At 48.1% G+C, this 142801-nt stretch overlaps 2 protein-coding genes, 1 long non-coding RNA gene and 1 other non-coding gene across 10 annotated transcripts in view; 2 read left to right on the top strand and 2 right to left on the bottom strand.

Moving 5' to 3' along the window:
* Nucleotides 1-9252, top strand: part of LOC129136177 (regulator of nonsense transcripts 2-like) — a 15514-nt gene extending 6262 nt beyond the window's left edge. The window contains exons 3-4 of the mRNA XM_054660089.2: nucleotides 450-570; nucleotides 9109-9252. Coding sequence (XP_054516064.1) covers nucleotides 450-570; nucleotides 9109-9118 — 131 coding nt within the window. The 3' untranslated portion in view covers nucleotides 9119-9252. The remainder of the gene's footprint in view (nucleotides 1-449; nucleotides 571-9108) is intronic.
* LOC112204650 (U6 spliceosomal RNA) lies at nucleotides 7132-7239 on the bottom strand. The gene has a single exon (XR_002938323.1). It is a non-coding gene; the product is annotated as a U6 spliceosomal RNA (small nuclear RNA).
* A 53021-nt stretch (nucleotides 9253-62273) lies between the features above and the next one.
* PROSER2 (proline and serine rich 2) lies at nucleotides 62274-110260 on the bottom strand. 3 transcript variants are annotated; one of them, XM_063781384.1, is made up of 5 exons: nucleotides 110134-110260; nucleotides 81295-81513; nucleotides 66355-66607; nucleotides 63104-63664; nucleotides 62274-63053 (listed from the first exon to the last, which is right to left on the bottom strand). In XM_063781384.1, exons 2-5 carry the CDS (start codon nucleotides 81430-81432, stop codon nucleotides 62581-62583), a joined length of 1425 nt encoding a protein of 474 aa, XP_063637454.1. In that variant the 5' UTR covers nucleotides 81433-81513; nucleotides 110134-110260; the 3' UTR covers nucleotides 62274-62580. The 3 variants fall into 3 exon arrangements, with proteins under 3 accessions (XP_063637454.1, XP_063637455.1, XP_001135699.2); XM_063781385.1 differs by lacking the exon at nucleotides 110134-110260 and adding an exon at nucleotides 101811-101868; XM_001135699.8 differs by having other exon boundaries at nucleotides 62274-63664.
* LOC104008102 (uncharacterized) lies at nucleotides 63133-82182 on the top strand. Of its 5 annotated transcripts, XR_010146808.1 has the most exons (8): nucleotides 63133-63220; nucleotides 63653-63788; nucleotides 70221-70334; nucleotides 73313-73346; nucleotides 75701-75822; nucleotides 76219-76320; nucleotides 77028-77153; nucleotides 81755-82182. It is a non-coding gene; the product is annotated as an uncharacterized LOC104008102 (long non-coding RNA). The 5 variants fall into 5 exon arrangements; XR_010146806.1 differs by lacking the exon at nucleotides 73313-73346; XR_010146807.1 differs by lacking the exon at nucleotides 73313-73346 and having other exon boundaries at nucleotides 63163-63220; nucleotides 63656-63788.
* Nucleotides 110261-142801: the final 32541 nt, after the last annotated feature.

Raw genomic sequence — 142801 nt, 5'->3', positions numbered from 1 at the left:
TATGTACTTTTTCAAAGCATATAATCCTCATAACAATTCTTTGAGATAAGTGTTGTTGTTATCTGCATTTTACATTGAGGGAAATTGAACCTAAAGTCCCACAGCTAGAAAGTGACAGAGCTGGGATATTAACCAGTAGTCTCGCTCTACACACGATGCTCTTAGCTATTGCAATGCACTGCCTCTTAGGCTTTTCTACTGCCTCATAAGATAGCTATGTGGTGGCCAGATTCATAGTAAAGGGAACATTGGGTATTAAAAGAGTCTCCTCTCTTGATAATGCTCTTTTAAAACTTTTTAATCATTTTAGTCTGTATAATGGCTGTTTTTCTTTAGTCAGCTCCCTGACAGGACTAATAAACTTAATCTCCCCAACATTTCATTCACTCTGTAGGAGGAGTACATTTCTAAGAGTTAACAGCATTCTCTTTTTTTGCTCCTAATTACAGAAATGTTGCAGTCTCTTGCACAGCGCCCAGCTCCAGCAAACACCAATCGTGAGAGGCGGCCTCGCTACCAACATCCGAAGGGAGCACCTAATGCAGATCTAATCTTTAAGACTGGTGGGAGGTAAAGCAGTCATTACTCTTTCCTTAGCTGTTTGTTTCCATGATGTCCATAAGAATAAATTAGGGAATTCTGGATTATAGTTTTTGGCAAAGGCCCGATTTTTAGCAAAATAGAAAAGTCTTTGATATTTTAGCAAAATAGAAAAGTAGATATTTGAGGGGAAAAAAACTGCTTTATACCATAGTATGGCTGTTCTGTTTTTTTTATTTTTATTTTTATTTTTTGAGACAAGGTCTTGCTCTGTCGCCCAGGCTGAAGTGCAGTGGCACAATCGCAACTCACTCACTACAGCCTCACCCTCCTGGGCTCAAGTGATCCTCCCACATCAGCCTCCCAAGTAGCTGGGACTATAGGCATGCACCACCATACCTGGCTAATTTGTATGTCTTTTGTAGAGACAGAGTCTCGCCACATTGTGTAGGCTGGTCTCGAACTCCTGAGCTCAAGCCATCTGCCCACGTGGCTGTTCTTACAAAGACATTGGTTTCAGCTAGATCTTGGCTTTTGCCCTCTCTGAGTGGACTTCTTTTTTCTTCTTTTGCTTTAATAGGAAGGAGTTGTTATAGATGAACAAGAGAGAGACATCATAGGCTTTGTGTTAGAATTTCTCAGGTCAGGGTTAATTAATATCGATGTTTACAAAAACTAAAAATCTATTTTCTAGACTTTTAACCATGCAAGTAGAGTTTGTTCCTAAGCTCTTACTTATTTATTTTTTGAGACACAGTCTTGCTCTGTTGCCCAGGCTGGAGTGCAGTGGCGTGATCTCGGCTCACTGCAACCTCTGTCTCCTGGTTCAAGCGATTCTCCAGCCTCAACCTCCCGAGTAGCTGGGACAATAGGGCACGCCACCGCATCTGGCTAATTTTTGTATTTTTAGTAGAGACAGGGTTTCACCATGTTGGCCAGGCTGGTCTCGAACTCCTCACCTCAGGTGATTGCCCGCCTTGGCCTCCCAAAGTGCTGGGATTACAGGCGTGAGCCACCACGTCCAGCCTGTTTTTTTAAATTATAGAATTTCCTGATGGAATTCCTACCAGTTCCACTTAAAGTTAAATTGTTTAATGTGAGATAATTTAAAACTCTATAAAGAATTTGAAAATGAAGATGTTCCCTAATAAGACCTCTTTTATGGTCTTTGTTTTTTTTTTTTTTTTTTTTTGAGGCGGAGTCTCGCTCTGTCGCCCAGGCTGGAGTGCAGTGGCGCGATCTCTGCTCACTGCAAGCTCTGCCTCCCGGGTTCACACCATTCTCCTGCCTCAGCCTCCTGAGTAGCTGGGACCACAGGCGCCGCCACCACGCCCAGCTAATTTTTAGTATTTTTAGTAGAGACGGGGTTTCACCGTGTTAGCCAGGATGGTCTCGATCTCCTGACCTCGTGATCCGCCCGCCTCGGCCTCCCAAAGTGTTGGGATTACAGGCGTGAGCCACTGCCTCTTTTATGTTTTTTAAGGGTAAGTAATTTAAAGTGTTTCTGGGACATGATCTAAAGACCCATATCATCAACTAATTTTGTTCTTTTTTTTGCGACCGAATCTCACTCTGTCACCCAGGCTGGAGTGCAGCAGCATGATCTTGGCTCTCTGCAACCTCCACCTCTCGGGTTCAAGTGATTCTCCTGCCTCAGCCTCCCAAGTAGTTGGTATTACAGGTGCCCACCCACCACGCCTGGATAATTTTTGTGTTTTTAGTAGAGATGGGGTTTCACCATGTTGGCCAGGATGGTCTCGAACTCCTAACCTCAGGTGGTCCACCCACCTCAATTAATTTTGTCTTGCGGTTAAATTAAAGTGACAGTGGCTTCTGCTGCCCTTACTGATCTCACTTAGTGGATTAGTGTTTAAACCGAGGCTCTACAACAGCCCAAGATGTCACTTTGTTGTTGGGAGCAGGGGAGCAGGTGTAGATGGGGAGTGTGCTGGGGATGGCAGAATTAGATCATGATTCAGGAGGGTAGCATGGGGGAAAATGTAGTCATCAGAGCCTGTGTCTGTTACTCACTGGACATCACTGAACATATTCATGTGTTCTGGTGGCATCTTTCTTTGAACTATTTGCTCAGATAACTCTAATCAAATTGTAATGTAGAAAACTGGCTTGTCAAGACAGTTTAGAGATCTGTTCTTTAGCATCTGTTGAGTATAATTAAAAAAAAAAAAATCCAAGTTGGAAATGACCTGTAAACCCATCTAATTAGGCATAAGATATTAGGTTATTTTTAATTATCCAAACTTTATTAAAGTCCTTTAATTAAGCCTGTTTTATTGCTGCTAAAATGTAGACACTAGCTAGGTTAACAGGCAATGAAAAATGTTCATTTCCTGCTTTTGCATTTTCTTAGAGTAGCTTTAAATATATGCCACAGTGTTCTTGATAACATCTATTCCCTCCTGTCTCATCATCAGAGACCAAAACTATTAGAATATTTGTATTTCGGTTGGTAAAAAGTAATGCGGTTTTTGCCAATAAAAGTAATGGGAAAAACTGCAGTTACTTTTGCACCAGCATAATATCTTGATGTTTTCCATCATCTTCACCTGTTCATATTGCAGCCTAACGTCTCTGAATAGCACGTTTTTATTAATCCCTAGCCTCCTCACAATTCATGTATTGCAAGTATAGTGTCTTAGTAATTTGTGTAGACTCACTATGGAGTTGGATGACATAAGGGGCATCCAGTAGGATTTGCCTCCCTCCGTGTACACTCATCCAGGACTGCACTGTGGAAGATGGAGTACAAGACAGGGTCTTTACCTGCACGGTTGTGGTCCAGTAGGGAAGCCGAGTATGGGTACTTGAAAGATAATTCCACCCTCTTCATTTGTCTGTTTCAAAAACCTTGGGTGAGAGTCTGTTAAGGACCAGGCAGGAGATATGTAAGCATGTGTGTGCTGTCAGCGACGTGCGTGTGAACAGAGGTGAGCCTTTCTTAACCTGGTTACCGGTGTCAGTCACTTTGCAGAGTTCCTTCACTTTCTGTTTTCCCTTCCTTCCTCCAGTTCCTCCTTGGAAGAATCGGCTACACTTGCCCCTTCTTCCTTGCTCCCACTTGGGTGGCTTACCCCTGCCAAGTCACAGCTGGCAGTGGGAGGCATTGCCCACCCCAGTGGCTATGCTAGAAAAGAGAGGTTCATTATTGACTCCTGTCACCTTCTCAGTCCCTAGGTCTAGGCAGCTTCTGCCGTCACTGGCATCCCCACCTGCCATCTCTTGGCCTCATCTCAGCAGCACTTTGCATTGTAGGCCCTCCTTGTTCTCCCAACAGACCCTTCCTTGGCGTCTGTGATTCTGCTGGCTTCTGGGTTTTCCCTTCCCGCGATCACTGTGGCTCCTGCTGCTGACACTGCCTCCTTTCTGCGCTTCCCTGCCTAGGGATGTCTGTGTTCCTTGGGCTCAGCCTGGGCCCTCTTCTCCTTCTGCACTCTCAAAGGAGGTGTCATCCCTCCCAGTGGCCTGGCTTCCATCCAGGTCTTCAGCCCAGATCTTACATTTTCATTTCTGACTTTCCACCCCACTGTGACTCAGAGATGGAAGACTTGTGCCCCTGCCCCAGACCCCTCTTCCCCAGGGTCTCCAGTGCAGGGAGAGGAAGCGTTGTCTGCCCCCTTGTCCACAAAAGAAAAGGAAGTTGTGTTATTGACAGCTCCTCCTCCCTCAATCCCTAAATCTAGTTCATTAGCAAATCCTCTGCATTCTGCTCCCAAATGGCCCTCATTCTTGCCTTTTCTATTCTCTGCCCATAGCCAAGACCATGGGTCAAGCCACCATCACCTCTTGCCTGGATTGCTGTTGCTGCCTCAGCCTCCTCATCATCCTCTCCGTCTCAACCTTCAACCCTTTCCAATTCATTCTCTCCCTACAGACCCAGTGTTCTTTCTAAAACACAAATGTGATATCTGTGTGTGCCCTTCTGCTCAAAATCATCCAACGGCTCCTCGTGGCTTGTAGGATAAAAAGTCTAAACTCCTCAACTTGGTTCCCAAGGCCCCGTGGTGCAGGTGGACATACGTTACTGGCTTCATCTCCTGCTGTTCTTTCCCCTGCTGCAGCCTAGCTGACCTTTAGTTCTGTGTTCTTTTTGCCTCCTCTGTGTGGAACAGTCTCCAGCTGTTCCCCTGGAGAACTCCTGCTCCTTCGGGTCCTGCCTTGGTGTTCCTGAGTCTGACATAGGTCAGTGCGGATCTGCTGCCATGACTTACGGTATTTCTGCAGACCCTGTCCTCCTTAAGTGCCGCGTAGCTTGTCTCTATTCCCCATGAGATTACAGGCGATGAGGGCAGGGACTAAGTCTCATTTGTTTCCATTCTGTCTCCTTCACAGCTCTTGGTGCCTGGCACCTAGTAGGTGCTCAGTAAATATTTGGTGAGTGGACAAAAGAACTTTTCACAGTCTGTGTTCAGTCACTGAATAAACGTTCTCATTCCAGTTCTGCTCCCTAGCTCTTCCCTCTGTTTTTCTTTTTTGTAAGAGTCCTAGCTTTTGAGCTAGCCACTCAACCTGTTTTAAGATCTCTTCTTAAAATAGCACCTTAAAAAAAGAAAACCTAACTTGTCCATCAGTCTTAAGAATAGCACTCTGTAAAGTATCACAAATGGAATTTTTATAGTCAATGCTCCTAAAGTATAGGTGCGATAAACATGGTAGACGAACAAACATGGAAACATGAGATTTTACCCTTTAGAGGACCAGATGTTCTTTGCCTTTTTTAAAATTTACATTTTAAGGCTGGTTGTGATGGCTCATACCTGTATCCCAGCACTTTGGGAGGCCGAGGAAGGCGGATCACCTGAGGTCAGGAGTTCGAGACCAGCCTGACCAACATGGTGAAACCCCGTCTCTACTAAAATTAGAAAAATTAGCCGGTCATGGTGGCGGGCACCTATAATCCCAGCTACTCAGGAGTCTGAGGCAGGAGAATCACTCGAACCTGGGAGGTGAGGTTGCAGTGAGCCAAGATTGCGCCATTGCACTCCAGCCTGGGCAACAAGAGCGAAACTCTATTTTAAAAAATCAGTTATTAATATTAGTAATGTTATACGGCAGATAAAGGGAAATTTATTTGGAAACTGATTATAAAGTAGTTTAGGTCTAGGAGCAGTGGCTCACACCTGTAATCTCAGCACTTTGGGAGGTCGAGGTGGAAGGATCGCTTGAGCCCAGGAGGCAGAGACTGCCAGATCACACCACTGCACTCCAGGTTGGGCGACAGAGCCAGACCCTGTCTCAAAAAAAAAAGTAGTTTAAAAAAAAAAATTTTTTTTTTTTTGAGACGACATGTTGCTCTGTTACCCAGGCTGGAGTGCAGTGGCACAATCTCAGTTCAGTGCAGCCTCCACCTCCTGGGTTCAAGTGATTCTTCTGTTAGCCTCCCGAGTGGCTGGGATTACAGGTATGCAGTCCACCACTCTTGACTAATTTTTGTATTTTTAATAGAGACATAGTTTCGCCATGTTGGCCAGGCTGGTCTTGAACTCCTGACCTCAGGTGATCTGCCTGCCTGGACCTCCCAAAGTGCTGGGATTATAGGTGTCAGCCACCATGCCCAGCATAAACTATTTTTCTCCTGTAGCTTTTGATGGACTCCCAGATTTTAATTTGTATTTGTATATTTTCTAACCAGGAGATCCTTGAAATAAGGACATAAATTAAAATTTCAGCCCTTTAACAAATCAGAGGCATTTGCTTACAATGAGTTGAAACGGCAACAGTGCTGTAAGTAAAACTATTATGTAGGGTTTTCTGTATTGCAGAACAAGGTTGTTTTTCTAATACACTAGTATTGAAAACCTGTGAAGCGTAACATTTTTGGCAAGTGTTAATACTTATATGGCTTAGATGGTACTAATTCATATGGGTTATTTTAATGCTACTCAAACTTTAAAATACATATTAACTCTCTAGACTCTTACTAAAAAGCAAGTTCTGATTCATTTCTTTTATTATTATTACTTTTTTTTATTATTGTGGAAAGCTTCATGAATTTGCGTGTCATTCTTTTTTGTTGTTTTTTGAGATGGAGTCTTGTTCTGTTGCCCAGGCTGGAGTGCAGTGCTGGGATCTCGGCTCAATGCAACCTCTACCTCCCGAGTTCAAGCAGTTCTTGTGCCTCAGCCTCCCAAGTAGCTGTGATTACAGGCATGTGCCACCACCCCCAGCTAATTTTTTTTTTTTTTTTTTTTGTGATGGAGTCTCACTATATCGGAGTGCAGTGGCATGATCTCGGCTCACTGGAACCTCCGCCTCCCGGGTTCAAGCAATTCTCTGCCTCAGCCTCCTGGGTAGCTGGGATTACAGGCACCTGCCACCACGCCTGGCTAATTTTTGTATTTTTAGTAGAGACGGGGTTTCACCATCTTGGCCAGGCTGGTCTTGAACTCCTGACCTCATGATCCACCCTCCTCGGCTTCCCAAAGTGCTGGGATTACAGGCATGAGCCACCGCGCCCAGCCAAATTTTTGTATTTTTAGTAGAGATGAGGTCTCACCATGTTGGCCAGGCTGGTCTCCAAAACTCCTGACCTCAACTGATCTGCCTGCGTTAGCCTCCCAAAGTGCTGAGAGTACAGGCGTGAGCCACTGCACCCCACCTGCGTGTCATCCTTGCACAGGGCCGTGCTAGTCTTCTCTGTATCACTACAATTTTTAGTATATGTGCTGCTGAAGTGAGCACAACAAGCTCTGGTTACTTTTAAACAAGATCTCCAGTGATGTCGAAGCTGCTGGTGTGTGGCCTACACTTAGCGGCATAGGAGTATACTGTCTGACTTTTAAACCCATCTTTTTAAAGATGATTTTGTGGTTGTTTTATTTTGTTTTTGAGACAGGGTCTTCTCTGTCACCCAGGCTGGAGTGCAGTGGCGTGATCACAGGTCACCGCAGCCTTGACCTCCTGGGCTCAGCAGTCCTGCCTCAGCCTCTCCGTATCTGGGACTACAGGCACACACCACTACCAATGGCTAGTTTTTTTAATTTTTAGTGGAGTCGAGGTCTCACTATGTTGCCCAGGCTGATCTTGAACTCTTGTAAACCTATCTTAAGTAGAGTCTGCATTTTTTCGTCAGATTTTTTTTTTATATCTTTATGTAAGGTTAAATTAGTGATAGTTTTGTTATAAAATAGAGTCCATTGTAGAATTGCATTTAATCCAAAGTGTATATTGTATTAATAAACAGTTTTTGAGCTGATAGATTTTTGAGTCACTCAGAATGATTGTTTGCCTATAAACCAGTCAAATGACACCTTACACTATAAGTAGTGATATAACTATCCCTTACTTAGCAAAGATTTTGAACATTTTTTCCTGTCATTTACTGCATTTATTTAAAGTATTCTAGGTTAGATAGCTGCCTTTTCTTGACTTCAGGAGAGATGCTTGAATCTTCTCTTTCATTCTCTCAGGGAATACTTGTGTTCTTTCCATCAGTTCATTTCTGGAAGAGTTATGGATCTTATCCAGCTGAGGATATGCTTTTCCATATTTGCATCTTAACGCTTTGAAAGTTTCTTGCTAAGGTAGCTTGCTCTGTGAAAAACAAACTGTTCATCTGCTTGGACTGCCATGACAAAATATTACAGCCCTAGTAGCTTAAATGACAGATGTCTGTTGTCTCGCAGCACTGGAGGCCGCCGGCAGGAAACCTGAGGTCAGGGAGTCAGCGGGGCTGGTTCCTTCTGAGGCCTGGAGGAAGACTGCTCCAGGCCTGCCTTCTAGCTGCTGGGGGTGCCGGCAGTCTTTGGCTTCCATACCTTGTCATACCTCACCCTGGTCTCCGCCTTTGTCTTCACGTGGCCTTTTCCCCCTGTGTGTGTCTGTGTGCAAATTTCCCTTTTTATAGAGATGCAGTCATATGGGATTAGGGCTCCACCCTGCTCCAGTATGGCCTTATCTGAAGTAATTACATCTACAGCAACCTTGTTTCCAAATACGGTCACATTCTGAGGTCCTGCAGGTCAGTGTTAACATGTGAATTTTGGGGATACACAACTGAACCATAACACAAACTGTGAATTCTTAGCATCTTAAGAATAAGTTGTAGAAGAGAACAGAGCCACCCCTCCAGCCATTGCTCCAATGGCTCTGGTTAAGTTGTAGTTCAGTAGAGAGCACGAATGCTCTCAAAAAAGCACTACAGTTGTCCTCGGTATCCACAGGGGGTTGCTTCCCGGACCCCCTCAGACACCAAAATGCACAGACATTCAAGTCCCTGGTAAAAAATGGTGTAGCATTTATGTATAACATATGCACATCCTCCCGTGTACTTTAAATCATCTCTAGATTACTTGTAATACCTAATAAAGTGTAGATGCTATGGAGATAGTTGATATACTGTATTGTTTTTAATATTTATGTTATTTTTTATTGTTTGGGGTTTTTTTCCCCGAATATTTTTGGTCCATGAATGTGGAACCCGCAGATGCCAGGGCCAACTGTAACTTGGGGTAGTGACTTGGTGGTGGTGGGTAGCGTTGCAGACGCCGTCTTGCTGGACTTTGTCCTGTGGCAGCTAGCTCTCTGATGTGACCCTGTTTGTTCCTTTAGGAGACGTTGATCCAGCAGCACGTGTCATTTCATTAGGTCCTGTATCTGATGTTGTGGATAGTGGAGTCCTCCAGCAATTGAATGAGAGCAGTGGACACATCTCAGCAGGTCGGTCTAGAGAGTTGCGAATCTAAACCTGGGACAGGCTGGGGCCAGGAGGCAGAAACACCAGCCTCTGCCAACACCGGAACAAGCCGACGCTTCCAGACAAGGCGGAAAAGGCCTTTTGTAATGGAAATCTCGCGAGGGTTAATCTTCTCTTGAGAATGGCAGTCAAGAAATGAGATGGTTCACTTGACTACTGAGCAGTTACACCAAGGAGAGCGTGAAGGAGATGATTGAGCCAGAGAAGAAACGGGTTGTGATGGTAATGGTGTGGGGGAAATGAACTTGAGCTTTAAACTTGATTTGAGTTTCAGTGTCTCTGAATTGAACATCCCACGTTGGAAGAAGATACATTTGGGGGCTCCAGGACTACAGTAGAAAAGTATAGAGCAAGCAGGAAAATCTTCTAGTAAAACTTACATGCAGGACAACAAAATGATGAAAGATATCCAAATACCAGATAATCCACCAGGGAGGCTTTTGTTTAGGAATTTGTTTCAAGAGGAACAAGGGATGAGGGAGAAAAATCCGTTTTATCCATCAGAGTCAGTGATATAAAATTGCCTATTAAGGTAAAAGAAAAATGTGGAGACTATTTTACTATACAGAGAGCATTAATTCAGATGGCTTAGAAAAGTGATACCAGCCCAAGAACAGGGATCTAGTTGAGCCCATTGTAAGTATCATTGAAAACAAAACATGCCCGTCAGCATGTCACAGAAAACGAACGAAGGACAACAAGAAGTGGATGAGAATATTTTGTTGACCTTCATGGGTTTACAGCCTCTGTCTCTAAACAAAGTATGGAAACAAGTAGAGCTTTTATTTTGCTTTTGTTGTTGTTTTGTTTGTTTTGTTTTCCCCCACTAAATAGAAATGAGGGTCCTTAGTCTGTTTCTGACAATCTGTTAATTTCTTAGGACAGCTGTCTTTGGTTTGCTTTCCAGCAGGCGTAGTACATTTAGTCAGAGAGCACATCTGTATGCGACAACTTGATTACATCTTTTTTTCTAGCTATTTTGCATTTTTTCTTTTACCATGTTTCAGTTTCTGCATGTAGATTTAAATAAAAAACAAAACTTGTAAAGTTGTAACATTTCACATGGAAATGCTGCCCAATCTTCACCAGCTTCAGAAATCTGACCTTTGCCGATGCTGCAATAAAGTGTTGTAATTTAGATTTGGCGTGGTGTTGTTTTGTTTGGTTTGGGTTTTGGAAACCGATTGAACGGGTAAATTGGTATCTCCCAGCGTCATGTTTGTGCTTTAAAAATACATTCTCGGCCAGGTGCAGTGGCTCACGCCTGTAATCCCAGCACTTTGGGAGGCCGAGGTGGGCGGATCACGAGGTCAGGAGATCGAGACCATCCTGGCTAACACAATGAAACACCATCTGTACTAAAAATACAAAAAATTAGCCGGGCGCGGTGGCGGACACGTGTAGTCCCAGCTACTCGGGAGGCTGAGGCAGGAGAATGGCGTGAACCTGGGAGGCGGAGCTTGCAGTGAGCCGAGATCACGCCACTGCACTCCGGCCTGGGTGAAAGAGCCAGACTGCATCTCAAAAAAAAAAAAAATACATTCTCAGATGACTAGTGTTGTGTTCACCTTAAGGATTCCAACTCTGCATGACTTTTCTTAGGTGCCGGAGTTAATGTACCTTTGGGGCTAATGAAAAAAAAAGTAGCCTACACAGACCAATAGAATGCACATTTTTAGAAGAGGCCGAATACTGGTGAAGATGGGAAATGGTACAGCGTGGTTCAGCCTGGGGCAGCGTTTGTGATTTATGTGGGCAGAGCCTCTCTCTGCAAAGCAGGTAACTCACAAAGGAACAGCAAGAACCACTCTTGTTCATCTCTTGCCAGGTGTTAATTTTAAGGCTGATTTACACACTCCAAACGGAGTTACTGTAATCACCATTGCTAAAATTTCAAAAATCAAGCTGAGAGTTATTATCATTTGAAAAAAAACAAGGATTTATTAAAGAAAGAACCTTCCAGATTTCACTTACCGGAAGTTTATCATCCAGCCCTTATCACCATCTTCATCACTGACTTGTGTACTGTTACTCACTGTCCTTTTGTTGGGTTTACAAGTTTATCATTTTTATATTATTTCTAGGTGTCAGATTATTTATTACAGGGAGCCAGGATCATTCTAAATTCACCCTTTAAATTTCATGTCATACACAAGGCAGACAATGTGAAAATCAGGTGCATGGTGATGATTTACCTTTATTCACCTTTCATCTAGAAAGAATAAAGTCACTAGCAGGTGTAATATGTTGGGGAACCAGAAAGTGGGCCAAATTAGATTCTTCACAACATTGCATCTTCAGTTTGAAAGGACAAGCCCCCTGAATTTTGGAAATGTTTATGATTCTCATAACTGTCAGTCTTTTGGGCCTCCTTTTTCCCCCTTGTGATCAGGAGAGGTAAGCAGGTGTTAACACATCTGGCTGTCAGACTTCTTCCTTTGAGACTTTGATTCTTTTTGGGGGAGTGATAAGCTGGAAAGGCATCCCGGCAGCCTCACGATCTGTCTCAAGGTCAGTCCCCTTACTTCCCTATGGGAGCCTCACAGGCCCTTGGACACTCTGCGTTTACATACAGCTACTGCAGACCTGAGGTGTGCAAAACCAAGCAGCCTGACGGAGGGTGCAGAAAGTGCACAGTGGCTAGGAGAGCGCAAAGCAAGGATCATGATGAGAAAACAAAAACCCAAACAGAAGCCAGGCACAAACACACAAAAGAGCAAAAACCTGAGAAGCTCAGTATGGTCTTAACCCTAGAGCATACAGAAGATTCGGATTGGAAGACACACTCATTTTATAGTCAAGGAATCATGCTGAGAGGTGTGTTAATGCCATTCAGTACAGTAGAATCAGTAATTGATGCTTTCAGGATTTTTATAATGAGCAGAAATATTAGTAACTTCATTATAGGAAGGAATAGAGTTGACGCTTGAACACTGGTGGTTAGGGTTTATGACCCCCCGTGCAGTCAGAAATTCACAAAGAACTTTTTTTTTTGAGATGGAGTCTCACTCTGTCCCCAGGATGGAGTGCAGTGGTGCGATCTCGGCTCACTGCAACCTCCGCCTGGTGGGTTCAAGAGATTCTCCAGCCTCAGCCTCCCAAGTAGCTGGGATAACAGGTGCCTGCCACCTCGCCTGGCTAATTTTTGTATTTTTAGTAGAGATGGGGTTTCACCATGTTGGCCAGGCTGGTCTCAAACTCCTGGCCTCAGGTGATCCACCTGCCTCGGCCTCTCAAAGTGCTGGGCTCACAGGCATGAGCCACCGCGCCCGGCCTGCATGTAACTTTTGACTCCCCACAGACTTTACAAATATAGCCTGGTGTTGACTGGAAGCCTTAGCAATATCATAAGTAGTCAGTTAACATGTTTTGTATGTTATATGTACTATGTATGTTATTCTTACAATAAAGTAAGCTAAGGATAATGCTATTAAGAAAATCATGGGCCAGGTATGGTGGCTTATGCTTATGATCCCAGCATTTTGGAGGCTGCGGTGGGAAGATCACTTGAGCCATGGAGCTTGTGGCTGCAATGAACAGAGATTGTGCCACTGCACTCCAGCCTGGGCAACTGAGTGAGACCCTGTCTCTAAATAAATACATAAATAAATAAATGAGAAAACCATAAGGAAGGGAAAATATATTTACTATTAAGTGGAAGTGGATCGTCATAAAAGCCTTCATCCTCGTCGTCTTCACGTTGAGTAGGTGAGGAGGAGGAGTTGGTCTTGCTGTCTCAGGGGTGGTAGAGGTGGAAGAAAATCCATGTATAAGTGGGCCCATGCAGTTCAAACCTGTGCTATTCAAGAGTCAACTGTAGTCCTGGAGTAGTGAGACCTACAGTAGAGAGGTGAGACCGCAGATTTCCTGACTCCAACCGTGTCATGTAATATCTTCATGATACTCAGAGTGAAAAACTCAAGATATTCTTTGGAAAAGGCAGAGATGCAACATGTCTCAGGTTCCTTTCTAAAATTGTTTTCAAGTTTTTACATATTCAGAGGTAAACTTTCAGCTATTGGGAGCCCAGTGTGTCTTGTAGGTTTTTTTGTTTTTGTTTTTTTTGAGACAAGAGTCTCACTCTGTTGCCCAGGCTGCAGTGCAGTGGCATGATGCCACTCACTGCAACGTCCCCGTCCCAGGCTCAAGTGATTCTCCCACCTCAGCCTCCCAAGTAGCTAGGATTATAGGTGTGCACCACCACGCTCGGCTAATTTTTGTATTTTTAGTAGAGATGGGGTTTTTCCATGTTGGCCAGGCTGATCTCCTAACCTCAAGTGCTCTGCCTGCCTTGGCTTCCCAAAGTGCTGGGATTACAGGCGTGAGCCACTGCGCCTACCACCCAATGTGTTTCTTAGTTGCAAATGGAAGGTATCCAATTAGCAACTTCTTTTTTGTTTGTTTGTTTGTTTTGAGACCGAGTCTCACTCTGTCGCCCAGGCTGGAGTGCAGTGGCTGATCTCGGCTCACTGCAGCCTCCACCTCTTGGGTTCAAGCGATTCTCCTGCCTCACTCTCCCGAGTAGCTGGGATTACAGGTGCCCACTACCACACCTGGCTAGTTTTTGTATTTTTAGTAGAGCTGGGGTTTCACCATGTTGGCCAGGCTGGTCTTGAGCTCCTGACCTCAAGTGATCCACCCGCCTTGGTGTCTCAAAGTGCTGGGATTGCAGGCGTGAGCCACCGCACCCGGCCAGATTTAAACTTGTTTATGAATACTTGGAGACCCAGGGAAAACAGAGATTCATTGGACAGATACCTATTGATCTCACTCTATGTGCTAAGGCACTGTTGTAAGCCCTGGGGATAGAGGTGGAGGGACAGTCACTGCCCTGGAGGAACTAACATCCTTCCAGCAGGGGAAACAGACAGAAATGTGAACAATTCAGTAAATTTAAGCCATGGTATCTGTGAAGTGCTTAGAGCAAGGCTTGGCACGTAGGAAAGATTCCTTCAGTGGCCGCTGCTGTAATTACACCTTTGTGTGTGCTGTTTCCTAGGCTCATGCCCCTAGCCTTTTTTTTTTTTTTTTCTGAGACGGAGTCTTGCCCTGTCGTCCAGGCTGGAGTGCAGTAGTGCGATCTCGGCTCACTGCAGCCTCTGCCTCCTGGGTTCAAGTGATTCTCCTGCCTCAGCCTCCCGAGTAGCTGGGATTACAGGCATGCACCACCACTTCCAAGTAATTTTGTATTTTTAGTAGAGGCAGGGTTTCTCCATGTTGGTCAGGCTGGTCTCGAATTCCTGACCTCAGGTATTCCATCTGCCTCGGCCTCCCAAAGTGCTAAGATTACAGGCATGAACCACTGCGCCCGGCCGACACACACGACTTTCAACAACTATGCTTTATTACGCATAGAAGCGTACCTGAACAGTAGTGGGAACCATGGGAATGCCACTCTTCAGGGAATATGGCCTTGCCAAGTAGAGAGAGAATGTTCCCACCTCCCCAGAGACCACTGAACACTTAAATTCAGGCACAAACCTTTTATTCTCTCATTAATGTTTCTTCTGTATGCTCTTCCCTCCCAAAGTTGGGAGGCCATTTGAATATCAAGGAGAAATATGTAGTATTCCCCGTTTATATGATTCTTTCATCCAAAAAGTATCATGGCAGCTTCTGAGCCCTGCAATGTGCCTAGACAGGAACTGGCCTGGGACAAACCACCCCAGGTGTTAGTTTCTGAGACACATTGTGGATGGCGGTCAGGACAAACAAAATCCAAGGTGCCCTTTGGAAAAGATGGGAATTCTATTTTTTTTTTTTTTTTTTTTTTTGAGATGGAGTTCTGCTGCCAGGCTGGAGTGCAGTGGCGCAATCTCAGCTCACTGCAACCTCTGCCTCCCAGGTTCAAGCGATTTTCCAGCCTCAGCCTCCCAAGTAGCTGGGATAACAGGTGCCTGCCACCTCGTCTGGCTAATTTTTGTATTTTTAGTAGAGATGGGGTTTCACCATGTTGGCCAGGCTGGTCTCAAACTCCTGACCTTAGGTGATCTACCTGCCTCAGCCTCTCAAAGTGCTGGGTTCACAGGCATGAGCCACCGCGCCCGGCCTGCATGTAACTTTTGACTCCCCACAGACTTTACAAATATAGCCTGGTGTTGACTGGAAGCCTTAGCAATATCATAAGTAGTCAGTTAACATGTTTTGTATGTTATATGTATTATGTATTTTATTCTTACAATAAAGTAAGCTAAGGATACTGTTATTAAGAAAATCATGGGCCAGGTATGGTGGCTTATGCTTATGATCCCAGCATTTTGGAGGCTGCGGTGGGAAGATCACTTTGAGCCATGGAGCTTGTGGCTGCAATGAACAGAGATTGTGCCACTGCACTCCAGCCTGGGCAACTGAGTGAGACCCTGTCTCTAAATAAATACATAAATAAATAAATGAGAAAACCATAAGGAAGGGAAAATATATTTACTATTAAGTGGAAGTGGATCGTCATAAAAGCCTTCATCCTCGTCGTCTTCACATTGAGTAGGTGAGGAGGAGGAGTTGGTCTTGCTGTCTCAGGGGTGGTAGAGGTGGAAGAAAATCCATGTATAAGTGGGCCCATGCAGTTCAAACCTGTGCTATTCAAGAGTCAACTGTAGTCCTGGAGTAGTGAGACCTACAGTAGAGAGGTGAGACCGCAGATTTCCTGACTCCAACCATGTCATGTAATATCTTCATGATACTCAGAGTGAAAAACTCAAGATATTCTTTGGAAAAGGCAGAGATGAAACATGTCTCAGGTTCCCTTCTAAAATTGTTTTCATCTGGCCGGGCGCGGTGGCTCATGCCTATAATCCCAGCACTTTGGGAGGCCGAGGCGGGCGGATCACAAGGTCAGGAGATCGAGACCATCCTGGCCAACACAGTGAAACCCGGTCTCTACTAAAAATACAAAAAAAAATTAGCCGGGCATGGTGGCGGGCGCCTGTAGTCCCAGCTGGAGGCTGAGGCAGGAGAATGGCGTGAACCCGGGAGGCGGAGCTTGCAGTGAGCCGAGATCGCGCCACTGCACTCCAACCTCGGTGACAGAGCGAGACTCTGTCTCAAAAAAAAAAAATTGTTTTCAAGTTTTTATATATTCAGAGGTAAACTTTCAGCTATTGGGAGCCCAATGTGTCTTGTAGATTTTTTTGTTTTTGTTTTAGTTTTTAAGGCAGTCTCACTCTGATGCCCAGGCTGCAGTGCAGTGGCATGATCTGTGCTCACTGCAACTTCTGCCTCCGAGGCTCAAGCAATTCTTCCGCCTCAGCCTCCCAAGTAGCTGGGATTATAGGCGTGCATCACCACGCCTGGCTAATTTGTGTATTTTTAGTAGAGATGTGGTTTCTCCATGTTGGCCAGGCTGGTCTCCAACTCCTGACCTCAAGTGCTCCATCCGCCTCGGCCTCCCAAAGTGCTGGGATTACAGGCATAAGCCACTGTGCCTGGCCGGATTTAAACTTTTATGTGAATACTTGAGACCCAGGGAAAACAGAGATTCACTGGACAGATAGCTATTGATCTCACTCTATGTGCTAAGGCACTGTCGTAAGCCCTGGGGATAGAGGTGGAGGGACAGTCACTGCCCTGGAGGAACTAACATCCTTCCAGCAGGGGAAACAGACAGAAATGTGAACAATTCAGTGAATTTAAGCCATGGTATCTGTGAAGTGCTCAGAGAAAGGTTTGGCACGTAGGAAGGATTCCTTCAGTGGCCGCTGCTTTAATTACACCTTTGTGTGTGCTGTTTCCTAGGCTCATGCCCCTAGCCTTTTTTTTTTTTTTTTTTTGAGACGGAGTCTTGCCCTGTCGTCCAGGCTGGAGTGCAGTAGGGCGATCTCGGCTCGCTACAGCCTCTGCCTCCTGGGTTCAAGCGATTCTCCTGCCTCAGCCTCCCGAGTAGCTGGGATTACAGGCATGTACCACCATGCCCAGCTAATTTTGGATTTTTAGCAGAGGCATGGTTTCTCCATGTTGGTCAGGCTGGTCTCGAATTCCTGACCTCAGGTCATCCGTCCGCCTCGGCCTCCCAAAGTGCTAAGATTACAGGCATGAACCACTGCGCCCGGCCGACACACACGACTTTCAACAACTATGCTTTATTACGCATAGAAGCGTACCTGAACAGTAGTGGGAACCATGGGAATGCCACCCTTCAGGGAATATGGCCTTGCCAAGTAGAGAGAGAATGTTCCCACCTCCCCAGAGACCACTGAACACTTAAATTCAGGCACAAACCTTTTATTCTCTCATTAATGTTTCTTCTGTATGCTCTTCCCTCCCAAAGTTGGGAGGCCATTTGAATATCAAGGAGAAATATGTAGTATTCCCCGTTTATATAATTCCTTCATCCAAAAAGTATCATGGCAGCTTCTGAGCCCTGCAATGTGCCTAGACAGGAACTGGCCTGGGACAAACCACCCCAGGTGTTAGTTTCTGAGATACATCGTGGATGGCGGTCGGGACCAATAAAATCCAAGGCGCCGTTTGGAAAAGATGGGAATTCTTTCTTTCTTTCTTTCTTTCTTTTTTTTTGAGATGGAGTATAGTTCTGCCACCAGGCTGGAGTGCAGTGGCGCAATCTCAGCTCACTGCAACCTCTGCCTCCCAGGTTCAAGCGATTTTCCAGCCTCAGCCTCCCAAGTAGCTGGGATAACAGGTGCCTGCCACCTCGTCTGGCTAATTTTTGTATTTTTAGTAGAGATGGGGTTTCACCATGTTGGCCAGGCTGGTCTCAAACTCCTGACCTTAGGTGATCTACCTGCCTCAGCCTCTCAAAGTGCTGGGCTCACAGGCGTGAGCCACCGCGCCCGGCCTGCATGTAACCTTTGACTCCCCACAGACTTTACAAATATAGCCTGGTGTTGACTGGAAGCCTTAGCAATATCATAAGTAGTCAGTTAACATGTTTTGTATGTTATATGTATTATGTATTTTATTCTTACAATAAAGTAAGCTAAGGATACTGTTATTAAGAAAATCATGGGCCAGGTATGGTGGCTTATGCTTATGATCCCAGCATTTTGGAGGCTGCGGTGGGAAGATCACTTTGAGCCATGGAGCTTGTGGCTGCAATGAACAGAGATTGTGCCACTGCACTCCAGCCTGGGCAACTGAGTGAGACCCTGTCTCTAAATAAATACATAAATAAATAAATGAGAAAACCATAAGGAAGGGAAAATATATTTACTATTAAGTGGAAGTGGATCGTCATAAAAGCCTTCATCCTCGTCGTCTTCACGTTGAGTAGGTGAGGAGGAGGAGTTGGTCTTGCTGTCTCAGGGGTGGTAGAGGTGGAAGAAAATCCATGTATAAGTGGGCCCATGCAGTTCAAACCTGTGCTATTCAAGAGTCAACTGTAGTCCTGGAGTAGTGAGACCTACAGTAGAGAGGTGAGACCGCAGATTTCCTGACTCCAACCATGTCATGTAATATCTTCATGATACTCAGAGTGAAAAACTCAAGATATTCTTTGGAAAAGGCAGAGATGCAACATGTCTCAGGTTCCCTTCTAAAATTGTTTTCATCTGGCCGGGCGTGGTGGCTCATGCCTATAATCCCAGCACTTTGGGAGGCCGAGGCGGCGGATCACAAGGTCAGGAGATCGAGACCATCCTGGCTAACACAGTGAAACCCCGTCTCTACTAAAAATACAAAAAAAAATTAGCCGGGCATGGTGGCGGGCGCCTGTAGTCCCAGCTGGAGGCTGAGGCAGGAGAATGGCGTGAACCCGGGAGGCGGAGCTTGCAGTGAGCCAAGATCGCGCCACTGCACTCCAACCTGGGCGACAGAGCCAGACTCTGTCTCAAAAAAAAAAAAAAAATTGTTTTCAAGTTTTTATATATTCAGAGGTAACCTTTCAGCTATTGGGAGCCCAATGTGTCTTGTAGATTTTTTTGTTTTTGTTTTTGTTTTGAGACAGAGTCTCACTCTGATGCCCAGGCTGCAGTGCAGTGGCATGATCTGTGCTCACTGCAACTTCTGCCTCCGAGGCTCAAGCAGTTCTTCCGCCTCAGCCTCCCAAGTAGCTGGGATTATAGGCATGCATCACCACGCCTGGCTAATTTGTGTATTTTTAGTAGAGATGTGGTTTCTCCATGTTGGCCAGGCTGGTCTCGAACTCCTGACCTCAAGTGCTCCATCCGCCTCGGCCTCCCAAAGTGCTGGGAATACAGGCATAAGCCACTGTGCCTGGCCGGATTTAAACTTTTATATGAATACTTGGAGACCCAGGGAAAACAGAGATTCACCGGACAGATAGCTATTGATCTCACTCTATGTGCTAAGGCACTGTTGTAAGCCCTGGGGATAGAGGTGGAGGGACAGTCACTGCCCTGGAGGAACTAACATCCTTCCAGCAGGGGAAACAGACAAGAAATGTGAACAATTCAGTGAACTTAAGCCATGGTATCTGTGAAGTGCTTAGAGCAAGGCTTGGCACGTAGGAAGGATTCCTTTAGTGGCCGCTGCTGTAATTACACCTTTGCGTGTGCTGTTTCCTAGGCTCATGCCCCTAGCCTTTCAAGATTCAGTTCAAGCACCACCTCTTCATGGAAATGCGCGGCCGTCCTCTGGGCCCCCTGCGTGATTTAGGGGCTCCTTCCCTTGAGCTTTAGTAGGAGGTGTCTCTCTGCCTGCTTGCAGTCCTGGCGGAGGGATGAGTTTAAAGGGAGGGTGGTTAGTCGACTGCTTTCTTGCAAAAGAAACAAGCTTGACCTGTGTACAGCAGTCTAAGGTTAGGAATGGGGGCCCCCTGGGAAGTGCTCAACAAATGCTCCCTCCCACCACCCAGACTACGGAGATTTGGAGGGAATGGCCCTGCCCTGGTTTGGAACAGGGCTTCCGCGCTTCACCCAAACGCTGCCTGACCTCAGGCTTGCTGGTGAGCTGTCACTTGTCAGGTCTGGCTGCACCAGAGGAGCTCAGGAATTTGGGAAATAAAGGCAGGTCTTGCCAGTCACCATGTCCCCATTTCACACTGACTCTGGATGGCGGCACGGTCACTTAGAGCCTGCTGGTGTCAGTGCTGGCAGGAAATAGCTTGCTTGGACTGATGGGCAGAGAACACTGACCTACTGCCACAAACTGTTAGCTGCGTTTGTAATCTACCAGATGAACAGGCAAGCTTCATGTACACTTGCCACTAGGGAGCATTCAGCTGTGGAACATTGTTGCAGCAGAAGCCCAGAGGCAAGAAATACCTGCTACAGTCAGAGGAGAGTGAAGGTTCCAGGCTGGCCGTGGTGGCCCCTCATTAGATACACACTGAGCCCCAGCTTCGGCACTTCCTACCATTATGACCTTGGGTAGTTATTGACCTCTGACTCTCGGTTTTCTTATCTGTAAGATGGGGATAACTTAGTAGAGTTGTATGAGGAGTTAATGGGATAAAGGACATCAGAGGGTGGCTTTTTTTTTTTTTTGAGACGGAGTCTCGCTCTGTTGTCCAGGCTGGAATGCAATGGCACGATCTCGGCTCACTGCAAGCTCCGTCTCCCGGGTTCACACCATTCTCCTGCCTCAGCCTCCTGAGTATCTGGGACTACAGGCGCCCGCCACCATGCCCGGCTAATTTTTTTTGTATTTTTAGTAGAGATGGGGTTTCACTGTGTTAGCCAGGATGGTCTCGATTTCCTGACCTCGTGATCTGCCCGCCTCGGCCTCCCAAAGTGCTGGGATTACAGGCGTGAGCCACCGCGCCCAGCCAGGGACAGTGGCTGTTATAGAGTAAGTGCTCAAGGAAGGTTAACTATTAGTATTATCATGATCATAGTGTCTGTGTGTCGGATACGGTGTTGAACGCACAGTGGATCAAGCAGGCTCTGTCCTTGAAGACCTCAGAAACCCCTCAGGTGTACACGGTCAATATCAGGTTCAGAACTGGGCAGCTAAAATCACACACATGACTTTCAACAACTATGCTTTATTGCACGTAGAAACGTACCTGAACAGTAGTGGGAACCATGGGAATGCCACCCTTCAGGGAATACGGCCTTGCCAAGTAGAGAAACAATGTCCCCACCTCCCCAGAGACCACTGACCACTTAAATTCAGGCACAAACCTTTTATTCTCTTATTAATGTTTCTTCTGTATGCTCTTCCCTCCCAATAATGTTGGGAGGCTATTGACTATCAAGGAGAAATACATGGTATTCCCAGTTTATATGATTCCTTCATCCAAAAAGTATCATGGCAGCTTCTGAGCCCTGCAAAGTGCGTAGACAGGAACTGGCATCAGTCAAACCACGCCAGGTGTTAGCTTCTGAGATACATCGTGGATGGTGGTCGGGACCAACAAAATTCAAGGTGCCCTTTGGAAAAGATGGGAATTCTTTTTTTTTTTTTTTTTTTTTTTTGATGGAGTCTAGTTCTGTCACCAGGCTGGAGTGCAGTGGCGCGATCTCGTCTCACTGCAACCTCTGCCTCCCAGGTTCAAGCGATTCTCCTGCCTCAGCCTCTTGAGTAGCTGGGATTAGAGGCATGTGCCACCATGCCCAGCTAATTTTTGTACTTTTAGTAGAGATGGGGTTTCACCATGTTGGCCAGGATGGTCTCAATCTCCTGACCTCATGATCCGCCCACCTTGGCCTCCTAAAGTGCTGGGATTCAGGGGTGAGCCACTGTGCCTGGCTGAAAAGATGGGAATTTGGGAATTCTTTTTTTTTTTTTTTTTTGAGAGAAGTCTCGCTCTTGTCCCCCAGGCTTGAGTGCAATGGCTCCATCTCGGCTCACTGCAACTCTGCCTCCCAGGTTTAAATGATTCTCCTGCCTCTGCCTCCCAAGTATCTGGGATTAAGGTGCCTGCCACCACGCCTGGCTAATTTTTGTATTTTTTAGTGGAGACAGGATTTCACTATGTTGGCCAGGTTGGTCTCGAACTCCTGACCTCAGGTCGTCTGCCCACCTCGGCTTCCCAAAGTGCTGGAATTACAGGCGTGAGCCACCGCATCCAGCAAGATGGGAATTCTTAAACCCCACAGGCTGGTGACTTTTTCTTTCAGTAGAGTGGGGCCAGAATAATACTCCAGAATCATTTTGAGACTGAAGGTGGGATTTTTACAGGGCTTCGTTGAGACAGGATTGGCAAAGAATAAATGAAGGAAGCAAAGCAGGAAGAAGATTTGAAATAATTAGTTTTGACCCCTGGCTTGCGTGCCTAGAACAAAGGGATGCGGGGGTCAGTTCTCAAATCAATGAGCCCACATTTACTATGACTTCTATGATACCGGGAGCATTGCATTCAACACTGAGAGTATGAGGAATTGTAGGGATTTGCTTAAATCCTTACCCATCTGGAATGTGTATCCTCATCCTTCAACACAGGACTGACCACCGACTGCTCCTTTGCCATCCTTCCGGTACAGTGGCAGGGATGCGGGTGTACCCGCAGGACCAGCTCACACCAATTTACTTTTTCTTAAGTTGTTACAGGTGACAGAGCCAAAATTCCCAGGCACGCACAGCAGGAAGGGTTTGACATCCTCACTGTTAACACCACAAGCCTGGCAGACCGGCTGCATTGCCATCAGCTGAGACTAGTTAGAACAGCCAGGAGGGCTTGACTCACCTCATCTTGGGGAGACGGGTGGGAGTGTGGCTTCCTGTCTCCGTGCCGGGCACTCACAACCACCTGCGCCATAGTACTGGCTTTTCTGCGTGTGGGGCAGCAGGCGTGTCGCCCGGTAACACTGGCTGTGGGTGAAGCAAGGCTGGATGTCAGTTCTGCTCCTGCCACTTACCAGGTAAGTTCCGTAACTGAAGCCTCTTTAAAGTATTTGTATAATGAGAATAAATTTCTGAAAGTTCTAGGGTGATGGTGAAAATAGAATGGAAAACAGGTTCCAGACCTGGGCAGCTAAAATTCCTTCAGCCCTCCTGCGTGCTAGTTACGGGTAATAAACAAGGTTACAGTAATGTGCAGGGCAGAGAAAGTCCTGCTTCTGTGGCGCTTACGTTTTCTGAGGGTGAGACACATAAACAGTGATTAAGGACAGTGTCTCACAGAGGTCACTGCTGATGGAGACTGTGCCTGCTGCCTAGACTGCCTTCCCTGGAGTACTCATGTTGGGAGCTGCCAGGAGTGCTCTTGGCAGGCAGCCTCCAGCTGTCAGCTCCTGGGATGGTCTCGGCTGCAGACGTGGCTGGGGGTGGCCTGGGGACACCCCATGTAAACGCTGGTCAGTGTGGGAGTACGAGGGCCAATGCCTCTGCCCAAGTCAAGGCGACTTGAAAGGGCCGTCCTCACTGGAGGGTTCCTGGGAGCTGTTGCTGGGCCCGTGTCAAGGCTTAGTGACTTTTTTTTTTTTTCTTGGAGTAAGTCACTTGCTCTGTTGCCCAGGCTGGAGTGCAGTGGCATGATCACGGCTCACTGCAGCCTTGGACCTACCAAGCTCAAGTGATCCTCCCACCTCAGCCTCCCAAGTAGCTGGGACTACAGGCACATGCAATCCAGCCCAGCTAACTATTTAAAATTTTTTTTGCGTAACAGGGTCTCACTTTGTGGGCCAGGCTGATCTTGAACTCCTAGCCTCAAGCAACCCTCCCGCTTTGGCCTCCCACAGTGCTGGGGTCACAGGTTTGAGCCATTGTGCCCACGACAGCTCAGTGGCTTGTTGGCTACCCCGGGTTGCGTGTGTGGAGGAGGAGTCCTCCAGGCCAAGAGAGAATTAAGAGCTGACAGGGGGTCAGCCCCAGACTGGGGGACACAGTGCAGGAGAAGAGGATGGAGGGAAAGGACTAAGTGTGGCCCTTTGAGGAACGAGGAGGATGCAGCGGGAGGTGGAGAGAGCTGCAGTGGAAGCAGTGTGAGGGCAGGGCCCGTGCTGGAGCGGGCTTGGTCGCCAGTGGGACATGTACGTTTCCTTCTAAGTGTTACGGGGTTGGTTGGATCTGACTTGAAGGTTCACTCTGGCTGTGGGGTGGGGAGCAGATGGTAGGGGCTGAGGTGGAGTCAGGAGGGCGAGGCCCTGGACATGGGACGCTGGGGGGATGGTGGACGGGAGGAAAAGAGCAGACAGGCTCGAGCGTGTGTTCCCAGCAGAGCTGCCAGGCCTGGGCAATGGGCTCCATGGAGGAGCAGGTGGGGTGAGGGGACTCGGGGCTCCTGGCCTGGCGACTGGGAGAGTGGTAAAGTGTGGGAAGCCCCTGGTGGTGCCACTCGTGGGGAGGGCGAGGATGAGCTGCCTAAGTGCCGTGTGCCTCTCCTGGTCTGCGTGCCTGGCATGGCCTCATGGCTTTACTGCTGCCAGGGAGAATGGCCCCTGCCAGGTGGACCTGGCTTCTGGAGGCCCCCGGTCTGCACCTGGCAGGCAGAGGTCTGGCCAGGGAGCTGAGGAGGTCGCGTTGCTCTGGGAAAGGCAAAGGAGGCATTGGGGTGCGTGGGACGGAGGCTCCCCTCCAGAACCGCGGTGACTGAAGATGCTTCTAGAGCCACTTGGGATCCTCAGGCCTGGGGCTGGGGTCTGAGGAGTGCAGGGAGCGCCCCAGCAGGGACAGGAGCTGGGGAGAGGGGCTGGCTGTGAGCTGGCGTCTCCCTCCGTTCTGCCTGGCCGGGTTTTCCTTTCCTTCTGCTTTGACTTTGTTTGTTTGCTGGGCATCTGCTTTGCATTGTTCCTAAGCGAGCCTCAGGAGCTGTGACCGTGGTGGCCTGGGCTGCTGGCATTGGACAATGGAGAACGTCACACACCTGGGGAGGCCAGAGGGCTCCCGGCCACAGCCTGCTGCGCTGTGTCTTCTTTGAGACCCGAGGCTTGGGAAGCAAGCTTCCTTCCCACAGCAGCAGGCGAGAAGCGCCCACCTGGGCCCGGGCCCTGACCCTTGCCCTGCCGCCTGCCTCACCGCTTACAGCAGGAGGGGCAGAGAATGGCCTGTTGAGGCTCTGTGGCAGTGACCCTAACTCGGCCCCTCAGGAGAAAGCCATCTGGGTCCCTCTCTTGGGGCCCAGCGGGACAGAGGCTGAAGGTGGGGGAGTGTTTACATCACTGGTGCCAGGCCTGTGGGGCTTTGGCGTCCTTCCTTCTTCCACGATCAGCCAGTGTGCCCCACCTGGGCTCCAAGAGCACTCAGCCCTGCCATCTCCGATCGGATCCAAGCGTGGGGGTCAAATGCACAGAAGGCAGCAACACCCTCTGTTACTGGGTGAGGAGACTCAAAATAAGGATGAAAATTCCTGATCACATTTACAACTTAAAACTGTTGATTTATGGCCGGGCGTGGTGGCTCACGCCTGTAATCCCAGCACTTTGGGAGGCCGAGGCGGGCAGATCACGAGGTCAGGAGATTGAGACCATTCTGGCTAACATGGTAAAACCCCTTCTCTACTAAAAATACAAAAAAAAAAAAAAAAAAAAAAAAATTAGCCAGGCGTGGTGGTGGGCACCTGTAGTCCCAGCTACTCAGGAGGCTGATGCAGGAGAATGGTGTGAACCCGGGAGGCGGAGCTTGCGCCACTGCACTCCAGCCTGGGCGACAGAGCGAGACTCCCTCTCAAAATAAAAATAATAATAATAAAAAAAAACCTGTTGATTTAGGAAGACTTACAGATGCACCTGAAGTTGCAAACATAACACAGAGTCCCACAAACCCTTCAACCAGCTCCCTGCAATGGTGGCATCTTACAGGATGACTGTCCAACGTCACAACCAGGAAAGTGATATTGGTTCAGTGCTGTTGATCAGACATTGAACCTTACGCAGTTCCACCCACTTTCACATACACGTGTGTGCGTGTGTGGTTCTACCAGATGTGATCCCGTGTATGGGTTCCTGTAACTCCGTGCAGTCAAGATACAGAACTTCCGCCAACATAGAGGAACTCTCTGTAGTCACAGCACCACTGTCCTTGTCCCCCGGCAACTCCCAATCCGGTCTCCATCCTTACTCTTCTGTCATTCTGAGAATGTTCATGTCAATGGGGTCGTACAGTGTGGCTCTGCGATGGCCTTGGGAGCCCTGCCAGCTGCTGTGCGTGTTGTGTGTTTCTTTTTATGGCTGAGTAGAATTCTGTGGCTGGATGGACCAGCGTTGGTTTAACCATCCACCCACGGAAGCATGTTTGGGTTGCTTCCGGTTTTTGGCTCTTCTGAATAAAGCTGCTATGAATATTTATGTACAGATTTTGTGTGGTAAAATATATGTAATATAAAATTTACCAGTAACCCTTTTATTGTTTTGTTTTGGTTTTTGTTCTGGTTTTTCCTCAGTCACCCATGTAGCTGGGATTACAGGCAGGCACCACCACACATGGCTAATTTTTGTATTTTGGGTAGAGATGGGGTTTCACCGTGTTGGCCAGGTTAGTCTCAAACTCCTGACCTTGGGTAATCCACCTGCCTCGGCCTACCTAAGTGCTGGGATTACAGGCATGAGCCACTATGCCCGGGCACCAGTAACCTTTAAATATACAATTTAGTACATATATAGGTTTTTGTGAAAAGGTAAGTTTTTTTTTTTTCTTTTTGATGGAGTCTTGCTCTGTTGCCCAGGCTGGAGTGCAGTGGTGTGTTCTAGGTTCATTGCAACCTCCACCTTCCAGGTTCAAGCAATTCTCCTGCCTCAGCCTCCTGAGTAGCTGGGATTACAGGCACCCACCACCACGCCTGGCTAATTTTTATATTTTTAGTAGACATGGGGTTTCACCAAGTTGGCCAGGCTGGTCTCAAACTCCTGACCTCAAGCACTCTGCCCGCCTTGGCCTCCCAAAGTGCTGGGATTACAGGTGTGAGCCACCGCAACTGGCCTTTTTTGTTTGATTTTTGCAGTGGGGTCTCATTCTTGTCCAGGCTAGAGTGCAGTCGTGCAACCACAACCCACTGCAGCCTCGATCTCCTGGGCTCAAGTGACCACAGGCGTGTTCTACCACATCTGGCTAATTTATTATTTTGTAGAGCTGGGGTTCCGCTATGTTGCCCAGACTGGGCTCAACTCCTCAGCTCAAGTCATCCTCCTGCCTCAGCCTCCCAAAGTGCCGGGATTACAGGCGTGAGCCACGGTGCCTGGCCTGTAACCATTTTTAAGTGTTCAATTCTGGGTTGGTGCAGGTTTTTGTGTAAATGTAAAAGTGTTCATTTCTCTGGGACAAACACCCAAGAGGATGATTGCTGGGTCACATAGAAAGTGCCTGTTTGGTCTTCTAAGAAAGAGCTGCTGAGCTGGTTTCCAGAGTAAAGGTACCGTCTTACATTCCCACTAGCGGTGTTTGAGAGAGCCAGTTTCTCCCTCATGTTGCTGGCACCTGCTGTTAGGAGTATTTTTATTGTAGCTGCTCTAACTGGTGCTTGGGGGCCTATCCTTGGAGTTCTCTTTGGCATTTTCCTGCTGGCTACGATGTTGAATGTGCTTTTATGCACTTGGTTGCCGTTCACACCTACCTCCTCTTTGGTGAAACGTCTGTTTGTCTTTTGCCCGCTTTCTTTTTTTTTTTTTTTTGGAGATGGAGCTTTGCTTTGTTGCCCAGGCTGGAGTGCAGTGGTGCGATCTCGGCTCACTGCAACCTCCGTCTCCTGGATTCATGCCATTCTCCTGCCTCAGCCTCCCGAGTAGCTGGGACTACAGGCACGTGCCAACACGCCCAGATAATAATTTTTTGAATTTTTGGTAGAGATGGGGTTTTCACCGTGTTAGCCAGGATGGTCTCGATCTCCTGACCTCATGATCCACCAGCCTCGGCCTCCCAAAGTGCTGGGATTCCAGGCTTGAGCCACTGCGCCCGGCCACGCTTTCTAATTTAATTAGAAGCAGGACCTTCATCTGTGTTTTTACCATTGGGTTTTGAGAAGTCTTTATGTACTCTAGATACAAGTCCTTTGTGAGTTACGTGGTTTTTCAACATTTCTCCCCAGTAAGTAGTTTGTCTTTTCATCCTCTTAACAGTTCTTTCACTCAGCAAGTTTTAAATTTCGATGAAGTCCAACCTATTTTTTTTTTTTTTCATGGATTGTGCTTTTGGTATCATGCCTAAGAACTCTACTGTTGGCTGGGGGCAGTGGCTCGTGCCTGTAATCCCAGCACTTTGGGAGGCTGAGGCGGGCGGATCACGTGAGGTCAGGAGTTCAAGGCCAACCTGGCCAACATGGTGAAAACCTGTCTCTACTAAAAATACAAAAATTAGCCAGGCGGGGTGGTGCGCGCCTATAATTGCAGCTACTCCGGAGGCTGAGGCAGGAGAATCGTTTGAATCTGGGAGGTGGGGGCTGCAGTGAGCCGAGATTGCACCACTGCACTCCAGCCTGGGCAACACAGCGAGACTGTCTCAAAAACAAAAAACAAAAATCTCTAGTCTTCACCTAGCTCTAAGTCTCAAAGATTTTCTGTTTTCTTTCCTAAAAGTATTACAGTTTTATGTTTTACATTTAGGTCCATGATTGATTTTGAGCCAACTTTTTGTATCAGGTGTGAGGTTTGGGTTGAGGATCACTTTCACCTGTGGACGTCCAGTCTCATCCCATTTGTTAAAGAGCTCTCCTTGCTCTGTTGAATTGCTTTTGCACCTTTGGCAAAAATCAGGTGACACGAGTATGTTTTATAAGGCAGGTTTGCCAGCAGCAAATTCTCTCAGCTTTTTTTCATTTGGAAGTGTCTTTATTTTGTTTTCAATTTTGAAATAGAGTTTTGCTGGATGTATATTAAAAAAAAAAAAAAAAAACAGGCTGGGCACGGTGGCTCATGCCTGTAATCCCTGTACTTTGGGAGGCTGAGGCAGGCGGATCACCTGAGGTCAGGAGTTTGAGACCAGCCTGGCCAACATGACAAAATCCCGTGTCTACTAAGAACACAAAAATTAGCCGGGTGTGGTGGTGCTTGCCTGTAATCCCAGCTACTCTGGAGGCTGAGGCAGGACAATCGCTTGAACCCAGGAGGCAGAGGTTGCAGTGAGCTGAGATTGCACCACTGTGCTCCAGCCTAGGTGACAGAGCAAGACTCCGTCTCAAAAAATCAGTTGAACATGCTCGTGTGGGCCTAGGTGTGGGTTCTGTTCCTTTGGTCTGTCTAGTCCTCCGCTAACACCACACTGACTTGGTTGCTGTGGCTGTGGAGTAAGCCTTGAGACTGAGGACAGTGATTTCTCCCTCTTTTTTCTTCATCAGGGTTGTTTTCACCTAATCTAGTTCCTTTGCCTTTCCATATAGATTTTAGAATAAGCTTCTCTATTTCTGCAAAATATGTTGCTGGGATTTTGATAGGAATAGCGTTGTCTTTGATGCTTTTATGAATGGAATTACTGACTTCATTTTCTTCTTCTTCTTTTTTTTTTTTTTTGAGACAGTGTCTTACCCTGTCACCAGGCTGGAGTACAGTGGTGCAATCTGAGCTCACTGCAACTTCCACCTCCTGGGTTCAAGTGATTCTCCTGCCTCAGCCTCCCGAGTAGCTGGGATTACAGGTACCCACCACCATACCTGGCTAATTTTTGTATTTTTAGTGGAGACGGGGTTTCACCATGTTGGCCAGGCTGGTCTCGAACTCCTGACCTCAAAGAATTCACCCCCGCCTTGGCCTACCAAAGTGCTGGGATTGCAGGCGTGAGCCACCACACCCAGCCACTAATTTCATTTTCAGATTGTTCATTGCTAATACGTAGAAATGCAATTGATATTTCTACCCTGATCTTGTATCCTGTGACGTTGCTGAACTCTTTCATTAGTTCTAGTGGTTGTTTTGTACATTCCTTAGGATATTCTTCATTCGGGATCATGGCAGCGGTACCAGCTTTCCCATGTGGATGTCTTTTATGTCTTTTTCTTACCTGACTGCACTGGCTAGACTCTCCAGCACGATAATCAATGAAAGTGGTGGGGGTGATACGGCTGCCTCATTTCCAGTCTTAGAAGGAAAGTGTTCTACTTTTACCCTGTAGTATCAACAGAGAAAACCATATACCCACCAAGTGCCAGGATCCTGAGAAAGGGGAGATTGGGTAAGGCGGTCCAGGAAGGCTTTCCTAGAAGATGAGCAGATAGGAAGATGAGCGGATAGGAGGACAGCTCGCCAAGGTCAGGGAGTTTGTGAGTTTGCCCTCATATCCCAGTGCTGGAGCTGGCCACTGAAGAGGGCGTGCTCGGGCTCCTGCTGCAAACGCAGGCTTTGCTGTGCATCCTCTGGCAAGGCAGATGCCCCTGTCCTCTTTGGACCTACAGGGACAGCCTCATGGCCTCTGAGGCTCCTGGGCGCACCCCAGGGTGCGTCTCATTTCCTGTCACTCCAAGATGGGGGCAGGCAAACTAAGGTGCTCCCCACTGCTCAAGGGAAGAAAGCTTGTGAAACTCACCCCAGAGTGTCCAGTACAGTGCTGCCAGTGGAATCCTGCAGACCTTCCCGTGTTGAGAGCCTGACCTCTGTTTGTTCCTCCCTCCATTATTCCATTCATTTGCTTCATGCATCTGTGCTGTTCAGGCTCTGTCCACAGCATCTCTCAAGGCATGGCACGGGATGCTATAGATTAACAAGGCCCTCACTCAGCACACGGCTATAATTGACAGCAGAGGGAGAGTCTCAAATGCACTTCAGGAAAGAGGGTGAGCTCTGGGCTAAAAGAGACCCAGCGATGTGGTCACTGCAGGAAAGGCAGCAGTATGTGTGTGTGTGTGTGTGTGTGTGTGTGTGTGTGTGTGTGTGTGCGCGCGCGCGCGCGCGCGCACATATGGTGAGATTAGGGCAAGTGGGAGGTGACATGGAGCAGGGCACGGTCAAGCTGAGCCCTAAAAGACGTATAGGATTTTGATAGCAGATGCCTGACAGGCGCTTTTGGGCCCCCTTACAGCAGTGATCCCCGGGCTCTCATGAGGACGCAACTCACCTGGGATCTTGTTAAAATGTGGATTCTGACTCAGTGGGTCTGGGGTGGGCTTTGAGAACCTGGCCCAGCCAGAACTGGAAGGACAGTGTGGGTGGGGACACCTGCCCTACGTGTGCCCTTCAGAAACAGTTCTGTTCACTTGAGAGACGAGCCGACGGGAGCAGGGCCCCCCAGAAACCTGAAGACCTTAGCTGAGACCTCACGAAGTGGTGGAAGAAGTGAGTCACAGCGTGGCTGGCAGCTGTCGGGGGATGGGGGGGTTCTGCCTCTGAAAACGGCAGGGAGTGTGGCGATGTTTGGGAATAGACTTCGTAACTGCTTAGAGATCCTTCCAGACTTAGGTTTCTATGATGGCAGTGAGGAAACTCTTAAACGGAACTTCCTGAATCCAGGAGAATTCTTGACAGGAGGAAATAGCCGCCAGAAAAAGAATCTCCCTGGGCACGTGTGTGGGCCAGCAGCTCAGCCTGGGCAGGAACCTGGGCATGTGAAGGGCAACCTGCCTTCATTAGGCAACACAGATAAGTCATCCGTTCTGTTTGTATTTGCAGACGGGGCCAAAGTTTTGGTGGGCAAGGTCAGAGCAGACAGCAGGAACCACAGCCTTGGTCAAGATCCGCCCTTGGGAGACGGTTCTTGAAAGGGTGGGGAGGGCGGGCAAGAGCCCATCTCCACTGCAGGGGCCTCTGCCCTCTGCCTACTGGATGGAACTTGTCTTTCCCTCCCCACTGCATGCCCCCCTGCTGTTTCTGGGCTGCCTCAGGCCAAAAAGACATGTTTTTGAACCCCAAGAAAAATGTTCTTATTAAAACATGTTTTTATCAAAAAACAAATTTTGGGCAATCCCTTTCAGAGCCAGAAATGCCATTTTTAGGAAAATGGAACTTCTGAGACCTGTCTTGGCAGTGTAATAGTAGCTATTGTCTTTCTGGGTGCGGCCGCGCCCATATGGCAACAGAACATGGTCTTTGGAGAAGCCACATCAACACGTAACAATAAAGCTGGTTTGTTCTCGACATAGCCTTATTGTGACCTTTGCTGGGTATTTTCTGGCTCAGTATAATAAGGCCATTGCCCCCCTTCAGAACGCTAGGAAAGAAAGGGAAAGTCAAGAAGGCTGTCACTGGGCGGCTCCCTGCTACTGTGGTCACACCCCCAGCGCCACGCCTGCCACAGTGAACAGCATGGTCTCATTAGAGATTCCAGAAGGCATTTTACAAAACACAAATCGGTTCCTGGGCTTTGGCTTTTTCTTTCTTTTTTTCTTTTTCTTTTGAGACAGTCTCGCTCTGTCACCCAGGCTGGAGTGTATTGGCGCGATCTCGGCTCACTGCAGCCTCCGCCTTCCGGGTTCAAGCGATTCTCCTGCCTCAACCTCCCGAGTAGCTGGGACTACAGGTGCCCGCCACCACACCTGGCTAATTTTTATATTTTTAGTAGAGACGGGTTTCACCATGTTGGCCAGGCTGGTCTCGATCTCCTGACCTTGTGATCTGCCCTCCTCGGCGTCCCAGAGTGCTGGGATTACAGGCGTGAGCCACCGCACCCAGCCGGCTCTGACTTTTTGGGTTGTGAGAATCTCTGCGGCTCCACCTCAAATCACACCTGCAAAGAGGCACCACTCCTGCGCCCCTGCCAGCCAGTGGTGGTGTCGCACCAGGAAGAGCTGGGGCTGGCAGGAGTGTGGCTCCTGTGCGTTGTGGCCATGCCCACCTCTTGTGGGTGGGTGAAGCAAGTGGAAATAGGAAAGGAGCGTGTCATGTCCAGGGACCACAGGACCCAGGCTTTGTTCGGTCCTAACTTGAGACACTTACTCCTGCTGTCCCTGGAGGCAGCTCCTGGTTGGAGATGGCTGAGTTGGGAGATGTGGTCAGTAGGCCTCGTTCTGCAGGCACTGGGCTCACTCAGGAAATGAGTCTTTAAGAACTGAATGGCTGGCCGGGCCTGGTGGCTCACGCCTGTAATCCCAGCACTTTGGGAGGCCGAGATGGGTGGATCATGAGGTCAGGAGATCGAGACCATCCTGGCCAACATGGTGAAACCATCTCTACTATAAAAATTAGCTGGGCATGGTGGCGGCGTGCACCTGTGGTCCTAGCTACTCAGGAGGCTGAGGCAGGAGAATCGCTTGAACCCGGGAGGTGGAGGTTGCAGTGAGCCAAGATCGCGCCACTGTACTCCAGCCTGGCAACAGAGCAAGACTCTGTCTCAAAAAAAAAAAAAAAAAAAAAGAACTGAATGGCCTTGTAGAAGGCAGCCCATCTGCCTCCTGACGGGGCAGGATCTGCTCCTGTTCTTGGGATCGAGTTGATGTGGACGTGGGCTCGATGCAGATGCTTTAGGACTTGCAGGCTTCCGTGAGCCCCTGAGTCTTCACCTCCCTGTTGGGGTGCTGGCTGAGGGTCGTGGGCTGTGAGGGTGGAGAGCGGGATGGCTTCTCATCACCTCTTCAGTGCCTACCCAGATGAGCACAGGGCATATGGACGATGCCAGGGACCCCGCTGTCTGGCCTGGGCAGTGGCCGTGCGGCTCAACAATACAGTGGGCTTTAGCATACTGCGTGGTCCCGGGGCACGCTCGCTGTACCTGGCTGGATCTAGATGGTCTAGATGGGGTTGGGGCTGGTAGAGTGGGGCCACTGGTTTATGCCTTCTCTCTGTGGTGTCTGACCTTCAGCCTCTCCATCCTGCAGCGGAGATAACAATGGGAGCTACTTCATGAACTTGTCATGCGAATGAATTGGTAATTAGACACGGCCCTTGGCCAGGTAACTGTTGCATAGAGGCCCACACTTTGCCTCTATTGACTGTTAGTCTTGAGCCTCCCCCTTCGCCCATCCCATGGTGGAGTCGGCTGGAGTCCCAGAGGCCCGCTGTTTTCCTTGGTGATGAAAACAGTGAGTGTGCATTGATTGGGGCTGTTGGACGTGAGGGGGCCACAACGCCTTGTCAAGTTGAGTCATGGGGACGTGGCTTTGTCAGTCACCATCTTACCTTACAGAGAGCTTCATTTTCCCTAAGGGAAAAACACGGCTTCAATTTATGGACTCCATGGCCACACCTTAAGCAGACAGAGGCCATGTGGCATTAGAGAAAGCCCACCAGTTTCCCACAGGTTCAAAGACACCCTCAGCCGAATACTCCCTGGGGTCTTGGCTGCTCTCAACTCAGACAAGCCCTGGGCAGAGCCTGCTTGACCCACTTCCCTAAGACACCTCCAAACACAATGCAGACAGCCCCCGGAATGGCGCCAGGGGCAGGCAGAGGTGATGCTGCCGCAGAGATACGGGAGAGACACTCAGGCTTCCCCTCCTCCAGGCCTTAGTGGGCCTTGGTGTCTGGGCCTTGAGGATAAGGTGAGGGTGGGAGCGGGAGACCGCGAATTCACAAGGCCGGGGGCCATGATGCCATTTCCGGCCTGGTCTGTAAGTCACCTCCTGGCCACCCCATCCCAGGGCCTCTTCTTCCCCCAGGGTGGAGTCCAGGCAGCTGTGGGGGCGGACTGAGGAGCGCGAAAAGCCTGGAGATGAAAGATGAGAGATAAAGGCGGCCCTCAGCGGAAGCTGCCCAGCCCTGTGATTACAGAGGCACGAACTCCAGCCAGGTCCCAGTGGGGTCTCTGTCTCCCTGGGGCTTCATTCCCGGTCAGAGAATGCAGTCCTTTCCCGGCAAGGCAACGGGACTCAGAATGGAATGTTCTGGGACCAACAGGTGTGTAATGAGTGCTACAAATGCTTGCTCAGTGATGTCAGAAGAATCGGGGCTGGCCCTGGGCCAGACGCACAGAGGTGAAGGCTGAGTTTGCTAACCCCAGCTTTTTCCCTCCCTTTCATCTGCTGCTGCCCTCACTCATCCTGGTCTTTCTCCTCTCCCCTCATCTCAAACCTTTCCTTAGGAAAGGGGGTGACTTTAGACTGTAGTGTAAATGACTGACAGCACTTCGCTGCTCTGCCATCTCCTTTCTTCTGTTATTTTAACAAGCTTGACATGGCCTTCATCTTGGGCTTCTGAAACAAGGATCGCAAATCTCTAGGTTTACCTAGTGATGTGCTGGGGGCTAGACAAAGCCATAGGATAGCATGGTGCACCTTTCTGAACATCAGTTTTATTAGATAAGACAACAATTATCAAAACAAACACAGGTTATAGAGGAGAGAGAAGTTGCTATCACTGTAAAGACAAAACAGAAAGTCTTCTCTCTATATGCCGGTTAAATCTGCTTCCTCCAGGCTGGGAGGAACACAGCTCCCTGACGATCACTCCAGACCACGTCAGCCCCTGATGGGTAGAAGTATCCTGTGATCCTATGACAGCCCTCTAGGTCACTTATAATTTTTTTTTTTTTTAGACGGAGTTTTGCTCTTGTTGCCCAGGCTGGAGTGCAATGGCATGACCTCTGCTCACTATAACCTCTGCCTCACAGGTTCAGGTGATTCTCCTGCCTCAGCCTCCCGAGTGGCTGGGACTACAGGCAAGCACCACCATGCCCAGCTAATTTTTGTATTTTTAGTAGAGACAGGGTTTCGCCATCTTGGCCAGGCTGGTCTCGAACTCCTAACCTCAGGTGATCCGCCTGCCTCAGCCTCCCAGACTGGTGGGATTACAGGCCTGAGCCACCATGCCCGGCTGGTCACTTGTAATCTTGAATTACAGGTGACGGTTTGGTAGCGACTGCTGGTATACCAGATATAAGCTTTTCTAAACACTAACATCATATTTTTGAAATTAAGGTTAGAATTTCTTTTTAAAATTATTTTAATTAAACATTTTTTTGCTTACCTCACAGTAAACAAAGATCACATGTTAACATTTCTATCAGTGTTACCCCATGTTACTCATTATGAACCTAACCCGGAGCAAAGGGCATGCAGCAGAATGTTCTGCATCTCTTTACCTAAAAGATTCAAAGTTTTAAGAAGTAAAGACAGGACTGAACCAAGTATAAAACTCTGAGAAATCACAAGAAAAAGTCGGCAAAATATACCGGGGGAGAGCCCAGGCCACAAGGACAAAATTCTACAAGAACCATGAAGGGGGACTAAGAATATTTTATTTAAAAAAAAAAAAAGTGCCTGGAAGCCAGGAGAAATGCACATCAGATAGGTTATGCCCAGGAGCTGATGGGAGGGTACAGCAGCTGTCACAGATACTGCGGGACCCACTTCACCACCAGGGACCCTGTGCTGACCCTTGCTTGAGGCCTCATTCTGCACCCTTATCTGCTCCAAACTACTTCTCATATTTAGAAGGAGAAATAAACAGGCAGAGGTCACAAACAGACACTTCTCAAAAGAAGACACACATGTGGCCAACACACATAAGAAAAAATGCTCAACAGAGAAATGCAAATCATAACCACAATGAGATACCATCTTATACCAGTCGGAAGACCTGTTATTAAAAAGCCAAAAAATGACCTGCTGGGGAGGTTATGGAGAAAAGGGTACACGTATACACTGCTGGTGGGAATGCAAACTGTTCAGTTTGCTATGGAAAGCAGATTAGAAATTTCTCAAATAATTTAAAACAGAGCTACCATTCGACCCAGCAATCCCATTACTGGGTATATACCCAACGGAATATAAGTCCATCTACCAAAAAGACACATGCAGCCGCGGGCAGTGGCTCACACCTGCAATCCCAGCACTTTGGGAGGCCGAGGTGGATGGCTCACCTGAGGCCGGGAGTTTGAGACCAGCCTGACCAACATGGTGAAACCCCGTCTCTACTAAAAGTACAGAACATTAGCTGGGCGTGGTGGTGGGTACATGTTGTCCCAGCTACTCGGGAGGGTGAGGCAGGAGAATGGCTTCAACCCGGGAAGTGGAGGTTGCAGTGAGCCAAGGTTGCGCCATTGCACTCCAGCCTGGGCAACGAGTGAAATTCCGTCCCAAAAAGAAAAAAAAAAAAAAGCCAGGCGCGGTGGCTCACGCCTGTAATCCCATCACTTTGGGAGGCTGAGGCAGGCAGATCACGAGGTCAGGAGATCGAGACCACCCTGGCTAACACGGTGAAACCCCGTCTCCACTAAAAATACAAAAAAATTAGTCGGGCATGGTGGCGGGCACCTGTAGTCCCGGCTACTTGGGAGGCTGAGGCAGGAGAATGGCGTGAACCCAGGAGGTGGAGCTTGCAGTGAGCCGAGATCGCGCCACTGCACTCCAGCCTGGGTGACATAGCGAGACTGTCTCAAAAAAAAAAAAAAAAAAAAGACAGATGCACCCTTGCCTTAATCGCAGTGCCATTCACAATAGCAGGGACTTGGAATCCACTTAAATGCCCATGGATGGTGGACTGGATAAAGAACATACAGTACATATACACCATGGAATACTATGCAGCCATGAAAAGAGTGAAATCCTGTCTTTTGCAACAACGTGGATGGAGGTGGAGGCCATTATCCTAAGTGAATAACACAGGAAGGGAAAACCAAATACTGCACGTTCTCACTTATAAGTGGTAGCTAAATGATGAGTACAGATGGATGCAAAGAAGGGAACAACAGACACTGGGGAGTACTTGAGGGTGGAGGGTGGGAGGAGGGAGAAGATAGAGAAACTACGGGTACTGTGCTCTTACCTGGGTGACAAAATTATCTGTATACCTAATTCCCATGCAACAAGCCCACACATTTAACCCCTGAACCTAAAATAATATCTGAAAAGAAAATACATAAAAACCAAAAGGTCCTTAATGTCTGGTGGTGTCAAAGACACGTCAACAGACTTTTGACAGAATCTGCTTCTGTTTCCTGAGACTTCTATTTGCTCTTAGGCGGTTGTCTCTTGCTCTGAGACCTCAGAACCCGCAGTTCCTAACTGTCCCCTGGCCCGTGAGCTGAGCAGTGATGGGGAATGAGCGGGCGAGACGCATTGTGGCTTTGCTGGGGATCCCGCCTCTCGCTGGTCATGGGGGCCCTGTTTCTGGAAGGTGACCAGTGACTGGTCCATTGCTATATAGGGTGACTGTCGTGTTATCCTTGTGAATTCTTCTTCCCCTGTAAGTCCCGTGGCTTCCTGAAGTGCTCCTTCTTTCTGGACATGCTCCCCACTTCTGGTGGGTGTGCTCCTCCACACTGCCCTGTTTTGGTGGCGTCCTCTCGGCTCTCTGGCGGGCCTCCCCCCCCTTCTGGCTGGCGTGCTCCGCTTTCCGGTGGGTATGCCCCCCCTCGCCCCGCTTTCTGCTGGGCTTCCTCCCTCCTTTCCAGTGGGCGTGCTCCCCCATTTCTGCTGGGCCGCCTCCTTCCGTTCCGGTGGGCATGCTCCCCTCACTTCTGGCAGGCCTCCTCCCCCTCTTTCCAGCACGCGTGCTTCCCCCATTTCCAGCGGGCCTCCTCCCCCGCTTTCCGGAGGACAAGCTCCCCCCACTTCCGGTGGCCCCCTCCCCCTTCTTCCGGCGGGCCTCCTCCCGCCCCTTAAGCTGAAGTGCTCCCTGCTTCCGGTGGGCCTCAGTCGCATGCAGGACAGCACCGCGTGCGGCAGCTGGGCTGGTGGCCTCCTGCTTACCCGGCCCTCCACTTTGCCGTTAGCACGGAGTGCGGCACCCTGCTTGGGCCTTTCTGCTCTGCCTCCCCTGCCCGTCACGGCGGGTCACGACATCGGCCAGGACGCAGCAGAAGGGACAAGACACGCAAAGAAGATGGCGCACCCACCTCGGCACCGAAGGCCAGTGCGACCTCCCGGGAGCAGGCGGGCCAGCACGGGCCTTCCCGCAGGAGACAGCTAAGCCGAGACCTGGGACCGCAGAGGAGAAACAAGGAGGAGGCAGGCGGGGCCCGGTGCCCTCCTCGTCTGCCGTGCCGGGTGGACAGTCTGCTCGCCTGTCTGCGTGACGAAACTGAGGCACAGAGATGCGCTATGCCAGCGGCGGGTATAACAAGGGCTCCCTCCGCGCCACGTGTTGCCATCCACCACACAGGAATGACCGTCTCCGTGTTACAGATGGGAAACCAGGACGTGTAGGCATCAGGTAACTCGCCCGCCACAAGCTACCCAGTCTAGTAACTCCGACACTGAAGCTTTATGTTATCACCAGGCTCCGTGGCCCCTTCCAGCCTGCAGAGCTGTTAGACGCGTGGGCTGAGTTTCCCGTCCCTGCCGCCTGCTGAAGCTGCCTGAATGCCCAGGCCAGATGGCCCCTCCTGTGGGCCCTAGAGCTGCTTTAAGCCGGCTGGGTTGAAAGGAGCCCCAGGGATGCCACTGCCAGCGACACGTGCAGCCTGGCTACTGGAGGACCATATCCCAGTCTCTCGGGACTCCCGCATTGGGTCTGCTGGTGGGCATGGGGCATTTTTGCCTTTTGTCTGCCAGCAGCATTGGCTCAGGCTGGGCCCGCAGCCCGGGCTGCCCTCACCTCTACATCTGTAGGCAATGCTGGTACTGGTTGATGAGCTTGAAAATTCACCTCGGCCAAGAGAGCCTTGGTTCTCTTGGGGACCCACTGCCTGTTCCTGCCCCCCTGTCTCATCTTTGCTGCCCAGACTGAGGCTCACTGTGTAGAGGTGGATGCCCAGGAGGTTGACTCCCCAGTGACAGAGCAGGAGGCTGGGAGGCCTGATCCTTCTGAGCAGAAGGGACAGACCCAGCCAACAGGCAAGAGAGTGTGGAATAGTAGATTCTGGGCTGGGGCGGCAGCGGCTCAGGCCTGTAATTCCAGCACTTTGGGAGGCCGAGGCAGGCGAATCATCTGAGATCAGGAGTTCCAGACCAGCCTGTGCAACATGATGAAAACCCTTGTCTACCAAAACTACAAAAGCTAGCCAGGTGTGGTGATGGGCTCCTGTAATCCCAGCTGCTCAGGAGGTTGAGTCAGGAGAATTGCTTGAACCTGGGAGGTGAAGGGTGCAGTGAGCCGAGATCACATCACTGCACTCCAGCCCAGGAAACAGAGTGAGACTGTCTTTAAAAAAAAAAAAAAAAAAAAAAAATTCCTGAGAGGCTGAGGGGACACTCTGGTCTAGTCTGGCTCAGGTCCAGTGTGCACTTCTTAGCCAAGAAAATTGGCTCCAGTTTAGACCTGGCTGTGCTAGGGTGGCAGAAAAGGAAGTTCTTGATGCTAGCAGCTAAAATGCACAACTCAGCCGGGTGCGGTGGCTCACGCCTGTAATCCCAGCACTTTGGGAGGCCAAGGCGGGTGGATCACGAGGTCAGGAGATCAAAATCATCCTGGCTAACATGGTGAAACCCCGTCTCTACTAAAAATACAAAAAAATTAGCCAGGCCTGGTGGCTGGCGCCTGTAGTCCCAGCCACTGGGGAGGCGGAGGCAGGAGAATGGCGGGAACCCAGGAGGCGGAGCTTGCAGTGAGCCGAGGTCACGCCACTGCACTCCAGCCTGGGCGACAGAGCGAGACTCTGTCTCAAAATAAATAAATAAATAAATAAATAAATAATAAAATGCACAACTCTTGTGCTCGAATCTGCTAACTGATGCCCTACTGTGCATTCTCACCCTTTCACGAAGTACTAGAGTTGCTAGGTTCTCAGCCTCACCTTCCGCTGACCGTGACCATGTGACAGAAATCCTGGCTCATGGAGTGGGAATGAACAAGATGTGTATGAATTCTGGGTGGTGTGTTTGAAAGGAAGTGGTGTGTCCTCACTTTTTTCTAGGCTGCCTTCGTTTTGGCTTGACTCTGAATATGATGGCAGGAACTGGAACGGTTATTTTGGGTCCCAACATGGAAGTACGTGTTGAGGATGGCAGAGAAAATAAGGTCACACCTCACTTAATGACGAAGATGCGTTCTGAGAAATGAGTCACCAGGCGATCTTCTCGCTGTGAGGACGTCATAGAATGTATTTACACACTTAGACCGGGGAGCCTGCTACACACCCAGGCTATATGGCAGAGTACTGCTCCTGGGCTGCAAACCTGGGCGGTGTGTGACCGCACTGAATACTGGAGGTAGTTGTAACAGTGGTGTTTGTGTATCTAGACATAGAAAAGGTACAGTAAAAATACGGTATTCTAATGTTACAGGACTTCCTTTGTATATGCAGTCTGTCGCCAGTGTGCCATCGTTATGCAGCCCAAGACTGTAAGTTGAGGGGCTCTGAATCCCTGATGGTTGTGGAGCTGCCATACTGGCTCTGTCCACCACTGGAACTCCGGCATGGCAGTGGCACCGATTCTGTCTAAGCCAGTGTTGTTCGGGTCTGTTTATTACAGAGGTAAGCTGCGATGCTACTACCGCAGCTCAGAGCTCAGCGGGGCTCCCGATGCCCTCGCTCTGGGTGCAGTGGTTTTGTAATTCCTCGTGCATATGGAACACCACGCTACAGGGCTCAGCATATGCTGGGTCTCATCTGCCTGGGGTCACAGGGACTACATATTGGGGTCAGTTTGTAGGAAAACAGAAAAGACAGCTATTCCAGGCAGCCTCCTTCCTTGCAGGCCTGTGGCCACTTGGTGGGCGGACTGGCCAGTGCTTCTAGAAAGGGGAACTGACCCTGGTTATTTCCTTCAAACTGAGGGCAGGGGGAAAAGATTCCGTTCACCAGTCATGGAGTGGCTGTAGACCAGTTTCTCTGTTTGTAAAAACAAATGTCATTGTCCCTCCATAATGCTCTGTCACCCCAGGAACCTGGGGAAACTTTAAAATTCAAGTCTATGGTGGATTGCATTTCTCAGAGACGGCGACCATCTTTGATTTGATGTCTCGTAGTTTGACTTAAGTGGAAAACCACCCAGATGGCATCAGTTCTGTGTCCCAAGGGACGGCCTGACACAGTCCTGGAGCCAGCCTGCCTACGCTTAGGCCCTGGTGCTGCCACACACCCACCAGGGGAGCTTGGCACCCTTCCTGACTTCTCACCTCAGTGATGAGCTTGGCCTTCTGGTGTCCAGCTGGGTCTGGACTGTGCTGTGGGGAGGGTAGGTGGTCCCCTGGGGCCTACTTGTCCAGGCACAGACGAGAGCATCTCTCACGACCTTCACGGGCAAGAACAAGTGCCGCTTCTGCTTCCCACAGAACTCCTGCTCTTACCTTCCATTTCTGCATCTTCGCATCTTTGAGCAAGGGACTTGCTCCCTTAAAATAAATATCTTTGTCTCATTGTCCTTTCACGAGTGGCCCCTGCCTCTCTCCTGGGGAAAGTTTTACTTGATGAATTCCTTCTCCACCTGCCCTGCCCTCTCCCCTCAGGGTACCTGAAGGGGCTGCGAGGGACGATTTTGTTGTTGAGAGGACTTTATAAATAGACAGATGGGCCCAGCTATCCCAGTTTAGCTCTGATCATCAAGTCCATGCCTAATACTCTATGGCTTTTTCTTTTCTGCTTGGGATGGCATTGATTTTTTTTTTTTTTAAGATGGAGTCTCACCGTCGCCCAGGCTGGAGTGCAGTGGCGCAGTCTCAGCTCACTGCAACCTCCACCTCCTGGGTTCAAGCGATTCTCCTGCCTCAGCCTCCTGAGTAGCTGGGATTACAGGCACGCACCACCATACCTGGCTAATTTTTGTATTTTTAGTAGAGATGGGGTTTCGCCATGTTGGCCAGCCTGGTCTTGATCTCCTGACCTCAGGTGATCTACCCACCTCAGCTTCCCAGAATGCTGGGATTACAGGCGTGAGCCACCGCACCCGGCCAGCATTGATCTTTTAAGGTGGAAATGACCTAATTGGGAATGGCCTCCACTGCAGAAGCACCAGGTCCTGGTGGGAGGTGCACCTGCAGAAGGCTGGCTGGGAACTTGGGCCGCTCTATGCCAGGCTCCTGCCATCTCCACCTTCAGCCCACTTATTAAATAGGTGGCCAAAGGCCTACTGCATTACCCACTCTGTCTCAACAATCTCTCCTGTAAAATGGGAATAATAAAACCCTTCCATGCCTGAAGGTTCTCCTGAGTTCCCTGCCATCTCTGAGACCTGGAATTTGATGGAAGACTGATAGATGGATTTAGAAACAACCTCAAACTTTTACAGAGAAGTTACAAGTACAGTAAACATTCTGCACCCCATCCCCCCACCAGAATCATTTGGGAAATAATTGCTGAAATGGTGCCCCAGCATCTCCAACTATTTTGGTGTGTATTTCCTACAAAGAAGGACATTCTGTAGAACTACAATACCAGTATAAAATACCGACAGAAATGGTGGGCGCCTGGAGAGGACACCATGAGGACATAACAGCACTTCCTGCTGTTCCTCCAGAGACAAAACCTGGGGTCTCGTGCTTGGAGGCAGGTTTTATCTTTGGTAGGAAATTAGTGTTGCTCGATCACCACCAGCCACTCCTCATAGCCTATTCAAGGTTCCCCAGTCTTCTCCATGATGTCCTTTTTCACAACAGAATCCAGCGTAGAAACGCATCACCTGTAGTTTCACGTAGATGTATCTCCTTAGACTCCTTCAGTCTGGGAGAGGGCCCCAGTTTGTTATTAACTTGTGCAATCTTTATTTATTTTATTTTATTTTATTTTTTTAAATAGTCTCACTCTGTTGCCCAGGCTGGAGTGCAGTGGCGCAATCTCAGCTCACTGCAACTGCTGCCTCCTGGGTTCAAGCAATTCACCTGCCTCAGCCTCCCAAGTAGCTGGGATTATAGGTGCACACCACCATGCCCAGCTAATACTTTTTCTTTTTTAGTAGTGACGGGGTTTTACCATGTTGGTCAGGCTGGTCTTGAACTCCTGACCCCAGGTGATATGCCCGCCTTGGCCACCCAAAGTGCTGAGATTACAGGTGTGAGCCACCGCGCCCAGCCAACTTGCATGATCTTAGTCTGAAGCTTTGAGATTCAGGTGTTTATGGGATGCCCCTCAAGTGGGGTTTTCTGAGGTCTTCTCGTGCTTGGAGGCAGGTTTCATCTCTGGTAGGAACAGCAGGAAGTAGTGTTGTGTTGTCATGGGGTCCTCTCCACGGGCACACCATTTTTTTTGTATGTTTTTTGAGACAGAATCTCACTCTGTCGCCCAGGCTGGAGTGCAGTGGTGCGATCTCCGCTCACTGCAAGCTCTACCTCCCGGGATCACGCCATTCTCCTGCCTCAGCCTCCTGAGTAGCTGGGACTACAGGCACCTGCCACCACACCCAGCTAATTTTTTATATTTTTAGCAGAGATGGGTTTTCACCATGTTAGCCAGGATGGTCTCGATCTCCTGACCTTGTGATCCGCCTGCCTTGGCCTCCCAAAGTGCTGGGATTACAGGCGTGAGCCACCACGCCCAGCCAGGCACACCATTTTCATCTGCCCCTTCCCTGGTGTCACTTCCATCACTCGATGAAGGTAGAATTGGCCAGGCTTCTCCAGGTGATGTTATTTTTCCTTTGTAATTAAATGTTTCAAGAAGAGGTACTCTGGAACTATATAAATATCTCAATTATAGTTAATCATATAACTAATGGATGTAATTAATACAGGTGTGGCCTTATGTGGTTTCCCATTTTATTCAATGGGTTGTAATGGGTTACGATCTATTTGTTATTATATTATTTACTTTATGCTCAAATTAGGCCAGATTTGGTCAGCGGGAGTCCCTTCAAGCTGACTTCTGTGTTATTTTGACCTGTCTCCATCGTTCTTTGAGCACTTCCTTACCTTCTGGCCCAAATATATGTTCCAGGCTCATCTTGTCATTTCCCTGCCCAGGCTCTGGAGTCAGCCATCTCTCTGAAGAGCTGTGATTCTTTTTATTTTAATTTTTAATTTAATTATATATTTATTCAGATACAGGGTCTTGTTCTGTTGCTCAGGCCGGAGTGCAGTGGTACAATCCCGGGCTCAAGCAATCCTTCTACCTCAGCCTCCCAAGTAGCTGGGACCGTAGGTGTACACCACCCTGCCCAACTAATTTCTTCATCTTTTATAGAGATGGAGTCTCACTGTATTGCCCTGCTGGTCTCAAACTCCTAGGTTCAAGTGATCCTCCTGTCTCGGCCTCCCAAATGCTGGGAGGACGGGTGTGAGCCACCACGCCTGGCCTCCCTGATTCTTTTTTAGTGGGGGTTGGAAATTCAGAAGTCAGTGTCTGGGTGCCGTTTGTGCTCGTGGATATTGGGTATCCCAGCCCTCAGCCCTGAGTGGACTGAGCTGGGGATACATACGCATGTACGTGCTTTACATCCATGCTTGCTTCTGTATCTATCAGTGTCCCACCTGTAGCTGGGACTGCAGGTGTGTGCCACCATGCCCAGCTAATTTTTCATTTTTTTGTTGTTTGTTTGTTTGTTTTGTGAAGACAGGGTTTCTCCATTTTGGCCAGACTGGTCTGGAACTTCTGAGTTCAAGCAATCCTCCCGTCTCAGCCTTCCAAAGTGCTGGGATGACAGGCGTGAGCAGCTGCGCCCTGGTGAGCTCATTTGTTCTTCTGGACATGCTGGGTCCCTCCCTTCGTCTGTGACTGGCCTCATCCCATGCTGCCTCCTCCCTGGGGACGCTGCCTTCCCCCTATTGCCCCCGGCTCTGAGACTCAGCACCAGGCCCCCTGCTGCCCAGTAGCTCTCCTCACCCCACCTGGACTTTGCCATGCCACACCGGGCCTCTGGACCCAGGACCCAGGCTTCCCTCACTTGGGCCCTGATGCCTTCCTCTGCAGAGGCCATCCTGCCCCACAGACCCCAGCCTTGCCCAGCCGTTGTTCAGGAAGCAAGAGGGATGTGGCCAATGAGGGCCTTCGATGGCACAGAACATTCTAGTCAGTGGTGCTGGTGGTGTTTGAATCTTCGAAACCCAAGATAGGGCCTGTAGTGGACTGGTCCCTCCACACCAAGGCATCTGCCTGGGGTCATCTGTGACCCTGTCTGTGCCTCTTAAAAAGGAAAAGCCATTGGCGGTGCCCAGGAAAGAAATGGGCCCTTTTCTCCTCCAGGGCTTCTACTTTGGCTTCAGGCCACGTTCCCGACCCTGGGTGGGTTAAACTTGAACGCTCCCACTGGTTTCGGGTCTGGTCAGGGGGTTTTCCACATCTTGCCTTGGTTACTCGAGTGTCTGGGGGCAGGCAGGCTGCCAGGGCCTCCCCTGAATCACTCGGCATCTGGGCCCCAGCCGGGTGTCGGCCTCAGTGGTGCGTGACGAGAGGCTGGGCTGCTTCTGGATTTCCCCTCAGACCCCTCCTGCGGGGCTTTCGGGACATGGCTTCTCTTGCCTGGAGGAGAAGGGGCTCCGGGAAGCCCTGGCATAGATCATTGGGGAGGTCCCCTGGGGCAGGGCCCATCTCCCACGAGGCTAGAGAAGCCTCCAGCTCAGCCTCCCTGGCTGGCCTGGGCTGCTTTGAAGCCTGAGCTCTTCACAGTCACAGTTTTATAGTCTTGACCTTAAGAAGTGTCCCTCAAAGCATCTAAGCTGTAGGCCCTGTGACCCTGTGCCAGCTCTGGCTCTGATGTCACATACGATGTAACTCCCAGGCTCCCAGTTCCCACAGTGGCAGGAAAGGACCGAGAACAAGGCCCCTGTGCAGGGGTCGGCTCAGCGTCGCAGCTGAGAGCGAGGCAGCCTGGGTCCATGTCGCAGCTCTGGCATTCATCTGCTATGGGATCTGGACGTTATCTACCTGCTCCGTGCCTCAGTTTCCTGCAGTAGAACCTACTCCACAGGCTCCATGTGGAGATGAAATAACCTAATACTGATATTCAAAGAGAGGGTCTTGAGAGCAGCACTTAGCTGTGTTCTGTTTCTCTCTTTATAAAATGCTGCCATCAAAGGCATCTGCCCTGTGTCCTGGAGAGCCCTCGACCTTCTCATCTTTCAAGGCCAAAGACTGTTCCCTAGCTCCTCTGCCTTGTTTAGCCAAGGTTTGAAAGCCTGGAAAAGATTTCAGAACATTTGGGTTTGGGGATCTTCTGTCTTTCGCTGGTTTGCCAGAGAGTGGCTTGGCTTTGGACACCACACACGGGTGTGTTCGCACGTTGGCAGCAGAGGAAGTGAAGGGCCTGCTGGCCTGGTCCTGGCTCTGTCTTCCAGGAGACGGGCCAGCTATGCCCTGTCCCCACTGGAGGGAAAAGAAGGCCAGGAAAGATTCGGGATTTGGGCCTTCAGGAGGCTGCTGGCTGAGGGGGAGAGTGATGGGAACTGGCTGCTGGAACAACCCCACCCCGCCCCTGCCAGTCTCCGAGGGGGCTTTTATCTGGGGGGCTCCAGCTGAGACCTAGGAGTCCCAGGCCTCCCACAGGTCGGGGATTCTGACCCCTCCTGCCGTCTCCTCCTATGTGTTGGAAAGCTAGGTGTGAAGCACTTGAACTTCTTGTGCATTTTTTTTCTTGTTCCCTCACCAGCTTTGTAAGGCCGACAATGAATGACAGACACCCTAGTTGATCAGGGACGGGGGGCACCCTTGTTCCCCTGGAGAAGCCGCCCACCTAGCCCCTGGCTCTGGAGACAGCTGCGTTCAGTTGCTCCTTGTAATGGAACTCTCCCTGGCACCAGCGGATGGCTCCCAGTGCCTTCCCTTATTCCAGCTTCCCAGAAAGTGCCTGCCACTCTTGTCACCACCTTTTCCTTCCCTTGGCTTCCTCCATCTCCACCCACTCCTGCCCTCTCAGCCCAGCCTCTTCCATCTCCACCCACCCCTGCCCTCAGCTTGGCCTCGTCCATCTGCACCCACCCATCCCCTCTCAGCTCGGCCTCTTCCATCTCTACCCACCCATCCCCTCTCAGCTCGGCCTCTTCCATCTCTACCCACCCATCTCCTCCCAGCTCAGCCTCTTCTATCTCCACCCACCCATCCCCTCCCAGCTCGGCCTCTTCCATCTGCACTCACCCCTGCCCTCCCAGCCTGGCCTCCTCCATCTGCACTCACCCCTGCCCTCCCAACCTGGCCTCTGCTCACCAGCCCGGCCCACTCCCTCTTCAGCCAGTTCTAGGGACCCAGAGGGCCATAGCTCTGCAAGTGTCACAGGGAAAGTATGTAATGTCCATCCTAAACAGATGCTTTGAAACTAAAAGGGACTGGGGGACACCAAGCATAACCAGGACTGCCCTGGCCAGTCTGTGGGTAGGCTGTGTGGTCACCCTGTTCAAGCCGGGAACATTTTGCCCTTTGTCTTAGCCCTGGCTGCTGGCTCTGCACTGGCCTGCCTTTTCCTTCTGGAATCACTAACTCCAAGGCATCCAGTCACTCAGCATAGGCCGGGCCCTGTCTTCTCTGACTGCTAGAGCTGGCTTGTCCAGGCTGGCCAGACTGATGGGTACAATTTCAGGAATTTTACAAGCCAGGTGTTAAACACAGCCATCATTTTAACATTAGGCAAATGTACAATCAAATAATAAGACAAAGGTAATAAGTACTCTAAATTCATGACTTCCTAATCATACCACTTTTTTTTTTTTTTTTTTTTTTTTTTGAGATGGAGTCTCTGTTTCCCAGATGGAGTGCAATGGCATGATCTCGGCTCACTGCAACCTCCACCTCCTGGGTTCAAACGATTCTCCTACCTCAGCTTCCTGAATAGCTGGGATTACAGACGTGCACCACCATGCCCGGCTAATTTTTCTGTATTTTTAGCAGAGACGGGGTGTTTCACCATGTTGGTCAGGCTGGTCTTAAACTCCTGACCTCAAGTGATCTGCCTGCCCTGGCCTCCCGAAGTGTTGGGATTATAGGCATGAGCCACCGTGCCTGGCCCATATCACTATTTTCTATACTTTGGATGTTATGTGTGTCCACTGTGTCTGTGTGGAGGGAGACCACCACGTGATGGTTTGCTCGTGCGTGTCTCTTCCTGACTCTGAGCTCGACACCGTCAGGTTGATAGCTGGAAATGGGCCACGGTGTGAATATTTACACCATTGCAATTGGCAAATGCTGTAAATCAAGGCTTGACTTATGGTTCTGTTGATTATTCTTCACAGTGATGTTAGTAATACAGATTAAACTCAACAGTGCATGTACCTGTAGCCATTCCATTGTGAATAACACAAAAAGTGGAGGAAATATTTTTCTCGCATTTGGAAATTATTCTGTGATTCAGCAAAGAAGTTGTTCATGTCATTAACAAGTTCAGAAATACATGCTGCCAAAGCCAAAAAGAGGCTTCAGTTTAATAAAAATAATTAACACGAAGGTGAGAAATGGTTTACCAGCTGTTCACTTACTGGATTTAAGGATACTTGGGGAAAGAGCAGAGTAAGATGCAACTCTGTCAAATCATGGCTGAATATGTTTGGCAAAAAATCAATAAAAATTCTGTGAGCATCAATCTGTTATGTGAAATTGAATTTTTAACATTATTTGTAAATTGTGTGCTCTGTATCCTTTGTATCATTAGAATTTATAAATTTATAAGTAAACATGTTTCTTTGGAGAGCCAGCTGCTGAACAGTTACCAGCACACTGCTGCCCACCTCCTTTGCCTGGGCTGGGTTGGTGCCTCTCTTTGCTGCTCCCACAGAAACCTGTCCAGAACTCTAGTGTGACACTGCTTCGTGTGTCTCACTTACTGAACTTATTGAGGACACAGTGACCTTTGTGGCTCCAGCACTTAACATGATGCCTGGCACATACTAGGTGCCCTCCCCAAACTGAGCGAATGAAGGGGTTGAACAGCTGAGGGGGTGAGGACTGGATCATGCTCTCCCCATGGCATTGCTGCTTCCTGGAGAGGTTACTGCATTTCCTGGTCCCTCTGCGGTGGGTGTGGCTGTGTGGTGAGTGAGACGTGGAAGGGTGATGCCAGCCAGCTTCAGGCCTGCCCTCCGGTGAATCCATGAGACCCTCCAAATCCCTCTCCTTCCCTACAGCCTCTGGGAGCATCAGAGGCCACGTGTTCCTGCTAGTGTAGCTACAGGGTAGAAAAAGGATGCCTGGCCCACGAAGTGTGAGTAAAATAAGCTTATTTTGTTAAGCCGCTGAGATCACAGGCTCTGTTTGTTACCACTGCATAGCCTCATCCATCCTGACTAATCCAATGATGCTGAAGCCCAGCAATGGAGGTGACTTGGGCCAGGCTGTACCTTCCGTTAAGTGGCAGGCCCAACCCAGAGCCCATCTTCATTGTCATTCTACCTCCTACCTCTGCCCATTTCCTCCCTCCTAAACACTTTTTTGGAAATACAGAAGCAAGTGTGAATGTGAGGTGGGTTTTGTTCTAAGCCCTATTTCAGACAATACCTGGTTAGGACCCACGCATGGTGATGCCTCCAACGGCAGCCAACCCAGGAAGCACACTCGCCACACAGCCTGTCATTAGAGGATCAGCCGGGGCGGCTGACGTCTGGGATTCAGTCTCCCATTAAGTGTTATTAGCCTTAGCCTCGGTGAGGTTTCACCCACAAACAGCCTCCCTGGCCTTGTCATTCACCACTTCCTTTGCTTTATCTAGACCAGATCTGGTACTTGGGCGGATGGAAAACCAGCTTTGGACATGACACTCTCTCGGGTCCCAAATGCCAAGCAGGACAAACGGCTCCTTATTCTCAGCTGAAAAAAACCTCAGCTTAGTTGTATGAACGTTTAAATGTGGATTACGAGTTGGGCATTAGGCTGTTTACTGTAGTACAGTACATATAGTGTAGCCTAGTATAGGGCAATATGTGTAGCATAATTATAGTACAGTATAAGTCTAATACATGTCCAGTATCATGTCATAGATCAGTACAATATGCATAATATTCATGGTACAATATGGTGGTACAGTATAATAAGCTTAATTCGCATAGTCTTCTCTGCCTTGTTCCTTCCTCTCCTGAAAGCCTGGCTACCTTCCCTTTGATTGCAAACGGGGAGGCTGAAACCATCAGGTTGGAGTCACAGAGGCCAGATCAGAGCTGTGACTTGGGTGAGCTGGCACATTCCTAACTCCTGATTACCTGGTGATGACACTGGCCTTCAACTTCCTTGGCCCCACCCAGTCTCTCCTGGGCAGGGATTCCATCCATGACTTCTGCTTGACCCTGAAGCACCATTCTTGGCTTTGCTTTCTGTCTTTACCACGAGAGTAGGCAAGCTCCTCCAGAGAAGAGTCTTGCTTCGTGTTTTGCTTTTGTTATACTGTATCTCCGGCATCTAGGATGGTGCCCGAGTATTTGTTGAATGACTGCTAGACTGCGAGGCCTGTGTGGGCAGGGTGCCCCCACTCGTGGCACAGTGCTCTATACAGGGACTTTAGAGACTGACAGTGCCACGTGGGTAGCCCCCCGCTTCCTCACGCCTCTGACTCCTGACTGGCTCTAGGTCTCTGCACAGGCTGTGCTCTCTGCCTAGAATATTCCCCTTGGCGTCCTTCCAGCCTTCCCTGACCACTGCCCCGTACTTGGTCTCCCAGCCCCATGTCTCCCCTGTCACGGTGCTGCCACGCCTTCTTGCAAGTAGCTTGATCACTTGTCTGTCCTCTCCCCTCCCCTGGACTGCGAGCCTGGGGAGTGTGGGGCTGTGTCTGTCCTGCTCACCACTGTATCCTCAGGATGGCCTTGGACACACATAACAGGCACCACATGCTAGAAGGACAAACAAAGGAATAGCTGGCCACATCCAGATGTGGCCTTGTGAGCTACTCGAGGGACACCCGGAGGTCACGTACGGGGGTGCAGGAAGTGTGGCCTGGCTCCGTGTGAGGTGGAAGCTGCTCCGGTCATCGGTGGTCATGCTCACGACTAAGAAAGTGGCTTGGGCCTACTATTCTCTCATCTGAGCTGGACTCTCTGCTTCCTAATTGTGACATATGCTCACGGTGACGCTTCTGAGCCACTCTTGTTTATCAGTGTTCACACAGTGATTCACTTTAAGAGCTACTTATTAAACACCTACTATGTGCCAGATGCCATGCTAGGTACTGGGGGTGCAGAGATTAGCACAGTGGGGCCCCACCTCCAGGAGGTCACAGCCCCATGCCTGTGCTGCGCCTGAGCGTGCATCTCCTCCTGTGCACCTCGGGGGAGCGCGCTGGGTTCTGTTTGCCAGCCCAGTGCATTGAGATCCCACCTTCCTGGAGCCCACCCCAGAGTTTCTGATCCATCAGGCGTGAGGCGAGTCTGATCATGTGTGTGTCTCTCAGATTCCCCATTGCATGCTCTGCCGTCAGGGGCCTGCAGTCAGAAGCCCTGCCCTAGACTGTGCTAGGCTGGCAGTTTTCACCAGTCCTGCACATCCACGACCTAATCATTTAGTCTTTCAGCCTCCCTCTCCTTGGTAACTTCAGTGCACACAGCAGGGGAGAGTCGGCGTTGTGTCTCGGGCCCAGGTCTTCCTGTTGGACGCTGCCCTCTCCTAGCGGCACCGGGTGGTACAGGAACAGTTTCCGGTGCCATCAGAGTTCTAGGAGAGCTGTGGGGCCCTGCCAAGGGAAGCTGTGGGGAATTGGTGGAGGCTTCCCGGAGAAAGGCTAGAGGAGGCCATGTCTGGGAGGCAGTGTGGCGGGTTGCCTTTCCGTTCTGGAAGGAGCACTGGCTTGGCAGGATGGGCGGAGGCAGAGCGGCTCGTGGGCAGGGCCCCAGGCCCCTACCTAGAAGGCAGAGGAGGGGCAGGTGGCGCTCCCTACTGGGCGGTCCTCCTCTCCCTCGGCGGCTGGGACTTGGGCCTGGGTCATCCCACCTCTGCGCAGGCCCCAGCGGGAGGTCAGGGCAGCCTTGGCCTGAGGGTGCTGTGCGTGATGGCCAGGCTGGGGCCTGTGGCCCTGCAGTTTACACAATCACCTCCTCTGTGCCAGCCCAGGTGGCCGTGGGACTCTGGGCCTCATAGTTTCCAGTGTCCCTGGACTGGGCCGGGCTGGTCCGGGTTCAGTACTGTCTCATCAGAAGAGGCTGGGAGGGAGGCACAGGGAGGGCCTGGCTCTAAGAAGAGCTCCGTATTTCCACGGGCAAGGAAGGGAACGTGGAAAAACCTGCGCTGGGGTGGGCGGCTTCCTCCCGTGTTGTCTCTGAGCAGGAAGCCAGGCCTGCCCAGCCCCGGGGAAGGAAAATAAACTCTGGACACATATTTGTAGAAAGTGGGAAAGCCCTGTTTCTCAGGGGGTGGTGAAATGTATATGTAAAACTGGCTGCTCTGCTGAAGTCCCCACTGACTATCAGGGAGGGGCCCACGATGCAGGGTGGCTGGGGCTGCCTCTCCCTGGTCGGGGCTGCCTGTTCCTGGTGGGGGCTGGTTGTCTCTGGTAGGAGCTGGTTGGTTGTTCCTGGTCAGGGCTGGTTGGTTGTGCCTGGTTGGAGCTGGTTGGTTGTGCCTGGCTGGGGCTGGCTGGTTGTGCCTGGTTGGAGCTGATAGGTTGTGCCTGGTTGGAGCTGATAGGTTGTCTGTGGTCGGGGCTGGCTGGTTGTGCCTGGCTGGGGCTGATTGTTTGTACCTGGCGGGGCTGGTTGGTTGTCCCTTGTCGGGGCTGGTTGGTTGTCCCTGGTCAGGGCTGGTTGTTTGTCCCTGGTCGGGGCTGGTTGTTTGTCCCTGGCTGGGGCTGGTTGGTTGTCCCTGGTCAGGGCTGGTTGGTTATGCCTGGTCGGAGCTGGTTGGTTGTTCGGTCCCTGGTCAGGGCTGGTTGGTTGTCCCTGGTCGGGGCTGGTTGGTTGTCCCTGGTCGGGGCTGGTTGTCTGTCCCTGGCTGGGCTGGTTGTTTGTCCCTGGTCGGGGCTGGTTGTTTGTCCCTGGCTGGGGCTGGTTGTTTGTCCCTGGCTGGGGCTGGTTGTTTGTCCCTGGCTGGGGCTGGTTGTTTGTCCCTGGTCGGGGCTGGTTGTTTGTCCCTGGCTGGGGCTGGTTGTTTGTCCCTGGTCGGGGCTGGTTGTTTGTCCCTGGCTGGGGCTGGTTGTTTGTCCCTGGCTGGGGCTGGTTGGTTGTGCCTGGTCGGGGCTGGTTGGTTGTGCCTGGTCGGGGCTCGTTGGTTGTCCCTGGTCAGGGCTGGTTGTTTGTCCCTGGTCAGGGCTGGTTGGTTGTCCCTGGCTGGAGCTGGTTGGTTGTCCTTCCTGGGGCTGGTGAGTTGTCTCTGGCTGGGGCTGGTTGGTTGTCCCTGGCTGGAGCGTGTTGGTTGTGCCTGGTCGGGGCTGATTGGTTGTCCCTGGCTGGAGCTGGTTGGTTGTCCCTGGTTGGGGCTGGTTTGTTGTCCCTGGTCAGGGCTGGTTGGTTGTCCCTGGCTGGAGCTGGTTGGTTGTCGCCAGTCAGGACTGGCTGGTTGTCCCTGGCTGGGGCTGCCAGGCCCATGGGCTTTCACTCCTGCGTCTGGTCTTGCTCCCGAGTTCCCAGGGCCATGTAGGAATTCCCTGCGGTGATGATGGGGATGAGGAAGGTGTAAGCCAGGCACACGCCAAGCACCTGACATTTGCATTGCTGAGGCCGGTCCTTGAGGACAGTCTCTCTCCCTAGCCCTGGCCCTGCCTCTGCGCGTCATGGGGAGGGGAGACCATGTTCTTATGAATGGCTCTTTCCATCCCAGGCAGTCTGAGTGCTCTACAGTTCCCCGGACTGAGTCGAAATCTCTCTACCTGTCCTCTCTGTGGCCACACAGAATGATCTAGTGTAATGGCCCCTCAGCCTTTGGAACCTCCCAGCTGTCTGTACTTCCTGAGTCAGTGTGCTCTGTGCTTTCCACCGGCTCTGGGCTCCTCTGGAAGCTGCAGGCTTCAATGTGGAATTGAAAATCCAGCAGGGTACACTGACAGCAAAATGTACCTTTGAAACCAGGAGGATCTGGTTTTTAGAAACAGCAAGCAGTCCCTTGGAATCAAAACTGTATGAGGTGGACGATTGAGCTGACAAAAAAACAAAAATCTGGTTTAAAAGGAAAACTTGAGTGATTTTAAAAACCCAGCCTAGTCGGGCACGGTGGCTCACCCCTGTAATCTCAGCACTTTGGGAGGCCAAGGATCACGAGGTCAGGAGATTGAGACCATCCTGGCTAACAAGGTGAACCCCGTCTCTACTAAAAATACAAAAATTAGCCGGGCGTGGTGGCGGGCGCCTGTAGTCCCAGCTACTCCGGAGACTGAGGCAGGAGAATGGCGTGAACCCGGGAGGCGGAGCTTGCAATGAGCAGAGATCGCGCCACTGCACTCCAGCCTGGGCGACAGAGCAAGACTCCATCTCAAAAAAAAAAAAAAAAACAAAAAAAAAAAAGAACAAAAACCTGGCCTAAACCGGCACTGAAAGTAGTTATTTCTAGAGAAATTTACAAAAGATAATCGAAATGATAGCAAGGTTACTAGACAAAGTGTGGGGCCTCCCAAGGCAAGGAGACCTCAGTTCCTTGACAGCCGGCACACCCAATAAAACAGAGACAAAAATGTCAGCAGTGCCACTGAGGAATATTGGCAGAATTGTGATAATTTGTGACAGGGCAGGAGGGGGCCAACAGTTTGTAGGGTACCTGTGTCACGATGGAGCTGCAGCTGTAAATGTGTAAGGCGAAATACCACCTGGTCCCTGCTGCCCCCTGAGCTGGGGTCGGGGTGGAGGCAGAGGCAGGCCTGGGCAACGCAGTGCTGCCCAGATACTGGGTTGGAGCCAGGCCCCTGGACTCTCCAAGGAAGCCTCCTTGCCTTTCTAGCAACAACCACGGCTTCAAAGGCCTGCCAAGGAGCTGATCGGGCAACCCCGGGAGCTTGTGTAGCCGTGTTGTGCGTGGCAGTCCTGCACGTTGGGGCGCTGGAAACTCCTACAGGCAATTCCAGGTTCTAGAACCAGCTCCTAAGTGGGGGAAGGGAGACAGAGGCCACCAAAGGACCTGCCTGGAGCTGGGTCCCCAAGGCCGAGGTCACAGGCACCAGATATCAAGGACCTTCCCCACCCACTGCCTTGGGGGCCCTTCTCAGGCCCAGACTCACCCCCCACCTCCCTTTTTCCTCTTGGAAACTGCCCTTTGCCCCCACTCCCTCTTCCTGCCAAGGCTGCCCTCAAATGGCCCAGCCTTCAGCTGCCTTTTCTTGTCACCCCTCTAAGTGGCCCCGTCCCTATTACTATGCCCCTGAAGCCTACCTAAAGATCAGGAGGAGCTATGGGGAGAAGGGGGCCAGTTTCGTTCAGGAAGTGACTCCGTGGGTGGCAAGGAAAGAAGGGAAGCAAGAGGGCAGGACACACTGGAGGGTGCAGCCCGGCCGCCAGGGCAGGGCACCCGCAGCAGCCCCCAGAGGACCCGAGGAGAGAAGTGAAGCCTCCCTGTTCCATGTGTAAGCTGCTGGGACGGCCCCACCTGTCAGGTGGCCATAGGGAGAAAGGAGCCACCATCTAGCACTGCTCAGTGTCGGCATATGGAAGGGACGCAAAGATTGGCTGAATGCATGAATGAACGAATGAGACTGTCATATCTGGCATCTCCCCACTGCCACCAACTGTTTTACATGATAGATGTTTTTAAATTCAGTTCCTGTGGCTTTTAAGATTGGACGGAAGGGCCAGGCGCGGTGGCTCACGCCTGTAATTCCAGCACTTCGGGAGGCCGAGGCAGGTGGATCACCTGAGGTCAGGAGTTCGAGACAAGCCTGGCCAACATGGCGAAACCCTGTTTCTAGTAAAAATACAAAAATTAGCCAGGCGTGGTGGAGGGCGCCTGTAATTTCAGCTACTAGGGAGGCTGAGGCAGAATTGCTTGAACCCGGGAGGCAGAGGTTGCAGTGAGGTGAGATGGCGCCACTGCGCTCCAGCCTGCATGACGGAGAGAAACTCCATCTCAGAAAAACAAAACAAAACACACACACACACAAAAACAAAGACTGGGCTGAAGAATGGAAGAGCCTCACAGAAAGCTTCACAGTCACGTGGGTGATGAATTAGGGAAGTCACGGCCATGTGAGCCCCTCAGTCCTGAGTTGGGAAGGCAGGCGCAGGAGATGGGGCACCTCAGCTGCTCCGATATCTGGGCATGGCCAGGCCTTCTTAAGCCTTCTTACTCTTTGAAAACCATCTTCCCAAGCAGAGATTATTTTCCCCAAATTCAATACACCAGACACCAAGTGAATAGCCAGGTAAAAGGGATACAGTCTGTCTGATTTCAAGGACCAGGAAGCTTGTACAGTCCGAGAACCAGTTGGAAACTGAAGGTGGCCAGGTGGCATTGCCGGCACCGTAACCTGTCAGGGACATGGGTTGTATGAGGACTTGGGCCATTGCATAAGGGCTACAGAGGGCCAGGGTGTCTTCAGGAACAAGGGCAGGTCCCTTGCTGCCATCCTCACACTCACAGGCAGTTCATGGGGTGAAAGGCAACGTGCCAGCCCCGCAGTCAAAGGAGCCTGGGCCTGAATGGGAGCTGTCCCTTAGTCATGCGCGCAGGCTGTGCAGGCCCGGCACGCAGCTCCCTTGTTCATTCAGCCCCACCCCTGAAAGGCATTTCCAGAATTTAGGTCACTACTGTTGGCAGCGTTGCTTCATACACAAACACTCTGAGGTTAAAGTTTATGAAGGGTGACCTGTTTATCAACCACTGAGTTCCAGCCGCCTCCGCTTGCAAATGTGAATTCTGATCTTGGGCTAGGGTGGGCTGGTCACAGCTCTGACTGCAGTAGGGGATATGGGGGTGGGGGTCGCATGCTGGCCTGGGGTTCCTGCTGTCTACCCAGCCTGCAGCAGAGAGGCCTGGGGCTTTGAGCATGCCTAGAGCGGGTTGTACTTCCAGATGCTCCCGAACCTCAAAAGCAAGGGTCAGTGGGGAACAGGGCGACCAGGGCTTTAAAGCAGCCTCAGGAGCGAGGAAAACCTGCCTGAAACCCAAGCAGTGAAGCAAGAGGGGACCCAGCCCGACCCCGCCTTGCTCCACATCCTCCTGTGCCCAGGGCGGAGAGGTCTGGCTGTGGACCCCGCACTCAGATCTGGGGATTGCAGTGGGATCCAGGCAATGCTGGGGCGCTGTGACCCTGCTGCACTCTGCAGGGTGATTGGGGTGCTTCTCCCCTAGGCTGGAGTTTGCCGTTTTGAGGCTGTTTAGGTCATTACTGGGAGTCACCATGCGGTGGCTTCTTAGCTGGTTGTTGCATAGGAAGCTCCTACAGTCTACATAAAAAGCAAGCCTGGAGGACACCCTTTTGGGCTCCTGGGGGTTGGCTCCCCGTCTTCCCCCAGGACAATACGCAGGAGGAAGCATGAAGTCTGCTTCGCTGAGTGATGGGCATTTCATAAGTCTTGTGGATTTGGAATGCAGAGGGCTGAGTTCTGCTATCTTGTTTGGAAGAGGCCTTTCAGAAAGCCTTTATCTGTCAAACGCCAGGGCGGACTGTTGCCATGGTGAAAAGCGTGGGGTGGGAGGGCCCCCGGGCTTTTTCTTCTGTGGCTGGCTGGATCCCCCCACAAGGCTTTCATGCCGAGAGAAAGTGGTGATTCTGGCGGTGAGGGAGAAGCCCCAGAGGCCTGGGGGAGGTAGGCCACGTGGAGCTGGGTTCCCAGCCACGCCTCCGCTTCAAATTCAATGACAGAGCACGTGATTTCCCAGGAAACGGAGGCTCGCAGCTCTGTCTTCTTTCCTCAGCTATTTGAAAGCAGGGCTTGTCCAACTAGCAGATTAGAAAAGGAGATGGAACTTGTTCCCCCTACTTAAAAGCAGGGGAGAGAAAAGCCTTGTGAAGAGAAGACACAAAACCTGTTTGGTGACTTGTCGTTTCAATGAAAACACAAACCTCTCCAGGTGAGCACTCCCAACTCCTCCCCTTCCTCCTCCCCCTCCTTCTCCCCCCAGCAGCCCTGGCGGGGACCACAGGCAAGATGAGAAGAAACAGGAAAACAAGGCGACTGCTCCCTCAGAGTTCACCATTCTTTGATGACAGAAGTTTAAGAACTCAGGGAAGCAGTTTAGGGGAAAACAAGTTTATTAATCTCGCCACGTCACAGCGATAAATACACGCAGAGAAACAGTGCCTTCCTGAGGGGAGTCACCATCGGGAAAACAGCACAGCAGTTAGGAGTTTCTTTTTTTTGGGGGGGACAGAGTCTCGCTCTGTCGCCCAGGCTGGAGTGCAGTGGCACAATCTCGGCTCACTGCAACCTCCGCCTCGCGGGTTCACGCCATTCTCCTGCCTCAGCCTCCCAAGTAGCTGGGACTACAGGCGCCTGCCACCACGCCCGGCTACTTTTTGTATTTTTAGTAGAGATGGGGTTTCACTATGTTGGCCAGGCTGATCTCGATCTCCTGACCTTGTGATCCGCCCACTTCGGCCTCCCAAATTGCTGGGATTACAGGCGTGAGCCGCGGCGCCTGGCAGGAGTTTCTCGATAAAAGTAAATTGTTGTCATATTTTATCTTTCTCTTTCATTCCTCTTTATTAACCATTAAATAACTGATTTCCTTAGATTACCTATTGTATATTAAAAAAAAACTCCACCAAATCCTCTGACAAGTCAGAATCCTCACAGCCAGAGGTGTGGAAATTTAAGGAGAATCCATTTCTTTTTTCTTTTTTCGAGACAAGGTCTCGCTCTGTTGCCCAGGTTGGAGTGCAGTGGCAAGATCTCGGCTAACTGCAACCTTGACCTCCCGGACTGAAGCGATACTGCCACCTCTGCCTCCTAGTAACTGGGACTATAGGTGCATGCCACCAGGCTGGGCTATTTTTTTTTTTTTTTGTAGAGATAGGGACTCACTATATTGCCCAGGCTGGTCTCGAACCCCTGGGCTCAATCGATTCCCCCCACCTCAGCCTCCCAAATTTCTGGCATGAGCCACCAGCCAAGAGAATGTATTTCCGATTTTGTGTTTTTTAATAAAACAGTCAATCCTAAGGTTTCCATAAGGCCTTGCTCATCACCTCTGCTCAGCTCTTTACAGCTGGTTTCAAATAGGCATCCTACAGTGGAACTCTGCACCAGGAATTTTGAGTGAGGAATCCTAGAGTCAGAAGACAGCTTGTATAGCCCAGGAGGGGCTGAAGAGCAGGCAGGCAGTGTAGGCTGCGAGCCCCATGCCTGGGGCCGCCCTCAGATGCCTGTGAGTTTGGTCAATAATTCATGAAGCCGAGGGCTCTATCATTAAACACCATGGAGAAGTTGTCCCCCAAATTCTTGATGAAAGCATCCCAGGATCTGTGTCTGTCTTTCCTGTCCCTTCTCTCCTCAGCCAGCCTTACAGGAGAATGCGGGCAGGGGAGAAGCAAAGATCAACATTTCTGCCAGTCTCACGAAGTTGGGTATGCATGCTAGGAACCAAGTATCAGAAAGGGGAGGAGAAGGAGAGGACTGCGGCTGATGCTGTGATCCTGTGTTTGGTGTTGCCATCTGCCCGTGGGACTCTGGTTTGGCCATTTGCACACACCTTTTGAAAAGGAAAGGATATGGCTGGGGCAGTGGCTTATGCCTGTAATCCCAGTACTTTGGGAGGCCAAGGCAGGGGGATCACATGAGGTCAGGAGTTCGAGACCAGCCTGGCCAACATAGTGAAACCCCATCTCTACTAAAAATACAAAAATTAGCCCGGCATGGTGGCACGTTCCTATTATCCCAGCTACTCGGGAGGCCGGAGGTTGCAGTGAGCCAAAATCATGCCACTGCATTCCAGCCTGGGCGAAGGTGATTCTCTCACTCAGTTCTTGGGAAGAGGGAGACAAGACCATCTCAAAAAAAAAAAGGGTAATTTTTTTTTTTTTTCTGATTTAAGCATTAAGATAAAGAGTTTTGTAAAAGTGGAGAATGATTTCAAGCATAACTTGGGGGAAAAAGTGGGGCATTTAACACTTCATCTTTCCTTTCCATTACGGTTTTGCTTTGAGATATGCACGGTCTTTCAAATTACCATGAACCAGATGACCTTTAAGAAATCACATCACGTAATTATGGCAAGGAAACTAATGCCTCTCCACAAACTGGGTTTGCTAACATAAGTACACTTAAAGGTTAGTTTAGCAGCAGCTATAATTTGAACTTTGTGCAAAACATATGGCTATAATTAGTAGGGTTTTAGACACAAGAAATGACCAGGGTGACAGTCAGTGTAACTATGAATAAAGAGAAGAAATTATGAACAAATAGAAGGAAAGGGTATAACCATTTAAAAGAAAGTAACTGAGAATATAGCATGCAATGCAAAAACAAGCTTAAGAAAAAACTCTTAAATTTATTTTTCAAATATGTGATTATGGCAACAAATAAACTAATATGCAGTCCAGTTCACCCTACTCACAGTGAAATCATAGGGTCAGTGAAAAAGACGCAGTCCTCATGTATAAAGAATATTTACAATGTCGGTTGTATCAAGACCTTCTATTATTGAACACTGTACGGCATCTTGCTTTGTAAAGAGTAAACACAGCCCTTATAAATCCTTTAAACCAATCCAGCATTAACAGGAGTAAAATTTACATTAACTACTTTTGAAAGCTGTAAAATTAAAGCACCTATTTAAATTAAGATCAAGAATCTATGAGGTTATTATTCATGAGAATAAGAGCTGGATGAAACTAAATATTGCATTTCTAAGGAAAAAATTATAATCATGCACTTTATATAACTTACAAGGCAAATGGGATACTATGAAAAATGCCCTTCATAGCACATTTAAGTCTGAATTTAAGTAATACTCAACGGGAAAGAAACAGGCTCTGTTACGGCGCTGGCGGAGACATAAAAACACAAGGGTGTGACTGCTCAGGGCAGCCCTTCCTGTCTATTTTTAGAGGTCTAAGACTCCGGCCTTAAATAGTTTTGATAATAACGCTTGTGGCATAACTCAGCGTGTAAGACATAGTCTGGGAGGAAACCGGTTCTTTTCCTGCTATGTAACCTCGTTCACTGGTTTTTCCCTACTCTGAGATCTTGCTTGTGGAACATGACAGTCGGTGGAACTTTAAGAATCTTTTGCTTCCTTCTGTTGACTGGCTACCTCGGAACATGCAGAACTAAAATTAGATGATAAAGGAGATTAGTTTTCTAAAAAGTTCCTTCTTTAGTGAACAGTCTTGCTTACTTGGAAGCAGGGAATATTACTTTAACTGGGAACAGAGGAACATTTTGTTGAGGAAAAAGCACTTTGGGTTCACCAAAATATCATGGAGACGTGTCCTTAAGACACTTCCATACTAGGAAGTAACAATTTCTTGTATCATCCATCAGGATGCTGAGGTGGCTCTGTCTACCCAAGAATAGGAAGCGCTGGCATCCTGTAGTGACTTAGGAGGGTGTTCAGAAGTTTCTATTTATGTAATAACGATGCATGTGGACACACAGGATACCTAGGCATGTATGTGTTGACACGTACGTATCTAAAAACATACACACACAAACACAGGCTCACGCACACGTCCCAGACCTCAGAGTCTGATGAGACTTGCTTTCTCAAAATTACCTTTCCATTTCACTCCCAAAACTCAATATCTAAAGGTTTCATTTCAGTTTTCAGTAAAAAACAAAACTGGGCAAACTAAAGTACGTCAAGAAACAAAAGCAAAGTACCATGATGCCTCACCCTTCAAAAACAAAAGTATAGTAAGACATTAAAAAATGAAACAAGCATTTTTTTTTTATTATTTTCTTAGAAAAGGCGGCGAGAATCCTGAGTGGAAGGGATCTGAACTTTCATGTCATGTACTTCGAGAATAGGGTAGATGAGACTCAAGAATGATAATCAGACCAGTCCTGCTCCTCCCAACCCCCAAAAGATGGCATTTACACATCACGGAAACCTATGGGTCTAACAGGTTATTCTCTCTCTCAGTTCTTGGGAAAAGGGAGACAAGCCCTCGGCCAGATTCCTTTAGGGAAGAGTTCTCTGTGCCGGTGGCTGGAGCCTGCGGTGCGGACTCAGCCAGGAGGCCCCAGCCAGGCACCTCTAGACTCTGATGCGCCACAGAGGGCAGGGGCTCCCGCTGTCACTTCCATTTTAGGCCAAACAGCTCCTGGGTGCAGCGACTCTTTCACCTTCTCTTCAGGGTGGGGAGAAACAGGGCGGACCGGAGCCCGCGCGGCCCTCACGAACTCTCCCTGAGCAGCCCCAGCTTCCGCAGGGCCTCCCTGCGCGCCTCCTCCGAGGAGCCGCGGCCCGCGAACTGCACGGTGATGCCCTGGGGCCGGGGCAGGGAGGCTGCGCGGCGCCAGTCCTGGGCGCCGTTGGGCTGCCGGGGCCCGGGGAAGCTCTGGCGGGCCCGCGTGCTGGGCAGGGCCGGGCCAGGGCGGAAGCAGAGGGACTTCCCGGCGGGCGCGAAGGAGCTGGGTGCGCTCTTCAGGGCCTCGTGCGCACTTGGGAAGCCGTTGGCCAGCGCCGGGCCCCGCGGAGCCTGACCCCCTGCCCGGAGACTCTCAGCGGGGCCCGGCAGGCCCTGGCCACGTGCCACCCGCTCCGGGGAGGAGCCGCCCCCTGGGGCCCCCTCACCCGCGTCCCCCGCGGCGGGGAAGGCGCCGGCGTGGCCGTGGATGGTGGCCAACACCTGCGCCCTGCGCTCCTGTACGCTGACGGCCGCCCTGGACAGGGTCCTGCGGGGCTCCCAGGCCGCGCCGTTGGTGACGATGATGTTGCTGGGGAAGCGGGGTGCCTTGGGCTGCGCCGGGTGGCTGGGCCCCGGGCCAGAGTCTCCACTGCGGGGCCCCCGGGCGGCAGGTGTCCTCCACTCCCCGGGCCGGCCCTCCCTGGACGGGGAGGTGGGCGAGAGGGCTTCGTTCCCCGCCAACCTCTCGGAGATCTTCTGCGCCATAACGAGGGGCGTGGGAACAGAGCGCAGGAGTCTGGGGTGCTCCACCGGCGGGGAGGGGGCGCGCAGCTCCCTCCTGGAGGGATCGGGGGTGCTAGGCAGGGGTGGTGGCGCAGGAAGGGTCTCGGGAGCCGGGGGGTCCGGAGGTGGAGGAGTCTCAGCATCTTGTTTCCTGTGCTCCTTCCCAGCAGGTGCAGGCCCTGGAAGACGAGGGAGGAGCCTGTGAGCCACCGGCCCACGTGAAAGTAAATGCATGAAGTTCCCTCTCACTGAACTGAAAAGAGCCTCAACCTGGACCTGACACCAACTTCGCCGGTGCTGCCTGTGAGTCAACTCCTCTCTCCCTGTTCCCGGGACTAGGGAAGGAGAAGGTGGTATGTCATGCTCATGACCTCACGCTGATAAGGGACAAATCACGATAGCCCTGCAAGTCAGACAGTCCACACCTAGGAGACATTCCGTCCATGTGGGCTGCTGAGGCTCCAGCCCCTGAGGCTGGGACAGGACGCAAGTAGTGACCAACTCATCAGGGGAGTTTACAAAGGGGAAATTGAGGCTAGAAAGTGTGTGGCACACACCGACACCAGCAGGTCTTTCTGGATGAAGGACATGTAGCTGTGTCACTTTCCTCTATGACAGAGAATTTAACAGGCCTGCCTCTGAGTCCTTACATAGCATGTATCAGTCACAGATCACCTGGCACTGCTGTACTTATGCATCTGTCTCTCAATACAACACTGGGCCGGGCGCGGTGGCTCGCACCTGTAATCCCAGCACTTTGGGAGGTCGAGGCAGGTGGATCACTTGAGGCCAGAAGTTCAAGACCAGCCTGGCCAACGTGGTGAAACCTTGTCTCTACTAAAAATACAACAATTAGCTGGGCGTGGTGGCATGTGCCTATAGTCCCAGCTACTCTGGAGGCTGAGGCAGGAGAATCACTTGAACCTGGGAGGCGGAGGTTGCAGTGAGCTGAGATGGCACCACTGCACTCCAGCCTGAGTGACACAGTGAGACTCTGTCTCAGAAAAAACAAAACAAAACAAAAAACCTGAAATTCGTATCTTTTTATGTTCCTCTGTACTCTGTGGGCACTTAAAGTTGTTATGAATATGCCAGGTGTGGTGGCTCACACCTGTCCCAGCAATCTGGGAAGCTGAGGTGGGAGGATCACTTGAGCCCAAGAGTTCGAGACCAGCCTGGGCTGCATAGTGAGACCCCCATCACTACAAAAAAAAAATTAGCCAGGCATGGTGGCACATGCTTTTAGTGCCAGCTACTTGGGAGGCTGAGGTGGGAGGATCATCTGAACCCAGGAGTTGGAGGGTGCAGTGAGCCAGGACTGTGCCATTGCACTCCAGCCTGGGTGAGAGAGCGAGTTCCTGTCTCAGAAAAATGAAAAATTGTTATGAAAATATAATGTTAGAGAACAGATGGACAGGTGTAGCTGATTTTTCAAAGAGTGTTTTCCTTGGCATGACTACGTGATCTCACATTTTAAAAGGATCGGCTGGTTCAAATTACTTTTGGAACTCTATTTCGAAGCAGAAGTACAGTAAAAATGTACAGTACATTACTTCTCCTCTTTGAAGAGATGGCTGCAAACCAAGCTCCATATTTACATGGAATCCATAACCGTAGTATGTGAAGTTCTGAGTAATACATAGCCTTGCTTAAAAGACATACATGTGTACACACTTTATTTCTAGTGGCTCAAGACAAATGACAGTATTTTATCCTTACCAGGGCAAAAGTAATGTTTCCTCATCCCTTCCAATGTTAACCCCTTGGCCACATTTGTTTCCAGTATCCTTTCCAATCGGGGAAAAAAACTGGAAGATATTTCTCTCCGCCCATTTCCCTCCAGCTCAGGGATCCCCAACAACCCTGGTACTAGTCTGGCCTGTTAGGAACTGGGGCGCACAGCAGGACGTGAGTGGTGAGCGAGTGAAGCTTCATTTGTATCTACAGCCTCTACCCATGGCTCGCATTACCGAGCTCCACCTCCTGCCACGTCAGCAGTGGTATTAGATTCTCTTTCTTTTTTTGAGACAGGGTCTCGCTCTGCCACCCAGGCTGGAGTGCAGTAGCACGATCTCAGCTCACTGCAACCTCCACCTCCTAGGTTCAAGTGATTCTTGTGCCTCAGCCTCCAGACCAGCTGGGACTACAGGTGTGCGCCAGCTAATTTTTGTATTATTAGTAGAGATGAGATTTCACCCTGTTGGCCAGGCTGGTCTTGAACTCCTGGCCTCAAGTGATCCATGGCGCCCAGCCTGTAAAATAGAATAATTACCTGGAAGCCATTTCCAATTTTCTTTCTGTGCATGTATGCATTGTGTATTTAAAAAAATGTAAACTCCGCTTATGTGCCCAGTTCATTCTTTTTTTTTTTTTTTTTTTTTTTTGAGACGGAGTCTCACTCTGTCCCCCAGGCTGGCAGTGCAGTGGCACAATCTCAGCTCACTGCAAGCTCTGCCTCCCGGGTTCATGCCATTCTCCTGCCTCAGCCTCCTGAGTAGCTGGGACTACAGGCACCCGCCACCATGCCTGGCTAATTTTTTGTATTTTTTAGTAGAGACGGGGTTTCACTGTGTTAGCCAGGATGGTCTCGATCTCCTGACCTCATGATCCTCCACCTGCCTCAGCCTCCCAAAGTGCTGGGATTACAGGCTTGAGCCACCGCGCCCGGCCCATTCCATTCTTTATTCTAGTCCCTCTGGCATTTCCCTTTGCTGGATGATGAAACTGCCAAGGATTATTTTCCCCTATAAAAATCTGGTAAGACTCAACAACTTCTACTGGCAAACACAGGGGAACACAAAAGAAGTATCTCTGGGTCTCACAGACACCAGGAAACCACATCCCAGGGATGGCCTGTCTTCCCCCTCACCTGCTGCCTGGGTCCCCTCTGGAAGGCCCTCGGCTTCCCCGGCGCCAGGTGCTGGCTGCACTAAGTCGATGACATCTTCAGGCTCGGAGGGACTGGAGGTGCTCTCCTCCAGAGATGGGGAGCAGAGGCAGCGCACTCCTCCATCGCACAGCACTGGCTCCTCAAAGTCCTCGTCTAGGGAGTCAATCGTCTCTTCAAAAAACAGGAGGACGTCCTTTTCCTCATGGGTGAGGTACTTCAGGCTCTCATCATCCTAGAGTACAGGGATTGGGAACAGAAGAGAGAAAACAAACACTGGCTTCACTAAAGAGACAAAAGCTGAAGCAAAGTTGGGACTGGTCCATAGCCCAGGGCGGAACTCACTGTATCCCGAGAGTACCCTGCCACACAGTGCCTGCGTGTGCCTCTCCATCACCCAGACGGAAGAGAACGTGTTCCGAAAGGCAGAGCAAATAACAGAGCCTCAAAGCTGTTATAACGGGCCCTCGCCTTGGGGTTCCTAGCAAGTCAATGACAAAAAGCACCCTTTCGGGAGCACACTGGAGAGCTGCAGTCAGCCTACTGCTATCCGACACACTTGTTTTTCCATAATCACGGGAAACCTCTGCTTAAAGATGGTGGATTGAACTCACATATTTATCTCCTTTCTCACCAGAAACCTTACTAAAACGAAGGGATTTTTTTTTTAAGGCACAAATCACAACGACAAAATAACAGGAAGAGAGATGGTGGAGCACGCATCATCTTTGGGGAACTTGAAGAATCCAACAGCCAAAAGCAGGGCAGCCGGAGAGCAGGACAGGTGGAAACTGACTGAGAAGGCCCAGGAAAGCCAGTGACCCACCTGCTGCGTCCCGAAGAACTGCCCAGAAGCTCAGGCCCTGGAGGTGCTGAGTGGCTCTGGAAGTGTGGGCGAGGTGACGGTGAAGAGAGCTGAACTGTTTGAAAGTCTCTTTCAGAAGCAATGAGCTCATCCCGGCACAATACTCGCCAGTTACTCTCAAAAAAGGTGACAGAGGAACCCTGAAGTGGGGCCACGGAGCAAAGCTGACGGTGGAGTGCCGTGTTAACAGTGTGGGCTGTCAGTGCAGCCAAGTGACCGCCCTCCAGACGGAGGACTGTGCACGTCATCTCCGGGGAACCCGAGGAATCCAAGAGCCAAAAAAGGCTGATCCCCAGGGTTCCCCAGCAAGATCAATCCACAGGTAAAGATTACAGTCAACGAATCCCAGTGTAGAACTGTGCAGCAGTTTCTTACTGTCCTACTCTGGAGTATGCACAGATATCTAATAACCACCGAGCATTTGAGGAAAACTGTTAATGTGAAACAGCTATCAAAATCAAAGGATAAAAAAGCAACTTACAGGAAATGAACTATGTGGAGTGATGGAAAACTTCAAAAAGGCTATCATCAGTTGTCAGATAAGAGGGGATACTGAATCCATAAACAGCATGATTTTTTTTCTTTACAGGACAAAAGAAGACTTAGAAATAAATAAAAAATACTAACAGCACAAAAAAATGAAAAACTAAATAAAAGCCTAAAAGATAAAGTTGTAAAATCAGAAAACTATGAAAAAAAAGGATAAGAAAATCAAAGGATGGATCTGGGAGGGCCACTATGTGAATAATGAGAGTTCCAGAAAGAGAAATCAGAGAAAATGAGAGGAAGAAGTTATAAAATAAAATAATTCAGGGAAATGCCCCTAAACAGGAACACGTGAGTTTCCAAACTGAAAGGGGTCCTTAGTGTACAACCTAATGAATAAAAATCAAACAGACCCATGCCAAGGTATGCAGCATTGTGACATTTCAGAATATTGAAAGCCAAGAAAAGATCTGGAAAGCTTCCCAGAGTGAAAAAGCAGGTCACATACAAAAGATCGGAAATCAGAGGCCAGGTGCGGTGGCTCATGCCTGTAATCCCAGTATTGTGGGAGGCTGAGGTGGGTGGATCACTCGAGCTCCAGAGTTCGAGCCCAGGCTGGCCAACATGGTAAAACCCTGTCTCTACTAAAGATACAAAAATTAGCCGGGCATGGTGGTGTGCACCTGTAATCCCAGCTACTTGGGAGGCCGAGGCAGGAGAATCACTTGAACCTGGGAGGCAGAGGTTGCAGTGAGCCAAGATTGCACCATTGCACTCCAGCCTGGGTGACAGAACAAGACTCTGTCTCAAAAAAAAAAAAAAAAAAAAGAAAAAAGAAAAAAATTCAGAAATCAGAATTTGATAACTGCCTAAGTTACGTAAGAGAATAATATCCTTGTTTTTAAAATGTACCTCAGTATTGAGGGGAGCATTATGTAGCAACTACATTCAAATGGTTCAGAAAAAATAAAGTGTGCGTGTGTTGTGTATATAGAGAGAGCACATGTTAAAATGTGGAAAAAATTTAAAAATTGGTGAATCTAATTAAAGTGTAGCTGGGAGTTCTCTGTACTATTCTTACAACTTCATTAAGTTTGAAATAACTTCCAAACAATTTAAACAAACAAAAGATCAGGAATCAGAAAACAGCAACAGACTTCTCAGCAGCAACACCAGAAGCCGGGAGACAATGGGGGCTCAAAACCCGGATAAATTGTGAACTAGGATCCTATACATAATCCGATTATTAATTAGAACTATGGAAGAATAAAGGTGTTTTTAAGTCATGGAAGGTCTTCAATCTGATCTCCCATGTCAGCCTGTCTGAGGAAGCCACTGCAGGGTAGTCAGGAAGGGTAGCTGTTCCTCTAAACACGGAGTAAACCCAGACAGAAGACACGGAGCCAGGTAACAGAAGCGTCCACATGAGAAAGCTGCAGGGAATCCCAGAATAACGAGGGCTCCCCAGGAAGCCACCTGTGCGCTCAGCAAGTAGTCTAGTTCACAACAAGCCCAACGGTGGCAAAGGAAACCATGCAAGCAAAACTGAAACCATGATCAACCACAGAAAAACTAATGTGAGAGAAAGCATTTATCTATCATCTGTGTACAGCAATATACACACCGACACCATAACAGAGTTGTCTCAGATTGAAATTGTGCATACTTAATACAGACACATGAAAAAAAACAAAGGACATATAGCAATATGTCAATAGTGGAGGTAAATAACAAATAGGTAGAGTTAAGAGCTGTTGCCTCCCATTGAGTAGGAAGTGGAGGTGGTACATGCGGACTGATGCTTTTATAAACCTTATAGACTATTTGACTCTATAATACTATGAGTGTGGACTCTGCTTCTGCTGTACTTTTTTTGTGTGTGTGTGGGGGGGATGGTTTCACTCCCGTTGCCAGGCTGTTGAGTGCAGTGGCGCGATCCTGACTCACTGTAACCTCTGCCCCCAGGGCTCAAGTGGTTCTCCTGCCTCAGCCTCCAGAGATGCTGGGACTACAGGTGCACGTCTGTGCCCTGCTAATGTATTTTTTTTTGTCTTATCAGAAGTGATTGAGAGCTGATCCATGTGGTGTAGTCTGATGCTTTCCACACTGTGATCTGAGAGGTATTCAAATGCCCACCTACCCAAAGCATCTAACTCCCAGGCCCATACAGAGCCTGTGGTCTACACAATTTCAGAGACTATAGTTGAAAGCATAGTACACTGTTGTTTTGGGGATGAAAACACAAGAACACATGCAAATTTCTCAAGCTAGCCTGGTCTTATTAGCTTAATCCTGAAAGAAGGATGTCTCAGGAAAAGGAGAGATACCTAGGCACGGGTTAGGTAGGCAGGCAGAACATTGCTAGGGAAGATAAGCAATGCGTACCTGTTGGATATAAACCTATGCACAATCGCCGGGTCTGAAGATGTGTGTCTGCTTGGGTGGGTGGACACAGCTTTCCGAAGTGGTTGTACTGACTGACACTTGCTTTCGGCAGGGCTGGTTGCTCTAGCGCCCTGAAGGAGAGGAATGCAGTCATATTTCACTGTGATTTTCAGTGTCATTTCCACGAAGACTAATGATGTTGAGCTTTTTTTTCTCCATAATACAGGTGAGTACTCCTCATCGGAAATGTTTGGGATAAGAAGTGTTCTGGATTTTTTCACATTTTGAAATATTTGCATATACATAATGAAATACTGATGTTTCGTATATGCCTTTTGTTGATTTTTTGGAGACCGTGTCTCACTCTGTTGCCCAGCCTACAGTGCAGTGGTACAATCACAGCTCACTGCAGCCTAGGTCTCCCCAGCTCAAGCGATCCTCCCACCTCAGCCTCCCCAGTGGCTGGAACTACAGGCAAACACTACCATACCCAGCTAATTTTTATATATTTTTTGTAGAGACAAAGTCTTGCTACATTGCCCAGGCTGATCTTGAACTCCTGGGCTCAGGCAGTCCTCTGGCCTCAGCTTCCCAAAGTGGTGTTATTGTAGGCATGAGCCACTGTGCCCATTCTATAGTAAGTCTTGATATCTGGCAGAGTCCTCCGGTTTTGTTGGAGTTCTTAAAGTCTTCCTTAAGTCTGTTTAGCTTTCTTAGTCCTTTTTTATTTCCACATAAATTTTAGTATCAGTTTGTCAATTTCCATATTCACATAAACACACGCATGCCCCTGTGGTGACTTTAAGCGGGATTTGCATGAAAGTTTCTCAAATTGCAGAGAACTGATGTCTCTGCGATCTTTTCTTGACCCATGAATATGGCTCATGGCTTCATTTATTTAGATGTGTGGTTCTCAAAGTGTGGTGTTTGGACCAGAAGCAGCATCTGTGAACTTGTCAGAAACATTCTTGGGTCCGATCCCAGACCTGCCGCATTAGAAACTCTCAGGCGCTGGGCCTGTCAGTCTGTGTTGGACGCAGCCTCCAGGGAGTCTGATGCGCTGACAGTTTAGATGCACAGATCTGGCTCTTTAATTTCTCTCAATGATTTCTCATAGTTTCCAGTGTAGACATCTTGCACGTTTTCTGCCCTATGTCTTCCTAGGTATTTGCTATGGCTCCGCCTACCCTTCACAGTTAACTTTCCACCATTCTCTCCTTTATATTCCTCGGGAGGCATGGCCAACTCTTTGGTAAAGGGCCAGGTAGTAAATATTCTGGGCTATGCAGGCTTTAGGGTAGCAGCTTCTCAACTCTACCAAGGTAAGGAATGAGCCTCACTTTTGTTACACTGAATTGTATTTACAAAAGCACGGAGTGGGGGCAGCTACGGGCCACAGGCTATGGTTTGTCGCTTCTTGCTCCCTGCTCAAGTCCATCACTGGCTCTTCCTATGTCGGCTTCTAAGGCAGCAACACCCATCCGTGCACGGCTGCATCTCACCTACTTTCACGGCCGGATTTCAAACCTCAGCCCACCCCCACAGCATCCCCTGAATCACAGCCACACACATGCACCTGCTAAGCACACAATCCAGTACCACAGTATAAATCATGCTCCTGCTGTCTAGAGCTTACCACCCAACGAGGGCTTCAGATAAGATCAGCAACTGCCCTAGAGTGTGGAACTCCTATGACAAGGTGAGCCTGGGGTGTGATGGAAACACAGCGTGCATGGTTACCAAGCCACGCTTCCAGGGAAAGGGGTCTGTGTAGGAAAAACTTCAGAGAGGAAATGACATGTCAGTCAATAACCTGAAAGAACTGGATGAGAGTTAAGCAACAAGGAACAAGGCACAGTCATCCACACAGCATTTTGGAAAGATCATGTTGGTTATAGTACAGAAAATACTGAATATGGGAAATAATTTGTTATTATTTTTTAGGAGTCTTGCTCTGTTGCCCAGGCTGGAGTGCAGTGGCACAATCTCAGCTCACTGCAGCCTCCACCTCCCAGGTTCAAGCAATTCTGCCTCAGCCTCCAGGGTAGCTGGGACTACAGGTGCACGCCACCATGCCCGGCTAATTTTTGTATTTTTAGTAGAGATGGGATTTCGCCATGTTGGCCAGCCTGGTCTCGAACTCCTGACCTCAAGTGATTCACCCACCTTGGCCTCCCAAAGTGCTGGGATTACAAGCATGAGCCACCATGCCCGGCCTTGACCCAGCTGCATACTTGCTTTTGGTTTTGTTCTGTTGTTTCCCATCACACACTAACAAGCATCAACTGACCCTTGCTTGGATCCCCACACAGGCCTCATACATTTCATCCCAGAGTTCCTCCGCTCACGGTCTCACCTCAGGGTTCTTTCTTCCTCTTCTTACTTATTATTTGTATAAAATGAGACAAAAATCCATTTTCTTTTTTTTTTGAGACGGAGTCTCGCTCTGTCACCCAGGCTGGAGTGCAGTGGCACGATCTTGGCTCACTGCAATCTCCGCCTCCTGGGTTCAAGCAATTTTCTGCCTCAGGATCCAGAGTAGCTGGGATTACAGGCACCCGCCACCACGCCTGGCTGATTTTTGTATTTTTAGCAGAGACGGGGTTTCACCATGCTGGCCAGCCTGGTCTCAAACTCCTGACCTCGTGATCCACCCACCTTGGCCTCCCAAAGTGCTGGGGTTACAGTTGTGAGCCACTGTGCCCAGCCCAAAAATCCATTTTCACTGAGCCAGTTGGTGAGCAGCTTCCCAGGTCCTGGAAGCCTGAGATTCTCACATCCTCAACCTACCCGAGCCCCTCTAGGGTGTGGGACTGGAGTGAGTGCTGGGCGCCTGGTGTGTATCCCAAGCATCTTCTCTGTAGTCAGTCTGGCCTTGTGCCCTGAGTCCCAAGGCAGGGCCAGCCATGCTGTGGGCTGTCTGCTGCCTAACCCTGGGGGACGAAGCCACCCTCCACAGTGAACCCACATCTGCCTTCCCTGGGAGGGGAGGAGAGGAGAGGCAGAAGCAGAGAGCGCCGGTGGGGAAGGGATCAGGGCCTCAGGGTCAGAAAAGAGGCTTGTGGCCCTCGGCAGGGAGAATCTGTCTACCCCTCCCTCGGGAGATGCCCAAAAGAAAGAGATGGCCTGGGGGAGCAGGTCATGGCGGTGAGGGCAGGGGCAGGGATGGGCAGTGACTGCAAATGGGCCATGATTTCTTTTCAGGAGAGGAAAACATTCTAAAATGGACTGTGGGGATGTAAGTACACTAAATGCCATTGAATGTATACTTTACACGGGTGAACTGTATGCTATGTGACTTGTATCCCGATAAAGCTGTTATAGTAAAAAATCCAAAAGCACGAGGCATCGCCTGGTGGTCTGTGGAGGCGGGAGAGAGCTGGAGCCCGCAGTGGAGGCTCCTGCAGGGCTGGGTGCTGTTGGAAGAGGTGTTTGCTAATGATTCAGGTCCCTAGGAACTATGCAGATAGGAAATGAGAAGCAAAAATAGCCACTTTCTTGGGCAAGGGTGAGTTGGAGAAAGTGTTAAGTTTGTCCCTATTAGTTAGAAAGGTAGAAGGCGGCGGACAGCAGAAAAGAAAATTCCCTTCTCACAAATTTTTTTTTTTTTTTTGAGACACAGTCTCACTGTGTCTCCCAGCTTGGAGTGCAGTGGTGTGATCTTGGCTCACTGCAACCTCCGCCTCCTGGTTCATGTAATTCCCCCACCTCAGCCTCCCGAATCGCTGGGATTACAGGCTGCACCACCACACTCGGCCTTTTTTGTTTTTTGGTATTTTTAGCAGAGATATGGGGTTTCACCGTTTTGGCCAAGCTGGTCTCAAGCTCCTGACCTCAAATGATCTACCCGCCTCAGCCTCCCAAAGTGCTGGGATTACAGGCATGAGCCACCATGCTTGGCCCAAATGATGTTTTTTAATGTACCAGTTTGGATTGTGGAGTAAATGGCAGTTCTTTAAGGATACACATCTTCAGATGTTAAAAGAACAGGCTAGAAAACCATCCCTCCCTTTTTTTTTTTTTTTTTTTTTTTGAGACAGAGTCTCGCTTTGTTGCCAGGCTGGAGTGCAGTCATACAATCTCGGCTCACTGCAACCTCCACCTCCTGGGTTCAAGCGATTCTCCTGCCTCAGCTTCCTGAGTAGCTGGGACTATAGGCACCTGCCAACACGCCCAGCTAACTTGTTTATTTTTAGTAGAGATGGGGTTTCACCATATTGGCCAGGCTGGTCTCGAACTCCTGACCTTGTGATCTACCCGCCTCGGCCTCCCAAAGTGCTGGGATTATAGGCGTGAGCTACTGTGCCGGGCCCATCCCTCACATATTCTATCCTACCATGCTGACTTCAAGAAATGACAAGTCTCTGAAGGAAATATTGCTTTGCTTCAAGAATGTGAGCAATGTATTTTTACCCTAATATATGATATGATTTTGAAGAGAGAATTTCTAGGGCATTCAAACCAGAAAACTCAAAATGCTGAACATACAAAGGTAATTATAATGCACCAGAACAAGCCCCCACGTAGAGAACAAAGTCCCAGTCTAGCCGATCTCTGTTGACTCCTGCACAGAGATGGCAGAAAAAAGGTCTATCCAAGCCCCATTCAAGCTCTGAGGGCAGCAGCCCAATAAAAAGCTAGATGACAACTTTTTAAAAAACTGCAACAGGTCGAGAAGTCCTAGCTATTCCTATACCAGCACAGATTAGAATCAAATCTTTGGTTGGTTGAACAAAAATGCTGAGAAGGCTTAAAATACGTGTACTGAAGTAACCCCTACCTAAAAAACAGCTGAATTGGCCAGGCGTGGTGGCTCACGCCTGTAATCCTAGCACTCTGAGAGGCCGAATCACTAGAGGCCAGGAGTTTGAGACCAGCCTGGCCAACATGGTGAAACCCCGTTTCTACTAAAAATACAAAAAAAAATTAGCCAGGCGTGGTGGCACCCACCTGTAATCCCAGCTACTTGGGAGGCTAAAGTAGGAGAATTGCTGGAACCCAGGAGGCAGAGGTTGCACTGAGCTGAGATTGTGCCATTGCATTCCAGCTCTGGGCAACAGAGCAAGACTTCATCTTGGGGGAAAAAAAAAAAAGAAATTTAGTTTAACTGCAGACTAAGACAATTGTGGCAACTCCCTGTGAGGGATTAAAAAAATGTGAAGCAGCAGAACTCATCTCTAGTCTAGACCAAAAAGAAAAAAAAAAAATCATAAAAAAGCTGCTGATGGCTAAGAAAATGTCTGGAGATGAGCCAGGTGTCTCTGAACCCCCGTGTCCTCAGTTGGCAGCCTGGGCTAGCTGGTACCGAGGTATTAGGCAGAGTGTGATGTGGTGTCTTCTTACAAACACCACAGTTAGCTCTCTGACATTCGAGCAATGCTTTATTGATTTAATAATCCAACCTGATGAGAGACCCCCTCGGAGCTGAAACAGAATAGGGGCAGAGAGAAGAAAATGCAGGCAGCCCCTTCCTGCTCAGCTTGAGTGCCGCGCCCACTTCGGCAACCTCGGAAGAGAGACTGTAAGTGCAGGTGGAGCGTCCCACAGTTTCGGGACAAAGGTTTAATTATGGTTTCTTTTTTTTTTGTTTAGATGGAGTCTCCATCTGTTGCCCAGGCTGGAGTGCAGTGGTGCGATCTCGGCTCACTGCAACCTCCGCCACCTGGGTTCAAGTGATTTTCCTGCCTCAGCCTCCGGAGCAGCTGGGATTACAGGCACGCGTCACCACACCTGGCTAATTTTTGTATTTTTCGTAGAGACAGAGTTTCACCATGTTGGCCAGGCTGGTCTCCAAATCCTGACCTCAGATGATCCACCCACCTGGGACTCCCAAAGTGCTGGGATGACAGACAGGCGTGAGCCACTGCACCCGGCCAATAATGGTTATTTCTAGCTAGATACTACTGTCACGTTTCAAGATGGCTCACTTAAACCTGTACTTCTGGCAGGAAAGAGACCCAAACCCATGAAGAATGAGATACGTGTACAGTTTTGATTATAAAACCAAAGAATAATGGCTTCACAAGATGACGGCTGGGCTCCTGGGCTGCCTTCAGTGTCTTTAAACAGGTAATACAGATCTTGCTTTCTTCTCTCTCTCTCTCTCACAGAGAGATCTTGACTGAGACAGACACACCCCAAGTGTGCAGCATTTGAGGCGCTCCGAGACCCTCATGAGCTTGGGTCCTCCATGGCTGCCTCGCCACTATATGGTGAGTTCCTAAAAGGGGGCAAACTGAGTCTTGTCCCATCACCTCTCAGTTCTTATATGCAGTAGGCATTTATGAAATGTTGACTGAATTGGCCTTTTAGAAAAGCTGCTGAGTTATGTTTTAAAGCAGCTGTTTGACCAGGACCATTTGGATTCCAGCTGGGTGAGAAGGCAGCATGAAAGGGCGGGGTTATGGCTGATGGGGTGGCTCCTCCCTCGAGGCTTCTCCGGTTCAGTGTCCCCTCCTGAAGTCACAGAGCAAATAGCACATCGGATTTCTAGCACACTCCTCAGACTTTGCTCTGGCCTGGCCACGTGGGAAGTCCCCCAGTGCTTGCCATGCCTTCTTAGTCCATGAGCCATGTGTGGGGCCAAAGGTGTCAAGTGCTCTGGAGGAACAGGGTGGCTCAGGAGCTGCCGGCTGCCTGGTCACAGACCGCTGTGTGACTTCAGGGCCACAGCACTTACGGGCGTAGGGAGAGGGGGATTCGAGACAGTTCATCAAATATTAAATCCTAAAAACTCATTCATAAATTTGGATCACTGTTTTTGCCCAAGCCAGAGGTAAAAACAAATAACAGGTAGACTTGGGATGTCCCCAGCCACCCTCACAAAAGCAGCCATGCTGTTCCAGCTCCGCTCCTTGAGAACCATGCGAGTGGAGAGCTCTCCGCCCTTTCCGAGCAGCCAAATCCTATTTTCTTCTAGAGGAAGCTTCGGGATGTGTGAAGGCAGACCCGACTTCAGGACCTCATTCAGAGCGAGAGCCTGGGAACACTGGTGTGAGGCAGCACCGTGCCCTTGCCGTGCACCCAGGGGGTTTTGTGAGACGAGGTGAGCCCTGGAGACACAGGCCTTAGAGGGTGACGTTGGTAACCAAACACCCAGAGCCGCCTGCAGCAGCCATGGAGAGGAGAGCTGTCACATATGGACGTCTCAAGCCCTTCTCGGGCCTTTTATTTTGTGCCTGCATCACCTCTCGAGGTAGTAAGCTCCACAAGGACACTCCCGACGTTGTCAGGAAGCACCGCCTTGCACACACATCAAAGCTGCCCTCTTATGTTTCAAATGAAAAGACATAATTCAAGGGATGCCTTTGTAGCCACATATTCTAGGATTTGGACAACTCATTCTAGTTCTACCTATACCTTTCATTAAAAAATGTTCACAGGCAGGATTCTTTACCAAAAAAATGCACACACACAACTAGCCTCTTGAGAAATAAAAACTTCATGTTCACTGCCCTCTTAGAACAGCCTCAGTCATAATTGTGGCCATACAGATAGCGTCAACAATCCTACTTAAGTGGCTATTTTAACTTTAAAAAATATTTGAGATCATCTTCTAGAATTTATGTATTTGTTTTGTGTGGAAATAGGGGTCTTGCTATGTTGCCCAGGCTGGCCTTTAACTCCTAGGCTGAAGTGATCCTCCTGCCTCAGGCCTCCCAAGTAGCTTGGACTACAGTTGTGCGTCACCAAACCTGGACACTTTTTAAATTTTTAACTTGCACTGGCTCAGGAGAAAAGTTTCTAATGAGCAAAGATCTGTTATATACCAGGTGACACTCCAACTAGCACTTAAAACTTTAGGGTACTCTCAATTAAAATCAGGTGTTCATCTTTTATCTTCTTCTTTTTTCGTTTTTTTTTTTTGAGACGGGGTCTTGCTCTGTCACCCAGGATGGAGTGCAGTGGCGCGATCTCGGCTCACTGCAAGCTCTGCCTCCCGGGTTCACACCATTCTCCTGGCTCAGCCTCCCCAGTAGCTGGGACTACAGGCGCCCGCCAACACGCCCAGCTAATTTTTTGTATTTTTAGTAGAGACGGGGTTTCACCGTCTTAGCCAGGATGGTCTCGATCTCCTGACCTCGTGATCCGCCTGCCTTGGCCTCCCAAAGTGCTGGGATTACAGGCGTGAGCCACCGCACCTGGCCTTATCTTAAGAATAACGTTTGCTTAAAAAAAAAAAAAAAAAAAAAAACCTCTATAAATGGGAACGAGGTTTTCTTTCTTAAGAAACCCACAGCCTAACTAGGTTATGTTTTACTTAAAGAGCCTTCTAAGAGGTGCATTTACATATCGTACAACCTAGAGGCCTAAAAACGCTGTTGACTAATCTTTCATGACCTTGGGAATTAAAGGACACCGCTTAATTGAAGAGACTGCTACGGTTGATTTTTGTTTTAAAGAGAAAAGTCACATAAAAAAAAAAGACCTGATGAGTTAGAATAAAACTTATAGCTACACTCAGAATTTACACTTCCAAAAAAGTGGAGTATGACGTTTAAAGACGCTGTAATGCTGTGATAGGGACTGGCTGCTAAGTGCGGCTCTGTGAAAATCAAGTGTCATGTGACTGTTTAAAAAACTTTAGTAGGAAAAATACAAAAATTAGTCGGGGATGGTGACACATGCCTGTAATCCCAGCTACTCGGGAGGCTGAGGCAGGGGAATCGCTTGAAACCAGGAGGCAGAGGTTGCAAAAAAAAAAAAAAACTTTCAGCAGGCTGGGCATGGTGGCTCATGCCTATAATCCCAGCACTTGGGAAGGCTAAGGCAGGAGGATTGCTTGAGGCCAGGAATTCTAAACCAGCCTGTTCAACATAGCAAGACCTCATCTCTACAAAAAAATTTAACAAATTAGCCAGGTGTGGTGCTGCTGCGACCGTTATCCCAGCTACTTGGGAGGTTGAGGCAGGAGGCTCACTTGAGCCTAGGAGGTCACGGCTGCAGTAAGCTATGATTGTGCCACTGCCCTCCAGCCTGGGTGACAGAGCAAGACCTTGTCTTAAACAAAAACAACAAAAAACCACTTTAGTTGTCATTTAAAGTTAAATGCCATATTTTCTCATTTTGCTAGTTCTAAAGGAAAGTACACAACTGTGAAATAATAAGATGACAAGTAAACTTAGCTCAATAACTGTCCCTGGAGGAAAATGCCTGAAAACAGTTAACAGGCCTGAGGGGAAGGCAAGGAAACGCGACCAGAACATTCCTCCAACATCAGGAGGAGAACAGGTCTAAGGCTGGATATGCAGCAGAATTCTGTGATCCCAAACAGATACCATGTAGACGTAACTTAATTATGGGCATCCTATGAGTGGGCTTTACAATGCTGTTTCCATTATTCTACCCTATGATATACAGGGACAGGCACGGCAGGGAACAGACAGAAACATCACATATACCACGGGAGTGCTACTGGATGATTTACCGGATAGGAAAGAACTGGGTTGAACAGGAATCCTTTAATTTAAAATCAAACTCACGCCCATAAAACTGGTAGAATTAAGAAATGTGTGCAATAGGAGGAAGGAATGTTCCCTTTTACCACCTCACCTTTAGCGATCAAAGAAAAAATAATTTAAACGTCTACGGAGAAGAGAAGGAGATGGAAGGAGGAGCATGAATCCAAACAAGATGGTGGCGGCAGGATGAAGGGGAATGGCGCCCCACCTGGACACTAACAGGACACCAGGGAAGGAGAAGCTGGCACCAGCGCTGCTTGGGTGCTGGGCATTTCTTTTGAGACGGAGTCTCGTTCTGTCACCCAGCCTGGAGTGCAGTGGTGCGATCTCAGCTCACTACAACCTCCGCCTCCTGGTTCAAGTGATTGTCCTGCCTCAGCCTCCCAAGTAGCTGGGATTACAGGTGCCCGCCACCACGCCCGGCTAATTTTTGTATTTTTAGTAGAGACAGGGTTTCGCCATGTTGGCCAGGCTGTTCTCAAACTCCTGACCTCAGGTTATCCACCTGCCTTGGCCTCCCAAAGTGCTGGGATTACAGGCGTGAGCCACTGTGCCCGGCCAATTAAATAATATTTATCGCATATTACCATAATGGTTTTAAAAAAGAAAATAGGCAAGTGGGGGTCTAGAAAATTCTGTCATTACTAATAACTACCCCATACCATGTATATCTAGCTTCAGCGTAACTGAGGCTAATTTTATGGCTCAGTGTATCTGAGGGAAACTGGCGTTCCCACTGGAAGGAGAGGACCTGAGAGGTGCCCCCAGTGGTTCCTAGTGAGGCCCAGGGAACCATTTCTCTCCTGTGCTCCTCCCTCTAGGAGTGAGTGTCATGGTCTCCCCTCTCCTGAAAGATGAATGTCCTCACCGGGGAAGGTACGAGATCCTCTTAACTTCACAAACTCTTTTTGTAAAGTTCCCAAAGCTATGCAAGGGTCTGGATTCTGAGAAGGATACAAAAGCATCTTTACTTGCACAGGAGTGAAACATCAGCTTGAGTGGCCGGGCGCGGTGGCTCAAACCTATAATCCCAGCACTTTGGGAGGCCTGGCGAGGTGGCTCACGCCTATAATCCCAGCACTTTGGGAGGCCTGGCGAGGTGGCTCACGCCTATAATCCCAGCACTTTGGGAGGCCGGGCGCGGTGGCTCCCGCCTATAATCCCAGCACTTTGGGAAGCTGAGGTGGGCGGAGTTCGAGATCAGCCTGGCCAACATGGTGAAACCCTGTTTCTACTAAAAATACAAAAAAAAATTAGCCGGGTGTGGTGGCATGGGCCTGTAATCCCAGTACTTGGGAGACTGAGGCAGGAGAACTGCTTGAAGTTGGGAGGCGGAGGTTGCAGTGAGCCAAGATCGCGCCACTGGAGGACAGAGTGAGACTCTGTCTCAAAAAAAAAAGAGTCAACTGTGTTTATCGTGTGAGCTCTTCAGCAGCGCTCCTGCCTGGGTTGGTTTCTGCCCCGGGCCTGGTCCTGTCTAGGTCTAAGCAGCCATGAGTTACTGGCCACAGCGAGGGATTTGCTCCATAGCTATGGGTAATGCTCTGTATTTGTGCAAAATTTAAGATGATTAAAAATAAAGAACCACTTCACAAAGAAGTATTCCAGAACATCAAGCTAGTTGACCCAAAAAGATCTGCTAAAATATTCCTTCAAGGGAGAGGGACTGAGGCAAAATCCACTGACCCAGGCACAGGAAAGCATGAAAGAAAAACTGTCACTCACCAAAGTGAAGCTTCTGGAGCGACAGCTGCTGCTTCGACTCTCCAGGCTGCCGCCTCTGCTGAAGGCTCGGAGCCTGCAGCTGGGGGACGTGTCCGAGTTCATGTCAGATGCGTCTGATTTCCGGTGGGTTACAGGCATCTCCACAGAGTCCTCAGGGCCGGCTCGATCACAGGAAGCAGGGCAGGAGCCAGCAGCCCATTCTGCGGCAACAGCTCACTCCTAGAGACACCAAACACGAATGACAATGGTCAGTAAGCCGAGACTGTAAAACGCCTCAATCCCTCAAAAACATGGCTTAGATTCATCTCCACTCTCAGACTCGACCATTAGGGTAAAGACGATTGGGAAACGCTAAGTCAACCGGTTTGAGGATGCTGACTGCCATGTCTCCTTTATATTGTTAACCATTCTGAACACATAAGAATAATTTTTAAAAGTTTGTTGTTGTTTTTTTTTTCAGAGATAGAGTCTTGCTATGTTGTCCAGGCTGGCACTGAACTCTTGGGCTCCAACGATCCTCCTGCCCCGGCCTCCTGAGTAGCTGGGATTATAGGCACAAGTCACCATGCCCAGCCGGAATAATCTGAAGGAAAGATGGGTATATTCAAGATGACTTTGCTGCTGGAAATATGACAGAATAATGTGGTATCTTCCTCTGCACTTCCAAGCTCTTTCACACTCAGGCTCCTCCTGGCTTTTCTGCCTCAGACACCATAAACTGTGGTTGCTTCTCCAGCTCTGTTACAGTTCAGACTTGAGGGGAGGTGACAAGAGCTAACATGTTACCATGGGGAGCCTGGCTGACATCTCCGAAACTGAAGACTCTATGGAAGCCTCATGCTATTGCAATGTGTACATCAAAAGTAAAGTACCCCAGGTTAAAACTATGAGGAAGTTGCCATCTTTACTTCCAGGAGCAAAGACACTGAAACTGTCCCCTGTAAGCCCCTTAATTTCATACAGTCCTCTGACTGCCCCCCCCCCCAACCCTGGCTACTTTTTTTTGAAATAAGGTCTCACTCTGTCATCCAGGCTGGAGTGCAGTGGCAAAATCACAATACCCTGCAGCCTTGACCTCATGGGCTCAAGCAGTCCTCCCACTTCAGCCTCCTGGGTAGCTGGGACTACAGGCTTGCACTACCACACCCAGCTTATTTTTTGTAGAGACAGAGTTTCGTCATGTTGCCCAGGCTGGTCTCAGGAGTCACTCCTGAGCTCAAGTGATCCGCCTGCCTTGGCCTCCCAAAGTGCTGGGATTACAGGCGTGAGCCACTATGTCTGGTCCTCTGACCCTTTTAGCAGGAAATCCAGCCCAGCCCCTGAACGGCATGTTAGACAGTTCAACAAAGCCTTCTAGAAGACCAAAGAAGACTCATAGGAATAAGCCTCTTGCTGATTAATGGAAACATGACCATTTGTGGAGAAAGTGCAATCTGCATTGAACACCTTTAGGGGAACCTGTCATTTAAGACTTCAAGCATTACCATGAAAACTTCCTCTGAAAAACCTTACAGACATCTCTGTAAAACAGATTTAAAAAGAAACACATTTCTGCTCAATTGGTACACATCAAATGGTGATTTAAGAGCAAGGCTAGGAAACCAGAAGATGATATGCATATACATAAAGTTGCCACTATTCCAAATAGTAAAATAAAGACAAAGTCAATGGTCCTAGAAGAGCTGGTGGGTTGTGGAGCCAGGAGAGAAAGGCAGCTCCCTTCACCTTCCCTGTACATTCCAGGAGGCCCTAGAATGACCTAGATGGTGTTACGCACAAAGCCCTCCTTTTCCCATCCCGCCATCATCTCAGGAGCAAATGGCCACACTCGGGTATATGGAGCAGCTCAAGCAACCAGGTCTTCCCGCCATTCCCCTGAAAGGGCTGGTTTTGCCAAACGCCAGAGCCACATTGTGTTAATCAGCGCCCATCCCTAGACACAGGGGCTTGCAGCCTCGTCACACAAATGAGCCATGGAGATGTTTCCGACTCCTCCCCTCCCTGCCACTCACAAGCAGCCAGCTGCCGAGCCCTGCAGACTCTTCCTTTACGACGTCAGTTGTATCCACTTCCCTTCTGGTCCCACACCCAAGTTCAGGACCATTTTAGCACGTGCCTACATTATTGCCACAGCCATTGTCTTCATCTGTTTTGTGTTGCTGTACAAGAAACAAACTTATTTGGCTTGTGGTTTGGGAGGTTGGGAAATCCAAGATCCAGGGCCACATCTGCTGAAGGCCTTCCTGCTGTACCGTAACATAACGGGAGGCATCACTGGCGAGAGAGAGAGAGAGCACAAGAAAGGGCCAAACTCGCTTTTATAGTGAACCCACTCCTGCAATAACAATGTTAAAATGCTAACCACCTCTTCCCGTCCCTGCCCCTCAATATGGCCATGCTGGGGATTAAGTGTCCAACACATGAGCTTTGGGATACATGTTCCAACTACAGCCGCCACCTGCTGTCCTCCTTGCCTTCTCCCTCTTCTCTACACTTCTGCCGGATTCTCTAGTTGGATTAATCTTGAAACATCACTTAATTGTTACCACTCTCCCAAAAGCAGTCAATTTTAACCCATTCCCAACAGGCTTGAGAATAAAAGTTTCAGCCATTCAGTCATCACCTGCTTCCATCTGAACCCCATCTTCCTTTCTAGCCTAAGCATATTCTTTGATGCTTACTATTTTCCTACCTCACCTTGGGGAGATTCCAGGTACTAGAGAAAGGCGGATGAGTCAGAGGCTTCCCTTCCAGAGAGGAGCCCATCTATGCACTGATGCTTAACCCAGGCAATGGATCAGAAGCTCTTTGGGACTCAGACCTAGACCTACAGAATGTATTTATGGGGGTAAAGGCTGGGAGTGTGCGTGTTTTTAAGGAGTTCCACAAGTGATTCTGCCACATAGCACCAACTGTAAGGGAAGACAGATATGTAACAATGTTCAGTGCCATTACAGGGAGTCCAGGAGGGCCCACCATGGCCCTAAGATTTAAGGAGAAAGCTAGTTAAACTCTTTGTTTTTTTTGTTTTTTTTTTTTGAGATGGAGTTTTGCTGTGCCGCCCAGGCTGGAGTGCAATGTTGCAATCTCGGCTTACCGCAACCTCCGCCTCCTGGGTTCAAGTGATTCTCCTGCCTCAGCCTCCCGAGTAGCTGGGATTACAGGTGCCCGCCATCATGCCTGGCTAATTTTTGGATTTTTTTTTTTTGAGATGGAGTCTCACTCTGTTGCCCAGGCTGGAGTGCAGTGGCACGGTCTCAGCTCACTGCAACCTCCACCTCCCAGGTTGAAGCGATTCTCCTGCCTCAGCCTCCCAAGTAGCTGGGACTACAGGCATGAGCCACCACGCCCAGCTAATTTTTGTATTTTTAGTATAGACGGGGTTTCACCATGTTGGCCAGGATGGTCTTGATCTCTTGACCTTGTGATCCGCCCGCCTCGGCCTCCCAAAGTGCTGGGATTACAGGCGTGAGCCACCACACCTAGCTCGTTAAACAAACTCTCGAAACACCACTTCAACGTCACCCACTCCCATGGGCATTCCTAACAGAAAAAAGAATCAACAAAGATGTGGAAATGTAAGCCTGTTTGAAAAATGGCGAGTGCTCAGGATAAAGCAGTGAACTCAGCTCAAGCACAAGATACAACACGGGTTGCAAAACAGGTAGAGGGAGGTGCAAACTGCGGGGATGAGGTCAGCTGGACCTCAGTACAAGCAGCTTTGATTTCTGAACTTTGCCGACAGGTAGGGGGGCACCAAGGGAGGTTTACGCCCTGCAGAGGGACAGGACCCACTTACAGTTTAGAAAGACGACTCTGGCCGTGGTCTGAAGGGTGGGCAGAACCAAGAGAAGGCCCTGAAAGCAGTGAGGCTAACTGAACACCACACATTTGGCTTTAAAAAGCAAGGGAAAGAACAGAGTGGGGGGCCAGGCACGGTGGCTCATGCCTGTAACCCCTGCACTTTGGGAGGCCAAGGTGGGTGGATCACCTGAGGTCAGGAGTTTGAGACCAGCCTGGCCAACATGGCGAAACCCCGTCTCTACTAAAAATATAAAAATTAGCTGGGCATGGTGGCAGGTGCCTGTAATTCCAGCTACTTGGGAGGCTGAGGCAGAAGAATTGCTTGAACCCAGGAGGCAAAGGTTGCAGTGAGCTGATATCATGCCACTGCACTCCAGCCTGGGCAGCAGAGTGAGACTCTGTCTCAAAATACAAAACAAACAAACAAAAACAAAACAAAACAAAAACCAGAGTGGGGCACACTCCCACTTTGACAGGGAAACAAAATATGTCTGTGAATGGTTTTATGCGCAAACAACCTCTGAAAAGATACACAAGGAAAATGACCATGGCTGACTCTGGGAAGAGAAATGGGTGAAGACGAGGATGGAGGGACACGCACTCTTACCAAATGATCTCCTTATCTTTGGAATGCTGCACATCTTAACTATTCAATAGATTATTTAAGAGGTAATAAAAACCGTTATCAAGTTATTTTATCAGTTCACAAAAGAGATGAAGATGTGAAAACTGTGGTGGCTGTCAGGTAAGAAGAGAAAAGCTGTGAGATCAAAGAGAAAGAATCCACGAAGTTTTAGTGGCTGACGTAAGGGAAGAAAACATTTCAACAGTGAGAGAAGTAACAGAAGCCACAGAAATTCAAAACAGAATAAGGGCTGGGCACAGTGGCTCACGCCTGTAATCCCAGCACTTTGGGAGGCCGAGGTGGGTGGATCACTTGAGGTCAGGAGTTTGAGACCAGCCTGGCCAACATAGTGAAACCCCATCTCTAATGAAAACACAAAAAATTAGCCAGGCGTGGTGGCAGGCACCTGTAATCCCAGCTACTCGGGAGACTGAGGCAGGAGAATTGTTTGAATATGGGAGGTGGAGGTTGCAGTGAGCAGAGATTGCGCCATTCCACTCCAGCCTGGGTGACAGAGCAAGACTCCGTCTCAAAACAACAACAGCAACAAAACAAAACAACAAAACAGAATAAGGACTAAAAACCAGCCACTGACTCCATCAACTAAGGTGACCTTGTGAAGGCGGGTTAGAAATCACACTGCAGTGGGCTGCGCTGGGAACAGCAATCCTGGAAGCAGATGGTTAGTGGTTTTTGAATTTGGGGTGAAAAGAGTAACAGAAAAGAGAGATGAGGCAATAGCTGTAGAGGAAAATGGGGTTGAAGAAAAGCATTTTGGATTCATATATATACATATATTTATGTTTTTCTTTTTTTTCTTTAAGAATAGGAGACACTTGAGCCTAGTCATGAGCTATGGGAAAAAGTTGGAGAAAAGAGAAGGTAAAACCCTGGACAGGCTGGGAGTGGTGGCTCACGCCTGTAACCCCAACACTTTGGGAGGCCGAGGTGGGAGGATTGCTTCAGGCCAGGAGTTCAAGACCAACCCGGGCAACATAGAGATGCCCCCCGACCCCACCCCAACTCTACCAAAAATAGCAAAATCAGCCAGGCGTGGTGGTGCGTGCCTGTAGTCTCGTGAGGTGGGTGGATGGCTGGAGCCCAGGAATCTGAGGCTGCAGTGAGCTATGATTATACAACTGCACTCCGGCCTGCGTGACAGAGCTGGCCATCTCTAAAACAAACAAACAAACAAAACCCAAACCAAATCCCAGAAACTTTCCACTCTGGCAGTTAGACAGACTCCATGGCCTGGCCGGCCTGTTCAAAGCTGTTTCAGCGCTGGATGAAATATAAAACACCTGTGACTCCCTGCATCCAGCGACAGGCAGGAGGAAATGCTATCGACCTAAAAAATAAGCAGAGTAATGTGAAAAACAACCAAATACAACTTTTTATGAAGAAAAAATTGATAACAAAGAAAAAACTCGACAGATGGCATAAACAGAAGATCAAATATAGCTAGAGAGAGAATGACAGAAAGAAAAATGATCTGAAGAAACCTATCATTTGTCCAGATTGTAGCACAGAGAGATGTGAAAACCAATGAGAGGTTAAGAGACCCAACACAGGTTGAGAAGGTTTATGTCTATGTCTAAGGTTTGTGTTTAACTGGAGTTTCTCAGAGGGGAGGAGAGCTGATGTGGCAGAAGTAATGTTCAAGGCCGGACATGGTGGCTCGCACCTGTAATCCCAGCACTTTGGGAGGCCGAGGCAGGTGAATCACTTGAGGTCAGGAGTTCGAGACCAGCCTGGCCAACATGGTAAAACCCCGTCTCTACTAAAAATACAAAAATGAGCCGGGCGTGGTGGGTCACACCTATAATCCCAGCTACTTGAGAGATTGAGGCAGGAGGGTTGCTTGAAACCGGGAGGTGGAGGATGCAGTGAGCCGAGATCGCACCGCTGCACTCCAGCCTGGGCAACAGAGTGAGACTCCATCTCCAAAATGAATGAATGAATGCATGAATGAAGTAATGTTTAAGGAGACAATGGCTGAGCGTGTTTCACAATGGATGAAAGATACTAGGTGGTATAGCTTCAGTCTGAGGGTCCCCCCACCAGAACCATTCTCCATCTTTCTCTAGCCTCACTCTCCTGCCTCAGGAGCAGGAATGTATCAGATGGGCACCCTTGCTGTGGGGCTGCTGGTTGAGTCCAGCCAATGAGACCCCAGCATGAAAGGCAGGCTGCCAGCTCCCTGCAGGCTGGTGGGTCCTGCCGAGGACCCCAGCCTCTGCCCTTCCTCTCAGCTCCCTCCCCAGGTTCCACAGCTCCCTCCCTTTCCCCCAGGGCCTAGGGGTGCTAACAGCTACGGAGTGTTGCTGTCCTCTAGGTACCGAACCATCCTCTGTTGCTTTCCCTAACCCTGCCTATATTTTTTGTAAATAATCTATGTATTAAACTTTCCTCAATTATTCATTTTTGTGTGTATCCTCTATTTCCTGCTTACTGATAAAGACATCAAGTCACAGACAGAGGAATTCTGATGAATCCCAAACAGAATACAAATTTTAAATGTACTATTAGACAATCACAATGAAACCACAGAACACCGAAAACAAGAAAAAGTTAAAAGCAGCTACAAATCTTGAAAGCAGCCTCAAAACCGTAGTTAAAAGCCTGTGGGGAAACAAGGTGCTCCGAGGTTCCGCTGGTGGGGGTGTAAACTGGCATAACCCCTCTGGGGGCAACCGCATGGTATCTATCAAAATGTAAAATATATTCCCAGGCACCTAGCAATTCTATTTGGGGAAATTTATCCTACTGAGAAATTGCACACACACACAGGGACATATGTATTAGGTTGGTGCAAAAGTAATCAGGTTTTTTTCCATTATTTTCAATGGCAAAAGTCGTGATTACTTTTGCACCAACCTTATAATGTTATTCACTGTAGGATTGTCTGTAATAACAAATATCCCCCAAATAACCTAAGTGTCTCACATAAGGGGCTGGTTAAATAGAATACATCCATGTAACTGAATACTAATCAGCTGTATAAAGAATGAGGAAGGCTGGGAGTGGTGGCTTATGCCTGTAATCCCAGCACTTTGGGAGGCCAAGGCGGGCGGATCACTTGAGGTCAGGAGTTTGAGACCAGCCTGGCCAACATGGTGAAACCCTGTCTCTAGTAAAAACACAAGTATTAGCCAGGCGTGGTAGCTCATGCCTGTAATCCCAGCTACTCGAGAGACTAGGGTGGGAGAATCGCTTGAACCCAGGAGGCAGAGGTTGCAGTGAGCTGAGATCGTGCCACTGCACTGCAGCCTGGGTGACAGAGCGAGACTCCATCTCAAAAATAAAAAAGAATGAGGAAGCTCTCCATGTACTGATGAGTAAAGATCTCTAGGTATATTACTGAGCAAAAAAATGCAAAGTCCAGGACTATATATAAAATACTATGCATTGTGTAAAACCGAGAGATTACAGATTAAGAATGTATATTTGTATTTGTTGTTACATGCATAAGAAACTTTGGAAGGATATACAAGTCAAGAACAATTGTTGGGCGTGAGGGGTAGAAGTGAGTTGAGGACAAGAGTTAAATGTAGAGTTTTTAGAAATATAATTACCTTTTCTTTTTTAACCATATGAATGTATTACCTTTTGAAAAACTTAAAGATACTGTAAAAATATTCAAAGTGGCTGGGTGCAGTGGCTCATACCTGTAATCCCAGTGCTTTGGGAGGCTGAGTGGGAGCATTTCTTGAGGTTGGGAGTTCAAGACCAGCCTGGGCAACGTAGTGAGACCTTATCTCTATAAGAAATTTAAAAAATAGCCAGGCACGGCAGGACATGCCTATAGTCCTAGCTGCTGGGGAGGCTGCAGTGGGAGGATCACTTGAGCCCAGGAGTTGGAGGTGGCAGTGAGCTGTGATCATGCCACTGGACTCCAGCCTAGGGGGCAGGGCAAAGACCCTGTCTCAATCAATCAAATGCACTCAAAGAAAAGACAGATTATTTTCAAAGAAGTGATAATTAGACTGACTTCTTGAAACAGCAACAATGGAAACAATCACATTGAGAAAAAAAAAAACCCCTCAACCTAAACCTATATGTACTATAAAAACATTCTTTTTTTTGAGATGGAGTTTCGCTCTGTCACCCAGGTTGGAGTGCAGTGGCATGATCTTGGCTCGCTGCAACCTCTGCCTCCCAGGTTCAAGTGATTCCCCTGCCTCGGCCTCCCAAGTAGCTGGGATTGCAGGAGCCCACCACCGCGGTGGGCTAATTTTTTTTTTTTTTGAGACAGAGTCTCGCTCTGTCGTCCAGATTGGAAGGCAGTGGTGCGATCTCGGCTCACTGCAACCTCTGCCTCCCAGGTTCTAGCAATTCTCCTGCCTCAGCCTCTCGAGTAGCTGGGACTATAGGTGTGTGCTACCACGCGCCTATAATTTTTGCATCTTTAGTAGGGACGGGGTTTCACCATGTTGGCCAGGATGGTCTCGATCTCTTGACCTCATGATCTGCCCGCCTTGGCCTCCCAAAGTGCTGGGATTACAGGCGTGAGCCACCGCGCCCGGCCTTTTTTTGTATTTTCAGTAGAGATGGGGTTTCACCATGTTGGCCAGGCTGGTCTTGAACTCCTGACCTCAGGTGATCCGCCTGCCTCCGCCTCCCAAAGTGCTGGGATTACAGGTGTGTGCCACTGCACCTGGCCTATAAAAATATTCTTTCAAGAACAATGGCAAGGCTGGGCGCGGTGGCTCGCATCTGTAATCCCGGCACTTTGGGAGGCCGAGGTGGGCGGATCACGAGGTCAGGAGATCAAGACCATCCTGGCTAACATGGTGAAACCCCGTCTATACTAAAAATACAAAAAATTAGCCGGGCATGGTGGCGGGCGCCTGTAATCCCAGCTACTCGGGAGGCTGAGGCAGGAGAATGGTGTAAACCCAGGAGGCGGAACTTGCAGTGAGCCGAGATCGTGCCACAACACTCCAGCCTGGGCGACAGAGCAAGACTCCATCTCAAAAAAAAAAAAAAAAAAAAAAAAAAGAACAATGGCAAAATAGTATAGAAAATGAGGAGTTCTGTTTCATCTGAAACCAAGACAGGCTGAAAAATACACACATTCACGCACATATATGTCCATGTATACATACATATATTTGGGAAAAACTGCTGAAGATTATAACCGCTGAAAATCTGTACCTCAGATTAAAAAAAGTCTGTGGAAAAAAAGACCAAAGGAAAATGTTATAAATTTCTATATAAATAACAACAGAGCGAGTCGGCTACCAATAGAGCACAGTTTTTAAAAGGCTCTATTTCAGGGAGGAAAGATTTGGACTAAAAATGCGAGTAAATGTAAACAAACAGTATATCAAACAGTCTTGTTTTCTACTACAAGGCAGAGCTGAAACACGCCACAGTGACAGCACACACACGGGAGGGAGGGGATTTGAGTTTTGGAGGAAGTTAAAATGTTGACCAACTTTAAAATTGTATAAGCATTCATGTTAAAATTTCTAGAGAAACCACTAAAAAAAAAACCCAGAACATTTACCATCTAAATTAGAGGAGGGGATAAATGAAAGATTAAAAAAAAAATCATTCCAAAAGAAGGCAAGGACAAAAGACAAAACAGAAGAGGACAAATAAAAAGCACAAATTATGATAAAAATGTAAATATTTGCATAATTACATTTAATGGAAAATGATCCAGTTAAAATAAAAACATTGTCACACTGGATTTTTTTTTTTTGAGACTGAGTCTTACTCTGTAACCAGGCTGGATTGCAGTGGCGCGATCTCAGCTCACTGCAACCTCCACCTCCCGGATTCAAGCAATTCTCTTGCCTTAGCCTCCCAAATAGCTGGGACCACAGGCTCACGTCACCATACCCGGCAAATTTTTTGTATTTTAGTAGAGATGGGGTTCCACATGTTGCCCAGGCTGGTCTCAAACTCCTGAGCTCAGGCAATCCGCCTGCCTCGGCCTCCCAAAGTGCTAGGAAGCCTGGCCTTTCGCACACCTTTCTTGGCAACTGATGTATCAAGCATGAGAATACAGAAGACTTAAACAATATAATGGGAAATTTGATCTCATCAAGATTTACAACACATTATATGCAACAGCTTCACAATACACATTCTTTCAGACTCATGCAGAATACGTAGGAGAACTGATGACATGGGGTCAGAAAGCAAGTCTCAGCAAATTTTAAGAGACTGGTATCAAATATATATTTGTTTACTACAAAGCAATTAAATTAGAAATCAATAGACTAAAGGTAACTGGAAGAACCCATGTGTGTAGGCACTAGGAATTTATACTTCTAAATAACTCTCAGAAACAATATTGGGAATTGAGAAATACTCATAAGTAAATCACAGAAACCTGTGGGATGCAGCTCAAACATCACTGAAATGCCTGTGACATCAGGCAAGAAGGCTGAAATTTAATGAACCAAGCATCTAACTTAAGTTAGGAAAAACCCAAAAGAATAAATACAAAATCAACAAGAAAAAGAACATGAAATTAAATAGAAAAACATACAGTAGAGAAAAATAAAACAAAAAATTGGTTTTTGAAAATATTAATAAAATTGACAAACGTTCAACAGAACTGAGGGGAAAAATGGATGAACAATATCAGAATAAAAAGTGGGGACATAACTGTAGGTGCCATGGGTGTCGAAAAGGTTTTTTATGAACAATTTTATGCTAGTAAATTTGAAAGCATGGATGAAATGGACAAATTCCTGGAAGAATATCTCGTTAAAGCTTATTCAAGAATAAAATAAAAAGTCTGAAGTCTTATAACCACTAATGAAAATGAATCGGCAGACAAAAATCTTTCAATAGTGAAAAGCAGGTGAGAAAGTTTTGCTGGAGAGTTCTACCAAACATTCAAGGAACAAATAACTCCAACCTTACACAAACTTTTCCAGAGAAGAGAAAAGCAACCCCCACCGTCATATATATATATATATATATATATATATATATATATATGTATATATATATATATATATATTTTTTTTTTTTTTTTAGACAGTCTCACTCTGACGCCCAGGCTGGAGTGCAACGGTGCAATCTTCGCTCACTGTAACCTCCGCCTCCCTGGTTCAAGCGATTCTCCTGCCTCAGCCTCCCAATTAGCTGGGATTACAGGCATGAGCCACCACGCCCAGCTAATTTTGGTATTTTTAGTAGAGACAGGGTTTCGCCATGTTGGCCAGGCTGGTCTCGAACCCCTGACCTCAGGGTGATCCACCTGCCTTGGCCTCCCAAAGTGCTGGGATTACAGGCATGAGCCACCGCGCCTGGCCCCCACTATCTAATTTTGAGGCTACTAAAACCTTGACACCAAAACCCAAAGAATATATGAGAAAGGAAAAATGACAAGCCAGTCATTTAAGAATGCAGATGCAAAAAGTCCCAAATAAAATTATTAGTAAACTGGGTCTATAAACCAAATAATGATAAAGAAGAGTTAATCCCAAGATTGTAAGGTTGGCCTAACATTAATTTTCCAACGTGATGTAGCACATTAACAGGTTAAATTAGAAAAGCCATTCAATCATCTCAATAGATGATGAAAGAAGCATTTGAGAAACTTAAAATTATGCAGAAATGTTTTTAAAACTTCACAAATTAGGAGGAATTTTTTTGTTAACTAAATAAGAGTTTTTCTTTTTTTTTTTTAATGACAACAAATGAGGACGGCATGGTGGCTCACACCTATAATCCCAGCACTTTGGGAGGCCAAGGCAGGAGGATCACCTGAGGTCAGGCTTTTGAAACCAGCCCAGCAAAGATGGCGAAACCCCATTTCTACTAAAAATACAAAAATTAGCCAGGGGTGGAGGAGTGTACCTGTAGTCCCAGCTACTTGGGAGGCTGAGGCAGGAGAATCACTTGAGACTGGGAGGCTGAGGTTGCAGTGAGCTGAGATCGTGGCCACTGCACTCCAGCCTGGGTGACAGAGCTAGACCTTGTCTCAAAAATAAATAAATAAATAAATAAAATGAAAATAAAAATAAAAATAAATGACAGCAAACACCATACTTACTGGAAAATATTAAAAATCATTCCTATTTTCACCACTGCTATTCCATATTGTATTTTAAGTCTTTTTTTTTTTTTTTTTTTTTGAGACAATCTCACTCTGTTGCCCAGGCTGGAGTGCACTGGTATGATCTCAGCTCACTGCAACCTCTGCCTCCCGGGTTCAAGTGATTCTCCTGCCTCAGCCTCCCGAGTAGCTGGGATTACAGGTGCCCCCCACCACATCTAGCTAATTTTTGTGTTTTTAGTAGAGACGGGATTTCGCCATGTTGCCCAGGCTGGTCTTGAACTCCTGACCTTATGATCCGCCCACCTTGGCCTCTCAAAATGCTGGGAGTACAGGCGTGAGCCACCGCGCCCGGCCAAGGAGTTATTATAAAGTAGCAGTAAGTAAAACACAAGGCACTGGTACTAGGATAGACAGCAGTGAAACAGACTGGAAAGTTTTATTTCTATCCAACAGAAATCGCTTGATATAAATCGCAAGTATTTTTTTAAAATTTGTAATATGACCTAAAGAATTTATTTTTATGTAGTTGAATTTATCAATCTTTTTGTTTATAGCTTGTGTTTTTGCAAATTTAGGCCTTTCTTACTCTAAGAATATAGAATATACCTCTTGAATTTCTACTAGCATTTTTATGGTTCCACTTTTCATATTTAAATATCTGATCTGCCTTGGATTTATGTCAGTGTAATGTGTGGAGTAGAGACCTGTTCCCTGCCCTCAAGCCAAGAAGGTTATCCGACAGCTCAAGTGCCAAGTACTGAGGAACCAACTTTTACCACTGTTTTGAAATACTAATGTTGTTTGTACTAAATGTTTATATGTTTTTGGTTCTATTTCTGAATTTCCTATTTTGCTCTATTAATCTTTCTATTCATTAGGACTCAAAAAATACAAGTTATAAGGTGAAAATTTCAATGCATCTGTCTACATAAAAATTAAGGACACCATAGACAATATTAAGAGAAAAGCTGCCAGCTCATAGAAGATATGTACTATGTCTAATACGTATAAGGAATTGATAGCTAGAATATAACAAAACCTTCTAAACTAATAAGAAACTCAGAAAAAAATAATGAACAAGGAATATGATTAGACAGTGTACAAACGAGGAAACCAGATGATTATGAAGTACAAGACAGATGTTCAACCTCACTAGTGAACAAAAAAAGTGCAAGCTAAAACTACTACATTATTTAATACCTACTGGAGTGGCAAAAATTAGACAAAAAATAACAAGTGTCAGCAAGAATGTGGGTCAACCTTGGTGAACCTGCTGGGAGTTAATTCATACAACCCTTCTGTAGGGCAACTGGGCAATACTTAGAGAAACTAAGCGTGTCCTACGAGCCACACATTCCACTGCTCAGCCTTCACTCCAGGGGAGCTGTCTACTAGGAACATATGGAAACACGTGCCGGGATGGGTTTACAGTGTTGCCTGCTGTTGAGAAGAGTTGGTGGCAGTCCAGGTTCTTCGCCTACCATGAACTTTCTATAAGTAGAAACGTGGTAAATGCTTACTACGGAATACTGCATATCAGTTAGATCAGCTGGATGAGGCCATGCACAGACCTTCAAAGCACTCAATGAAAAGTCAGAGTTAGATTCTTAGTGCAATTCTATTCATGTACATTTAAAACCCAGCGCTGTATTTTACATGCATAGCCAGGCTCGAATGCCACTGGTGAGTCTGGGGGGTGAGTGTGTGTCGGGGGCATGACCTGATTGTTCTAAAATAGACACCCGCCCGCCTCACTCACCGGAGGGCACCTGAGTCTGGCTGCTACCAACACAGAAAGGAAAGGTTTCCTGGAGGTTAAAGAAATGATTTATCAGGTCATTTCAGCACCTTGGAGCCTTTGAAAGACCCAGTATGTCAGGAGATGATACAGGCAGATAAGTTATGATCTAATGAGGGAAGAAAAGACAGGCACCACCTAGAAACCCCGGGGGAATTCAGGAGGGAAGTCCGAAGACCGCAAGGGTGTAGGAACAGGAAGAGGAAAAACCCCGAAGGTAACCTTTTCTAGCATCACAGTTCAGCTCACAACTAACCAGGGAACGGTTAACCCAACGCACTTTACTGAAGAATCTAAGCTGGAACAAATAATATGAAGTTTCTCACATTCTACTATTAGGTTTTGCACTGAGGAAATGTGAGGGAAAGAAATCGTGTCTTATAAGACTTGGATTCCCTACAGACAGCTTCAACCAAATCACAAGGTAATTACTGTCTTTGGTAGTTCTGAACGTGAATGGAAAAATTATTCCCCTTAACCAAGTGATGTAGAACCAATCTTGCTTAGTATGTCTATGTTACGCAACTCATTGCCATTGCAAACACTTCACAAAAACAGGTCCAGGCTGGGTCTGAAGACAGCCCCATGTACCTACATTGCTGCAGTTCTCCCTTATCTGAGGGGGTATGTTCCAAGACCCTCAGTGGATGCTTGAATCTGCAGACAGCACCAATCCCAACCCGTCTGCCAGCAATTGGAGCTTGTGTTCATGTCTTCTACCTACAAATGTCCCTAAGCACTTGTCACACAGTGGCCATAACTTGAACGTATGAAGTGTGACAGCAAAACTAATATAAATTTCTTTTTCCTTCTTCACACCTTCACAGACAGAAGATGATTTGTTCTTACGGTAGGTCTCAGCGACCTCAGCATTTGATTTTTTTTTCTTCTCCAAGTTGAGAACTTTCACACCTTTTCACTTAAAGGAAGCACTTGGTAGCTTCTCTTCAGCATATACAAATTACCAGCCAGCATCATGCCTCTTCTGCTTCAGGGCCATTATTAAATAAAAGTGACTTGAACATAAGCACGGCCACATAGACAGCTGATCTGAGAACTGAGTTGGCTACTAAGTGATGGGCAGGTGGGGACTCCGGGCAAAGGAGGATTCGCATGCAGGAGGCAATGGATCAGAACGACGCATTTCATCCCACTACTCAGAATGGTGCACAATTTAAAGCTTATGAAGGATTTATTTCTGGAATTTTCCATCGCATATTTTTGGACCATGGTTGACTGCAAGTAACTGAAACTATGGAAAGCAAAACCGTGTATAAGAGAGGACTTCGGTATAGGTTTATAGACTCTCCTACCTTGTCCAGACACCCACCATTAACCAGCACTTTTAAGATACAGTCAAGACAAGCACAGTTGAGCTGGGAAAGAGGTAGAAATGAGCTTCTAAAAGACATCCCCCTTCCTGTGTCAGGATATACAGTAGGGCAGAGGTCAGTGAGCATACTTACACACTACAGCAGGGTCAAAGTGCACACCTACACGCTAGGAAGGGGCCGGCGTGCATACCATGAATTTTGTGAAGATTTGTTCCAAAATATAGAATAAACATATCTTAGGAAAGAAATTGTCTTTAAAGCTACATCCTGGCCAGGTGTGGTGGCTCACGCCTGTAATCCCAGCACTTTGGGAGGCTGAGGTGGGAGGATCACCTGAGGTCAGGAGATCGAGACCAGCCTGGCTAACATGGTGAAACCCTATCTCTACCAAAAATGCAAAAATTAGCCGGGTGTGGTGGTATGCGCCCGTAATCCCAACTACTTGGGAAGCTGAGATGGGAGAATCGCTTGAACCTGGAAGGTGGAGGCTGCAGTGAGTGGAGATCACACCACTGCACACCAGCCTGGCCAACAGAGTGAGACTCTGTCTCAAAAAAATAAAAAAAATTAGCCGGGCATAGTGGTGGACGCCTGTAATCCCAGCTACTCGGGAGACTGAGGCAGGAGAATCGCTTGAACCCAGAAGGCCGAGGTTGCAGTGAGCCAAGATCGTGCCACTGCACTGCAGCCTGGGCGACAGAGTGAGACTCTGTCTCTAGATAAATAAATAAAGCCACATCCCCCCAAAATCCCTATATGGTGACTTAACAGCCAAGCCCTTTTCAAAAAGCTGTGTTTTCCTTGACCTTCAAGAGCATCATGAATGAGAGCGTTTCACGGTGGGAACTCTTTCTGAATCACCCCACTCGCTACCATGAGTGGGCTTCTTCATATGGGGAAGCGGTGGGTGAAAATAAAGATCAGTAAATACAAAACAGCCATTGTTGGCCCTAAGGCTAGTGGCTCTTGACAACATTCATCCATGTGAACAGGCATCAGTGTCTTCTATGTGACAGGCACTTTGCTTTGATTTTACTCAAACGAAGAAAAGAGTCCTGCTTTTTCATAGTTTCTATCTGGTTCTGTGTTACTTCCTATTTTTATGTAATTGTGTATTAACAAAAATGAGTTTTATAATAAGAAATGTACTGGAAAAGGAAGCAATGAATGATGTCAAGACTCTTGCAGAGTTTTTTAAACTCAATTCATAAATTGAAGGAAACTGAGTCCATACATTCTTTGTTTTCTATTATTCGACTTAAGTAGGGCTTTAAAAAACAAAAACAAACCCTTAGACTAAATTAACCATTTCCTTTTTACTCTAAAAATAATTTATAGACTACTTTCGTAAAAATAGGATTTTACCCTCGTTATCATGACACACCCGAGAGCTCTGAGCACACGCCTGGTTCCTTCTCTACGTTCACACACCAAGCCCAATGTCCATGTCATCCCTGTCCCCACCACACCAAAGTTGCACATTCATACAGAAGTGCACAGAGCCAACTTCAGGCAGAGGTAAGAGGAGCTGGGGCTCCTAGAGCGTTTTCTTCCTCCAAGGTCAAAAGAAACCAACACTCATATCGCACCCACCTGTAAACTACCAGATATTGCAATAACTAACATTTCTTTTTCTTTTTTTTTTTTTTTAAGACAGATTCTCACTCTGTCGCCCAGGCTGGAGTGCAGTGGCACGATCTCAGCTCACTGCAACTTCTGCCTCCTGGGTTTGAACAATTCTCCTGCCTCAGCCTCCCAAGTAGCTAGGATTACAGGCACCTGCCACCATGCCTGGCTAATTTTTGTATTTTTAGTAGACACAGGGTTTCACCATGTTGGCCAGGCTGGTTTCGAACTCCTGACCTCAGGTGATCCACCCATCTCAGCCTCACAAAGTGCTGGGATTGATTACAGGCGTGAGCCACTGCGCCCAGCCTCAATAACTAACATTTCTAAAATCCCAGTTTACTCTTGATACCACAGGCCAGGCAAGGTGGCCGAGTTTTATGTATTTATTTTTTTGAGATGGAGTCTTGCTCTGTCACCCAGACTGGAGTGCAATGGTGCGATCTTGGCTCACTGCAACCTCCACCACCTGGGTTCAAATGATTCTCCTGCCTCAGCTTCCTGAGTAGCTGGGATTACAGGTATGCACTACCATACCCGGCTAATTTTTGTATTTTTAGTAGAGATGGGGTTTCACCAGGTTGGCCAGGTTTGTCTCGAACTCCTGACCTCAGATGATCCACCAGCCTCGGCCTCCCAAAGTGCTGGGATTATAGGCATGAGCCACCACGCCCTGCCAGGTGGCTGAGTTTTCATTTTCCTCATCTGTACTGCCAAGGAGCCGATCTGTAAGAATGTGAGGCTTTAAAAAGTGTCTCTCTAGAATCTGGCCTAGCCTTGTCTCTTCCACCTTCCTTTCCACAATTTGAACCAGGTCTCCTATGAAAGTGCTACTCGTGGCCAGGCGCGGTGGCTCACGCCTGTAATCCCAGCACTTTGGGAGGCCGAGGTGGGTAAGTCACGAGGTCAAAAGATCGAGATCATTCTGGCTAACATGGTGAAACCCTGTCTTTACTAAAATTACAAAAATTAGCTGGGTGTGGTGGTGAGTGCCTGTAATCCCAGCTATTTGGGAACCTGAAGCAGGAGAACCGCTTGAACCTGAGAAGCAGAGGTTGCAGTGAGCTGAGATTGCACCACTGCACTCCAGCCTAGGCGACAGAGCGAGACTCTATCTCAAAAAAAAAAAAAAAAAAAAAGAAAGAGCTACTCACTTGGGAACCCCTTCCCACTGCCTCCCTGCTGCCCTCCTCCCAGGCTTCAAAGCTTGGCTCAAAAACTCTACCGAACATGGTCAAGCCTTCGTGACTCCTTCATCACTGGCCTCCCCGCCAGACTCTCATGTCTGCTGTTGATACCCACCACTTGCTCACTCTATGTGCCATTTTTCCCACTTGGATACAATTGATCCCATAAGGTTTCTGCATGTAATTCTTGTTTTCCTCCATTAGACGATAAACTCCTTGTAGGCAAAGCTCTTTTTTTGTGTTTTGAGATGGAGCCTCACTCTTGCCACCCAGGCTGGAGTGCAATGGCGTGATCTCGGCTCACTGCAACCTCTGCCTCCTGGGTTCAAAAGATTCTCCTGCCCCAGCCCCCAGGGTAACTGGGACTACAGGCACCAGCCACCACACCCAGCTAATTTTTGTATTTTGAGTAGAGATGGGGTTTCACCACGTTGGCCAGGCTGGTCTCGAACTCCTGACCTCAGGTGATCCACCCATCTTGGCCTCCCAAAGTGCTGGGATTACAGGTGTGAGCCACCACACCCAGCCGGCAAAGCTTTTTAATTAAAAAAATTTTTTTGGAGATGGGGTCTCATTACATCACCCAGGCTGGCCTGGACCACCTGGGCTCAAACAATCCTCCTGCCTCAGCCTCCCGAGTTGGGACTACAGGTGTGAGCCACTGCACCCAGCAAAGAACTAAAAAAAAAAAAAAAAAAAAAGCCACAACATTTTGTATAATACTTGTCACAAAATACAGACTTAATCACTATTTGTTACTTAACCAAAATTCATATTTAAAAACTCTAAAACCAGCCGGGTACAATGGCTCATGCCTGTAATCCCAGCACTTTGGGAGGCTGAGGTGGGTGGATCACTTGAGGTCAGGAGTTTGAGACCAGCCTGGCCAACAAGGTGAAATGCTGTCTCTACCAAAAAATACAAAAATTAGCCGGGCATGGTGGCGTGTGCCTGTAATCCCAGCTACTCGGGAGGCTGAGGTGGGATAATTGCTTGAATTTGGGAGGTGGAGGATGCCCTAAGCAAAGACTGAGCCACTGCACTCTAGCCTGGGTGACAGAGTGACACCCTGTCTCAAAAACAAAACAAAACTCTAAAACCATCTAAATAAAAAAAAAAGAGCACCCTAAAAACAGACCTTGGATCTAAAAGAAAAGCTTAAATACTTAAGAGTAGTTTCAAACATGTTAACATCAGTGTGGTTATTATCCCTCCCTCTCCACCATATTTATAGATCAAGTCCTTCCAATTTAGGAGAAATTAATCTCATCCAATTTATACATTTAAATCGGGACATGGGGCGGTGGAGGGGAGTGACTTTAAACACACAGCAGTAGAAAGGATGTTTAACCCAGCTTCATAAATAACGATGTATTAAAAAGCTGACACCAATAAACATTACACACGCTAACCCAGTAACGCCTCCCAATATTAACAGGTAATCCATGTCAATATGAATGTGTATGCATCTACACGTGTAATCCATGACCAAAATTAATCTTAAAAATGGGCCTCCACAGAAATACAGAGGCTGCAGTAAAATAAATATGAAGCATATGAAGCAACTACTCTTTAGTCTGCGCTATTTCTCAATTTCAAGAAAAAAACCTTGGAAAGAAAAGAATGCTTCCAAAAATTCTCCCTAAGCAAACTAGGACTATATCCCAGCACTGAAGATCAAAGAAAGATCCAGGTGGAAGTTGGCTGCTGGGAGTGTGGGCAGTTTTGTTCTGGAGTTTGAAACATCGATGCGGTCACGGTTTAGCACCCTTTTCCTATGATTCTGCTTTTCCTCCAAACTGGGATTTCCCTTACTTCTGAAATGCCTTACGTAAGAACTTAGAACCTTAAACACAGATTTTAAAAGGCTAGTAATTCTACTTCCTGGAAGAATGATCATGCTTTCACTTATTTTTTTAATTTTAAATTAATTTTTTTAAATAAAAAGCACTTTCTGAACAATGTACAAAAACAAGGTTGATTTCAAACTGTCTCTGTTGTGAATAGTTTCAGCTGTGTTAATAGGAGCAGTGATTTACTCCCAGCCACACATCACATGGAAGTAATTGATTCGCCCACACTTAAAGCAAACAAGTTCACCGGGTCGCCTTACCTAGAGAGGCTGGGTTTTAACAGGCCCCGAGGGAAGAAGTTTCCTACTGTCGGTTCGCCATCACTGAAAAAGATACCAAAACCAGATTTTCCTAAAGCAAAATCTCACCTGAAAACAATCTTGACCAGACATCTGATTGGGTCCTAGTAACAAAAACGAATGACCCAGAAGGAAGGCGAGGGGAGGTCAACCAGAGCAGAGTCTAGCTGGGGAACAGTTCTAGCTGATGCAATGTTTGCAAACTGGTATCAATCTCCGAGGTTTTGGAAAATAATGAAAATTGAAAAAAGAAATGTTTGTGAAGAGAGACACTGCACGTTTTTTACTCAGCTCATTTTTGAAAAATGGACAGTTGGTATGTCTATTACATTTCTGGATTCCTGAGCAAATTATTTATGGATAGAAGAAAATTCCAGTTGAAGTCATTCTACTTTTGTGAAACAAGTTTGTGTGCTTTGTCTTTATTTGCTTAGCAAATATTACCAAGCACCCAATATGTGCTTCACTAATGAGATAAATGTAGTACTTCTTGCTAGGAAGGAATTATTACACCTTATTGTTTTATAGGGTTCTACAGTGCTCCCCCAACACCCCCACCCCAAGAAGCTCAAAATTCTTGGCTGAATTTTTAATCCACGCTCCCAGTGAAAAGAAAGCTGGCTTAGAGCATGTTCATTTAGCACTGGTATTTATAACACCTGGTTAGACTGGCAGCCGTGGTCTGATTTACATATCTTATCTCAAGTTGAACAGATTTAAATCCACACCAGGGTGGAACAAGCTCACACAAGACCTCCTGGTGGGAATCCAAAGCATGAAACTTTTAACCTCGTCTTCCACCAGTCCCTTTGTGAGCCAGATGATGGATGATGTCAGTAAGGTGAGGCCAGTAACCACCTCCTCCCTGGGCAGGAGCTAGAGGCTGCTTCTCCTCCCGCTCTTCCTATACCTCTGGGGAACCTGCTAGCAAATTCCTCAAGTCAATCCAAGCCTGTGGGCACAAAGGCATTACCCAGTTTTAATAGGGCAGAGAGAAAGCAGGGGTTTTTAGCACATTTTTAAGCAATGGGGACCACCAAATGTTTGTTGAAAAAACTGGAAGATTCCAACTAACAGTTCCCATGTGACTATTTTCAGAAGTCCAAGGAATGGCTATCAACCTCTCTCAGAGAAATCAGGACACCTTTAAGTAGCTCAAGGGTAGAGTCGACTATGGAAAACAGAATAGAGATTTCTCAGGGACTAAACCTAGAACTACCACAGGACCCAGCAATCTCACTACTGGTTATCTACCTACAGGGAGAGAAATCATTACATCAAAAGACACCTGCACTTGCATCTTTACCGCGGCGCTGTTCACAGTAACCGTCACAGAATCAATCTAGGCGTCCATCGAGAGACAACAGGATAAAGAAAATGTGGTATATAAACACCACGGACGACTACTAAGCCATAAAAATGAATGCAATCATGTCTTTTGCAGCAACGTGGATGGAACTGAAGGCATTATCCTAAGTGAAAGTCAAACTCTAACTCTGAAAGTCAAACACTGCATGTTCTCACAAGTGGGAACTGAACGATGGGTCCACATAAATGCACAGAGTGAAATAATGGACACGGGAGACTCCAAAAGGTGGGAAGGTCCATGGAGTGGGGAGAGGAGGGCTGAAAAACTGCCTATTGTGGCTGGCACAGTGGCTCACACCTGTAATCCCGGCACTTTGGGAGGCTGAGGTAGGTGAATCACTTGAGCTTAGGAGTTCGAGACCAGCATGGCCAACATGGCAAAACCCCGTCTCTACTAAAATGCAAAAATTAGCCAGGCATGGGGGCACACGCCTGTAGTCCCAGATACTCCGGAGGCTGAGGTGGGAGAATTGCTTGAGCCCAGGAGGTGGAGGCTGCAGTGAGCCAAGATCATGCCACTGCACTCCAGCCTGGGTGACAGAGCAAGACTTGGTCTAAAAAAAAAAAAAAAAAAAATCAGAAGTAAAGAAAAAAAAGAAAATTAACAGAGCAGACTCACCTCATGCACATTTTAGTGCCATCTCATTCTTAAAGTGATACTGCTGGCATTAGCAGGAGCTCATGCAACAAATTCATTGGTTACCTGGTGTAGATGGAGGGCAATTTGTGGCATAAAGAAACCGCGGTACAGCGCCTCTAAGTCAGTTTGGCAAGTCTGACAGAGCTGGTTCTAGCATTCTACTGTAGCACAATACTTTTTTTTTTTTTTTTTTTTGAGACAGAGTCTCGCTCTGTCTTACAGGCTAGAATGCAGTGGCACAATCACAGCTCACTGTAGCCTCAACCTCCTGGGCTCAAGCATCTCCTGCCTCAGCGTCCTGAGTAGCTGGGTCTACAGGTACACACTACCACACCTGGCTAATTTTTTAATTTTTTGTAGATGGGGGTCTCCCTATGTTTCCCAGACTGGTCTCAAACTCCTGGGTTCAAGCAATCCTCCCACCTTGGCCTCCCAAAGTGTTGGGATTACAGGCATGATCTAGCATGCCCGGGTATGTAATACTTTTAAAAAACTTTTTTTTGAACCTAAAATTCAATTCGACAATTGACATGCCCAGGTGTCTTCCCCTTGTTCATACCATCTTATATCCTCCTTTTTCTATGCTGCCTTCCTCAGTCCCTAACATCCTGTTCAACTTCAAGTTAATCCCTCCATATGTAAACGTCTACTCCACAGGAGAGCCGGGAAACAAGATCTGCCACTGCAACCTACTCAGAAAGCTTCGCTGGTCCATGCCCCCGACTGGAAGGCTAACCCCTTGCAGCATAATAACTGACTCCTCAATTCCACCATGTTGGCCTAAATTGTCCCCTATGCTGCCCTTGTTGGCCCAGCTCAAATGTTACGTTCTCCAGCTGGTGTTCTGACACCCCTGACAGAAAGACACTGTCCTCTGCTCCCAAAACACCTGTGGGTCTCTGTTATCAATTCACATCGGACATTGAATGTCTCCTTTACCCAAGCAAGGCTTCATGGGAGCAGGGCCCACACTGCCTTAGTCACCTCCGTATTCCCAGCGTGTTAGGAACTCGAATCTTCACTACAACTCTTTAAACTCTCAGCATGTTTGTTTATTATTTATTTTGGAGATAAAGTCTCACTCTGTCTTCCAGGTTGGAGTGTAGTGGCGTGATCTCAGCTCACTACAACCTTCACCTCCTGAGTTCAAGCGATTCTCCTGCCTCAGCCTCCCGAGTAGCTGGGATTACAGGCACGCACCACCATGCCAAGCTAATTTTTTGTATTTTTAGTAGAGATGGGGTTTCACCATGTTGGCCAGGGTGGTCTCAAACTCCTGACCTCAGGTGATCCGCCTGCCTTGGCCTCCCATAGTGCTGGGATTACAGGTGTGAGCCACCGTGCCCGGCCAAAATGCTCTGAATATTTATAGAAAATATCAATTGTACTATTTTTGGAGGCAGCAATGGACCCAACTCACCTGTTTATAGTCTAGTACAAAAGAGTATAGACTTTTTTTTTTTTCACACAGAGAGTTCCTTTAAGTAATATGTGCAAACTACATGGTTTGAAATACCCCCAGAATCTGGTTTGTAAAGGAAAGCTATAGTGAAACTCCAGTTTCAAGGTCTGAGAAGTCATTCAGCCCTACCCCAAATTTTACAGACCAGGAAACCAAGTTCCAGAAGGGTGAAGGGTGAACCCTGAGGCCACACAGCTATCGGGGGCTGAAACCTGACACAGATCCCTTAAATTCCAGGGCAGTACCGTTCTTTATCCTGATATGCCCATTAGCCTAATTAAAAAAAATGTAATCTGTGCACATCACAAAGAGACGTGTATCAAAAAGAGAAGGTGGCTCTTGCCTGTAATCCCAGCACTTTCAGGGGCTAAGGTGGGGGGACTGCTTGAACCCAGGGGTTCAAGACCATCCTGTGCAACACAGCGAGACCCAGCTCTATCAAAAACACAAAAATCAGCCAGGCATGGTGGCACGCACCCGTAGTCCCAGCTACTCTGGAGGCTGAGGGGGGAGGATCATCTGAGCCTGGGAGGTCGAGGCTGCAGTGAGCTGTGATTGTGCCGCTGCATTCCAGTTTAGGTGACAGAGTGAGACCATGTCTCAAAAAAAAAAAGGACTTCCATGTTTGTATGCCCAATGACCCGCCCAACAGCTTGGCACATTGTACGTGGTCAATCCATAAATACTGTACTGCCAGATGAACTGATCAATACCCCAGGCTTGGGGTCAAGAACTACAACAGGCAGAAGATTAAAAATGACAAAGCACAAGTCAGACAACTGGCTTCCAAGGAGAAGCAGCAGCAGCCTAGAAGAGAAAGCAGGAAAAAACCCACAACAGAATGAAGCTTTAGGAAGGAACCTAAATATACAAACCAAGCCCTATACAAATAACCGTACTTAGTCACATGCAAAATTTCATGATACGAAAGCTAACACAAAAAGAGAATCGAGTTCTCAGCAGACATTTCTCTAAAGAAGATGTGGCCAACAAGCATCTGAAGAGATGTCCAGCAACGAAGTCGTTCGAGAAATGCACCAAAACCACCGTGAGATACTACTTCATACCCACTAGGAGGACCGGAATTTTTTTTTTTTTTGTAAAGGAAGGCCAAGCATGGTGGCTCATGCCTGTAATCCCAGCACTTTGGAAGGCAGATGTGGGAAGATCGCTTGAACCCAGGAGTTTGAGACCAGCCTGGGTAACATGGCAAAACCCAGTCTCTACAAAAAACACAAAAACACAGCTGGATGTGGTGGCACGTGCCTGTGGTCCTAGCTACCCTGGAGGCTGAGGTGGGAGGATCACTTGAGCCTGGAAGGTTGAGGCTGCAGTGAGCTGAGATCGTGCCACTGCACTCCAGCCTGGGCAACACAGTGAAATCCTATGTCAGAGGAAAAAAAAAAAAAAAAAAAAGGCCGGGTGCGGTGGCTCATGCCTGTAATCCCAGCACTTTGGGAGGCCGAAGCGGGCGGATCACGAGGTCAGGAGATCAAGACCATTCTGGCTAACATGGTGAAACCCCGACTCGACTAAAAATACAAAAAATTAGCCCGGCGTGGTGGTAGGCGGCGCCTGTGGTCCCAGCTACTCAGGAGGCTGAGGCAGGAGAATGGTGTGAACACGGGAGGCGGAGCTTGCAGTGAGCCAAGATCACACCACTGCACTCCAGCCTGGGTGACAGAGCGAGACTCCGTCTCAAATAAATAAATAAATAAATAAATAGGTAAATAAAAAGGCGGGGGAAAATAACAAGTGGTTGACAAGGATGTCGAGAAACTAGAACCCTCACACGTTGCTAGTGGGAACACAAAATGGTACAGCTGCTATAGAAAACAGTCGGCAGCTCCTCAGCAAGTTAATCACAGAATTACCATATGACCCGGGAATTCTACTTTCAGGTACGGACCCAAAAGAATTGACAACAGGTGTTCAAACAAAAACTTGTACACAACGGTTCATAGCAGTACTATTCACAATAGCCAAAAGGTGGAAACAACCCAAAGTCATTCATCTGATGAATGGGTACATAGAATGCGATCTGTCCACATAATGGAACATTATTCGGCGATAAAAAGGAGGGAAGCAACGATACACGCCGCGACACGGACGGACCTTGAAAAACATTGTGCTAAGTCAAAGACGCCAGACACAAGAGGCCACAGATTTTAAGATTCCATCTGTATAAACATCCAGAAGGGGCAAGTCTACCGAGACAGAAGGAGATCAGTGGCTGCCAGAGGTTGGGAGAGGGCAATGGGAATCATCTGCTTAATGGGTTTCATTTTGGAGTGATGAAAAAGTTCTGGAACTTGATAGTGGTGATGATTGCATAACTTTGGGAATGGAATGTACTTAATGCCACTGATTTGTGCACTTTAAAGTGGTAAATTTTATGTTCTATGTATTTGACTATAATAAAAAAGATAAACAGCATGAACTCTTCACAGTGCTACAGTCTCTGGCAATACCTAGTCCGAAGAGACACGTTCACGAAGAGCTCTCCCATCCCTGTCCGACAAGGCAGAATGCTCTCCCCATACAGTCCTTCCCTGCCAATCCTGAATGCACAGATTAGAAACCTAGCACCAACTTTCTTAAAATACTCTTAGGTTTCAAGATGAATGCTGCCAGTCTAGAAAGGGGACAAGGGCATTATGGAAAGCGGCAGCTTCACTGTGAGTTCCGCAGGCAGAGGCTGTTGATGCCACTGGCTGGACACAACCCGTGCAGAGGGCAGTGCCTCCATGAACACAGGCTTTCCTATGGTGGCCAGGAGACCCCTCAGAGTGGAGCGGGGATGGCTGCAGTCAATCAGGGGCGGAGTTGCAAGGCCCTCCTCTTAGAGCACACAGGCACCTAGGAAGCAAGCCACCAAGTGCAAAGGAAAGTGAAACGCAACGATGGCCTTCACCGTCAAAGGAAAGAGCTCAGGTTCTGGGATGCTCCTAGGATTCCCCTGGCACCTCCCGAATGGCCTCTGTGCCACCGGCAGCTGCCCCACAACACTGCAGATAAGATGCACTTGAACTTCTAGTTCTAGAGGCTCCCCTGTTCTCAGCTCTGCTCTACGCAGGCCCTTCCTCTCTCCCCCTTCAGGTTTCCAGGCTCCACTCCTGGAGTTATCTGAGATGATCTTCCAAATCAACACACAGTGCCAACTCTGGGCGCCTTGGGTGTCTAAGAACTTTGGAACCAAGGCCAGGTATCTCTTCAGCTGCCGATGAAGGCTTGCTTGATCTGGTTTTAATCAGTTTGGGCCATGTGGCTGTTATCTAGAAATGACTGTATGCTGGATGACCAGTCACGGCTCTGCGCGCTGTAGGTGGTCAGTCTACAAATATTCCTGAATGAATTAATGGGCAACTCCCCCACCCCCAGCAACCACAGATTCAAACACGCTCAGACCTTCTTAAAAGCATCGCTCCTCTTTCCAGCCTTCGCTTCACTATCACTCTAATTTTGGATTTCTGATTTCTAGTAATGGAGAAAATGTGTTACTTTTAAATCATCAGCATCTAAAATTTTCAAAGAAAGCTCATTTGAAGTGCTGTTACCAAGGAATATAATCCAGTCGCTTTATCATGGCTATTACTAGTCTGGACAAGAAAACACACAAGATTCCATACATACGCTGTCAACTTTGGCAAGAAAGATTTTAGACAACTTCCATCCTTCCCACCCAATCCCAAGTCAATAGGGCATTTGTTTGTATTTCCACATTGGCTTCATGAACGAAAATACCTCCTCCACCTAGAAAAACAATCAGTAACATTCAGACACGGAACTTGGAGGGCAAACTTTTTAGTGCATGCTGGGGCACTTTTATGTAGTGTTTTTAAAAAATAATGTAAAAAGTATTTTTAATAAAGTTTTCTCCTATGAGTATTTCCCTCAAGTTTCCACGTATGCCTGGTTTGGTCTTTCGATACCTTTCAGAAATACCGATTTTTAAAAAATGTTCTCCGTTAAAATTGGAGCCAGAAAGAACCTTCTTCCTACAGATCTGAACGTTTTACTCTGTTTAGGGTGGAAAAACACACACACACTCATTTTCCTTCACTCACTTTAACTTTTCTGCTCTGCACGCACTAGGTTCTGGTAGAGTTAAAAGTTTTCTGAGGTTAGTTCCTGCAGTTAAGGAAAAAAAAAAAATACACCAAACAACTACATGCTTAAATTTAGACTCCGTAAAACAATACTGGGAAACTTTCAAAGCCTTGGAGAAATACTGGAGTTTATTTTACTGCCTTTTGTTCAATTTCATCACACGGGCCACATTTTCTCCTCTATTTTAGTCCCTCCCGCCGCGCTGGGCTGGGCAGACCCTGCACATCCCCGCGTGATTCCAGGACCTGGGGGCCCGGGTGGAACAGGTGGCTCCGCCCGCCGTGTCGGACCCGCACCCTCTCCCCGAGGCCGCATGGGGTCCCACGGCGCAAAGGACAGGGGTCCCGGGTTGGGGGACGGACGGTGGGGACAGCGGGGACCCTCTGCGCCCAAGGCTGGGAAACCCGCCTCCACCCGAGCCCTCAGGATAGCCCCAGACTCGGAACCCAGCGCGCTCCCCGCCGCGCCCCGACTCCGAGGTCCCCGAGGAGGCAGCGACGCCCCGGGGTCGGGGGTCGGGCACCGGGTGGCCTCTGCGGCGGCGCCGGGCTCCCCTAGTCAGAGCGAGGAGCGCGCCAAGGCAGGGTCCGGCGCCCCCTCTCTGCCCGACCGCCGGCGTCCCAGCCAGAGCCCAGCGCCGCCACCGCCGCCAGGACGCCCTCCCGTCGCTCCAGCCCTGCCCGGAGTCCTAGGGCCGCACTCACCTCGCGGGAGACCCCTACCCCGGGACTCAGGTGTCCACGCCGCCAGCGACCCGGAGCCCTCACGCCGCCGCCCGTCTGTCGCAGACTGTTCCGGGCCGCCCCGCCGCGCGCTCTCCCTGTGCGCGCCCACCCGCGCGCGCTCGCGCCGCCCGGACTCGCAATCCTTAGGCACGCACTGCGCGCGCCCGCGGCGCTTAAAGGGCCGGGCCCCGTCGCGCTGGGGGACCTCGCGGCCGCCTCCCGGGGGCCCTCGGTCAAGGTGTGAAGTTCGAGTTGGGGGACAGCACCGTGAAAATCCCCAACCCCATCGCCGAGCGACCCACGCGGAGAAAAGCAATAGGGATGTGTGTCTGAAGCTTGCAAGAGATGGGACATTAATTTAATCTAATTTTTATTGAGACAGGGTCTTGCTGTGTCGCCCAGGCTGGAGTGCATCTTGTACCATCTTGGCTCACTGCAACCTCCACCTCCCAAGCTCAAGTGATACTCCCATCTCAGCCTCCCGAGTAGCTGGTACCACAGGTGCATGCCACCACACCCAGCTAATTTTAAAATTTTTTGTAGAGATGGGTTCAGTCTCATTGTATCGCCCAGGCTGGTCTCGAACTCCTGGGCTCACGCGATCCTCTCACTTCAGCCTCCCAAAGTGCTGGGATTACAGGCCTGAGCCACTGCACCTGGCCTTTAATTTTTTCTTTTGTTTTTTATTATGGTCAGCTTTGAGAGGCTATTTTATACTTAATAATGCTGATGCAATTTATTGCATACCTGTACCCTCAGACACAGCATTTAATGTGCATACACCACATACATTATTTCATCTAATCCTTAAAATGGTTTTCTGGTTTCTTAACCCCATTTTACAGAGCAGGAAAGCTGAGGTTCAGATAGCTGAAGAAACTCATGGGAGAATTTTTGACCCCATGGCTCGTTGCATTTTCTTCTTCAGGCTATCACCGTGGAAATATCTCCCAAGGTTAATAGCTGGTTGCGGAAGGCTTTTGTAAGTTGGTGGAAGTTAATGTTACTGGGTTTAACTCAGTAGGCAGGGAGAAAGCAAGAGTTATGGGGTTGTATTAATTGTAGGGTTTGTTATATACTCAAATGACAAACGTTGTAACAACCTAGATTCCCAAAATGTTTGTGTTGCTTCCCATTTTACAGAAAACTAAGAAGGAAATGGTTGCACAGAATGACTGAGTCACTGGCCCCACTCAGGGTTGAGCCCCAATGCCTTAGTCCTGAGGTCATTTCTTTGCCCTCCCCAGAAAGAGATACCTGATTAAAGGGAAGAAAACTTTTCCTCTAATAACACATTGGCCTCACCTAACTCCCTGCATCTTTAATTAATGTTTACAAAGCACTTTAATCTACCCAACATGCTACTTAATTGGGTCAGTATTATTATCCTCTCTTTCTGAACAAAATCCAGGAGACAATCAACTCTGACAATCCTTAATCCTCAGTGAATAATAAACCTAAGCTTTCTGGTTATGTTCTTTTATTTTCCCTCTTACATTTTTGTCTCATGTTGTGTTAAATATGAACGCATTTATCATGAAGTGACATAATAAATGGTAATATTAAACATCTACCTATAGGTGACAGGTAATATAGCAGCTGCTGTCTTTAAGGAATTCATTTTATTTTATTTTTTGAGACAGGGCCTGGTTCTGTTGCCCAGGCTAGAGTGCAGTGGTGAAATTGTAGCTTACTGCAGCCTCCAACTCCTGGGCTCAAGTGATTCTCCTGCCTCAGCCTCCCAAGCTGGGACTCCAGGCACGAACCATTATGCCTGGCTAATTTTTTTTTTTTCTTTTTGTAGAGACAGGGTCTAACTCTCACGGTAGTCTCAAACTTCTGGGCTCAAGTGATCCTCTCCCCTGGGCCACTCAAAGTGCTGGGATTAAAGGCATGAGCCACCACGCCCGGCCCTTTAAGGAAATCAGATCAAGAGAAAAAAAAAAATTTCCCTTGATTTTGACAAATGATAATTTTGATAAATGTTGATAAATGCTTCCTAGAATTATTTTTCTTTTTATTATTATTCTTTTTGCTTGGTTAAACTTTTATGGTGCCTTTTCTTACAGTTGAAAAAGAAACGAGAGGGATGAGATTGAAGGATGATGGGGTTGGCAAGGAAGAAGGGGAAAAGAAAAAGGCAGAAAAATAGAAGCAGAAAATAAACAAGGAAGAAAATGAGACTGAGAAGGCTTCAACCAACAGGCAGTTAGGGATGTGAGGCCAGCCCCTGCTAGCATGTCCTAAATCTTTATGGGAATTATGATCAGGTGGCCCTCCTGTGGCCTGGCACAGACCTGGCCAGAAAGTTAGCTCAGGCTGGCCCACTGCCCTGATGTCCCCCTGGCCTATGCACCTTTATGACAACTGAACGCACAAAGGGACTAAAAAGTGAGAAAGGACAGTGAAGCCAGGTCAGAGGAAAAGAAATGGTTTACAGGGGGAAATTTAAAGATGGTTATTTGGCCGGGCCCGGTGGCTCATGCCTGTAATCCCATCACTTTGGGAGGCCAAGGTAAGCGGATCACCCGAGGTCAGGAGTTCGAGACTACCCTGGCCAACATGGCGAAATCCCATCTCTACCAAAAATACAAAAATTAGCTGGGCGTGGTGGCACATGCCTGTAATACCAGCTACTCAGGAGGCTGAGCTAGGAGAGTTGCTTGAACCCAGGAGGTGGAGGTTGCAGTGAGCCGAGATTGCGCCACTGCACTCCAGACTAGGTGACAGGGTCTGTCTCAAAAATAAGTAAATAAAGATAGTTATTTATGAAAGTACTTAGATAATGTCCATAGGAAAAGAAATGAACAAAGAAATATCTGGAGGGTCTTTGTATTGTTACAGTTTTAAAACTTATGAAATTTTTAAAATTTCACTGTAATGTCACTTGACTTTTTCATAAATGTTTTCTGAGGCTGGTCTTTGCTAAGAAAATCCTGATAATACATGACCCCCAAATATTAAAGAAATATTAATGAACTTTATATAGGTTAAGAATTTTAAAGTAAGCTAAAAAGAAAAGCTATGTCTTTTCATGTTATAAAGGAGTACATTAATTACTGTATAAAATTGACTTCAGAGCCAGGCGCAGTGGCTCATGCCTGTAATCCCAGCACTTTGGGAGGCCGAGGCGGGTGGATCACGACGTCAGGAGATCGAGACCATCCTGGCTAACACGGTGAACCCCATCTCTACTAAAAATACAAAAAATTAGCCAGGCGTGGTGGCGGGCGCCTGTAGCAGAGGCTGAGGGAGGAGAATGGCGTGAACCCGGGAGGCGGAGCTTGCAGTGAGCAGAGATCGCGCCACTGCACTCCAGCCTGGGAGACAGAGCGAGACTCCGTCTCAAAAATAAATAAATAAATAAATAGACTTCAGAAACTGTACTATATTGTAATATATATCATGACCACTAGAGGGAGGCAGACAGGAAAGGAGAAAGAAAGGTAAGAAAATTTCATAACTTTACTAAAAAATCGACAGCAGTTTGGATCTGACAGGGGAGATGTAAAAGACATGATTTGTTATTACCTCAAGCTGTTTATCCTTTTTGAGCCTCAGTTCCTCATCTATATAATGAGGCTATTAACGCCTACCCTATAAGGCTAAAATGAAAGTATTTTAAAGTGTATCTGAACAAATTGAACAAATAATAGGTGAGAAAAGTTAACAAAATTAAGAAAATGAAGAAAAATATGGGCAATTGACCTATTTATTATTGAAACATAGTCTAAGGCTTTACTGATGAAATGTATCATAATAGAACAATATAACCCAGGAAAAGGTAGTGTCCACTTTCATATGTGATAAAAGTCATCAAAAATAAATGAAAAAGAGATGGAGTCTCAGTAAATGGAGGTAAGAAACGTAGTAATTTGAAAAGATAATCAAGTTAAGCCCTTACCTGTCATTATATGCTGAAAGATGTTCTAGCTACATTAAATAATTTTAAGATCGAGCGTGGTGTCGCACACCTGTAATCCCAGTACTTTGGGAGGCTGAGGCAGGAGGATTGCTTGAGCTCAGAATTTCAAGACCAGCTTGAGCAACATAATGAGACCCCCGTCTCCACAAAAAAATACAAAAATTACCCAGATGTGGCAGTGCATGCCTTTAGTCCCAGCAGCTCACAAGGCTGAGATGGGAGGATCACCTAAGCCTGGGGGTGTTGAGGCTGCAGTGAGCTGAGATTGTGCCACTGCGCTCCAGGTTGGAGGCAGAGAGAGATCCTGTCTCAAAAAAACAAAAAAAAAATTTTAAATTAGGGGAACATATAGGCAAATATTTATGTGATCTCAAGGTGAGGAAAGAAAAGAAATGGAATACTCAGGAAGGAAATGACCATTAGATTAGATTACATAAAATTTTTAAAATTCTGGTAACTAAAAATATTGCAAACAGAATTCTAAAAGACAAAAAAAAATCGGAAATGACAAAACTCTGCATAACAAATCCAAGATTTAATTGCATCTTTAGGAGTACACACAGATTAATAAGAAAACCCTAATAAGTCTGTGGGAAAATTTCCTTAACGAGAAAATTAAAGTGGTTAGTAATTAGCCATGTGTATATCTGTGTAAGTGTGTGTTATTATATTTTAAAGGGTTTAGGTTACCTAGTAATTTCAAAAATAAAAATGTTAAATAATATACAATATTCTCACCTTATAAATTAGAAAATATACTTCAGGTTCTAATATTCAATGCTGGCAAGAGTGCAAAGAAATGGGCAATTTTATTTATTTATTTATTTAGAGACGGAGTCTTGCTCTGTCCCCCAGGCTGGAGCACAGTAGTGCCATCTCAGCTCACTACAACCTCAGCCTCCCAGGTTCAAGCGATTCTCCTGTCTCAGCCTCCTGAGTAACTGGGACTACAGGCGTGCACCACCACGCCCGGCTAATTTTTTGTATTTTTAGTAGAGATGGGGTTTCACCATGTTGGCTAAGCTGGTCTCGAACTCCTAACCTCAACCGATCCACCCGTCTTGACCTCCCAAAGTGCTGGGATTACAGGTATGAGCCACCATGCCTAGCCAATGGGCAATTTTATTTATTTATTTTTAGATGGAGTCTCGCTCTGTCTCCCAGGCTGGAGTCCAGTGGCACGATCTTGGCTCACTGCAGCCTCCGCCTCTCAAGTTCAAGTGATTCTCCTGCCTCAGCCTCCGGAGTAGCTGGGACTACAGGCACGTGCCGCCACGCCCGGCTAATTTTTTGTATTTTTAGTAGAGATGGGGTTTCACCATGTTAGCCAGGATGGTCTCCATCTCCTGACCTCGTGATCCACCCGCCTCGGCCTCCCAAAATGCTGGGATTACAGGCGTGAGCCACTGAACCCGGCTCCAATGGGCAATTTTAAATACAATTAGTGGGAACATAAGTTGATATAACTTAACTGAAAAGCAATTTTGTAAAATATTTCAAGAGCTTAAAATGTTTATGTGTTTTGACCCTATAATTCCATATCTAGGGCTTCTATGGAAAAAATAAAAAATAATCACAAAGATTTATGCTTAAAGATATGTACACACTGTCTCCCTTTTCCATACCGTCAGGAAATTAGAAACAACCAAAATACCCCAAATCAGGGAGAAGTTTAAATAAATATTATGCAGCTGTTAAAAATGAGGAATTTTTTTTGGCCAGGTGCGGTGACTCACACTTGTAATCCCAGCACTTTGGGAGGCTGAGGCGGGCAGATCACCTGAGGTCAGGAATTCAAGACCAGCCTGGCCAACATGGTGAAACCCCATCTCTAGTAAAAATACAAAATTTAGCCAGGTGTGGTGGCAGATGCCTGTAGTCCCAGTTACTTGCGAGGCTGAGACAGGAAAATCTCTAGAACCTGGGAGGAGGAGGTTGCAGTGAGCTGAGATTGCGCCACTGCACTCCAGCCTGGGCGACAGAGTGAAACTCTGTCTCAAAAAAAAAAAAAAAGGAATTTTTTATGAACTACAGGAAAATACCTAAATATATTGTTAAGAGAGAAAAAAGAACATTTCAAAATTGTATGTAAATTATTACTTCAGCTATGGAAAATGCATGTATATACAGAAAACCCAGACAGAAATATATTAAAAGGATAACAGTTACTCTTTCTGGATGTAATTATGTGTAATTCTTATTTATAGCATTGTATATGTTTCAAACTTTCTTTTGTAACTTCATATTCTTTCTTTTTTTTCTTTTGACACAGAGTTTCACTCTTGTTGCCCAGGCTGGCATACAATGGTGTGATCTCGGCTCACTGCAACCTCTGCCCCCCAGGTTCCAGCAATTCTCCCGCCTCAGCCTCCCAAGTAGCTGGGATTACAGGCATGCACCACCACACCCAGCTAATTTTGTATTTTTAGTAGAGACAGGGTTTCACCATGTTGGTCAAGCTGGTCTTGAACTCCTGACCTCAGGTAATCCGCCCACCTTGGCTTCCCAAAGTGCTGGGATTCCAGGCGTGAGCCACCACTCTGGCCTCATATTCTTTTTATAATGAACAAACACTAATATATTTCATTTGTTTAGATGAGACAATAAATGCCAGTGTGCACAACATAGAATCTGGCTTATATCAAACTTTTTTTTTTTTTTTGGCAAAGTCTCACTCTGTGCCCCAAGCTGGAGTGCAGTGGTGGGATGATGGTTCCCTGCAACCTCTGTCCCCTTGGCTTAGGTGGTCCTCCCACCTCAGCCTCCTGAATAGCTGGGATTACAGGCGAGTGGCACCATGCCCGTCCACAAAGTTTCAATAAATATTTGATAGGTGTATGGAAGGAAGAGGAGATTGATGCATCTCAGGGACAACTTGTTAGTGAAGTTTCCTGATCAAAAAAAAAAAAAAAAAAAAAAGAAGAAGAAGATCAGGTAAGGTGGCTCACGCCTATAATCCTAGCACCTTAGGAGGCCGAGGCAGGAGGATAACCTGAGGTCAAGAGTTCGAGACCAGCCTGGCCAACATGGAGAAACCCCGTTCCTATTAAAAATACAAAAATCAGCCAGGTATAGTGGTGGGTGCCTGTAATCCCAGCTACTCTGGAGGCTGAGGCAGGAGAGTCACTTGAACCTAGGAGGTGGAGGTGGCAGTGAGCCGGGATCGTACCACTGTCTACTGCACTCCAGCCTGCGCAACAGAGCGAGATTCCATCTCAAAAAAAAAAAAAAAAAAAAGAAAGAAAGAAAGTTAAAAGTTATTCTATTTCTACAGATGAGGAAATTATGACCTGGAGACTTTTTGGTGACAAGTTTAGAGAAAAGCTATAAAAAGATAACAAACTAGTTTCACACACCCAGCAGGAGTGATGTGCCGCCTTGTCCATATTCCAGGCCTATATTTTGAAAGAGAAACACATGTCTTGTTTTGTTTGACTGTGGAAGAAAACAGTAGTGATGTCTAAGGTTAATGATAAGGGTTCTGAAAGAGAAGCAGGTCTCCAAATGGTGTCTGGTAAGAAATAAGTGTTGTTTGTGCAAACTTTAGGAACTGCAAGTGACTGAGATCCAAACAGGGCCAGAGGGTGTATGGCACCCATTTATTCTTCATTCAAAAATGATTTGTGAGGACAATCATGGTGGCTCATGACTGTAATCTCAGCACTTTGGGAAGCCAAGGTGGGTGGATCACTTGAGGCCAGGAGTTTGAGACCAGCCTGGCCAACATGGTGAAACCCTGTCTCTACCTAAAAAAAAAAAAAAAAAAAAAAAAAATTAGCTGGGTGTGGTGATGCATGCCTGTAATCCCAGCCACTTGGGAGGCTGAGGCAGGAGAATCACTTGAATCCAGGAATCAGAGGTTGCAGTGAGCCAAGATCGTGCCACTGCACCCCAGCCTGGGTAACAAGAGTGAGACTCTTTCTAAAAAAAAAAAACAAACAAAAATAAACTGTGGTCTGTTCTGTACTGTTTGTGCATAAGGTCCGAGAGATGCCACCATGAACAGCAGAGATAAACTCCCTTGCCTGCATGGAACTTATAGTCCAGGAGGGGTTGGGGGCTACAGGCAAGAATCAGATGGGAAGCCATTCATGGCTAACAATTAATTAATCCACAGATAGAATATAAGTGATTCTGCAAATGAAGCAACAGGTAGGATGATTTCCCTAAAGATAAGCCTGAGAAGTGACTGCAGTTAAAATTTTGCTGAGGACTATGTGTTTTGCTTCTGCTGACCTCTGGCTAGTTTTCGGTTTGCAGATGGAGTAGGCCACTCTGGCAGGATGTTGAAACTGGCTTGGGAACCCTGCAGTATCTGGGGAGATCAAGGTAAGGCAGCTGCAGAGAGAAAGCGACGCTTTTATTGATTGATTGATTGAGATGAAGTCTCACTCTGTCCCCCAGGCTGGAGTGCAGTGGCGCGATCTTGGCTCACTGCAACCTCTGCCTCCTGGGTTGGAGCAATTCTCCTGCCTCAGTTTCCCAAGTAGCTGGGATTACAGCCACGCACCACCACGCCTGGCTAATTTTTGTATTTTTAGTAGAGATGAAGTTTCACCATGTTGGCCAGGCTGGTCTTGAACTCCTGACCTCAGGTGATCCACCCACCTCGGCCTCCCAGACTGCTGGGATTACAGGTGTGAGCCACCGCGCCTGGCCAAGGCTTTCTTTTAAAGAAGAGCTTCAGGAAGTTTCCTAGGTAAGGCATCCTTTAACCTCCAGCTTCCCACCAAACCTCCAGTAAAACCTACATTCTCCCTGAGTGCTTTGCGAGTGAACTTTGTTTTCAGGAGATTTGAATATGAGTGACATTGGCCTCAGGTGAGTGCCAGGTAACAGCAGGGGTCCCCACTGAAACCCAGTTCTGTTTGTGTTACAGACATAGGAGGCAGCCCATCGGAAAGGGAAGATGGGCACCCTACGGAGAGGACCTGGCGCACGCTGGGAGCTGGTGTTACCCTTCTGGGAAGTTCATTGTTGTCAAGCCTTTTCAGTTCGGGTATTTCATAATACCAGATTTCTAATTTTTCCATACAATGAATTCAGTGGTGACTCATGACATAACTTCCTTTCCCATCTGCCCCTGAACTGAAGGGTGTTCATTTCCTGAATTCTGAATTCTGAGTTGAGCTCTTTATCCCACTTGTAGGGTCAGGATAGAGGGGTCAGCAGCAGGAGAGCTGCCCACTTAGTGTGGCAGCAGGCCCAGGTGTGTCCCTGAGCCTTACAGATCCAACGCCGGGTTCTGGGCAGAGCACCTTAGTTATGAGCAGGCTCTCAGGTACTCAGTCTCCGTTGTATTTCCGTGTTGCGATATTGGTGGAGGGGATGATGGAGGACCCTTACTGACAATTCCTGGAAACACTTAACATATCTTATTTCAATTTCTAAATTGGTAAGTAGGATTAAAAAAAAAAAAACAACTCTTCCTACAGAGAACCACAACAGGAAAAGAAAGGAGAAACACACCAAACGCTGCCATCCACTGCCCGTCATAAAATGTTAAGTGGGATTTTTCCTGTTGTCCTAAAATTGCAACATAGGACCAAACCTCAGGGCCAAAGGTTCTCATTAGCTCTTACAGTCCAAGTTCAAGATGTCACCAGGAGCTCACCACATCCTAGGGCTTCCTGAGGTCGGCAGGCCTGAACTGACTCTACCACCAATGACACCCCAACCCCACCCTCATTTCCAAACTAAGGAGGTTTTTGGGTCCTAAGCCATGTGGAGGTACAGTCAGTGTTCCTGGTGACAGGAGCTGGGAAGGAGGTATTCCTCCTTGTCCATCTACCCAGGGCAGTCTCCCTTCTGATGGTCACACAGTCAGCTGATTAGGACTTCACATCCGCGCTATCCCTTGGCCAGGTGATGTAATATTATCACGGAAGCGAGCTCCATTACGGATATTTACAGGCTCCATCCATACTCAAGAGGAAGGATTATATGATTATACCAGGGTGGGGAGTGGGGATCGTGGAGACTGTCTTAGAATTCTTCCTATCACAGAGGAGAAGGGGTCCCTTTGATCCCTGAAGCTAAGTAAGGAGGCGTGTCCTGAGACAATCACTCATAAGGAGTTCAGCAAGATGGGGCTCTCAGCATCTCTCTCCAGCTGGACTCTTGCTAAGATACAGATGACACAGATGTTCCCAGGCCACACAGAGCTGGGCCTGGTAAGAGGCGTCAGCGCGAGTGCTCTGGGATCCAGGAGGATGGTGCCACATCTGGTTCTGTCCCTCTCGCACTGAGGTTAGGGGTAGACCTGTGACACTTGTGCCCGTCTCCAGGCTGTGGAGTTCACCGGAGTGATCTGCTCCTTTGAGGTTTGAAGCACTGGAAGCTCAGTGAGTCTGGGAAGACGATGGGACAACTCTACCCACCCCAGTTCTCCAAGTCCCTCCAAGGCAATGGAAGGGGACCCTTCACTTCCCAAGTCTCTACATGGAAGGGCACAGAAAGTTCTGGTGCGAGGGGCAGAGCGAGAAGGTGAGGGGCTGATGGGCGGGCAGTTGAGTTTGAAATGGAAGCTCTCAAATGCCTACGACTGAATTTTTAAAATTTGTTTTATTGTGGTAAAATATACATAACATAGAATGTACTATTTTAACTGTGTTTCAGGGTACAATTCAGTGGCATTGAGTGCATTCAAAATGTTGTGCGACCATCGTCACCACCCATCTCTAGGACTTTTTCAACTTCCCCAGCTGAAGCTCTGCACCAGTTAAACAGTAACTCCCCATTCTCCCCTCTGCCAGCCCCTGACATCCACCATTCTACTTTGTCTATGAATTTGCCTATTTTAGGCAATTTATCCTTTTGTGACTGGCTGCTTTTTCTTCTTCTTCTTCTTCTTTTTTTTTTTGAGATGGAGTCTTGCTCTGTTACCCAGGCTAGAGTGCAGTGGCACAATCTCGGCTCACTACAACCTCTGCCTCCCGGGTTCAAGCGATTCCCCTGCCTCAGCCTCCTGAGTAGCTGGGATTACAGGTGCCTGCCACCATGCCTGGCTAATTTTTGTATTTTCAGTAGAGATGGGGTTTTGCCATGTTGGCCAAGCTGGCCTTGAACTCCTGACCTCAAGTGATCCTCCGACCTTGGCCTCCCAAAGAGCTGGGATTACAGGCGTGAGCCACTGCACCTGGCCTGTGACTGGCTTCTTTCACTTAGCCTAATGTTTTCAAGGTTCATTCATACTGTAACATGTAGCAGGATCTCATGTTTTAAAGCTGGATACTATTCCACTGTCTGCATAGATCACATTTTGTTTATCCATTCATCTGCCAACGGACATTGCAGTTGTGTCCACCTTTTGGTATTGTGAATAATGCTGCTATGAACAGAAGTGTGCAAATATCTGTTTGAGTCCCTGCTTTCAGTGGTTTGGGGTATTCACCCAGAAGAAGAATTGCTGAATTCTATGCTAATTCTATAATAACTCTATGTTGAACTTTTTGGGAAACCACCATACTGTCTTCCACAGTGGTTGCACTATCTGATATTCCCACCAGCAATGTATGAAGGTCCCAGCTTCTCCACTTCTTTGCCAACATTTGTTATTTTCCTTTTTTTAAAAAAAAAGTAGGGGCTGGGCACAGTGACTCACGCCTGTAATCCCAGCACTTTGGGAGGCTGAGGCAGGTGGATCACTTGAGGTCAGGATTACAAGACCAGCCTGACCAACATGGTGAAACCCCATTTCTACTAAAAATACAAAATTAGGCATGGTGGCAGGCGCCTGTAATCCCAGCTACTGGGGAGGCTGAGGCAGGAGAATCGCTTGAACCCAGGAGGTGGAGGTTGCAGTGAGCAGAGATCGCACCATTACACTTCAGCCTGGGTGACACAGTGAGACTCCCTCTCAAAAAAAAAAAAAAAAAAAAAAATAGGGCTGCATCTTAGCTATAAAAATGAGACTGGTTATTAGGCTAGTCTAATTTAATTTGCTTATTAAGTAAAAAATGTGAGATGTTAGAAAAATTATTAAATCTGGCCCATCTGATCACTGATGTACTGCCACTCTGTGGAAAATGGAAATTCAACGAAGAGGCATTGGGACAGATACTGACGGCAATAAAACCATTTCATGTTTATACCCCATTAAGTTGAGAGTCCTGAATAAACCAGTTATGGGAATATAAAGCAATAAGAAAAAGAGAGTTTTTTTCTTTCTTGGCTTTTCTTAAAATGCTTACTAACTTTCAACATGGTTCACGTGAGATTGTAGCAGGCCAAATCTATTTATTGCCTTCACTATCTCATCCGCCATTTATTTTCTAAATGCCTGGTGTCTCGGTTCTATTCCCACCACGATTCTAAAGCTGTATTCTCGTACGTCTTATCCACTTCTCAGGCATCTGGCTGTTTGGATCATCCATTAAATGTAAGTATTTTTCCCAAAGTTGAATCTTCAGCCCGGGGTTCAGACAGCTCTCCTTGGGCAAAAGCATTCATCACCCTGGCCTCAAATATTACCTCGATGATGATGACCTGAAAAATCACCACCGCTGGGCATTATTTGTTTTGTTTAACAAGCTGAGCACTGACTCTGGTTCCACTCGGGAACCGTGTTTGAAACCACCTGCCGGGCATCTCACTTATTAAATGCATTCATCCATCCATCACCTCTATTTCATTGTGAAAGGCCAGTTTCTCTTTTCGGAGTGCTTGAGATGGGAGAGTATAAACAAAAAAGGAGTTAAATCACTGCCTGATACAGAAACAGGAATGATCCATGGGAGTCTCAGAGGGGGACTGGGGCCCTGAAGAGGGCCTGTAGGGGGAAGGGGAGGGAGGGCTACGTGGCAATGTGATACGAGGCCAGGACCTATGTATGCAGACGTGGAAGTAAAGCGTTCTCTATGTGGGACATGGCCTGGACGTTAACAGGCCGATGATGTCGGGCGTTCACTTTGAAGTGTTTGCAAATTGTGTGGACATTCAGCGCTCCCTGAACTTCAGTGACGCCAGCCTGGTGTTAGCAGCTGTTGGGGTCGCATCCTGTCATTTCCAGGAAAGCAAGTAGAGGCTGAAATAGAGCTGGGCGTGATGGTTTGGAGGAATGCAGAGAAGTCAGTGATTATGAGTAAGAAAACAAAGCCAGCTGGGTGCGGTGGCTCATTCCTGTAATCCCAGCACATTGAGAGGCCAAGGTGGGTAGACTGCATGAGCTCAGGAGTTTGGGACCAGCCTGGGCAATGTTGCGAAACCTCATCTCTAACAAAAATTTAAAAAATTAGCTGGGAGTGGTGGCACGCGCCTGTAGTCCCAGCTACTTGGGATGCTGAGATGGAAGGATCGCTTGAGCCTGGGAGGTCGAGGCTGCAGTGAGACGTGTTTGTGCCATTGCACTCCAGCCTGGGCGACAGACCGAGACCCTCTCTCAACAACAACAACAACGAAAGCAAACCCCCTTGCTCCTGAATATGTTAAAGAAATGGGAGCAAGTGTTCTAGATGCTCCTATTATAACTACTTAAGGCATTTTATTTTGATGTTAAATAAAATAGTGACCTCCAGAAATTGGAGATCGGCTGGGCACGGTGGCTCACGCCTGGAATCAGCACTTTGGGAGGCCGAGGCGGGCGGATCATGAGGTCAGGAGATCGAGACCATCCTGGCTAACATGGTGAAACCCCATCTCTACTAAAAATACAAAAAATTAGCCAGGCATGGTGGCGGGCGCCTGTAGTCCCAGCTGCTCAGGAGGCTGAGGCAGGAGAATGGCGTGAATCAGGAGGCAGAGCTTACAGTGAGCCGAGATCGCGCCACTGCACTCCAGCCTGGGAAACAGAGTGAGACTCCGTCTCAAAAAAAAAAAAAAAGAAGTTGGAGATCATGGAGATGCTTGAATTATATATTCATGTACATGGCCGGGCACAGCGGCTCACGCCTGTTAACTCCAGCACTTAGGGAGGCCAAGGCAGGTGGATCACTTGAGGTCAGGAGTTTGAGACCAGCCTGGCTAACATGGTGAAACTCATCTCTACTAAAAATACAAAAATTAGCCAGGTGTGGTGGTGGGCACCTGTAATCCCAGCTACTCAGGAGGCTGAGGCATGAGAATCATTTGAACCCGGGAGGTGGAGGTTGCAGTGATCAAAGATCATGCCACTGTACTCCAGCCTGGGCGATAGAGCGAGACTCAGTCTCAAAAAAAAAAAAAATTCGTGTGCGTGCCATTGCCCTGTGGCATTAGGTGCGTAGTCTCCACATATGTGAGAGAACTCATGAGGTAAATGTGTTTACTATTACTAAGTGCTGGCTCCTCACCTTCCCTTTGGGCTCATCATCTTCTGTCTCAGGCCCCCACCCCCGTCCTCTTCCTTAAGCTCTTTAAAAAGCCTAGACACCCTCTTTCTCACATTTCAGGTGTATAAATAATATCACCTTGTATCTTTATACCATTTCATAGCCTACAAAACTGATTCACGCACGTTTCATTCTCACGACAGCCTTGGAAGGTGTTGTTATTCCCATTGCACAGATGAGGAAACTGAGGCTCAAAAGGATTCAATGTTTTGCTCTGTCTCACTCATGTAGTGAGTGGCAGAGTGATCACTCTAGGTCTACTGCTGTCTGCTTTTCACCAGGGCTGCTGTTCATGAGTTTCTGGTTGCCTGGTGTAGCAGTACCTTTTCCATGAGTTTGCTCTCTATAAAGCCCATTAAGGGACTTGTGCTCATATTGTTGACCATTTTCAAGGTTATTAAATTAGTATTGGGGAAAAGCACAACCTTTATGAGAGTTTAAGGAATTGTAATAAACATGAGCAATGTGGAAATCTCATTAGAAATGTGGAAATCTCACCTTATTAAATATTCATCTAAGTAGAGAGAACTGATAGATACGAAGAGGAAGGGCTACAGGGAGAATGATAACAAAATAGAAGCTGTGTTTCCTAGCAAAAGGTTGAAAACTTCATAAAAATCCATCAAGATTTTGATGGAAAGCATCAAAATCTTTCTCAAGTGTCCATGAAGAATTACTAAATGCCAACTACAAAGTGCTGTTTTATGTGTATGAAAAGATTCGGTGCTTCCATGTATCAACAAAACCCCAAATAGAAGAATGCCATGGGCACAGCGGACATAGATTAAAGCATCATCTCTGCTGGAGACAGACAAAAGCCCTACATTCAAGCAAAACTCAGAAGCCACAAAGAGATCATGCCACGGGATGCATACTACACAGACGTCGTCATTTTGCATATCGTCACGTCATTCTTCAGTCTTCTTTGGAAGCCTTTAGCCAGAACTGTCACAAGTGACAAAGAGGAAAGTCGAGGCCGTGCAGGTGAGAGGCAGACCTGGCCACAGGATACAGGCTGCTCCTCTCTCTGACACCCCCAGGCAGAGCAGATGGGCCATCCTTGTAAACCGTGTGTTATGCTGGGGGAATAATTATTCTCAATGGGGTTTTTCCATGTGCCCATTTTCAAGCAACTATGTCAGGAGAGCAGGGATAATTGATACACAGACATAATTCCATAATTGGTTTGAGCTTCATCTTTCATCAGTCCGTTTCCAAAATCTACTAAAAATAACAAAATTAACTCTAATTTTCATTGACTTTCTGTTGTCCTTCCTCTCCCGGGAAGAAGTGTTTACGAGCTCCAAAGAGGAACAGGCCAGGTTAGATTCAGCAATTGAACAGGCTAAGCAATTAAGATCTGACGCTAGCATGCAATATGACATATGAGCAAGAAGTCATCTAATTTAATAAGTGGAATTACAGAATGAAGAAGTCATTCTAGCTTACATTGCATTAAAAGTTGTTCTAAGAAAACACAAATGTTTGAAGTGTTTCTAAGAGGGCAAAATAATTCTTCATTTCATAAATGCATTTGCTAAAAGGTACCTTTCCATAGTAAGTTCCTTTGGTACATTAATAAAATTCAGGTTATGGCTGGGCATGGTGGCTCACTCCTGTAATCCCAGCACTTTGGGAGGCTGAGGCAGGCGGATCACTTGAGGTCAGGAGTTCGAGACCAGCCTGGCCAACATAGTGAAACCACATCTCTACTAAAAATACAAAAATTAGCTGGGTATGGTGGCGGGCGCCTGTAATCCCAGCTACTTGGGAGGCTGAGGCAGGAGAATTGCTTGAACCCAGGAGGTAGAAGGTGCAGTGAGCTGAGATCATGCCATTGCACTCCAGCCTGGGCCACAGAGTAAGATTCCTTCTCAAAAAAACAAAACAAAACAAGACAGTGCTGGAATAACACACTATGATTTTTTTTAGCAAAATAGTTTTCAGTTAATTATTTGAAAAAAGCCATCAACATTGGATCAGGGGAAAAATATTTAAATATATTTTGTAAACATATAGTCTTCCTTTTCTTGCCCATTGAAGAGATGTCGTAGGGTGGCGTTGGCCAGATATCTTTAAATAAGTGAAAAAGTATCTCGTAACTGAAACAGGAGGATGGGCATGCGCCAGGGTAGTGTGACATTTCAGCACTAGCCTGACCACCCTCTCTGGGGTCTGATCACTATCCGCAGACAGCATTGTGTGCTATCTCGAAGGCCTTCCATTTCACCTGGGCTTGCTGCAGGTACTCTGGGGAAGGAGCCTTCTTGGCAGGCATTTCCAGATGGTTTTGTGATGACCCAGTTCTCACAATAAAAGCCATACTGGGAGAGAACAGAAGCTGAGAGGTTAACGTGGGAAGCCCAGGTTCCTTCAATCCTGCTGGAGCAGCTTCTGAATTTCAGAGAGGGGCAGAGCTGTGACCTGTCCTTCACCCCAAGGTTTGATTTGTTGGTTAGCACATTTGAGAAGGGAAGAGGGCAGTTTGTCATGCTTTATTCGCGGGAGGCTCAGCGTGGAAACTTCTGATGCTGCTCACATTAAGGCTCTGAAGTCAATTACTGTTCATAAGGCTGTTGAGTTCTCTCTTTTTTCCTACATTAGTGGAAAAGGACCAGGAGGCTTGGCATATGTGAATTTCAGGGACACCTTGCAGCCGTAATAATGACTCCATTCCTTTGTTGCTAGTAAGTGGGAAAGCAGGAATTGAGCACGTTTCCAGATGTTGGGCTGCCTGAGAAACCCCTCACAGCCAAGTCCTACTCAAAAACGCTCAATGGCTTCCCAAATTCAGCCCCTCCAGTGCTGTATTCTTCTACCTGGCCCCCAAATGACCGCTGCCCTCTAGTCCCTTGCTGATTCTCTTGCTTTAATATTTGCAGTTCTGCTGTTTCCTGAGCACTTTCTGTACTTCCCGGTCCTGCGTCTTTGCTTGGGCTGTCCCCTGCCCTGGTAAAAATCTGGCTGGTCCTTGAAGCTCAGCTTCGACTTCACTTTTTTCAGGAAGGTTTTCAAGTATCCCCAACCATTTCCCATGTCTCCTTCTTTCTCTCTTTCTTAAAAAAAATGTTTTAAAGACAGGGACTCGTTCTGTCGCCCAGGCTGGAGTGCAGTGGTGCAATCATAGCTCACTGCAGCCTTGACCTCCTGGGCTCAAGTGAACCTCTTCAGCCTCTTGAGTAGCTGGGATGACAAGTGCCCGCCCCTGCACTCAGCTGGTATTGGTCATCTATGTATGTACGCATGTAGGTATATATGCATGTATATGAGACAGGGTCTCACTTTCACCCAGGCTGGAGTGCAGTGGTGTGATCATAGCTCATTTCAGCCCCAAACTCCTGGGCTCAAATTATCTTCCTGCCTCAGCCTCCCAAGTAGTTGGGATGACAGGCATGCACCACCATGCCCAATATGTTGCTCCCCAACGGGCCCACGGAAACTCAAGGAACACTCCAGATGGCCTAGAGAGCATCTGGAGTGTTCCATCTATGGTCTCAGAGAAGAGAACACAACCCATGGGTCCCTGCACGCACAGCACGTGGGCCCTATTCCCAGGGCAGTTCAATCTTAATTTTAGCCGGGTGGGGAAAATGTCAAAGTGCCCAGGGCCATCGTGACCTAGGGGCGTGGCTGGTGGCCGGTCCACCCTGTTGAGATGACCAGCGCCACTCAGACCACTCAGCGGGGGACTGACTGGGGCCGCGGACAGCGCTGGCTGGAGGAGACGTTTCTCTGGGCAGTCCCCAGTTCTCCAGCTCTAATAGATGCATTTCTCACCTATTTTTAGAAATTTCCAGAAAAGGCGGTCTCACTCTTTTCTTGCATGGAGAATGGGAGAGAGCATGGGTTAGCGAAGGGTACGTCTGGGAAACTCTGGAAACTGTTTTCTGGGAGGGCCCTGAGGTGGAGAAGGCGTCCAAGAGGGCCGCTCCGTCCTGGTTCTGCAGGCGTCGGGCAGGAAAAGGGGGAAGGGACACTTCAGCTTGCTGCGGCCACTGAGGGCAGGTGATCGCGTGCAGAGGGTACCCTGGGCTTTCTGGATTCTGAGAAAAGCCCAGTGTCGAGGGTGGTGGGTGAGGAACGGGGTGGGGTGTTGCGGGGGGCAGGGGGCACGTCTCCCATTTCAGCACCGAGGGCTGAACTCTGTGGTTCCCAGAATCAAGGTATAAGTCACGTAGGTGGGGAAGGTTCCCAGAATGAGGCTACAAGTCACATAGCCAGGGAAGGAGGGGCTGGAAGACCCTGTGTTGGCCGCGCGGAGTGGGGCCTCCGCGTGACGCGGCTGCACGAATACCTACCGCGTGTGGGGAGAGCCAGGAGGTCTCCGCACAGACCCCTGACCACACGCCACCCTTTCGGGAAGGTGCGCACCGCAGGTGATGAAACCTGCACGGGGCCTGGAGGGCTCTGCCTGCATCACAGATCCCGCCACGGCTGCCAAGGCGGGCTTTCTCCAACCCCCGGGATCCAGCCAGGGGAGGAAACAAGGACTTCGGTTTTGATGGCTGTGGGGGTGTCATTCTTTCCCTTTAATTCTGAGATGCGTTGAGAGTTGGCTGCAGGGGTTGGCGGCTCCTCCCCGTGTCTGGAGTTGCTCAGGAAATCCAGAAGTCACTCCTGGGGGCCTTGCAAGGTGCCCCACGCTGCGCAGCAGAGCCCGTTGCGCCCTCCAACATCGGACTCCAAGTTCTTCAGCCTCTGGACTCGGGCTCACACCAGCGATCTGCCGGGGGCTCTCGGGCCTTCAGCCGCAGACTGAAGGCTGCGCTGCGCTGTTGGCTTCCCTACTTTTGAGGTTTTGGGACTGGGACTGGCTTCCTTGCTCCTCAGCTTGCAGACGCCTGTTGTGGGACTTCACCTTGTGATCGTGTGAGTCAGCATCCTTAATATACTCCCCGTTGAATGTATTTCTATCTTATTAGTTCTGTCCCTCTAGAGAACCCTAATACAAGAATTACTAGAATATATAAGATAGTTAGCAAGTTTTCTGGCGACAGAATCAATACACAATGTCAACTGTGTTTCTCTACACCAGCAACAAACAGAAATTCAGTTTTATGTAAAGAAATTTAAAAAAAGTAACAATGACAAAAAATAGGGAACTAAGGATACATCTATAAAAGACTTTTATGGAGAAAGCTCAAACAGATACCATGTTTATAAAAAGAAATACTTAATGTCATAAAGATGTCCGTTCTTAACTGACTTATAGATTTAATGTAATTTCTTTTGAAGTTTCAATAAGAATTTTTTCTGAAATTGGACAAGACGAATCTCAAATTTAAAATAGAAGGGAAAAGTGCCAAGAATAATCTAGACAAAGGGTCCCCAACCCCTGGCACTGCTCTGTGGCCTGTTAGGAACAGGGCCTCACAGCATGGGGTGAGTGGCAGGTGACTGGGTGAAGCTTCATCTGTACTGACAGCCACGCCTCATCACTCTCATTACCACCTGAGCTCCGCCTCCTGTCAGATCAGCAGTGGCTTCAGATTCTCATAAGAGCAAGAGCCCTATTGTGAACTGTGCGTGCCAGGGATCTAGGTTGCGTGCTCCTTAGGAGAATCTAATGCCTGATGATCTGTCACTGTCTCCCATCACCCCGAGATGGGACCATGTAGTTGCAGGAAAACAAGCTCAGGGCTTCCACTGATTCTACACTATGGTGAGTTGTAGAATTATTTCCTCACATATTACAATGCAATAATAATAGAAATAAAGTGCACAATAAATGTAATGCACTGGAACCACCCCAAAACCATCCCCCACCCTCCTCTGTAGAAAAATTGTCTTCCATGAAACTGGTCCCTGGTGCCAAAAAGGTTGGGGACCGCTAGTCTAGACCTCTTCTTCCCCAAAGGAAATACTCAGGCAAGGGCCACACTCTGGAGAACAAGACTTATGACAGAACCGTAGTCAATTAAGGCTGTGGAATTAGCTGGGCAGTGTGGTGGCTCACACCTGTAATCCCAGCACTTTGGGAGGCCAAGGCGGGTGGATCACTTGAGGTTAGGAGTTCGAGACCAGCCTGGCCAATATGGCGAAACCCCGTCTCTACTCAAAATACAAAAATTAGTCAGGCATGGTGGCGGGTGCCTATATTCCCAGTTACTTGGGAAGGTGAGGCAGGAGAATCGCTGGAACCTGGGAGGCGGAGGTTGCAGTGAGCCGAGATTGTGCCATTGCACTCCAGCCTAGGCGACAGAGCTTCTGTTCATCAAAAAGTGCGTAAAGAGCATGTATACATACGTAACAAACCTGCATGTTGTGCACATGTACCCTAAAACTTAAAGTATAATAAAAAAGAAGTGTGTAAAGAGGGCAAAAGGATTAGGCATGAACTTGGAGAAGATATTCTCAATACACATACCCGTCAGTGGGTTAGTATCTAGGATATATGAACTCCTAAAAAGTAACGCAAAAGTCTCAAACAACATGCGCAGGCATTTCTAAGAAGGAACACGAGTGACTCATAAACAAATGAAAATACCATCTATGATCAGCGTCATCAATAATCGGAGAAACGCAGCTTGAAACCACCATGAGATATCTCTCACCTCCACCCAGTTGGCAAAAAATGGAAGAATCACTTGGAGAAGGTGCGGAGCCGCTGGAACGCGCGTGGATTGCTGGAGGCAGATGGCTCAGTCTGGCTTAGCTACCACAACAAAGCACCTCGGACTGCATGGCTTAAACAATAGATATGCGTCGCCTCACAGTTCTGGAAGCTAAGAAATCTGAGATGAAGGTGTTGGCAGCGTTGGCTTCTCCTGAGGCCTCTCTCCTTCTGCAGTTGGCTGCCTTCGCCCTGTGACTTCCCGTGGCCTTCCCTCTGTGTCTGCGTCCTTTTAGAAGGACACTCATCCTATTGGCTTAGGCACCCTAAGACCTCACTTTAACTTAATGACCTTTTTATTAGGTTGGTGCAAAAGTAATTGCAGTTTTTGACATTTTAAATAGCAATTAATTTTGCACCAACCCAATATTTTAGTATTTATTTTTAAATGTTATTCTATTTATTTATTTAATATATACATTTTTTATTTCAATAGCTTTTGGAATACAAGTAGTTTCTGGTTACACAGATGAATTGTGTAGTGGTGAAGTCCGAGATCTTAGTGCACCCATCACCTGAGGGGCATACGTTGTACCCAATATATAGTTTGTTCACCCATCTTGCACCCTCCCTCCTTCTGAGTCTCCAGTGTCCACTGTCCCACTCCACAGGCCTTTGTGTACCCATGGCTTAGCTCCCATTTCTAAGTGAGAACGTGCAGTGTTCGCTTTTCATTCCTGAGTTACTTCACTTAGGATAATGGGCTCCAGCTCCATCCAAGTTGCTGCAAAAGACATAATTTCATTCTTTTTCATGGCTGGGTAGTATTCCACGGTGTTTATATACCACATTTTATTTATCCACTCATCGGCTGATGGGCACTTCCGTTGGTTCCATGTCTCTGCATCAATTACCTCTTTAAAGACTTATCTCCAACTGGGAGTCGTGGTTCATGCCTGTATTCCCAGTACTTTGGGAGGCCGAGGTGGGTGGATCACCTGAAGTATGGAGCTCGAGACCAGCCTGACCAACATGGTGAAACCCGTCTCTACTAAAAATACAAAATTAGCCGGGCGTGGTGGCACATGCCTGTAAACCCAGCTACTTGGGAGGCTGAGGCAGGAGAATGGCTTGAACCTGGGAGGCAGAAGTTATAGTGAGCCAAGATCGTGCCATTGCATGCCAGCCTGTTGACAAGAGTGAAACTCTTCTCAAAAAAAAAAAAAAATACTTATCATCTCCAAATATGGTCACATCCCGAGGTCCGAGGGGGTGAGGGCTTCAACATACGACTTTTGGGGAGACTAATTCCATCCACAAGAGGAGGATACATTTGTACTGTCACTTTGGACTTTTGGGCATTAGCTATAAAACTGAGCCCTAGCAATTCCATTCCCACAGAAGTCTTGCCTTGTGGACTAGGACACATTCAAACAATGTTTACAGCACTATTATTTGCAATAATAAGGGGGAAAGCTAGAAACAGGAACAGATAAATAAACTGACTTATATTCATAAATAGAATACTACAGGAGTGGAAATGAACCACAGCTGCATGCTTCAATATGGGTGAAACATAACATAATTCTCGAAAACATAAGAATTGATTGTATATATAAGTCAGAGAAAAATGAACACAATATCATTCCAGTTATAGAAAGTTCAAAAATAGGCAAGACTGGCTGGGTGCGGTGGCTCACGCCTGTAATCTCAGCACTTTGGGAGGCCGAGGTGGGCAGATCATGAGGTCAGGAGATCGAGACCATCCTGGCTAACATGGTGAAACCCTGTCTCTACTAAAAATGTAAAAAAAATTAGCTGGGTGTGGTGGCGGGTGCCTGTAGTGCCAGCTACTCGGGAGGCTGAGGCAGGAGAATGGCGTGAACCCGGGAGGCAGAGCCTGCAGTGAGCCAAGATCGCGCCACTGCAGTCTAGCCTGGGCAACAGAGCGAGACTCTGTCTTTAAAAACAAACAAACAAAAAATAGGCAAGACTAAGAGCTGGGCATGGTGTGCACGACTATAGTCCCAGCTACTCAGGAGGCTGAGGTGGGAGGATCACTTGAGCCCAGGAGTTCGAGTTTAACCTGGGCAGAGTGAGACCCTGTCTCTAAATAGAAAAGGCCAGGCGCGGTGGCTCACATCTGTAATCCCAGCACTTTGGGAGGTTGAGGCAGGCAGATCACGAAGTCAGGAGTTTGATACCAGTCTGGCCAACATAGCGAAACCCTGTCTCTACTAAAAATACAAAAAATTAGCCGGGCATGGTAGCAGGCAACTGTAATCCCAGCTACTTGGGAGGCTGAGGCAGGAGAATCGCTGGAACCCGGGAGGTGGAGGCTGCAGTGAGCCGAAATCACGCCACTGCACTCCAGCCTGGGCGACAGTGCAAGTCTCCATCTCAAAAAAAAAAAAAAAAAAAAAAGCAAGACTAAGTTCCTGTAGGCAGTCGGATGTACAATGTAGATTTCAGGGAACACCCGTCAGTGTGTAGAGTAGCTTTGGTCAGCTTTACCACTGATTATCCTGTCAGTGACTGGTGGAAAAGAAGAAAAATAATAAGGAAAGCGGATGAAAACTTTTATTACCAGGGGTCTTTCCTACAATGCCCAAAACGCAGTGCCTCTAATACTTCAAAGGCAGCTGCCTCAAGTGGACTCATTTGGTATTTGATCAGGAAACCGTGCCACTGGGGGAGAGAAAATGGATGTGATAGAGACTCTGAGACGCACTCCTGGTGTGGCGAGACTCAAACCGACCTGCCACGCTGCTGGCTTCGGCGAGCCTGTGCACAGCCAAAAGCACAGACCTGGGCACACAGGGTGGTTGCATTGGATTTTGTTTTTCTTCTCCAAAGTCCTTTTAGTGCTATAGATTCCACCCTCTGCATCTGATGCCACTGTCCCTGCTGAGTGACTTGGGAGCTCATAAACACAGCAGTAGCATTGGGAGAAATGATGATAGTCTCGCGCCTGTGACTGTGGAATGTGAGAGTTGCCAGCCTGGGTGCTTGGTAACCCTGGTAACCTAGGTCTTTCCATCCTCTTGCTCCAGGCAGCATAAGCACATTAAGCACGAGGCCAGCCAGGCGAGGTGGCTCATGCCTGTGATCCCAGCACTTTGGGAGGCCGAGGTGGGGGCGGGCCGATTGCTTGAGCCCAGGAGTTGGCGACCAGCCTGGGCAACACGGAGAAACCCCGTCTCTACAAAAAATACAAAAATTAGCTGGGCATGGTGGCGCATGCCTGTAGTCCCAGCTACAGGGAGGCTGAGGTGGGAGGATCACTTGACCCAGGAGGTCGAGGCTGAAAGGCCCCGTTGGCCACTGGGCCCTGCTACCTTAGCCCCCTGGGGCTGCTTCTTGGTAAAATGCTTTAATTTCAAAATGAACACCAAACACAAATGTTTTAGGAGTTCAAATAAAAATGCTCCCTCATCCTGGGTGAATTCCTTCTCCACTTTCCAAGAGAGAGAGCATAAGGAAGGGGCCCAAGAGAGCTTCAATAACTCCTCCGCGATCTCTGAGGGCCCTTCTTATGCAGGGATTAAGGGTTCCCTGGAGGCGCACAGGAAACATCCCCTGTAGTTTTGCATTCAAATTAGCTAATGAGATAAGCCTCCTGCTTCAGCTTCCTGTCTTTGGTTATAATTGGTCTTGCAGCCTTGTTAATCATTTCCTGCAGTTTTTCCTTCTTTGGCTATGATAAATATGAATGCCTTTAATCTGCCATTCCTTCTTTGGGCCTGGGATTCTGTTAGGAGTGACATTTTCTTGTTTTCTAGTCAGCCTTTCTTAGTGTGGAACCATTTTGTTTTCTTTTAGTTTTTGAGACAGAGTCTTGCTCTGCCACCCGGGCTGGAGTGCAGTGGCGTGATCTCAGCTCACTGTAACCTCCGTCTCCCAGATTCAAGTGATTCTCCTGCCTCAGCCTCCCAAGTAGCTGGGATTACAGGCTCCCACCACCACGCCCAGCTAATTTTTTGTATTTTTAGTAGAGATGGGTTTCACCATGTTGGCTAGGCTGGTCTCAAACTCCTGTTCTCAAGTGATCCGTCCGCCTCGGCCTCCCAAAATGCTGGGATTACAGGTGTGAGCCACTGTGCCCAGCTCATTTTTGTTTTCTAAAACACACTTGTAGGTCTAGTTTTTTTGTTTTGTTTTGTTTTGTTTGAGACAGTGTCTTGCTTTGTTGCCCAGGCTGGAGTGCAGTGGCGCAATCTTGGCTTACTGCAGCCTTGAACTCCTGAGCTCAAGTGATCCCCCTACATCACCCTCCCGAGTAGCTGGGACTATAGGCATGCACCAGCACCACCCGACTACTTTTTAAATTTTGTATTTTTTATAGAGGCAGGTTCTTGATATGTGGCTCAGTCCAGTCTCGAACTCCTAGGGTCAAGTGATCCTCCTGCTTCGGCCTCCCAAAGTGCTGGGATTACAGGCGTGAGCTACCATGCTCAGCCCTAGGTCTAGTTTTTAATCCAAACATTCACTTTTCTCCCTCCGACTGTTCTAAAAAGAATGAGAAGCCTGCTAGCAGAGCCGAATCCTACAATCCAAAGCTCCCTGTGGTCTCTTTTTCTGTGTTTGCTCTTGAGAGCACAGGCAGTTTGGGGGAAGGGGTGGGAGTGGCTAGGCCTTGCTGCTGATTGGCTGGGGTGGAGATGAAATCATAGGGGTCAAAGTTGTCCTCCCACCTGGACCTCCCAAAGTGCTGGGATTACAGGAATGAGCCACTACACTTGGCCTCACCTCTTCCTTATTGTACAGATGCAAAAACTGATTTCTCAGGATGGTAGATGGTCTGCCCAAAGTCACATAGCATCATAGTGGCAGTGCTAGGACCAAACCCCACGTCTTTGGGTTCTCCATCCAGTATTCCTTTCCCTCTCTACCTTCAACCAACAAGATGCCGTCTAGCCCTCCAGAACATTCCGTACCTCAAATTCTCTTTTGTAGGATGCACCTATTTATTTTCTCTAACGGAAGCGATTTCATTCCAAGTGTTTAAGTACCTAACTCATGTTTAGTAGTTGGAAAAGAACCTTCCAAACCATTTGCAGGGTCTGTATGTATTCACTGGAGGAATCTCATCCTTCCCCACCCACAGAGAACACATTTGTGCCGATCACATGCTGCAGGCATTGCACTCAGTTATGGCTATGTGTTCCCGCCCCTCATTTCCCCCAGGATTTCAGAGGCCTTGAAGACAAGGATCTTCTATGCTTTTCTCTCTGCGGGGATCTAGCACAAAGGCCTTGAAGAATGGTGGATGTTCGTGGAAGGATTATCGATAATTACAAATTGCAGTACAGTTTTAAGACAATGTCCCGGTGCCGCTCCTGTGGGCCACGGTTCATAAGCTCAAAAGCCTTCCAGGGCCGGGCAAGTAATGTACATTAAAGACACAAGACAAGGGTAGGGCCAGAGGGGTGGTGGAAACAGTGGAAAACTGGGAAGTTCATGACTCATCACATTAAAAAATGTAGAAAGCCCACCAGGTGCAGTGGCTCACGCCTGTGACCCCAGTGCTTTTGGAGGCCAAGGAAGGAGGATCGCTTAAGCCCTGGAGTTCCAGACCAGCTTGGGCAACATAGTGAGACCCCGTGTCTACAAATTTTTTTAACAAAATTAGCTGGGCATGGTAGTGCATGTCTGTAGTCCCAGCTACTCTGGAGGCTGAGGTGGGAGGATCACTTGAGCCCCGGAGGTTGAGGCTGCAGTGAGCTATGATCATGCCACTGCACTCCAGCCCAGGTGACAGCGTCAGACCTCTCCACCCTAAAATTAAAAAAAAAAAACTCCTTTAGCAGCCAAATATCCAGCTATGGAGGCATGAAAATGTCAGCAAGTCCTTCCCCCTTCCCCAAAAAGACTAGGATCAAATTGGAAAAAAAAAAAAAAGTCAAAAACAACCATTTCAGAGTTTTGGAGACTGGCCAGAAGCAGAAAAGAAATTGAGAAGCATTTACTCATGAAAACAAGCTTGAGCTTCAGACAGCGGCAGCAGGAGTCTGCAGCCTTTGCTCTGCTCTGTTCCTAGCCCCTCCCTCTTCCCCAGTTCTGGCAATGGTTTTATTAGCAAGGGGCTGACCGGAAAAAAATATCAACTTTGCTGCTGAAGGGGGCACATTGATTTGGGGCACAGTGTTGACAGTAAAATAGAGGACTCAGTAGGAAACAAGTGGGAGGAACCCACAGCTCTGGGAGTCTGAGGATGTGCTCTTGGTGGGGTCAGTGGTGGGCCAGCCATACATTTAACACAAACTCCTGGGATGAAGGAGCCTCCAGGGGACTGAGGTGGGCTCTCCCCCATCCCTGTGTGCTGGTACAGTCACAATGGTGGTGGTTGGGGCTGTTAAAGAACTTAATTCCAAACATTCAAACTAGTTTTGAAGTTCAGCCTCTTTTTTTTTTTTTTTTTTTTGGATACAGTGTCTCATTCTGTTGCCCAGGCTGGATTGCAGTGGTAAGATCATAGCTCACTGAAACCTCCAACTCCTGGGCTCAAGCAATCCTCCTGCCTTGGCCTCCCCAGTAGGTGGAACCAGAGGCATGCCACCACACCCGGCTAATTTTTTTGCAGAGATGGGCTCTTGCTATGTTGCCCAGGCTGGTCTCAAACTCCTGGGCTCAAGTGATCCTACCCCCTCAGCCTCCCAAATGATTGAGATTACAGGTGTGGGCCACCTTGCCTGGCCTCAGCTCTTTTCTTCAGTTCACTGAGCCATGGTAGAAATGGATAGGAGCCCATCACCTGAGTACCAAATTATTTCCCTGAAATACCCTCGAGCAACTCTCAGTCATGGCCTGATCCCACCTACATTCATCACTGAACTTCAGTTTGGTGTGATCTGTTGAGTACATATGTGTGCGTCTGTGTATGCTTATGTGGGTGCCTGTGTGTGTACATATGTGGGGGCGTATGTGTGCGCGTATGTGGGTGCGTGTGTGCACGTATGTGGGTGCATGTGTGCGCACATATGTGTGTGCATGCGTGTGTGCGTATGTGGGCACGTACGTGGGTGCCTATGTGTGTACATATGTGTGCGTGTGTGGGTGCGTGTGTGTGTGGGTGCGTATGTGTGTGTGTGGGTGCATATGTGTGCGTGTGTGGGTGAGCATGTGGGTGCACCTGTGAGGGCACGTGTGGGTGCGCGTGGGGGTGTGTGGGTGCGTGTGGGTGTGTGGGTGTCTGCGGGTGCGCGTGTGGGTGTGCGTGTGGGTGCATCTGTGAGTGCGTCTGTGGTGCGTGTGTGTGTGGGTGGGTGCACGTGTGTGTGGGTGCACATGTGGGTGCATGTGTGTGTGGGTGCACATGTGGGTGCGTGTGTGGGGTGCGTGTGTGGGAGGGAGTTCTCTGCCAAGTTTAATCTGATTTCATGACTAGATGAATGATCTGCCTTGGAAGCTGAGAGACTGAGCATTTTACTGCCTTGCTAACCCTCAGTCCTACACAAACACAATGATGACAGACCTGTAGAACCGGCTACATAATATGTGCGGCCCAGTGCAAAATGAAAATGCTGAGCCTCTTGTTCAAAATTAATTACTGGCCGGGTGCAGTGTGGCACATGCCTGTAGACCCAGCACTTTGGGAGGGCAAGGCAGAAGGATCACCTGAGGCCAGGAGTTCGAGCCCAGCCTGGGCAACATGTTGAGACCCCATCTCCACAAAAACCAAATAACTAGCCAGGCGTGGTGGTACATGCCTGTATTCCCAGCTACAGGCTGGGACAGGAGAATAGTTTGAGCCTGGGAGGTCGAGGCTGGAGTGAGCTGTGATCACGCCACTGCACTCCAGCCTGGGTATCAAGCAAGACCCTGTCTTTAAAAACAAACAAAATAATTGATTACTTCAACATGGCAACAGCAGACCATTAAACCAAGCTTGAGGCCCTGTGACTGCATGGGTCATAAGCCCCTCAAACCGGCCCTCAGAACCTGCTAGTGCCCCTGCAGGGCTAAGACTGAAGAGGACCTCTCTTGGTTAATTATTACCCCCCTCCTAGATGACTAACGAGTCTTCATTAACCTCTAGTTATCATGAAGCCTTTTCTCAACTGGCTTTGCCAGAGACGTCCTTGGTGATCTCAGGAAGCTCTGACTTCAGGCTCTGCCATTATTCTTTTTTTTTTATTTTTGAGTTGGAGTCTTGCTCTTGTCACCCAGGCTGGAGTGCAGTGGCGCGATCTCCGCTCACTACAACCTCCGCCTCTGGGGTTCAAGCAGATTCTCCTGCCTCAGCCTCCCGAGTAGCTGGGACTACAGGCGCCCACCACTATGCCCAGCTAATTTTTTTGTATTTTTAGTAAAGACAGGGTTTCACCATATTGGCCAGGCCAGGAGTCTCGAACTCCACCTGCCTCAGCCTGCCAAAGTGCTGCTGCCATTATTCTTGTTAGTTTGCCCAGTGCTGGGAAGGGACAGGGGAGGCTTGGCTCAGGGGTCACAGTTCATGCGCTCTGGCACCGCTTCTCCCACCTGGCTCCTCTCGGAGGCTCACAGCTTTCTTGGCCCCTGCTGGTTGTAGGACAGTGGTCAGTGACACCTCTGGAATGTTATCATTCCGGCAGCGGGAGGGAGAATGACTCTCAGGCACACCCATCAAAGCATGCAGGAATTCCTGGTGCGTGTATCTTTAGTGAGAAGCCCCTTGTGTTTCCTCTTGAGCTCATCCTTGTTGGCCTAGTGGGCTCTGGAGTGTGGACGGAGGTGACTCAGCTGGGTGGTGCCGGGTGCCAGCCCTTCACTGCTCCTGGGAGCCCCGGCCTGTCCCTGCAGCCTCCCTGATCCTGGTATCAGACAGACCCACGAACACCATCGGCCCAGCCTGCCTTCCTCTTCTCATCCTGGTTCCTGTGTTTGCTGGTTTCTGATCAACACAAGTGGTGGGGATTTGTACCAAGCCTTGGGGTTGTGAAAGGAAAATAAATCTTGGACCCACAATCACTAAGCCAAAGGGCAAAGTCAAGCTGGGAACTGCAGTCAGGCAGACCTGCCTCTCATTTTATTCCTAAAGAAGGTAGCTGCAAAAGAAAAGAAAAGAAAAAAAAGCTACACACCTGTAGGGACCAGCCCCACAGTGTTGGTGGGTCTCTCCCTGTGTGCAGCGACGAGAGAGTGCAGAAATAAAGACACAAGACAAAGAGATAAAAGAAAAGACAGCTGGGCCCGGGGGACCACTACTACCAATGCGCAGAGCCCGCTAGTGGCCCCGAATGTCTGGCTGCGCTGTTATTTATTGGATACAAAGCAAAAGGGGCAGGGTAAAGAGTGTGAGTCATCTCCAATGATAGGTAAGGTCACGTGGGTCACATGTCCACTGGACAGGGGGCCCCTCTCTGCCTGGCAGCCGAGGCAGAGAGGGAGAGGAGACAGAGAGAAAGACAGCTTACGCCATTATTTCTGCATATCAGAGACTTTTAGTACTTTCACCAATTGACTACTGCTATCTAGAAGGCAGAGCCAGGTGTACAGGATGGAACATGAAGGCGGACTAGGAGCGTGACCACTGAAGCCCAGCATCACAGGGAGACGGTTAGGCCTCCGGATAACTGCAGGCGAGCCTGACTAATGTCAGGCCCTCCACAAGAGGTGGAGGAGTAGAGTCTTCTCTAAACTCCCCCGGGGAAAGGGAGACTCCCTTTCCCGATCTGCTAAGTAGCGGGTGTTGTTCCTTGGCACTTTTCGCTACCGCTAGACCACCATCCGCTTGGCAACGGGCGTCTTCCCAGATGCTGGTGTTACCGCTAGACCAAGGAGCCCTCTGCTGGCCCTGTCGGGGCATAACAGAAGGTTCGCACTCTTGTCTTCTGGTCACTTCTCACTGTGTCCCCTCAGCTCCTATCCCTGTATGGCCTGGTTTTTCCTAGGTTATGATTGTAGAGCGAGGATTATTATAATATTGGGATAAAGAGTAATTACTACAAACTAATGATTAATGATATTCATATATCTCTAAGATCTACATCTGGTATAACTATTCTTGTTTTATATTTTATTATACTGGAACAGCTCGTGTCCTCGGTCTCTTCCCTTGGCGTCTGGGTGGCTTGCCGCCCACACATACCTCTCTCACAATTTGCCCACTAGAAATTCCCTGTGGCCCTTAGGTCTTTACCCTGAAAGAGTTGTTGCATTTCACCCTGCTAATGTAAATGGATAGCTTATGTACACAGGTGTGGGACAAAGGACTGAACTCAAAGTCATCCCCCTGCTCACCTGAGACAAATGCATATCTGATTGCTTCCTCTGCCCTGTTTCTTTGATCATATCTCATGTAAAAATGCAGATTCACTGAGTTAGATGAACGCCTAACACTCTTCCTCTATCCCTCCTCACATGTGAACGGCCGACCAAAGACCCAAAAAAATGCAACCATTTACCTCTTGTCTACCCAACACTTTTTAAAAGTTCTTACTCTTTCCCCAATATACACCCGTTTTCCTTTAAATATATATATTTTGAGACAGTCTTGGTCTGTCACCCAGGCTGGAGTGCAGTAGCATGATCTCGGTTCACTGCCTCCTGGGTTCAAGCTATTCTCCCGCCCTAGCCTCCCAAGTAGCTGGGATTACAGGTGCCCGCCACCACGCACAGCTAATTTTTGAATTTTTAGTAGAGGCGGGGTTTCACCATGTTGGCTAGGTTGGTCTCGAACTCCTGACCTCAAGTGATCCGGCTGCCTCGATCTCCCAAAGTGCTGGGATTACACATGGGAGCCACCTCGCCCGGCCCCCTTTAAATATTGAAACCCTCAAAATCATCTTTGGGGAAAGGCACAGACCTGCTTCCTGAGCACGCGTCTATAACCTCAGTAAAACAAACATGCGAACGGATTGAGACCTGTCTCAGACACTTTTTCATTTACAGCTGGCACCCAGGGACTCGTGGACACTGGGGTGGTTCGTTCCCCTTCCCCAGGTTCCCAAGAAGTCACCAGCAGGTGAGCAACACTTGCTTTATTCCTGGATGAAGGGTCCTCCCCCTAACCCTTCTCAGTGGATCACCAAGATGCACCCTGACCCCAAGGGGCAAACCCCCTTCCTTCTGAGGAGTTAGGTAATATGGCGGGGGGTGGGTGCTATGGAGTCTCTAGGGGTATATGCGGTACACACAATACCAAACCACCACTTCAAGGGGCAATTCTCTGCACTGTCTCTGAGCCACAGAGGTGACCTTGAACTTCGAGGAGCCCAAGACGACAAATGGGGTAGTGAGGACCTGAGAGCCATAGGGATACCTGGGTTGGGGGTTAACAGACCTGGATTCTGGTTCTACGTGGTAAGCAGAGTAATGGTCCCCTGAAGATGCTGGTGTCCTAATTCTCAAAACCTGTGGGTAGGTTGATTCACGTGGGCAAAGGATCTCTGCACATGTGATTAAGTGAAGGCTTGTTAGCTGGGGGAACTGCCTGGATTCGCCAGGTGAGTTCAATGGAATCACCAGCGCCTTTGCAAGAGGGAGGCGAAGAGCCAGAGAACAAGAGGCTGTGAGTGATCAGAGTGCTGGCTGGGACCACAGGTCAAAACCACCTGGGAAGCGGCAGGAAGCTGGAAGAGGTGAGGAAATAGGTTCTCCCCTCGAGCTTCCAGAAGGAATGCAACCCCGCCAACACCTTGATTTTAGCCCATTTGGAGACCCATTTTGGATTTTTTTTTTTTTTGAGATGAGGTCTCGTTCTGTTGCCCAGGCTACAGTGCAGTGGTACAATCACAGCTCACTGCATCCTTGACCTCCTGGGCTCAAGTGATCTTCCCATCTCAGCCTCCCAAGTAGCTGGGACCATAGGCGTGCACCACCATACCTGCCTAATTTTTTATAAAGCTGGAGTCTATGTTGGTCATGCTGGTCTCGAACTCC

Source organism: Pan troglodytes, chromosome 8 (genome assembly GCF_028858775.2).
Source record: "Pan troglodytes isolate AG18354 chromosome 8, NHGRI_mPanTro3-v2.0_pri, whole genome shotgun sequence".
NCBI classification, from domain to species: Eukaryota; Metazoa; Chordata; class Mammalia; order Primates; family Hominidae; genus Pan; species Pan troglodytes.
The sequence above is the reverse complement of the archived record's forward strand: the minus strand, read 5'-3'. Positions and strand labels throughout refer to the sequence as shown.

Coding starts and splice junctions, on each gene's coding strand:
- PROSER2 (XM_063781384.1), bottom strand. CDS start 81,432: ATGCCTGTAACCCACCGGAAATCAGACGCATCTGACATGAACTCGGAC. Junction 63,665..66,354: donor AGAGGGGACCCAGGCAGCAG/GTGAGGGGGAAG, acceptor CTCGTCTTCCAG/GGCCTGCACCTGCTGGGAAG. Junction 63,054..63,103: donor CTCCCCGGAGCGGGTGGCAC/GTGGCCAGGGCC, acceptor GCAGGGGGTCAG/GCTCCGCGGGGCCCGGCGCT.